At 32.5% G+C, this 127,152-nt stretch overlaps 2 protein-coding genes across 2 annotated transcripts; one reads left to right on the forward strand and one right to left on the reverse strand.

Moving 5' to 3' along the window:
- Positions 1–1,466: 1,466 nt before the first annotated feature.
- LOC129231526 (poly [ADP-ribose] polymerase 2-like) lies at positions 1,467–80,516 on the reverse strand. The gene is made up of 11 exons (XM_054865865.1): positions 80,403–80,516; positions 68,949–69,332; positions 65,593–65,695; positions 59,230–59,283; positions 54,597–54,681; positions 43,837–43,975; positions 39,585–39,648; positions 35,127–35,261; positions 21,717–22,037; positions 10,222–10,349; positions 1,467–2,602 (listed from the first exon to the last, which is right to left on the reverse strand). The coding sequence occupies exons 2-11, from the start codon at positions 69,284–69,286 to the stop codon at positions 2,458–2,460; spliced, it is 1,512 nt and encodes a 503-aa protein (XP_054721840.1). The 5' UTR covers positions 69,287–69,332; positions 80,403–80,516; the 3' UTR covers positions 1,467–2,457.
- A 277-nt stretch (positions 80,517–80,793) lies between these two features.
- Positions 80,794–96,084, forward strand: LOC129231649 (uncharacterized). Its single transcript, XM_054866013.1, has 2 exons — positions 80,794–80,955; positions 95,325–96,084. The coding sequence occupies exons 1-2, from the start codon at positions 80,949–80,951 to the stop codon at positions 95,852–95,854; spliced, it is 537 nt and encodes a 178-aa protein (XP_054721988.1). The 5' UTR covers positions 80,794–80,948; the 3' UTR covers positions 95,855–96,084.
- Positions 96,085–127,152: the final 31,068 nt, after the last annotated feature.

Genomic DNA, 127,152 nt, shown 5'->3' on the forward strand with positions numbered 1-127,152 from the left:
TTCCCAAGAAAATCAAAATTTACTTCTTGTTTAAAAGTATGCTGAATTTGTTTCAAATTAACATGGTTTCAAAGTTGAATTACGTTGCTACCCGCTCCATTTTAGTTTAGTCATTCTTTACTAATGTTCTTGTTGAAAGCTGTAAATTATCTTCACATTATCCCTCATTTCTCAATTACAATTTACCCACATACAGGCCCGTCATTTAACAATCAAGAGGAGGGGAGCAATTGACCATCCGGATTTTCAAAACATAACTTATGCATTTTTGCTTTTACTTTGATGCTTTTTTCTTTAAAATGCATTGAATTTATACCCTTTGTGCCTCCCCCCCCCCCAGAAAAATTTCGAAAATACGGACCTGCCACAGTTTGTCCACAACAAAAGTACCTTTTTTATGAAAAATTTTGTTTTAGATGTGCCAATGATTGTCAATCTTTTAAGGGCTTTTCAAATAGATTTTTACTTGCTTTGTTTTGAAATGAAATTGTTTCCAAAACTACAATTTTCTTTTATGTTCCGCATGATAAAGCTTCGTTTTAGTGAACATTATTATCAAATGTCAATCATATTGATCATTAGTTCACTCTTCATCGATCATGAATTCTATCAACTCTTTTATTCAGTCTTTATCTTAGCATATTGAGTTAATACAGAAACTTTTTTGCGCCAGGGGGAGGGAGGAGGGGAGAATCCAAGTTCTCATGTTTCCAAATTTTCTTTCCAAAAAAAAAAACCGGTTTAACTTGAGTCTCTACCATTCTTTAATTTTTATTTTTGCAGTATACTGTACCACTTTTGTAAGTGATGTAGAAGAGAAATAATAAAAAATGTATTGCATGTGATGCATATGTAATCTGGTTGCAGTTTGAAAAATAATATAAACATAGATGTTGCAAAGACATCACAAATGCAGAATTCTTTCGAAAAATTGGAGTCAAATTCTGTAAGTACAATGCTGTGCTGTAAGTATCGCATTAAGTTTATTCACGCATACCCCATAAGAGTGATGAAAATGAAATAGCCGACTACTGGGTCCATACATGGTCGAGCACTGGATTTCAGTGGCCGAAAACTGGAGCATTTTCTTGTATCAACAATAGCTTAATTTTTAATATAAATAGGTTTTTATTTCTGAAACAAATTAGTGAATCACTATCAGAAAAGTATAACCTAAAGTTTTGCAGTGGTTTTTGTTGTTGAATTGATTACTGAAATTTCTATTTCAACAAAGATCATCGAACAAGCTCTCAAATGGCTGACTACTGGAGCTTTTACCCTATGCATAGAAAGTTTAGTTACTTAATTGCTACTTTAATTTTTATGCTTGTGCTTTTACTTCTGTATCTCTACGTGTGTTTTTGGGCATTAAATAATGAAATCCTATTAAATAAAGTAATTCGTACTTTTTGAATATAAGTTCTTCCAAAGAATGTTTTAAAAAGGGCACAAATTGCACTGCAGTTTTTATTGTTTTTAAAAAACATTTACAAGTGGAAGAGTAATCCAAGTAATAGTTACAAGTTGAAACAAATGCTTCATATAAAAGTAAGAAAATATTTTAAGATATTGGTTAGAGTAAAAAACTTCAGTAAAATCATCTTAAAATTTGATGTACATTTTTACACCTGATAGTACACTAAGTTAGAAACAAAACAAATACTTCGAGTGTTGTAACAAATGAGATGATTGAAGGGGTGAGAGTTGCATTTACTGCAAAATAAAATGAGAAATATTATTTTTAGCTTGCCCAGTAGATGCAGCAGATTTGCTCTTGCTTAATTCTAATCTGCTACATGTACTGGACAAGCATGGAAGTTGGTTTCACATTCTATTTGACACAAATGCAGCTGTCCCATTTCTCCAAACTCTCCACAATTTGTTGATGTGAAAATATCAAAAGCATAAATTTAAAAATGGCAGTTATAACTTTTCTGAGGATGATTTATGCAAAATTGAAAACAACACACTTTTGCTTATAGATTACTCACTGTTCAGTTTATAAGTACTGACAAGTAAAACTTTCAATACATATGATTTCAAAAGAATTTTTAAAAACTTTGTAAAAAGTACTTATCTTTATTACTGTATAAAAATATGCATTAGTAAATGTTTTCTTTTTGACCCCCCCCCCCCCCTTTTACTTTTGAAAGCAAAGAAAAGGCACACAAGTGACATATCACAAAATCTATGAAGGTTGTTGATGTTAGCTCTATTCTCAAAATAACTTCTCAGTAATCTTTTTAAACATTTTCACACTTTAGAATAACCGGTTTAAACAAGAGCAACTTAAATGTGAAAGGAAAAGGTAACAGTAAAATATAAGGATTTTCAAAATAAATTTTCATTTGCGCTGACTCAATATTTTTAAAGGTTCAACAGTTTCTCTGAAACATTTTTTCATTGATAAAACTATCAATTTAGCTGTCATTAGCAAATGAAAACTTTATGTTTGCTTCACAGTTCTTCAGGAGTAACTCTGAGAAGATATTTCAGTTTTACTTGACGTTCATCATAGACAACATATTCATTATAATTCAATTCACAATTGCTTGCACTTTCACTTTCAACAAGAGGACCAAAAACAGCTTCGGCTTCTGATCTGTTTGAAAAATTGAAAATTTCAAAATAAGTAAATAGGATAGAAATGGATATTTAAAAAAAAACACTAAAATTATTCATTTTCTGATTGTATTTAAACATGAATGAATCATTCCAATGAAGGAAAACCAAATCAAAGCATGCATTCCAAAATTTTAAAAAGAAACCATAAAGCATGTAAAATATTTTTTTTTAATGTTAACATTCATTTCCTTGTTTATTGTGACCAATTTAACCCCTTGTTGTGTCATCCAAATCCAGTTAGGGCAACAACTGCAGTTTTTGTGATGTTCGAATCAACTTCAGGCAAGAGGTAAATAAACATTTATTTTTTGTGAAGTCCAAGCTGAATTTAAATGCTTAATAAAGCTCTACATAAGCAGTCGCCAGTCGCCAGCTGGTGACCATTTCATTGAAAATGGTTACCAAAAAACAGAGTCCCAGTCGCCAAAGGTGGTAACCATGTTTTTGTTAACTTGTAAAAAACAATATCATGCTACTAAAATAAGCTTCTGATTCCATCTTTGCAATTTATTAAGGCGACTCTATTTTAAATCAAAATCCTCTGCGGTAGGAAAAGTTGTGTCTTGGCATCAAATAAGGGTGTTAAATCTTTTTTTTGGAAACTGAAATAAATTTATTTCTCCTGCCAGGCCCTTAAAATTCCCCCAAATATATGAAAATTGCATTTTATTTTTTTTTCTTTATATTTTCTTATGTATAACTTTTTGTATCGCTTGTGGTGGAGAGAAGTTGTGTATAAAAATCAAATATCAGTTTAATTTTTTTTTTTTTTTTGCAATTAACATACAGTAAAACCCGTCGAATGCGAATACTAACGGGACAATCTTTTTTGTCCATAGGACAGGGGTTTAATAATGTTATTTGCCTTGGAATCAGGGAATTAAAAATTGTCCGTATACGAGAGGTGTTAGCATTTGAAGGGTGTCCGTTAGGAGGGGTTTTACTGTATATTTATACACCCTGCTAGGCCTCTGAAGTTTTGCCAAATATGTAAAAATTGACATTATTAAAACCCCTTTTTTTTCATTTCTTTCTTTGCATTATTTTTTTAATCTCCTGTAGTGTAAATACAGTCGAACTCTCTTATAAATGAGCCCTGTTTTAACCAGAACTCAGATTTGACAAGGAAATCAAAGAAATTTGGTTAATACAGTCGGCCCTGCTTTAACGAATATCAACGTTTACGACCTGATCTGGTTCAATTAAGCGGTGTATTTGATTATACAGCGAATACAAGAAATAAATTTTAAAATATTTTACTGGTATTAAATCATAAATGATTCTTGGTTACTAAAATATAGAAATGAATTTCATCAAAATTAAGATATTTAACGTTTTTATGTAAAAGATTTTAAAAAATATGTGTACTAACATATGTGAATACAAAAATAATTTACATTTACATGCTTTATTTTTTCTTAAAGAACTCTTCTTCAGTTTTATCAGCATTCTGGTTTCTTCTTGAATCCAGAGTTTAGAAATCCCAAATTCTGCCGCAGTTATCTGTCTGTGTTTTTTCTTATGTTTAAATGCTTCTAAAACTCCGAACTTATAAGCTTACGTCCAGGGTTGGGTTTTGGATTGCCCAAAACTGGTTTAGGACAGGACAGGTGGTTTTTACCATCCAAAACTGTCTAAAACTGTCCAAAAGTGTCCGAAACTGTCTTAAACTGTCCAAAACTACGCTAAAGCTAAAGGGGTGTAATTGAATCAATTCCTATTTACTGCAATGTTCATGATGCTTAAATACAGATATTAATGAGGTTTAATTAATTAGTATTAGATAATATTTTTCTACAAAATGTTCATTTAAAAATATCTTTTAAAAAATAATTCTATAACATGAAAACTTGCTTACGTAACAGTTGGTAGAGTTATGAAAGGAAATTCACAACACTATCATGACAACTCATTCCAGTTCCATTTATAACTCAAAGGAATGTTATCAAATGTGCAATGTTTAGGTGCAAAAAAAAAAAAAAAAAAAAAAAAAAAACCTTAATTTTTTTTTTTAATGATTTGTCCAAATAAGTTTTATGTGATGTTTTAACGAAAATTATTTTTTAAATCATAGAGTAAAGAACAGGAAATTGATGATTAAACACTTATATTTTTTAAAACTTATATTTTATTCTTTTTTAGTTCATATATTTGATATAATACATTCTGTAACTACAAAAAATTGTCATTTATTGCATTTAAGTCAATTATTGCACTATATTTTGAACATTTTCTTTTTCACACATGCATAAATGTTGAAACATTTGGTTTATGGTAAAAAAAAAACTCATGGGTACAATTTGAAATTTTTATTGAAGAATTAAAATTTCTACGAAACTATATTAAAATCAGCTATATATTTACACTTGAATGTTCACATTGAATATATATATATATATATATATATATAATAATTTTGACATATTTTGTTCTGTTTTTGATATTTTCTCACAAAATATCGTTTCTCAAATAATAGTTTTGGACACTTTCAGACAGTTTCCAACAGAAAGGTTTTGAACAAGAGGGCAAAAACCTTACCAACCCTGCTCTCATTTGCACACATGCATAAACATAGGGAAATTTGGTTACCATTATCAAAAAGAAAATTAATAAAATTGAACTCATGCATACAAATTGAAATTCTAATCAAGAACTCAACTTCTATGAAACTAGATTAAAATAAGCTGCATAATTAAGTTGAATGTTTACATTAAATGAATGTTCAATATAAAACATTACTTTGATACATTTTATTCTGTTTTTGATGTTTTCTCACAAAATATCTCAAAAAATATAGTTTTGGACACTTTCGGACAGTTTTGGACACAAGGGTTTTGGACAGGACGGTAAAAACCAGGGTTTTTACCGTAGTGTCCAAAACCTTGCCAACCCTGCTTACGTCATTCCTTTTTGTGTTCATTTTACCTCACAATCAGCTCGAAGCAGAGCTGAAAATAAACAATCAACCAATTTTGGAAAAAGTCTTTCCGTATACTCCAGCTACAGAACCTCGTCACACTACAAACCAAGACTAATAATGTCATTGACAAATGTCTCTTCCAAGAACAAGAACTAAATAGCCATGGGAACCATTTTCCACACAGGAAGGAGGCGAGTTCCTAGAAGCATTTAGACTGCACAGGACTTAACCACAGCCAATCAAAGAAACATTTTAAAGCCCTACTCACTGCAGGCGGTCCAATTCTTCCAACACTCCTACCAAACCCGATGCATTTCACAACCTTAGATAAGATTACAGCTAGAAGCCAACTAATAAGATTACCCTCTTTTGTGCTTTGTTAAAAGAAACCTTTTGCAAGAAAGAGATGTAAATTTCGACTTGAAACAAATAGTTTCACTCAAAAATTTTTGAATATGTATGCGATTAAGTGGGGTATGGATGAAAAAACCATTTCTTAAAGTGGGGAAATTTAACATTAGTGCTATGGGATCTTTTTTTTCCACAGAGTTATATTTTGTTTATCCATTACCGATTAAGTGGGGACGACTGTACAATGTTTGGCTTTGGGAACATAACTTGATTTTGATGAGCAAACCCTGCTTAAAGCGAACAATATTTTTGTAATTCATAAAATTTCTGTTGATTTTCTCCACAGAAAAGATTTTTGGAAAAATTCCATTAACATTTTGAATTCAACTGATAGTTAAGAAATGAGACATAAATCCGAAGAACAAGTGATGACACAGCTGCTTTTGTTCTTGAAATTTGTTGTGTAGAGAAGCATTTAAAAATTATATATTTATTGAAGCGAATGTTATCATTTCCGAGATAGCCTTCTGGAGGATACAGTAGCTCAAAGCCAAATTTGTTGAAAAAGTTATGACATTCCGGCAAGTAAACACCTTTAAAAATTATATGATTGCTGTTTCATAGCAGTGGTTCCCATAGTGGGCACTGCGGCACCCTGATGTGTCAGAAGGAGAAACGAGGGGTGCTGTGACATATTCATGGTACTAATATATATCTATCGCATATAATAGTGATAGACCACTATGGTTCAGCGTGAAAATCCTAATTTTTCAAAGGGCAAAGTAGAAATGTCTAGAAACCTATGTTCTAAAGTAATTAATCAAAATAAACCAATAATTACACTATGCAACAAAAAATAACTTTTTGTCTGTATCCTGGTTTAAAGTAGTCAGTTTCTACTAATTTTGGGCTGAGAAAAACTAATATGGCAGTGGATTTCTTTAATTAGCTCTTGTTTTCAAGATACACAAAAGTCCATTGAAGAAAGATGCACAACAATCACACATTGATTTGAAGGAAAAGTTAAAAAGAAAAAAATCCTGTATATTATACAAATTCTGTATGAGATAGGTCTTGTTTCATTAGACAATGTTTATTTTTCCGAAAGCAGTGGTTGCTTTTGGCCTATTGCTGTGAACCCTTCATTTTCGATTGTTTATTGTAAATCAAAGAAGGACCATCTCTTGTAATAGTTCAGCAGCATCTGATGATCATTAACTGTGCCCCTGATATGTGTGTTCCATTGTAAAGATATCTTAGTAAAACCGTTGTTAATGCTCATCGCTCATATCTTTAGCTTTTAAGCAAAATATCCTGGAGGAAGGCAAGAAAAAAGTGTTTCAGAGACATATATTGCATTAATAATCATAGAATTTCTGTAGCAGTTATTTGACCAACTGTTTTTAGTTCTTGTTTTCTCTACTGCTTAGAAATACAGTCCCGCTGCTTATTAAAATCACATTCGTTTTGAGGACATTTGATTTTACAAAGAGGCTGATTTTATAAACCGGCATACCTACACTCACTTTAAAAAAAAAAAGTTTTGAAGTTTGAATACTTTGCAGACGAAATGAATTACTTAATTTACTTTTGAGTGTTTCAAAATACAGTCGACATTTTTCACAGGTTCTTTTTTATAACACCAAGAGTCTTAATCAAACAACAATACATCAATATTTCAACAGAACCTGAGAGTAAGTATTCAACAGAATTGAAAGTTTACAAAATGTTTTCTAACTTTCAGCATAATATTTTCCTATTTGCTCTAAAGTGCATAAAATAACATCAAGCACTTTCCCGACATCTATTAAAAAGGGCAAATTTCGCAAAGATTTCTTCCTCGTCTGAAACCTATTCCTTCAGTTCTTGGTGCTTATCTAACAACTTTTCGCATATGATGTGCAAAAGGTTGATTTTATAAAACGATGATATTGATTTTATTAAAGGATGATTTTAACATGTTTTCATATTGCAATGATTCTGTTCTTCCAGATTTGATTTTTAAAAGCAGCTGATTTTATAATCCAGTTATTTTATTAGTGGCGGGTACTGTACTTGTAACACACCCTTAAAAGCTTCCTAGTTTTTTTCTTCTGTTTAAAATTGTTTTTCAACAACAGTGATTTTTGATACATACGCATATTTGAAGGGCCGCTTAAAATTCTCATTAACCTTAGCTTCACTATATTTTAGAAATTTCCCGCTAAGGTATGGGAAAACCATCTTCCTTCACAGCTTTCAGGAAGTTCTTTATAATTCCCAGCAGAATGAGCATGGGTGGATCTGATAGAGGCTTATTTTGAGCATTGCTCTTCTCAAAATTTAAATTTCTTGAAGTCCATTTCGGTTTTATGTAGACATTTTCTATTCGAACTAGCGGGTTGAAGTTTAGAAGGCAGTCAGTCCTATGGAGGGTGTTTCTACCTCCTAGGAAAAAATTGCATTATTAAGATTTCACTACCCTAGTTGGCTCTGTATCTTGAAAACTAGAGCTAATCTTAACATTTTATGGCGATTTTTGTGTTTAGTGAGGCGAAATACTTTGGAATTAGTATTTTTGAGTCAGATACATTTTTTGTGATGGGTAGTGTTATCTCAGCACCAATTCTGAGCATGTTCTCGTCTATTCTAACAAGTTTCAAAATTGAAGGGCAAAGTAGATATACTGCAAGCAAAGAAAAATCAGTTAGGAATTAAGTTTTAATTTAAACATTTTGCTTTGTTTTGAATATTTGTAAGTTATGCATAATGCAGGGCTAAGAGTTGTCATGGAATTCCTGAAATTCTTGATTTCTTTTTTTTTTTCATGTCCTGGAATGTCATTGAATTTTACAAAATGTCCTAGAATTAATGAAATTTCAAGCCTATTATTAATTTTTTAAAAAATAAAAAGCAAATTTTCTATTCAAAAAACAGCGTGAAATCGGCAAATTGAATTTTCTCATTGCCGCACTGTAATTCATTTGCAAAGCTGTGGTTAACCAGTCGCCTCCGCTGAGCATGGGAGCCATCGAGATTCAGTGCATAGATATGTAGCATACACGCTGCGACAGCATTCTTCCTTGCGCAACAATGGCACACTTATTAGTGATTGGAGAGTTCACCCCATCGCTGCTGACATTGTAGAAAAACTGGAGCCTGTTTCTCACAATCTCGATCGATAGATGTGGTTTGTTGCTCCTGACATCATCTGTCGATGTTTTGGTCTACTTATCGATCAAAAGTTTTTCTGGCACTGTTTGAGTGATGTAAACCACCATCGAAAGTTGCATTCGTTGTTCAGGTGGTCCAGTGGTGCCGATTACAGAGTGATTGATCAAAATCAATGGTGACCGGCGTATTTATCTGACATATGTGAAGGTTTTATGAGAAGAATTCAATCTATCTATTTAGTTAGATATTGGAAGAAATATTAGAAATCACATTGGCAGTGATTAATTAATCTGTTAAATTCTAGTTGCCCATAAAAATTAATAAGTTTTCCAAAAATGAAAAAAAAAATTAATTAATTAATTAAAAATGAAAATAAAGTTTTCTCTTCCAAAAAAATTAAGTTTAATTGAAATAATTGGGATCAGTAATTTTAATTTCTATGAATTATATTTAACATTTATAGTCATACATATAAAAACAGATAGAACTTTAATTTTATTTTGAATTTTGCATACATTATTTTTGTGCTATTTATAAATAATATAGTGTGGGATAACATTTTTGTTCCTTAATCCCCACTAGCAAATAATTTAAAAAATAAATAAATTTCTATTAAACGTTTACAGGAAATTTTATTTGTAACAAATGTTTTGAGTTAAACGTTTGTGCATGAAAAAAGTGGGTGTTCAAAGGAGAGGTGTGGGGGAGGGGGATAGGTTTGTGGCACCACTAAAGATAACTTTTCTTTGAAAAATTGCACAATTGGGTTTTAGCGTCATTATTAATCAAAGAACTTTCTCTAAAACATTCAGGGCACAATCTCAAAAATCCTACATAAGTCCCACAGTAAAACTCCTTCCGTCCCCCCCCCCCCCCAATTCAAAACTCCATTTTTATTTTTATAAAATAATAATATGAAAAAATATAAAATACTATTATTAAGTCAACTATTTGTTCTTTAAACATTTGTTTTGATGGTTATATATTGTAGGTCCCACATGTGCTTCGAAAGCAGTCTATAAAGATACGAATAATGTCCTGGTATTTTATTAAAATTAGGTCCTGGAACTTTTAAATTTGAACTCTGACCCCTGATAAAGCATACTGAGTAAAACATGGATCAATGTTATAACTTAAATAAGCATAGAAGGTTCAGAAGAAAATAAACTTACGACAAGATGGTCTTTTCAAGAACACTTGGCTGATATTTTCCGACTCCTTGGACACTGTTATAACTTCTTGGTAATTCTTTTGGCATTTCTTGACTACGCATTAGCTGCAGTGATCTGCCCACTGACACCTAAAGGAAACAAAAGCATTCATCAAAGTTAAATATGCAAATACAATAATGATAAAATATAATCATAGCAAATTTACAGCAGATGTTAACATTCAAAATGTAAATCAAGAATGATTGTAAGTTTGAAAGAAAACCTTTCTTTTCAAAAAGGCCCCCAATGCCAATATAAGAGGTTTATTTTAAGTATTTTGATAAACATATCAGATGCAATTTTTCAGTCAAATTATGTAGATATATTAAATTTTCACAGAAAGTCGTGGAAATAAAACAATTGAGGGATGTGGTAGAATGCCATAAAATCAGAAATAATAGATCATGCAACATCATGATATTTGCATTAAAGTATGATATTTTGCGAAATTGCCAGAAAATAGTTCCTATTGGATATAGATAAATTATTCCTAAGCAGAAAAACAAAAAGGTGAATTCTGAAGGTTTAACACACAATTAGTAGCCCAAGACTAGACTTAAGTGAAAAATTATGAACAAAATTTTACTCCTGTGATGAATTGTAAAACAATTCTTTTGTTCTTTTCAGTGCTAGTTGTTTGTGAAAATTGGATTAACATAGTGTGATGAAAAATACATAGATTTGTATACATCCAAAAACGAAAACATATTTTGCAGGTAAAACATTTTTGGAAAATAGTCAAACTCATTAGAATGTTTTTTTTTTTTTTTAGGTAAAGCTTTTCTTGAAATTTTTTAAAGGAAACTGGAAGTAGTAGTATAATTTTGAGGTAAGGATTAGATTTTTTTTAAAAAATAAGTTTGCTAGTCCAGTTAAACAGGCTGTACCTCTACTAATTTAAAAGTTACTTACGGTTTTTTTTTTTTTAATGTTTCAGATTAACCTGACATCAGAGAAGCAAATTGATGGAAATATGCCAATGTTTAAATATATATGGACAGGGAAATTTTTCGGATTATGCTTGTACTTTTATTACATGATAAAAGGACGAAGAATTATGTAGTACCAAGAATCATGAGCTGTGAAATGAATGTTAAAGTAGGTAATACAGTCCTCCATGTATCAAAGTGACAACTTGCGAAGGAAAATTTGGATGTATAGAAATTTTGATACATAAAAAACAAATTTAATTTTACAGTAATTACAGTAAAACCTGCCTACAACGATACTGTTGGGCCCTAAAAATATACTGTTATAGACAGTTTGATTATTTATGCTGACATTTTGCAGGGCCCAAGGGAAATATCGTTATAGACAAGTTTTCTGTAGACAGTATTGCTATACACGGGTTTTACTATACTACTTAAACAGAAAAAAGGAATAGCTAAAAATTGGTTTTACAGGACAAGTCTCAAAAAAAATCCAAAACGACTTTGCTGTTTTATTCTAAAATTGATAAGTTTCTCCTATTGTTTGCCCACCTATTAATCCCAACTGACTGACTTATGGAGTTTGTGGTGGCAACCAAATGAGCTTTCTTCTTCTCCCGAGTTTAATTTTAGTGAAGCAAATGGTCTAAAGACAAATAAAATGTTCCATTCTGCTCAAAAATAATTTTCGTACATGGAAACAGTTTTTGGATGTAATGAACATGGAGATTTACTAAAAGTTTGACATGTGGAAGTTCGATTTAAATGCCTTTTTTCATGGTTGTAAATTAATAAGCCTTTTTTTCTATTACTTTAGTTAAATAATAAGAAAAATTTCCTTGTCCTGACTTGAGTTTATCCAAAAAGTTATCCAAATACTTAAAATTTCTTAAATAAACAAATATTTAGACCATTTTGACTTATTACTGAGTATTTAAGATACTTTAATCACAATTTGCTAGATTATTTATTTTTAGCAAAGAAATAAAAGTAACTTTTAAATTGTTTTTGTTGACATGAAGAAGAAAAACGCAAAAAGGAATGAAAATTACTAATTGAAGCACAGCACACATTGACAACCCTGGCTGTGAAATGCCTTTTTAACAGACTTCAAAAAAGGAGGTTATGATTTCGTATTGCGGCTTTTTATGTATGTTTTTGTATTATTCCAAGATTACTAGAACGATTTGAAAAATTCTTTTTGTGTTTGAAAGGGTATACTTCCAAGATGGTCCCATGGTAATTTGGTCTGGATCTGATAAAGGGGCCAGGAGAAATCCAAAAAACTTTGAATTTCACACATTGTGGATACGTAATCCAGCTTACGTCACATGTCACGTGGTGTTTCCGTGATCGGTGTATTTTCACAGCAAAGGTTTTACCTTCGTCTTGAAAAAGTTTTCTCGCGTCATATGGATGATTAATTTTTGCTGACTGTTAAATTTTACTTATAGGTGTTACTAATGTTTTACTACCTAGCAGAACAGTAAATTAAATATATTTTGCTACTTTAATAGCTGAATCAACTATCTTAATGTAATTTTAAAATAAAATAACTTTATTCAGTCACTACAATGTTTTTTTTTTCTATTTCAGTTTTTAAACATATTTAGTGTTCAATCCAATAGTCCAGTCATTTGGTAGGAAAAAAGGGGGTTACCTGGAAAGTTTTCCGGGAGCTTTGAAAATTGGATATTTTATAGATTTTGATGTGCTCTTTTCGAATTTCCATTTTGCCACCTCGTATCTTTGCCGCTTGTGCGACCATATTGAACATATAAAAGCGGTATTTTGAAGATATCTCCTTTCTGACTTATTTTGCGATAAAAAAAATCATATGCAACATTAATTTATGCATTATATATATTGATTCACATACAAAATTAAACAAAACATTTCCTACAATTTATAACATAACATTTTTTTTCTTTTTGCAAAATAAATAATTTAGGCGTACGAGCGCCGAAAAGTTATTTAACAGCATTTTCGCATAGATGTTTTTGATGGACCAGAAGTTACACCGGTTCATCGTCTTCAGTATCGATTGAGACGCAGTGGCGGATACAAGGGGGGGGGGGGGTCATGGGATCCCGTACCCGTGCAACAGTTTGAATGTTTGCTCGAAAAAATTAAAATTTTGATCGAAACCGTAAAAAGTGCATACAAGGACGGGGGATCATGGGGGGGGGGGGTCATGACCCCCCATTAAAATCTGCGACAATACTTTGCAATCTGTTTTGAGGTTCATTGCATTTAAGTAGTGAACATGACTGCTTAAAAAAAAGAAAAGTCGAACCGAAACCGTATAATAGGAAACAGTAAATAGTTTTAGATTTCTTTTTTTTGGGAGGGGGGGGGGGGGGGGGTATTAACTGTCATTTATAATATATGTACTTAAAATATGTAGGCAGTAAAATAGCTTTTCTTGAGACAGTTAGTTTGCGGCGCTGTGTTCAGGAGCCAGTATAATGAAAAGCAATAAAATAGTGTCCGACGCCCGATCGATTTTTTTTTGCAACAAATTTAATCAACGATAGTTGATTAAATTTGTTGTATGGTTAAAACTGTATCCAAAGCTGCAGGCATAGCTTCAATTGATAAAACCTTTGAGCGTGTAAATGTTTTATTTTATGTAAAGTCTCTGTAGATTATAATTTCTTTCTGTTGTAATTTTTAGATAGTTTCGTTTTTAGTCGTGCTGAGTTTATTTTTAAATGTGCTCTAAATAGTTAATTAGTGTAAATCAGTGTTTTGGATTTAGTATCATGCAGGAAATGTAAAATTTGAGTGTCGTGTTAGCGCAAAACCTCATTATACCAAGGGTCTCGTAAACTACTGTGTGATACGTATTGTTGTGAAATATAATTTACAATTTACAATATTACAATTTTAAAACTTACATTTTACAATTTTAAACTTAAAGTGATTTCTGTTGGTTTTTTTTTAGTGACTCGTTCATTTGCTTTCAGAAAGCAAACTTTGATTAAGTCCAACTAATGATGAAGATTAAAAAAATTGTACATAGTTGCGCATTTGAAAAAGACTTTTTTCGCAATTGTCGGAAGTTTCCAAGACGCTATGGTCTATTTCTTTCTCTATCATGCTCATCTTAGTTGTTTTCAGACTCATGTGCTTGACGCTTGCTTACTCCAGATGCACGTAAGAAAGGACTCAACGTCATGTACCACATACTGTATCCTACGAACCTATTTTATATTTACACCACTAAAAAGCAAAAAAATAATTACTCTTAAATTAAAAAAAAATATATCTTCAAAAAACACCTCGGAACTAAAAAGCAAAAAATAACCGATTACACTTACATATTATTTCCTACCCAAACCTAGAACTGAAATTTATTTTATAATTCCAGTACAAAAATCAACTAAACTACTTAAACATCCAATTATAAAATAAACACTTATTTTAATTATTATATGATGAATTATTTTAAATACCTAACTAATTATATACGATCTCTTAATTTTGAATAACCTTTTGAAGTCGGGGCCTCCTATAAACTTCTACCTAACGTAACTGAGTAGATTTAGTTTTAAAGACTAATTTCGTAATTTCGTGTTTAGATAAATTGGTGTTTAATTCAGGTTTAATTTTTTAAATTTATTTAAAGGTAATTTATTTCTTCATTTTTTCCCCTTTTCATTTTTTTTTTCCTGATGTCATAAAAACTCTTGAACCTGTGAAGTATTATGGTGCAAACTGCAAATTCATACGACAATTTGTTGGTTTTCTATGAATTTTTTAAATGTGTCAATGACTTTAAGGACACCCTGTATGACTGTCGTGCTAGGCACAAAAGGGGAACCTACAGTTGAGCTCAAATTGAGATATTGCATTTTAAAGTTTGGCTCATCCATATATTTGTTTCAGAATAGTTCCCGATCAAATGACCCTAAAACATTTTATTTGTTAATTAAAATAGGAAACAGAGAACAACTTGGTTACAATAACTCATTTTTGCTCAAAAGTTGCAGGTATGACTACTTTTACTACTGTGTTTAGTACGGCCATACAGTTAACTGAAATTCCAGTTTACATTTTGATTCAGCTTTAAAAACCATTACGCAGATTTGGTTTTGGTTTTCTGTTAAAGAGGTAAAGAAAAACCAATTTAGTTTTCATTTGAACTTAGACTAGATTGGAAAAAAATTACACTCAATAGCTTTCATTTTCAAACAGTAAAGTTACATTGCAAGGAAGAGAAAAAAGACTTTTTTTTTTCAAAAAATATCCATCATGTTTGAAAGTCAATAATTACTATTATTATTTCAAGTTAAATGGCAATCTAAAGTAGAAAAAGTAATTGTTATGATTAGACATACCTCACCACATATTATTGGTTGAACGACGATTTGACTTATTTCTGGTATTTGACCAAAAAAGTTCTGAGCTTTAAAGCAAAAAGACTATTTTTTTTCCAATTAAACTTACCTGTATGTGTATTTCTGTCAAGCAGAAAAAGATGTGTGGATTGCATATATTTTTTAATGAGTATCCCTTTATATATTCCAAGAAAAACAATACCCTCTATTAGGAAACATTTATTTATATGTATATATATATATAATAAAAGTGAAAAATATTGAAAAGACCACACCAAAAGCCCATAGATGCGCAGCGCAGCAAAACTAAAAAGCAAAGTAAATAAAAAATTAAGCAAACAGAATTTCAAATGTTAAATAATTTATAAATAATAAATGATGATAAAAAGGAAAATTGCAAACCGCTATTAAGTAGGAAAAGATAAAGTATGAATCCAGAGCTCATCAGCTGTGGAGGATTCATTAATTATGGTCAAAAGACCAAAATTTTAACTATGAACTAAAAGAGAATGTTTAAGCTCCAGTACATGCAATATAGAGTAACAATGGGCAAAAGCACCACTTGCTAAACTAAAAACAATAAACTAGAGCTCAAACCTATAACTAAAAGCAGGGGGTTTCACCTCGACTAATTAGGAAAACAAGTTCCGATAATTAGCCATCCACAGGACAGTACCTGCCTACAACAAAATTGTCTTACCTTGAAATCCATGTAAACAAAGCCAATTCCATTGTTCAACCTGATAAAAATCCATTCCAGTTGTCAACGTAACAATAAAATAAAGATAAAAACATATACAGAAGATCAATCCATAGACATACCGAGTCGCCTGTTTCCCACGTGTAAAAATTCATCCACCCCGGTGATTCATAAAAAATGGTTTGTCACGGTTGTATCATACATTTACACAGTTAAACAGTTTCTAAAGAAGAGCGAAATGCTCATCGAAGGCTATACTTAAGCAAATAATTTCAACTAGATTTTTAGGGAAGTTATTATTAAAAAGTAAGTTTTTAAGTACTGAAATATCTTGCTTAAATGCAGAAATGGTATTGCAAATTCTTTTTATTCTGATAGCTTGCGAAACAATGATGCCAATAAAAACCTTTTTAATTAAGCAGGAGGAAAAATCTTGTAATAATAACTTCCCTAAAAATCTAGTTGAAAACATTTGCTTAAGTATAGCCTTCGATGAGCATTTCGCTCTTCTTTAGAAACTGTTGAACTGTGTAAATGTATGATACAACCGTGACAAACCATTTTTTATGAATCACCGGGGTGGATGAATTTTTACACGTGGGAAACAGGCGACTCAGTATGTCTATGGATTGATCTTCTGGATATGTTTTTATCTTTATTTTATTGTTACGTTGACAACTGGAATGGATTTTTATCAGGTTGAACAATGGAATTGGCTTTGTTTACATGGATTTCAAGGTAAGACAATTTTGTTATAGGCAGGTACTGTCCCGTGGATGGCTAATTATCGGAACTTGTTTTCCTAATTAGTCGAGGCGAAACCCCCTGCTTTTAGTTTTAGGTTTGAGCTCTAGTTTATTGTTTTTAGTTTAGCTAGTGGTGCTTTTGCCCATTGTTACTCTATATTGCATGTACTGGAGCTTAAACATTCTCTTTTAGTTCATAGTTAAAATTTTGGTCTTTTGACCATAATTAATGAATCCTCCACGGCTGATGAGCTCTGGATTCATACTTTATCTTTTCCTACTTAATAGCTGTTTGCAATTTTCCTTTTTATCATCATTTATTATTTATAATTTGTTTAATATTTGAAATTCTGTTTGCTTAATTTTATATATATATATATATATATATATATATATATATATATATATATATATATATAAATTTTTCCATTTTTCCAAATTTTTCCAGCAAAAACTGGAAAAGAAAAACGGTTTTTCTCCACTACTTCAAAATTTCCGGAAATTTTACATCTCTAGTGGTTTGTAAATACTTTTGGGACTTTGATCAAAATCAAGATTATGAATTTCTTAATGAATAATAGCTGGTTAACTAGTTCGCAGTATGGCGTCAGGAAAGGAAAAATCGTGTGTTACTAATTTATGTTATTTAACAAGGTTACAAGCAAGACAGCACTCCAACACTTTCTGTAGTACAAAAGAATGGCTTGTGTCTCAAAATATCAGTGTAATGAACTGGCTAGCACTCAGCCAGTATCTCAATTCAATAGAAAAGATCTCGAGAAGTTTCTAAAGTAACCTATACCAGAATGGGATGCAGCATTGCTATGTACAAGAGCTCAAATCATCAATCAAGGGAGCCTGGTACAGACTCTTAGGTCTTGACCGCTGCATTGGCGGCAATGGTTTAAAAATTTTCCATTGCCATTGGTTGAGGCCTAACAGACTCACTCCCAAAACCTTTCATAATCTCGTACTATCAATAGAAAATCACGTATTCGAGCTCATCAGATGCGACACTAACCCCATAGACTACTAAAAGACTTTTATGCTTTCCTAAATGTAAATATTTCATTTTTGTGCCTAAACTTTTGTGACAGCAAAACTGTTAATCATTTCTTTTTATGAAATCTCATTTTAATTTCTATGAAATTAAATGATGTTTTTCTTTCAAAACATGAATTTGTTTAAATAAAGTAAACATTTTAAAGCTATTTGGTGTATGCTTTTCTTCTTATCAAAAGATTTTGGTTGGGCTTAAAATTTCCGCCACACTATATATACATTAGGGTAGATTGATTTTATTTATTTATTTTTTTTTTTTATTTCAAATTTTACCTATGTGGAAAAGGTGTTCTGCAATATACAGATTCAGAAAAAAATAAAACTGAGAATTAAATTTTAAGTTAAGCACAAGAGAGATGAATTTGAGTTTTTTTTTTTTTTTGGCAATAAAAAAATTTTGAAAAAAAATTAGAACCGACTTCAAAATTGCTCTAAAAAGTGAAAAATAATTTTATTCTTTAAACATCATCGATAATGCTTTTAAACATAATTTTTGAAGTTGGCGCAAAAACGATAGATAAAATCATTCACAGACATAACTCAACTACAAATATAAATTTAACCAGGCCCAGTTTCTTCACAATCACATACATTATGCATTGCTGACAACATATTTGAATAACAATATAAATGCTTCGTTCGTAACTTTGGATGCTTTTCTGAAAAAAATTATGAATGAAACATGGTTACACTGGATTTTACGTTTTGTTTTTGCGCCAACTTCAAAAATTATGTTTAAAAGCATTATCGATGATGTTTAAAGAATAAAATTATTTTTCCCTTTTTAGAGCAATTTTGAAGTCGGTTCTAATTTTTTTTCAAATTTTTTTATTTCATTCTTTTTAGTGTAAATGTAGGTATTTCAGAAATAGTAAGAAGAGACCATCACGAAACTTCACCTTATTTTTTTAATAAAAATGCACCATACTAAAAAAAAAGCCCTATGAACAAGCGTTATACTTTAAGCGATTGGCACTAAAAACGTATCTTTGTTCCTCTCTGGAATTCATGTGTAGTTAATTTAATTATAACTATTTAAGTATTACGTTTTTCCTAACTAATTTTCATTTCACAGCATCTAAGTTGCTTATTATGCAATCCTATATCTTCTTACTTAGCTCCGATCATCTGTTATTGGCATAGACGATAACGATAAAAATGCTACTATCAGCAGGGTTACCAAAATAAAATTATTTACGCCAAAAATGAGACGACAGCGCCAGATTCCCGATTATCGGAATACCCCCCTGAAGAAACTTGATGCTTGCTTCAGAGAAGCCTTCATTCAAAATTATCATTACAATTACTATTAATGTTACTGTCGTATGGCACCAAACTTTCATAACAATGGGTTTTAAATTTAATCATTTAATAGGGAAATTGCATGAAATTTATGGTTTTTGGCCCATAACTTTTTTTCTAAAGAACAAATATGGTCAAACAAAGTAATGGGACCTAAGTTGAGCCATCCCCTATCCATTAAAAAAATAATCATCAAAATCAGGTGACTAGGTGAGATGCTGTGAGTGGACAAACAAAAAAAAAAAAAAACATACATATGGTAAGAACTGTTAACTGCCTCCTTTTTGAAGTCTGTTAAAAAGTTGAAGTCAATCAATTTTCATTTTTTTTTTTTAGAATTTTAAATTCTATCTATGCAGATAAGGTGTTCCATACCATGCAAATAAATTAAATACTGAAATAAAAAGTTAAATTTTAAGTTTCAAACTTTTGCAATGGCGTCAAATTATAGAAAGCTGAGGTATTTTTTGGTAAAAATTCAAAGTCAATCTTTTTTTTTTAAATATAATTTCAGAATGTACCTTTACAAAAATATGCTATAAGAAACATAGATGAAGGAGGATGGATTTAGAAAGTAAAAATTAGGGTAGCCACATTGGCGCAAGGGGTGTTAGATTTAGTTAATTGAACATTTTTATGGCAAAGTTCAGTGCTTTCTGCCAAAGTAAAATAAGCATTTTAAATCTTTTGAATGCTTATTACAATGAATTAAAATGTACTAAATGATGACAAGATAAAATCTACATGTACATTTAATACTTTCTAAACTTAAAATATCATTGGAATTACAAGAGATAGTAATCACTCTTCATGTTGAAAACTGGCATGAGGCTTCACGATTTCAGGCAATTTTGTACAAACCTGTCATTTCTACAGGGTCCATAGACAGCAGCAGATGCTTCTGTGACTATTTTTATTATTCTTTCTGTAGCTTTAGCGTGGCAGGGAAAATTTTGGATAACTGGTGCAATTATTGCTGTAATGGTTCCTGGGTTCACCATTGCTTCTAAAAGCAAAAGAACACTTAAGTGTTCAGTGAGAAGAGGTTCTGTCACATTTTCCCACATTGACATTATCTGTCCCGCAAAAGTCAAAATCTGGCAAATTGCAAACGCTGATGTTAACATCCATGTAGTGTTTGGGTTACAAGCATGCGTGCTTTCAGAAATAATCTAAGTGCCAATTGCTTTATGTGATACCTGTCACTAGCTAAAATTGATATCAGGACATTTTCTGAATGACCAAAAAACCTGTTTATTTTAACATCGGGGGGGGGGGGTCAATGACTTCCTTCAAATCATTTGACAAATAGCGTGAAAGAATGATTGTTTGATGCAAAAGCTGTGCACCATAGATTACAAAAGTTTTCGTTATGATCCTGAACCACATAGGCGCATATACTTACAATGAACGCAATTAATGTCACTAAAGTCTCAAATATATTATCATGAGCTATATAGATTCTGAGAATTCTGTTCACAGTTGTAAGTAAGGTTGAGTAGCAACATTTCCAGGGTTCTTTTGGGCAGACTTTCGCTGCAATGCAGAGTGGCATCAAAAATTCTCATTAGGTACCATTGATCAGTGCTTAGATCTGTTTTGTTAGTCACTTCCCATAACGTGCATTCTATCGACATGAAAGTAACAGGTAGTTTCTGGCTCCAGCCAACAACTTTCCTATTTCGACAGTGAAGCTTCTGGGCCTGGACATAATTCCATCCATACGAGTGAATAGATGAGGAAATGAAAGGTCATTCACATGTAAATGGCAAACAATTCATTGTAGCGGGTGCTTCAGGATCAGTTCTATGTTTCGAATAACATTTCCTTTGACTCCTGCGCTGACATCGGTTCCATTGCAACCAATTTCAGTAAACCTTGCTACATCTATCTCATTATCAACGAATGAATGAAATTTACGATGCGTTTTCCAATTATTTGGGCTTTTCTGAGATTTGCAAACACGTGGAGACATACTCAGAGCTAGAAATGAAGTATTCAGGAGATGAAATATTGCAAAATATTTAACACTACTCAATACTCAGTAACGAATAATCATTACTTTTGAGCATTTTAACTAGGAAAATAATTGTTTTGGATCAAAAATATTTAACTGAAATTATGCAATTTTTAATATGTTTTCCGAAATTCAACCCCTATGTGGCAGTATAAATTTTGCAATAATTTTTTTAAATTTATGTTTCTTAATCTCCATATCATAGAACATCTTCCCTTTATAGGTGGATTTGTTTTGACGAAATCTGTTTTTTTTTCACCATATAAGAGCGATCTACCCTAATATACATATGGTTCCCAATAGAATGCAAATTACCCATACAGACAAAAGTTTACAGCATTAATAATTATGACTTACCTCAGAGAGAAGTAAAAGTCCTTCATCCTTTTTTTTACTGAAAAAGCAGTAGTTAGCACTTTTTGTGCAGACATCAGCAAAGTAAATACCTTTACCAAACATATATCCTGTAACAGGAGCTTCAGGTGGTGCTATAAGTAATCCCTTTTTCAATATACCTAACCAGTTGGAAAGTCTGGATCCATGCCATAAGAGCATCGTATTCCCAAAATCTTTAAAATTCCTGTGTTCACTTTCCTTGTAACATTTAAAAGCATCTAGTAGTTTCAGCTTATAACCATGAGTTGGTCCATGGGTACATTCCAAAATATTTTCCAGAACCTATTTACAAAAGAATGCAAGCAGTGAAGAATTAAAACATCTCTTAAAACTTTAGAAGTTATAAGAAAATAATTGATTCAAGGAATTAGAAATGACAAAAAGGTTTCTTTATGCAAACAAATTAAGGAACTGATATGCACTGAAACATGGTTTTAAAAACATATATATTGTTAGAAAAAAAATTATACAAAAAAATGAAATTCTTAAATGTAATGCAATGCTGTTTAAGGTGTCTAATATTGAAATAGCTTGTAATGAATTCTGGAAACATATCGCAATCCAGAATTAATTCGGACATTTAAAAAAAACCTTTATGTTCTAATACCATACCTGCCTACCTCCAAGAAAAAAACTCCAGAAGATTTTTTTTTTTTTATGCAGAAGATTTTAACACAAAATAAAATCAAACAGGACACCTACCCACTTTACATTTAACAGTATGAAATTAGTTATGAATTTCAAATCAATTGAACTTACTTTTGTTTAGTAAAAATTACTTGCATTGCTTTCTTTACAAGTTTGGAAATAATGTTAGTCTTGAAAAAGAAAAAAAGAACGAAGAGAAAACAGCAAGAAATGAGCAAACGAGAAGATGATAATTTCATATTGTTTGAGAATACTGCTTGTTTCATATTTACGTGCAATATGGGGTTCTACAACACATGAGGAATTAAAACATAAAATGAAAAGGAAACAACTAGACATCTATTTTGTTGCCATTGGGTAGAATGAAATCCCCCGCCAAAGCATTTACAACTGTACTCATGTCCAAAATTAAGGTCACAAACATGTTTTTCAAAGTAATTCTAAATGGCTACCAATAAAATTTAAACAAATTGTATTTTATATATAGTAAATGGCAGGTAACACGATTTTAACCTTTGTTTCAGAAAAAAAAGTTTAGTATAATTTTTTGACGAACTACTGAATTTAGAACGTTTAGGCATCTGGGAGTTTTGCCTGAAATGTTGTGAATATTGCATTAAAACAAAAATTTAACCTGTTTCCGGTTGGAATGAGTTTCTTTAATCATTTAGACTATTCCTGGATATGGAGAGCTGTTGGCAGGCTTGAAGCGGATCAGTTTCAAGCGGAGGTGGCTCGATGATTACAAGTGACACAGAAAGTGGTATTCAGGTTGTCAAATCAATTCCAAACAAGTTGTACTGTAACCAGGAAGGCCTGTCAAGGGCATTACAGAGCAACGACGGCTGCACAGAATCACACTTTGGCATTAAGCACACATCAGCATAAGCTAACAACGGCTTTTCAACTTCTCGTGACCTTGCTCCCGCCCCTGGAGTAAGAATTTCCACACGGTATACACACGTCTAGCAGAGAGGGTCCTTTATACCCAGTCACCAGTTCAGTATGTTCCTTTATCTGCCTCCAACAGAAGAGAAAAGTTGCTGTAGAGACGAATACATAAGTCTTGGGAACAGCGAGAATGGGCGTGTTCTTTTCAGTTATGAGTCAATATTTACTACACAGAGTAACAATTGTCAATTCTTCATCTGGAGAGAGTGAGGAGCTCGCTATCATCCCTCCTACATAAAAGAAATCGACAGATTTGGAGGTAGAGAAATCCTTGTCAGGAGTGGCATAATGTTAGGCAGTCGTACACCACTGCACCTCTTTGATTTGGGTACTGCCAATGGACATCGCTATGGGAATGAGATCTTTGAAACCTATGTCATGTTGTTCCGGGATGCTTTTGGCCTAGATTTCCTGTTTATGGACAATAACTTAGGTCCACACAGCCCAAATCATTGATGAGTTTCTTAAGAAAGAGAATATTCGATGTATGTACTGGCCCCTGAAATCTCCGGATCTCAATCCTATTAAACATGTTTGAGATGGTCTAGGAAGAGCCATTGCACAGCGTAACATACCTCTTAATACCCTCCAAGAGTTAAAAGCCGCCTTTTTGTAAGAATGGGCTTTTTTGCCCCACACATTTATTGACATTCTAATAAACAGTATTAAAGCTTGTTGTGGAGCTCGTATAGCAGTGCACAGTTGTCACATTTCATATTAGACACACTTTTCCCGAGATAAATGCTTTATCTCTGATTCAACACTTTCTGATATACCCTGTTCCTTAATTCTCAATTAAAATCTTTTCCATGTTGTTATATCTTCATATTCTTTCGCCTACTGTAATACTCTGCCGAATTTTGTGACAACACAGAGAATAGTTTTTCAGTTTTTTTCAGATTTTGTTTGTGACTTTAGTTTAAGACGTTAAGTGAACAACTGCAACTGCACATGTGTTACAAATAGGTTGTTGATTGGTAGATCACTATGTTACACACACTTCAAATAAAATTTAAATTTTTGTACAAGAATATTAGGAATTATGTTGCTTAGAATTTCTTGGCTACCAATCATAGTTAAGGTGCATTTAATGGGCCAAGTAGAAGCATTAAGCATTTAACTTTAACTTTAAAAAAAAGTACTTTTGTATCATTCTACTAAAAGGGGTCTTATTTTTAGAACTGTTCACATACAACAATCTTGATGATATATTTTTTCCCTGGAGCTAACATAAGACGTCTAAGTAATAAGTATTTTTGCTGAAATGTTATTTTGCACAAAAATTTGCATAATCTAACAAAAAACATTATTTAAGTGTTTAAAACATGTAATTCATATCAGACATGACAGTGCTTGTTTGGAAAGAAAAAACCTCTGAAGTAAATTGAAACCTATCAGAAAAGAAGAATGTTGAGGATGATATTAAATGTATTAAAAACCACTGAACATTTTACATCAAAATAAATAAATAACATATATTAAAAGTTACCAATAATTTGCTAATGACTAAAATCAAGAGGAAAAAATGAATAAATCATCAAAATAAAAATTAAATAAGAAGATTTAAGGTAGTACAGTGTAAAACTCTGATACAATACTACTATTGAATTCTACTCTTTTGTAGAGTTGTATCGAGTTTGGCAGTACATTGAATAATAAAGTATACAATTACAAACACGTGAAGAATAGAAATGGTAAGACATAGATCAAATTGAGGCATATGCTAACCTTTATAATTTCAAAATGTATTGCAGTTACAGACATTTATAATTTAAAATGAAATAAGAGTTTAGAGTTTCAACATCATTTGTTTCATCTGAACTATTTGTGTTAAATTAGATAGTAATATTTAAGACATTAATTTGACTTTCTTCTTACTTGCTTTTTACTTCCTTTTACCAAAAAGGAAGTATTGTATTCGTGAAAAACATTTCACTCAAAACTCGGGCTTAATTTCTAATTTGCTCACCCCCGAATGAATATTGAGTTTTTTTTCAACTCGACCACACGTGGATATATGCCTAAGAACGTATAGACACTGGAAACCCCCATTTTGACAAAACCCGAGTTAATTACTACGAGTTTTCTCATGACGTCTGTATGTACGTATGCATGTGCGTATGTATCTCGCATAACTCAAGAGAGGTATGTCCTAGAAAGTTGAAATTAGGTACGTAGACTCCTAGTGGGGTCTAGTTGTGCATCTCCTCTTTTGTATGCATTCGGATGCTCCAAAGGGGGGCTTTTACACCTTTTTGGGGGGAAATTATTGTTAATTTCAATGCAAACTCAAGTCGTGTTATAATTTTGCAAACACTTGGCAATATATTACCAAGCTTTTGGTCGCCAAGTTTTGTCTCCAATTTGGCAACAAATTTGGTGGTTTATTTATTTTTTTTAATATGGTTTCAATTTTAGCATATTTAGAGAATTAACCATTGAATCACATTATAACTGCCAATATTAGGGAAATTTATCTGTATAAAACGTTTTCTTTGCTTCAGTTCGCAACTAACTTGGAGTAAAAAGTGTTTCTTTGCTTACTCTGATGCATTATTATCATTAAATTGGAGTAAAAGGAAGTTATGTGATGCACACACATCAGCTTGTTTTTTTCCTTTTATTCATACTTTAGCTCAACGCATTTTTGATCCATTTTCATTCATCACACATTTATTTTTAAAAATAATTGCTCTTTTGTTTCCTTGAGTAAATCATTCATATAAAACTTAAAAAATTACTGTATTCATGATCCATTTATAGAGAATGTGTAGTCGGTATAAAATTCTACCTAAAGAGATAAGTTTCTTAACACTTATTGCCTCTAATATTTTTGATACAGATTATTTTTCCCTTTCTTCAACAAATTTGGCTTTTTTTTTACATCTGGTTTCAATTTGGCCACTATTGGCGATATTTAGAGAGTTAACCATTGAATCAAATTAAAATGCCAATATTGGGAAAATGAATCTGTTTAAACCTTTTTTTTTTTTTCCTTCGGTTCGCAACAAACTTAGGGTGGAAATATTTGAAGTGTTTTTTGCTTTCTCCAAGTCCAAGGCATTCTTATCATTAAATTGGCATAAAAGTCATGTGATGCACACTTCAACTCATTTTTTTTTTTTTTTTTGATGGCGAGTGTTGTTCGCATGGGTGCCACTCTAAAAATTGGCCAGGACTGAAAAGCGCGTGGCTCTATTTCGCGACACCAAAATGTTAGCGCTTAGTTTGTTTGATGTTTTAGACATATGTAATGCTAATTTTTGATGCTGTAACTATATAGTAAAACCAAATTGTAAGATTAAGTAAAAATTAAAACCTAAATAAAAAAAAATAACGTATCATTGTCCAAGATTTTTAGGAGGTAAAAAAAAGTAAAAAAAGAACCTAATAATAAAATACAATTAAAAAAACTTACTATTTGCGACTGCAGAAAAAAAAGCTGCAGATTGTATAGTTCAGGTTACATAAATAGTTCATATTTCATACAAAAAATAGTAATTAAAAAAATATTCAGGTATGAGATTCTTGGCTATAAGATGCATTGTGATAAAAACTTTAACAAAACTTTCCAGAATTAGATAAGAATGGTTGAAATCAACAGATTGAGTAACTTATTTAGTAATTTAAAAACAGCTTATATTTTTAAACTTTAGCAGATGGGCCAGTTTTTTGTCCTCAGAAGAATAAGACCTTTTTTGAGAGTGAGAGATTCAAAAGTAAAAATTTGTTTCATCTATAAAAATCATTTTGAACATGAAAAAAAAATCCGATGGCCGAAACTTTTGAAAAGACGGAATTCCGTCCCTTGAACGGAAGTGTGGCAGCCATGGTTGTTCGAATCTAATTCGCTGCACTATAAAAATTTTTTAAAAAAACACTACCTTGTTTACTTGAATATTTCTAGGAAACAGTTTCAATAAAGGTTTCTACTAATGATGCATTGAAAAGTAAGTGAAATATGCAATCTCACTTTAACAAAGGAATAGCACCTACTTCAAATGTTAAATGGCTGATTGAGTTTTCTCTGGTAGACCAATTGTTTGTTGCTAACAAACTCTATACAGGATAAATATTGCTGTAAGATTCAGGGCTGTTGTGCCATGGTTTGAGTGCTGCTGCCCCAAAAGTTTCGACCACATTTGCAGCGGTCATCTTCAGTGTTAATGTGGTCCAAGTTTCCAGGGAAGCGACTTCCTAGCAACTGGTGTTACTAGGAAGTTCCTAGCAACTGGTGTTGTTAGGAAGTTACTTCTCTGGAAGCTTAGACCACATTAACACTGAAGATAACTTTTGAAAAAAAGGAAAAAAAAAATGGTCAAATTTCAAATATTTTTATAAAAATTCAAACGTTCAAAATTTTTGTTCTAATCTCGTTTAAGCACTTCCTTTTAATAGTCATTTAATATATCTTTGAAAATATTTAATTCCTTTCCAGTTTCTAGTTTCTGCATAAGCTGCAAAATTATGCCAAATCAACCAAAAATCGACGTTTTTAGCTAATTTTTTATATTGTAGTATTTCTTCTTTTAGATCCCAGTTATGCATTTTTTTACAGTAAATGTGCACTATACAACTCTTTGCTGGGACTGCAATTATATTGTGTTGCATTAACAACCCAGAACCCACCCCAAGTAGGTGGTTCCACTTTGTGTTCCACTCTGCAATTCCCAAGAAGACTGGACTTATTGAGAAGACTTATACATTTGTAAAGTAACTTTCATAATAACTATATGGTTTTAAACAAGTTTTTACATTTCAATCAAGGTGTGAAGTTGGACTTACAACTAAGTTTTGAAGCTAATGTTTGAAAAATATAAAAATTTTCATATCTCTTCCGTCTAATACCTCAAATGAATTTCTGCAGTTCATTGAACAGTTCCACAATCCATTCCACTCACTGCCCGTGCATGATATGGGAATTTTAAGAATACATACTTAAGAATACATGTATAATTTCTAGAAAGAATAAAATATCCTTGTTTTTCACATCATCACTGAAGCAGAGGAAGTAGGGGAGAGCGGGGCTAAAAGTTCCGCGGGTAAGATGTTCCCTTTGAAATAGCTCAATGAAGAAAAGAGATAAATGTATTTTGTAAATAACTGGTAAAATGGAATGTTTCAACACACCGATGGCAGCCATTAGCCATGCCAGTGGCCTCTGGTATATTAAAAGCTGAGCATGTGCATCACTGATCTACTTTTATAAATATTTTTGTTTTTTAACTTTTTGGTCTTATTCACGAACTTTAAATGATAATGTTTAGTTCTTTGGTGTTTTTATGCAAATATTAATTTTGCATCCTAAAATACTACGCTGAAACGATATCGTTTTGTTATCTTACCTATAACTTAATTTTTCAAGGATATGTGCTTGTGGGGCTAGTTGTTCCTTCTTTGTGGGGCAAGTTGTTCCAAAGAAACACTAGCCCCAAGGAACTCCTTGCCCCTATTTATCTACATTTGCAGTGCAGTAAACAAAAACACATAAATATCATCTGCATATGTTTGTAACCATAAAATATAGAAATTGGAGAATTGACTCTCACCTATGATTGGAATGTCTAAAAATAGATCTTGCACTTGTTAAGTTAAAATGAATATTTTCTATATTCAACAGTTTATAAACAGAATAATAAATAAATAAATAAGCAATAAATAAACAAATCCGTAATAACAATATCTGCCTGCCGGTAATCAGGAGTTCATTGCAATCATTTGCTGTAACCTCTTTTATGGATCGTCTGCGAAGTATTAGATCATTTATAGTCATAGATATTTTTATATTATGATTGCAGACTGAACGAGCTATCATAGCTTATTAGCTACAGAAGCTGTAGCATATTTTATTTAATTTTAGTATATTATTCTATTTCTACTATATTTTACTATGTTTATATTATAATGTTACTATACTTATTAACTGTGCTTTAATATAAGTGTTTGTACTTAAAGGGTAATAATTGAAACTTCAATACAAATTATCAATGCTAAACTGTTTAAAAAAATTAAGATTGTTTGTGAACTAAAAACTGTAAAGGAATGTAAATATTTTCAAAGATATATTAAAAGACAATCAAAAGGAAGCATTAAAACGGGATTAGAACAAAAATTTTGAACATTTGGATTTAAAAACAAATATTTGAAAATTGACCATTTTTTACCTCTTTTTCAAATTTTGCTGCCAATGCGCGATCTTAAGACACAAATATTATTTTTTTAAATTATTTTGCCCATGTTTAGGATGACAATACACAACTTTTTTTTTTTTTTTTTTGCTATTAGAAGTTGCTTATCAAAAATTTTCTTTTTTCGGCCCACCCTAATGGGCGTTGCTGTGCAAGTACTGCTAGTCTATAAATATAGAAATAAATCTATTACTTTTGTGCGTCCTATATTCCTTAAAAATTTACTTTAAAGTGATCACCTTTTGAATTAGTTTATGATGTTCAGCTCAAAATAAATTTTTCTGGTGGTGGATATTTTAAGAGGTCTTAATAAACCACACGCTCGTGACACATAAAGGTGCTCAATAAATGATCAATTATTATTACTTTTTTCTGCAGCTTTGTTTTCAATAAACAACGGCAAACCACATTTCACTCTATTCCCTTCTGAACCGGTTCTATTGCAACCCAGAGACTGAATCTTGACATAAATGCACACTCCTTCTCTTTTTGTTTCTTTATTTCATTTTAAGCTACCGTAAAATGGTACAACTTTATGCCAAGGGTGTCATGGTGATGATTCTGCTCTCTAGTGGTCCCTTTTTTTGAACTTACAAGCTCCAAAAAAATTCACCAGCTAGTGTAAACATTTAGGTAGCTAAAGACGCAAGATCAGAGATTGCCATTGTTGCTGCATACCTTAAATAAATTAGTCGTTCTTAATGCCTGATTCGACTCAATCGTGGAAAAGCCAAAAGTCTCCTTTGGGCAGACCACTTATACAGTTTTCCAAGACCTGGTAAGTTCAGATATGCTTTATTACATTGTCAGTTATGAATTCAGCCACTTGTTGACTTAAAATGTATCATAGTTTTCACAAGATCTCAATATTTATCGGAAATGGTAATGTTGAAGTACAACGATGGGCCAACTTTTCTTCGTGGTTTTTAGTGGCTTGGAGCTTCATTTCATTCTCTGTTAAGATGCTTTAGTAATTTTGTGTTATTTATTGTAAATAATGTCTAGAAAAGACAAAAGAAAGCATGGGGGTCTCCATATCACCCGTATTCACAAGAGTTCTTGCAGAAAGTGCTGACTGAAATCTGAACCAAATATAAACTGAGAAAAAATTTTTAAAATATTTATTTTGATTAGATTTGGAATGTGAAACGTGATTTCACATTCCAGTTTTCTTTCTTTTTTTTTTTTGATCTCGTTTCAAATATGTCAGATTTACGTATTTTCTGAGACCTATGTATTGGTACCTAGCCATTAATTTGTGAAATTTTTCTTGTTTTCAAATGCTTCTATGTCTAAACCTAGACAGATAATAAAGAACGTTACCAACATTTATCATGCTGAACTTTATTAATCACTTAAGATAACAATTTATGATTAAACTTTAAAAAATTGAAAAAGGAAAAAAAAGGTAAATGATGAACTACAAAAATTCTTGATACATTTTTAAGCGGAGGACAAATTGTAGCCTCCGACAACAGTAGGCCAGATCAAGTTTTCAATGTGTTTTCTAGGTTAAAATGAGGTTGCCCATAGTTACACCCCCAACAGGGAAAAAATTCCCCGCCCTCTCATTTCATTTGAAAGACGGGATGAATAGCTACCATTGCTAAAGTCCTCAAATTTCTAAATCAAAGATGTATATGGAATTTTTATTGAAAACATCAACAAATTGCCCATAGTTGGACCATTTTAAGGTAATTTAAAGTTTGAAAAATCCAGGTCGGTTTTTTAAATAGGGTCGAGTTTTGGGAGTTTTAAGTAGTAGAATATTCAAATTAATTTACGTTCCGCAATTACCTGACCCAAGCATGTTCCTCATTAGTGCTTTAATTCTCATTGTACTTAAAACTTATTCTGAAACGTAAATATACAGATATAGTCTAAATATCAGTTTCAAAATTTGTGAAATTATCTACATAACGACAAAACCTATATAATGCAAAAGCTCTAGTTCAGAGATGTGCATTTTTTAGTCTTCTAATATATTAAGAATTGCAGACCATTTTAGTGTTTTGCTTAAAATTTTGAGGCCATACTTCTCACAGATGATAATTTGATTCAAAAAAGATTTTATATCTAATGTCTATGGTAATTGGCCACTTTTGGCAGGAATGACATTTTGCTCCAAAAAACAAAAGTGCAAAACGAGGCACACTGGTGGGCACTAAATTGGGGTTTGACTGTATTTGTTAAACCAACTTTTAACTTTCTCTACGTAAAATGCCTTTGGGTCTCTAGGTGGCATGGGACAACAACTTTCAACTTTTGAAATTCATGAAACATTCACAGGTTGCAACAGGATTGAAATTTCAAACCCAACATGCAATTTTTTATCATGCATCTACTTCATATTGGCATGTTAACAGAAAAAACTTGCTTTTTACTCATATGTGTTGGAAATTATGAAAAAAACTGTACTGCAAATCTTAAAAAGGTCATGGAAATTATTCCTTTCTTAAAACTAAGTTATCCAAGAAATAGTAAGAATTGATTGCCAATGCATTAGTATTTCATTCCAGTATTTATTTTGTTACTAGATGATTAAAAATGTATTAAGGGGGGAGGGGATCAAAAAGCATGAAGTATTAAGTCCTTCAACCAACTGATTTGCATCCAATTTAAAGTAAAGAGCAAAGAAGAATCTCAAGAGACAAATTTTTATTGATGCAGATCAGGGTTTGCCGATATATATCATGATATGTATCACGATATATATCTGATATTTATTTTGAAAATATCATGATATTTTGGATATTTTTTTTTTCAATTACGGTATTTTCAATAGAAAAAATATGTTAATCATAGTAATTTCGTTTATTCATTATTAAAAATAACCAAAAAAGTTATTTACTATATTTTATAATGTATAATACATCATTAATATAAAAAAAGTAATATAATATTCCTTTTTTACTTGTGTTTCATATTAATAAAATTATTAATAATGTAACAATTTTAATTCATATTAAAAGTGCCTAATTAAATTTTAAACATTGCTCAAAAAAAAGAAAATGTTTTATGACTGTGCACCGACTAAAGCATATTACTTATTTTCAGGGTTGGCAAGGTTTTGGACACTACGGTAAAAACCCTGGTTTTTACCGTCCTGTCCAAAACCCTTGTGTCCAAAACTGTCCGAAAGTGTCCAAAACTATATTTTTAGAAAAATTGTATTTTTGAGAAAACATCAAAAACAGAATTAAAATGTATCAAAGTAATGTTTTATACTGAACATTTTTTCAATGAGAACATTCAACTTATTTATGCAGCTGATTTTCATCTAGTTACATAGAAGTTGAATTATTGATTTAATTTTCAATTTGTATGCATGAGTATATTTGGTTCTTTTCTTTTGAGTTCTTTTTTTTTCTATTAGTAACCAAATTTCTCTATGTTTATGCATGTGTGCAAATGAAAAGCAGAGTTGACAAAGTTTTTACCATCTTATTCAACACCCTTGTGTCCAAAAGTGTCCAAAACAACTTTTTGTGAAACTATATTTTGTGAGAAAATACCAAAAACAGAACAAAGTGTGACAAAAAATTTTTTTGACTATTTAATATATTTATTCAATGTGAACATTCAAGGATAATTATATATGTAACTTATTTATACAGTTGATTTTAATCTAGTTACATAGAAATTAAATTTTTCACTAAAAATTTCAATTTGTATGCAGGAGATGTTTTTTTTCCATAAACAAAATTTTTCGACATTAATGCATGTGTGCAAAAGAAAATGTTTAAAACATAGTGCAATAATTGACATAAATGCAATAAATTACAATTTTTTTTAGTTACAGAAAGTATTATATTAAAAATATGAACTAAATAAAGAAAAGCACAAGTTTTATAACATAAGTGTTTAATAATCAATTTCTTGTTCTTTAATCTATGATTTAAAAAATAATTTTTGTTAAAACATCATATAAAACTTATTTCAAAAACCATTAAAAAAATTAAGCTTTTTTTTTTTTTTTTGCACCTAAATATGGCACATTTTATAACATTTCTTTGAGTTATAAATGGAACTGAAATTAGTTGTCTTGGTAGTGTTGTGAATTTCCTTTCATAACTCCACCAACTGTTACATGAGGAAGTTTTTAAGTAAATATTTTTAAATGAACATTTTGGAGAAAAATATCATCAAATACTCATTAATTAAACTTATTAATATTTATGCCCTACGAATATATCAGTAAATCTGAATTGATTATATTACAACGCTTTAGCGTTAGCAGAGTTTTGGACAGTTTAAGACAGTTTCAGACACTTTTGGACAGTTTTAGGCAGTTTTGGACGGTAAAAACCACCTGTCCTGTCCTAAACCAGTTTTGGACAGTCCAAAACCCAACCCTGCTTATTTTTGAATCATATAAAGGTAAAAGTACCTAACAGAAGAAATATGAGTAAACAAAGAATGCTAATTTAACTCCATTAAAATTGATAGAAATGCGAAGTGAAATATTAGATATAAATAATGAAAGAAACATTCATTTTAAGTCTATATGTTGTCATTATAATATAAGAAATCAAAGAGTGATTTGATGATGCATTTACTATTTTGAAGACTTTAGTTTGTGCAAATTGAAAATATCAGATATATATCAAAATATCGGACATTTTTGATATTTTAGAAACTATCATATTTTCGAACCAGAAGGGGAAGCATAATGCGACTCAAATGACAAACATTCTACGAAAAGCAATGACAGTAAAATATTAACATCACTGTAAGCCACAATATGGAGGGAAAACCGTCAGAATCTAAAAAATGGAAGTGCCCCCCTTCTCTATCCATATTTTCAGTCATAATTTCTTAATGGATTAAGAATTAATCTTAAAAAGGCAGTAAGCTATTAAAAAGGACAGATTACTGTGACAATGTGGAACACTTTCCTGTCTGTGACGTTTTAAATATTTAGAACTTAAAACAAAACTGACCTTGCATCCAAAAAATAGATAGAGGACTGAAGCCATTGCAACTTCATACTGTACAAAATTACAGGCATCATTAACACTTGGATAAAAAAAAAATAGCAAGAACAATTCTTATCTTTGTAGCAATGAAAAAACTTTATAAAGAGTTGGATGGAATTTCAGCAAATTATTCAAATTTTTACAACTTAAATTACTTCTGAAATCAATTTTGAAACTCCTGTTTTTTTCCAAACATTTAGGACCTGCAGAACTCAGGTCATAAAAGTCATATAATGCCCGATATTTTAGAACTCAGTTTAAAGAAAATAAAAGTTAAATTTTCAGTTTAAATATTTTTACCTTAAAAAATATGTGATAAAAGGGAAATTTTCTTCAAGAAAGAAACAATTCGATCAAAACTAAACACAAGAAGTTATAGGGAAAATGCCCAACTGAAGGTTTTGGGCAACAGTGATTTAGGGAAAAAAATATTCATTATTTACGAAATTCTAATCAACCCACAGTTAAAACTTTTGACTTCATTTAAAAATTCAAGAAATTTTCTATGAAAAATTTTTAGGTAAAAGACAGAACAGCTACATAATACCTTCTATCTGAAAATGAAATTAAAAGTTATATTTTACAATGTTTTTAAAAAAAATTACTTTGAATTCATCATCAGAATGACCTATGACATCCAAGGTACAATGTAGAGATTTGTAGTATTTATCAAGAGGGTTCATGGGCTCCACAATTTTCTCATCCATCAACTCCAAAGCAACTCTAATGCTTTCCAGAGCCTGAAACAGTTAACATGCTATAGAGTAGGGGTCTCCAAACTATGACCTGCAGACCAAAAGGGGCCCATGAGAGTCTAAAATCTATCCCCCGCCATAGGCTAGATCTTTATGCATAGATCAACCAAAGCATAACTGCTAGGTTGCTTAAGGGGGGAAAACCAGTTTAGACCAGTCAAAAAATCCACTTTTTTTAATGTCATAAAATGTTAGTAAAACTATTCAAGAATATGTTGTCAAAATTTCGGTGAAAAATTCTGGTTAGTTCCAATGCTAAGAGCACTCAAAGTGACTGTGGAGATTCACAGCCATTTTTTTTTTTTTTTCAAATGTGCTTTTCTCGAACCAATTTTTTTTCCCAACTGGTGTGCATTCGCGCTCAAAGAGTTTTTGACCAAATGTTCTGAAAATTTGTTTGAATGTTTTTATTCAATTATACTCTTTATGAACCTAACTATTTGATGATATTATTAATAAAAATATTTTTTTAATGCAAGAAGTGTGAAAAAAAGGGTACAAGAAGTGAGAGAAAAAACATAACATTGAAATCAAACTCCTCAAAAATGTGTAATTTTCAACCTTTTTTTTTTATCACAATTAGGTTCATAATCTAGGGAAATATGTTGTTTAGGAGAAAGAAAAATTGTACTGATTACAGGCAAAAATTGTGGCTTTGATAATGCACACCAGCAACAAGCTCTGAAGGCAGCTTGGACAGCAGCTTCTAATTCCACTAATTCTGGAAGAAATTACTTCAAAAAATTTCAAGGTGTACTTCAAAAGATGAATGAAATATCCTCCAAGTTTAATAAAGAAATTCTGATTATTTCTTTTCTGTAAAAAAAAAAAAAAAAAAATCATGAAATCCACTAAAGTTTTGGCCTACTAAACTGGTTTTCCCCCTTAATTTCACCGTAAGTTTTTTTTATGAATTTACCATAAAATTTACTATGTACTGTAACTTTGTTTAGTTTCTAATTTTATATACTTGAATAAATGCAATAACGGTATATTTTTGATCAAAAATATAAGTTTATAAAAGGGTGAATGAATAAATGAAAAGATAATGAAACAATAAACTAATTAACTAATTAGTTAATATAGGAGGAAAAATAAATGAGTGAATAAAATAGGCAATGAAAAAAATAAGTGAATGAATGAATAAGAGAATTATTAAATGAAGGAATGAAAATAAATGAATTGAAAAATTAATATGTATTTAATTTAGTAAATGATTGTATGGGTAAGCAACATGAATTATTTCACTTTGCTCCGCATGCACTTGGCTAATTGTACAGAATATTAAAACACGAGGTAATTGCAGTAAACGCTTCATTTTTTATTGCTTCTTGTACTTCAAAGAAGGATCATCCCTTGTTAATTGTTCAGCAGCATTTGGCGAGCATTAACTCAGTCCAATGACCCTGATATCTGCATTCCACTGTAAAGACATCTTGGTGAAATGTTTCCTCATGCTCATTCCTCCACATTTTTTTAAGCAAAATATACTAGAGGAAATGATAAAAATAGTTTCAGGGACATATATTTCATCAATTGTCACAGAACTTCTATAGTGACCTTTTGACCAACTGTTTTGAGTTTTTGTCTTTTCCGATACTTAGAAATACTTGTAACACACCCTTTTAAAGGCTTCCTAGGTGTTTTTCTCTATCCTTTCAAAATGTTTATCAAAAACAGTGATCTTCATAATTGCAGGTATTTGAAGTTATTTAAATATTTTCTCCTTAACCTTAGCTTCAATATATCTTAAAAAGTTTCCTCTAAGATACTGGAAAACCATCCTTGTTCACAGCTTTTTGCGAAGTTATTCCTTATTTCTAACAGAATGAGCATTGATGGAAGCAGAAATGGGTGGATATACTAAAGACTCCTTTTGGGCATTTCTCTCCAGGAATTCAAATTTCTTGAAATCCGTTTGGGTTTTTTGTAGTAAGATTTTCTATCCCAACCAGTGGTTGAAGTTAAGAAGGTACAGTTCTATGGAGGATGCTTCTATCTGCTAAGAAAAAATGGCATTATTGAAATTTCACTACCCTAGTTGACTCTGTATCTTGAAAATTAGAGCTAATCTCAACCTTTTATGGTGATTTTTCTGTTTTGCAAGGAAAAATACTTCGCAAATAGCTATTTTTGAGCCAGATCTGCCAGGGATCGCGCTAAGGATTTCGAAATGTTCGCCAGTAAATTAGCCAAATTTTTAAAGTGTTAGTCTTAGTCAAAGATTAACTTTTACTCATTTTAATGTATTTTTGTGTGCAGAAATATTTAATCAGAGAGTGAAGTATAACTTAATTTTTGACAATTTTTTGAGGATAAGGACAGGGGTATATCCAGGAATTTTTGTCCATTTTTAAGAATTCTTGTGAGAAAAAAAATGCAAATTAAGTACAGTTTTTCCACAAATCATATGTAATTTTTCAAAGGAAAAATGGCTAAAAACAATTTAAAGTGATATTTATCATTCTTAAAAATATTTTAGTGCATAAATAAAAGCTTTTAATAAAGTAAAGACTGCATTCCAAACAAACTCCGATGTTTCCAACATCGAACATTATGAAACAAACGCACCATTCAACAAGGCATCCACCAACAATTTCTAATCCGGTAGCCACGCTGCGTACTCGATATCCAATCAGCGAGAGGCGCAAGTACAGTGGCGAGAGACAAACGTCATCCTTCCACCGATCCGATGGACGGTAACCCTCCGATCAAATGCTAACGCGCGTGCGCGAATCATTCTGCTCAGAGAGGTCTGAGGATAAAACAACTTTCAGTGATTGCTAGTCTGGGAGTTTTGTGAAAGGTTTGTTTTTAGGGGTCGGAATTTTGCAAAGAGTCCGCTTTTAGGGGTCCGAATTTTGTGAACGGACCTAATTTTTATCTAGATTGACATCTGAAAGGAGATATTTTTTCTTCAGTGTATATTTCGGAGAATTTTCTGTTCGCCAATAAATTCGCCAAATTCGAAATTTTTTTCGCCAAATTTACGATTTTATCGCATTTGGCGCATTGGCAAATGCTTAGCGCAGACCCTGTCTGCTTTTGGTGCTGAGTGTATTGCATATATACCACTCCAGAAGTCGAAGAACAATCCTTGGTATAAATGAATTTTGCTAATACATGCCTAACAGGAAAGAGTTAGATTCACTGCATTGTGGCTAACAATGCAATGTCATGCAAGACAAGTTTTCTCTCCTCCAAATCCGAGTTTAGTATTTCCACAACACCCACTGTCAAAAAAATAACAGCAGCAAAGAATATTCCTCTATTTAACATACAGAGAAAATATACCTTCATATTCTTAGTAAATGTCTTTAGATGAACAACAAATATGGTAAGAAAATTAAAAATATATTTTTCATATCAAAATCTTATCCATTTAATAAGTCACAACCGATAATACCAGGGGACTGACACAGGGAAGACATTCATAAGCAATATGATGTTTAAGTAATCTACAGAGTTGTCAAATCACTAGCTGCGAAACATGGTAAGCGGCACATCTTCATCAATCAACATTTGATTATTCAATAGGAATAAGATATAGAGAATAAAGAAAAGTCTAAACATTACAAAAATATGACCAATAGCACTGAATGTTTCAGATTAGATAGAATACTGTTTAAAAAGACATAGTTACAGTTGAAACTTATCAATTTAAACACACTTATAACAAATTGCTGAAAAAACGAATAACATTTGCAGTTCCCATCCTACACCCTTACACATAATGCTAGCTATTGTTTTTCGGAAAAAGACGAACTACCATTAAGACGAATTAGGTTTAAAGATACCTTTGACTTTGTTTCGAAGAGGGTCGACTATATGTATCCAGGGAACTTCTCTACTTTATTTCTTAGCAGTTTTTTGAGGTAACAGTGAAATGAGAGCTATGGTTAAAGAGAGTCTCTATTAATACCATGTCGTCTGGCGACAAATTGTAGCTGTCCTACAAAAGCTATCAGACAAATGCTGGTCACAAGAGATTATTGCAGTGCTTCCCAAAGTGGGTTTGGCGGAGAACTCTAAGGTTCTGCCAAAAGAAGTTAGGGGTTCCATCACTATATTGGTTTTTTCATTCAGAGAAAACTAATTTGAAAGTTACCAATTCCTTACATAACAGCATTAAGGTCTACAAGGCATGCATTTAACAGATGAAATTGTATGAGTTAAGACTTAAAATACTTATGTTTTGCAAATCTTTTCAGATTGCACAGCTCCTTATTTCACTTTTGAAGAGGATAACTGAGCAGATGTATAAAAGAAGAAAAAATACAAAATTTAAAAAGAATTATAAAAAATTACCTCCAACATTTGTATTTTCTCAGTAACATCCTCCATTTTTAGCAAAAGAGGTGGAGTTCTCATACTAGAATATAAATTTACACATTTATCTTATTAGCCAAATAAATTCAATAATTAAATGAGAACCAATAAAATATGCTTTCTAACAATAACAGTGTTCAAAACCAATTATATACAAAATCAAACTCAAATCTTATGCTTTTAGCCAATCATTCTCTCCACTTCCTTAACTTGATTATACAGTTGAGCACATATTTTATGCGAATTAGCGACAAAAATGCACTGAGTAAGAAAGGTAAAGTTGAGGTAAATACAGTGCAAGAATACTATTTAAAACATTGACACTTTACCAATGAACTTCTGTAAAAATATGAACTTGTTTTTAGATACAATTTCAATTATTTTATGTTTTAAACTAACAATTTTTTGAATATTTGCTTTTTGGTTTTCATTTGCAAATTAAAATTGTTTAAGAGTTTTTATGCTTTCAGTTACTTGATTTGCCAATCGGTACAGCCTCCATTATTTTTCCTGCCTCTTCCTTACTTCATCAGTATTGCTAGTAGCAGGCATTAAATCAGCTATCAATGAAATTTGGAAAGTGATGAGCTGTGAGTGGTAGTCCATATAAGCATCAACTAAGAAAGATCTCACCCTTCACTCATGCAATATTATTTTTCTTGTTTCTTTGAGATCTGAAGATGAAGAGCCAATTTCATTGTCAGATTCCAAAAGTCTGCTCTATTAAACACAGTAGAATCACATTTTTTGTCAACACTGCCCCACACTGCAGAAATTAAATTCAAAGCTTTCAGAACATTAATCTTTGCTATCTTGTAGATCCCCAGAACAAAGAAAAATATGTTTTTCAACCAATTGTTTTCTCTAATAAATTTGAATGACTTGATCATTCTCACATTCATAGTTTAAAGTTTGCTGGTGCAGTTCATTACAAAAAGTTCCAACTTACCCATTTTTCAATTTAAGATCTAAATAAGAGGTGCACTGATCAATGTACAGCATGATTTTTCACTTTTGTAGTATAGGGTCACACTTTTCTTTTTCATCCAGTTTTCAAATAAAATCTTTAAACAACAATTGAGTCACCCATTTCTTTTTATTCAAAAAGTAATCCTCAAGCAAAATTTTCATTTTTACACACTGCAGTGATCACAAGAAGCCTTCTCACCTCTATTTGTATTTGCACATAAAAGAAACCCCACTCAAGATTTAAAAAAAAATTAATTTTTTTTAAATTTTAATGCATAGCTGCATGAGTTTCTATCACATTGTACACCTTTGCAAGAAGCATAACATGTACATTAGGCTGGTTCACAATCCAATGAGCTTCTTTTTTTTTTCTCTAGAAATCAGGATACTTCCTATATTTTTTATTGGTTGGTTGGTTTATTTGATTTTTATGGTGCAAGAGCCTACATTTTTTTTATATTTACCCATCCTAATGCAATGCTAAAACTTAAAGCTCCTCCTCACATTAAAAGATGATGCTCATTGCTGAAATACTAGTGCTAAAATTTGAATGTTTTTATCTAATTGCGCTAGGTTTTGCTAGAAAATATTAAAATAAAACAAAATTATTTAAACACATTAAATTTGTTACTTATTTACAATAATTGGAAAATTAATTTACATGTAAAGCTTCTTTGAATTTTTAGTTTGAGACTTTTAACAACAGATTGTTTCCTTGTCTGGGTAGGTACAGACTTTCGATTTGCTTCAACTTGCAAAAGAAACTGTTTATTGTCCTCATCATTTGTTAAAATTTTGTTGAACTCCAAAATCAGCTGAACACCTCTTACCATTTACCACTCCTATTTCTTTCACTTGTTTTCTACCCAATCTGTAGTTGGTATAATCATTCCACTTGTCAGGGGGGGGGTGTTAAAAAAGAATTGTTAATATTCATAGGAGAAAAAAGCTCAACTGTTCTTTCTGCTGCAAAATCACCCAGACTAGCATAGTGTTTTACTATTTCCAATTGCTCTGGTCCTCTTACATTTTGCAAAGCTTTGGTTTTCTTATTCTTCTCAATAATTTTGGTTCTTTTTCAGCTAGAACTCTGTCTGAAAACAAAGCCAAACCAAATAATTCATCTGAAAGAAACCCCAGGTGATTTTCCAAATTGCTACTTCAACTTTCAAGTCAACTATTTCATATTCTTTAAGGTTTTTAAACAAATTTAGGTCATTCCCAGGAGCTTCAGCAGCATATGCAGCTTCTATCCAGATCTTGTTGAACAAAAGAGCACTAAACTGAACAAATCATAGTAGCTACGTGTGTTCTCTCGTCATTAAAAAAAACCTCTTGTTGATCTCGAAATAAAAATATTATGAAGGAATACAAAAGTTGAGTCATCCATCAAGCATTATGAATAACACCTGAAGCTCTCCAGCATTTTTTTTTTTTTTTTTCGGGTGGGCTCTACCAACTTCTATATAATAAGCTTTGATAATTAGAGATCAATCTGGGAAACATGGTGGACCAAAGCACAAAGTAAAAAACACCTTTGCCAAGATAAATCCCATGGCATGGTGGCGGCAGGCTAGCCACAATAGTTCTTGTCCAATAAGTCGTTCACCCACTTAAGTAAGTAGCGTAACCCTTAAGTAAGTTCCCACTGTATGCAGGCCCCTTGAACAAAACCTGTGTTCACACTCGTTGGCCCTGTGGAACAAAACTTAAGGCCTGAGGTTTTGTTTCTACATTCCACTATTTTAAAAGCATGAAAACAGAGTTTGCTATACCCCCCTTTGAGTGGTCTCCCCGCCCCCCCAGAACTCAGCCTTGGAGAACACCTTAACTGGTCTTATTTCTCTTAGATGATAAAATTGCTAGAAAACTTGTACTGTTCTTGCTGTACTGTTGGTAACTCTTTTAGGAGACTTCTTTAAAGAGTTTAAACTCGTGGGTGGAATAATCAAACATGTTGCTGAAGCCATTTCAGTAACATGAAGAGTGAAGATTTTTGTATTGTCCTTTTGTTTTTTAAGTAACATGTAACATAAATCAATCTGCTATTTTAAATTTACTATTTAATTAACACAAAATAAAGTAAGCAGAACATTATTTAATATTATAAAATGTTAAAGAAATAGCTTTAGAAATAAAACAAAATAAATGAATCCTACATTGCAAAGAGAAAAATTTCTGCTATTAAAATGTTAAGTTTCAAAAATTGGGAGCAAAGGCAAAAATGATTTATGAGTAATCTTTTATCAAATAATATGCTAAAAAAAAACACACACACATACACACGAGCACCCGGTGCTTTAACGTGCATTATCTACCCAAAACTACAAAATAGCGCTGTATATTGAAGGTGCTGTTAGATAGAGCACGTAACAATTTCCAAATCATTTTATCCAGCATGTTGAAAAAGTATAAAAAAGTCCAGCGTTGAAAAACCATAATTACTAAGAATAATCCTTTTCAAGGGAGAAGTGTTCTCCTCAACCTATGACTTGAAAATAATGTGAAATTACAAAAAAAAGAGCAAACATGAAATGTCAATGAGCACTATCTTTTAGTGCGAGTAGAAAGCTGAAATTGTAGGGGGAAAATGCCATGTATAGATGTAAAGAAGTAGGAGTTTTTTTGGTCTTCATTTTTTTTTTCTGAACCACCCTATCCAATAGATAAAAAAACCAGTTTCAAACTAATATTTACACATTGAAAAATCAGAATAACTGGAAAAAAAATCCATTTTACACACACGGGACTGTTTTTTTCAGTCTAAAACTCGAAAATTGTAAGAGGTCCCAAAAAGACGGGAAAAATGAAGGGTGTTTGAAGAACTATCTACCATTAAGAGTAGAATGCTGAAATTTTAGAGTGATCTTATGCATAAATGCAAAACCTAAATAAATAAATAAATAAAATAGGGGGTGTCTTGGTCTGAAGCAAGAAAAAAAAATTTTTTTGAACAACCATAATGTACATGAATACAACATTGGTTTTGATCAAACTAGTATAATCAACTAAATAACAAAGAATAATTTGAGTCATTTTTGGTCTTCAAGAAAGAAGATTATAACACTATTATTGTTACAACTCTAAAATGTTAGAAATAAATGATTTAAAAAATGTAGGGCAGTAGAACAATTTAACACTAAAGATACATTTTAGAGTAGATAAGTCTCATTCAATGTTTACTTATTCCTTGTTTATCTTTACTATCTCACAAATTTTCGGGTTTATTATGAAAGTACAAATTTTTAAGAGAGATTCTTACCCAAAGTTATGTGGAATTTTAGTATAAAAGTTGTTGCATGCATTCACAAGATCACTTCCTTTTTTTTTCGACTGAATTGCGTCAGCAACATTACGAAGCGCAGCATAGCCATCGTGGATCTGCTGAATTGTAAGTTTTCCTACAATAAAATATTATAGAGTACAAACATGAAAATGGATATTTGAACACTTAACTAGAATGGCAACATAACTATAACATGCATGTAAATCAAGAAAAAGACACTGCATTTCAAAATGTTAAGACCAGTTTCATTTTTCAAATTTGTATTTTTGATTCAGAATAATAACTCTAGTTTGGCAAGAACAATTCTGTGCCAGAGCCAGACTGATATAATACCAAGAATTGAGATTTTTAGTTTATTAGAGCATTGTAATTCTTTTCTGTATCGAGCCATGTGAATGAAATTCTAAAAAAATAATCCTTTGTAATTATTTACCAGCAGTAAGTGAGCATGCATCCCATCTTTTGCATAAATCAAACAACCTTTTTTCTTCAATCCTGAAAAGTCACAAGTATGTGAGTTACGCACTGGTCGGAAAAACTAAAAAATTTTTGTAGCAAACTACAACTACTTTGCTACAAATGTAGTTAACTACAACTACTTTGTTTAAAATGTAGTTAACTACAACTACTTTTTGTAATGTAACATTTACAAACCACTTTTGAAATGTAGTCACTACTTTGCTACTTTTCCAAAACTAAGAAAATAAACAGCAGACACACTAGGGTGTCCCACAAAAAATGAAAGTAGATTTTTCAAGTCGCATACCCTCTTATATTTTTCCTTTTATGCTAATGTGAAAACAGTTGTGAAACAAGTTTCATATAATTTGAACAATGGCAACCCATGACGACTTGCGTCTGAAAGTGGTAAAATAGCTCATTAAGCAAAATCGAATTTTTTTTTTTTTAAATTTTTCCTGATAATATGTTGCCTTAGATAACAAAAAATGTGTGGATGTTGTTTATATTGATTTTCAAAAAGCTTTTGACAAGGTACCGCATGTTGCTCTTCTCAGCAAGTTAGCTGACATTGGAATAGGAGGAAAAACTTTACTTTGGGTTAGAAATTGGCTTACTGGTAGGAAGCAAAGAGTAGTTGTGAGAGGAAATCATTCTAATTGGAGTGATGTTTTAAGTGGGGTTCCTCAGGGATCAGTTTTAGGGCCTCTTTTGTTTATTATATTTATGAATGACATCAATGAAAATATTTCTGGAAGCATGAATTGTTTTGCTGACGATGTAAAAGTTATGGGGATTGTCGAAAATGAAGAACAAGTAAAACAGCTGCAAAAGGATTTAGACCATATTACTAAGTGGCCAGATAAATGGGGTATGGCAGTTAATGTAGGAAAATGTCAAGTGCTACACTTAGGTCATGGAAATAAGCGTATGAGATATCGTTTACAGGGTTCAGTCATAAATCAGGCAGAAAATGTTATGGATCTGGGTGTCTTTATAAATCAGGACTTCAAGTTTAGTCAACAGTGCAGTATTGCTAGTAACAAAGCCAACAAAATGCTTGGGTTCATCAATAGATCTATTTCAAAAAAATCTAAGAAAGTTCTTCTGCCTTTATATAGGAGTTTAGTAAGACCTCATTTGGAGTATGCTGTTCAGTTTTGGTCGCCTTATCTGAAGAAAGATATTTTTGTATTGGAAAGGGTTCAAAGAAGGGTAACTAAATTAGTAAGGGGACTCTCAGATTTAGATTATGATACCAGACTTAATAGGCTTAACATGTATAGCCTGGAGCAAAGGAGAGTCAGAGGGGACATGATTCAGTTATTTAAATTTATCAAAATGAAAGATGTAAATGGATTAAATTTTTGCGGGGAAAGCAGGACAAGGGGTCATTGTTTTAAGCTATTTAAATCTCAGGCTAACTTGGAAATCAGGAAAAACTACTACTTTAGCAGGGTCGTGGGCACTTGGAATAGCTTACCGGAAGAGGCGGTAATGAGCAAGGGAGTGGATAGCTTTAAGAGGGCCATTGATCTTCATTGGGGACTAATTAATTGACTAGGACCAGCCTAGCTGGGCCCAGTGCCTGTTGCTGGTCGTCACATTTGTATTTGTATTTGTATTTGCACCACACAAACATTTATTCAAATTAAATTACATTTAGACATCCTACACTTGGTCTAAAATTTATAATGTTCTTTAAAAAATGTATTTTTCTATTTATCTTTTTAAAAAAATACATACAAATTTAAATAAAATATCAAGTTTAAAAATTATTAAGGAACACATTTTTAGATCAACATTTGCAAATGAATAATTTGAAAATAATTTTTAAAAAAATTTACTTACCCTTTAAAAAAATCCATATCTTTGAGTGCTATGTGCAAGAATTGAATATTGCAGGTGAGTAAAAAATTTTATTTAACGCTAATTACTTACTTTACTGTTTGAATTTTTCAGCTTGATAATTTTGTAAAATTTATCTTACATTTTTAAAAATTTATGTACTGAAGAAAAAAAAAATTTTTGAAGAAAATTATAAATTTTAGGCCAACTGTGTGATACCTAAATGTTTTGTAATTTGAATAAATGTACATGGGGAATAGGGGCAATGTGTTTGTGTTTCATCAACAGAAATTTTGAGTTTCTAAACAAAATTTTTTTTTCTTTTTTGGCCTAGCGCTACAAGTGATGGTTCACACTTTCAAACGGAAGTCTGCACAGGTTGTAGTTGTTCAAATTATATGTAACTTTTTTAAAAAATTGTTTTGGCTTAAAAGGAAAAATATAAGAGGGTGTGCAACTTGAAAAACACTTTCAATTTTTTTGGGGGGGGGGGGAGGGACACTAATATACACACACACAGCATAAGAGGATTGAACGAAAAAAAAGTTTAGATTTATAAATTAGCTCATCTGAACAAGGAATATTACTAAGAATTATATGTTATCTCTTTTTTCCCCAAAAATATCCGTTATCACTCTTTATAACACTGTAATGCTAGTATTGATTGTAAGCCGGCCAAGGCAATTCAATATCATCCTCTTCTATAACATTTAAAGTAGCTTCTTTATTTGGTGAATATTGTAAAAGCACTTATTTTTGTGAGGCTCTAATTTTCACGATTTTCGCGTGCCCGTTGCAATCACAAAAATTTAAGCCTCATGAAACATTTTTATTTTTAACTTTCAGTCTGTTCACATAAAATTCATGAAATTTTCAACTCGTGAAATCACCGATATCTTCAATTTCGCTAAATTAAGTGCTTTTATAGTATATGAACAATAATCTCTTTGAAATCTAAAGCATTCATCCACGGGACATTCTCGGCAACCAGAAAAAAACAAAGGAGTCGTCAAATTTGGTGGTTATCGGTAGTTCACATACTTTTCTGGTAAATCTCTATTCAATACAAATATTGGCGAAATATGAAAATTATATGATGGCAAATGAACTAATGGCATCAAAATGATATGCCTGAGGTAAGTTCGTATCTTTATAAGTCTTACGTCCTATTACATTATTTAAAAGTAGTTTCCTGAAATCGCTACAAGCAACTCTTTTGTATTGAACTACTCACAACACTACTTTTTTTAAAAATTAGTGCACTACATAAGAAACTATTGAAAATTTAGCTACTAAAATTTAGCTATTTGATGAGCAATAAGGGCAAAAAACTACGTTTAGGGAACATTTATAGGCCACCCAACTTAAGTCAGGGTCAAGATGAACAGATGTTTAGTATTATTAGTGACATTTCAAGCAAGGGGTCAGTCATCATAATGGGAGATTTTAATTTTCCAGGAATTGATTGGAATAATTTTTACCATAGTAACAGCAGAGAAGAGGAATTTTTGAAAGTAATTGGTGACTGTTTCTTAGATCAAATTGTAACTCAGGGTACTCGACAGGACGTGATTTTGGATCTAGTTTTCTGCGACAGGGAAGGTTATGTTCAGGGGTTGTGTGTAGGGGAACACATTGGAGATAGTGACCAAAACAGTATTAGGTTTGGGATTAAATTTGATATGCACAAAATAGAGAATTTTAGGTTTGTGCCCAATTTCAGAAATACTGACTTTGTGGCAATTAGGCAGAGTTTAAAAGCAGTTTTTTCCTCTGGATTGGACAATAGCGATGTGAATCTTCAGTAGACAGAGTTTAAGGAAAATCTAGTGAAAACGGTTGGGGATTATGTTTTCTTTAGGAGAAAGGGTGTCAACACTAATATTTGACCAATGTGGTTCTCCAGGGAAACTAAAGACGCTCTAAATTACAAGTAAGTCACTTTTCATAGGTTTAGAGAAATTGGTCACAGTGCAGATAGGCTCCAATATTGTAAGGCAAGGCGTTAATTTAAGTATTTGGTACCGATTCAGAAAAGAGAGTTGGAACAAAGACTGGCAGATAACAAAAAGAGGAATCCCAAGAGGTTTTTCGCATACGCTAGTTCGGGGAAAGTTTGAAATAGTCATATTGGGCCACTGGTTGATGAGCACGGAATTTTAATTCAGGACGATAGTGATATTGTTAATGTTCTTAATAACTTTTTTCGAGTGTTTTTAACGAAAACTGTATCTTAACAGTTGACACCAACAAGACACAAGCTATAGTACAGCTTGAGGATTTTGTATTTTCCAGGAATGACGTTTTACTTCATTCGGAAAAAATTGAAAAGAGACTAAGGCTCCGGGACCCGATAATACTTATCCAAAAATTTTAGTTGAATGTGCGGAGGAATTAGCAGATGCAATCGTAAATATTTTCAATGCTACTTATAACTTGGGGACAGTGCCAGAGGACTGGAAGCTGGCTAACATTACACCGCTCTTCAAGAAAAGGTCTAAAAGGAGTGCGGGAAATTGTAGACCTGTGAGTCTAACTTCAGTGGTTTGCAAAATTTTTGAAACATTGATGAAAATTAAGATAGTAAATTTTCTAGAGATTAATAATCTATTGACTAGTTTTCAGTACGGTTTCAGAAAAGGTAAATCTTGCGCAACTAATTTATTACATTTCTATGACAAAGTTACCATGGCTTTGGACAATAAGAAGCCTGTAGATGTTGTTTACATTGATTTTCAAAAAGCTTTCAATAAGGTACCGCATGTTGCTCTACTTCCTAAATTAGCTGATATAGGAATAGGAGGGAAAACTTTCATTTGGGTAAAAAAACTGGCTGACCGGAAGGAAACAAAGGATAGTTGTAAAGGGAAATTATTCTAATTGAAGTGAGGTCTTAAGCGGGGTTCCTCAAGGATCAGTGTTACGGCCTGTTTTGTTCATTGTCTTTATGAACGATATTCACAAAAATATTTCTGGAAACATGAATTGTTTTGCTGATGATGTCAAAGTTATGGGGACTGTAGAAAATGAAGAACAAGCAAATCAGCTACAAGAGGATCTAGATCATATTACGGAGTGGGCTGATAAATGGGGTATGGCTGTTAATGTTGGGAAATGTCAAGTGCTACATTTAGGGCATGGACATAAGTGTACAAGTTATTATTTGCAAGGTTCAGTCATTAGTCAGGCAGACAAAGTTACTGATCTGGGGGTCTTAATAAGTCAGGATTTAAAGTTTAGCCAACAGTGCAGCATTGCTAGTAACAAAGGAAATAAGATGCTTGGGTTTATCAATAGATCTATTTCAAACAAATCTAAAGAAGTTCTTCTGCCCTTATATAGAAGTTTGGTAAGACCCAATTTGGAGTATGATCTTCAGTTTTGATCTCCTTATCTTAAGAAAGATATTAGTGTATTGGAAAGGGTTCAAAGGCGGGCTACAAGGCTAATAAATGGACTTTCCCACTTAGATTATGATTCCAGGCTTAGAAGGCTAAAAATGTACAGTCTTGAGCAAAGAAGAGACCGAGGGGACATGATTCAGTTGTTTAAATTTATTAAAATGAAAGATGTTATGGGGCTGAAGTTTAGCACTGAAAACAGGACAAGGGGTCATTGTTTTAAGCTATTTAAATGTCAGGCTAACATGGATATTAGGAAAAATTATTATTTTAGCAGGGTAGTGGAACCTTGGAACAGCTTACCGGAAGAGGTAATGAGCAAGGGAGTGGATAGTTTTAAGAGGGCCATTGATCTTCAATGGGGATTGTAAATTGACTAGGACCAGTCTAGCTGAGCCCAGAGCCTGTTGCTGGTCGTCATTTTTGTATTTGTATTTGTATTTACAGTAGCGTTGCTACTTGTAGCGCACTATTTCTAACCACTGGACTTATGGTGTTCTGCCTCTGAGGTACAGAATTTATGTTCCCTTTTTATATTATTCAAAAAGTAAGAGTTGGAAATAAAATAACTAATTTTTACTTTACATAAATTTTCATTTGGGGAGTTTCAAAAAAGAGCATCCACTATTAGAAACCTTTGCACCAATTGGCTTGATTGCACTACATTTGCATAAACATCACTGTTTAGTCTGACTAATGGGATCACAGTGGCTGCTTTTATATCTCTTAAATGAACTTCATCACAAAGTTTTTAAAAAATGAGTCATTGGTTCGGTTTTCAATGGTTAAACAAGATTTTTTTTTTTTTGTACTTCAGGAGTGTTGAGAGTATTTTTGTCAGGGCTGCAAGGTTGTAACAGGATAATTTGTGCACCATTTTCAAAACATCATGCAAAAATAGATTATTTTGCAGGTAAACAGACAAGATATTCAGCTGGAAACAGTGTCAAAAATAAGAAGTTAAAGATCAGTATCACAATGATGCAGTGTACTCTCTAAGCCTCAAAAAAAAAAAAAATATATATATATATATATATATATATATATGTGCTTATTTTTTTTCGATAAACTAAATATGTATGAAAATATAAGGAAAAAAATCCCATTAGAGACAAACAATAGACATGCAAAAGATATGCATTCTTTAACTGCCAAAATGAAAGTAAAAAAGTTTTTTTTTTATCCTGTACGTATTAATCCTAGGTTTTAACTGTGATCAATAGAGCAAGAACAAGTTAGCAAAAATCCGAAATTTTAGGCGTAAAATTGGCACCAAGATTTGGAAAATTAAAAATTCAAATTGAGCCAATTGGTCAAAATATGCCTAATGACCAATTATTTTAAACATTTGGAACATATAAATGATGAGTCCTCAACACAAAGTGTAGAAGAAAGAAATTACTTTAGTAGCTATTAATAATTAAAATATCTATCAATCATTTTGTAAATTATGCCGGTAAAACTAAAAAATCTGTTCACTTGAATGAGTTTTTATTGGAAAAAAACTTTTTTTCACAGACGTGCGTTGAAGTAAAGTCTGACAAGAAAAAGTGAAACTAGTGACCAGTAAAAAGTTGCAAGTCACAGCCTTCAAGTCAGGGCTAAGGGAGAATTACATGCATACACCCACAGCCTGGTTACGACATACGGAGAGTTTTATGTTTGCTTTGGATTCATTGATCTGGAATAATCAATAACCAAGCTGAGGGCATATGTCATCTCATTGAAACTGACATTATCTTCAAACATATAGTTAAAATTAATTTAGCATAAAAGCAAGAGTCCACAAGCAATGCTATGGCTTAGTCTGTAAAATGAAGACAAAAGCTTTAGGTACAAAGCTGGAAGTTACCACACTTAAGCCAGGGCTAAGATAGAACAAAATGCATATACTGCTTTCTCCTTCATTTTTACAAGTTGATCCATGCCATTGCTTTTGAACTCTTGCTGGTGAGCTAAATTAATTTTAGCTACCAGTTTGCAGGTACTCTGAACTTTAATCAGAGAATATCTGCTACCAGCTTAGTTATCTACTGTTCCAGACGGACGAGTCCAAAACAAGAACGAAATTGCAGTCTTTGGATGCCTTAACCGGGCTGTTGATACATGCAACTAGTGACTGGTGTCAAATAGGATGAAAAATCAACCTAATGCAGAAAAAAGAGCCCCACGCACCCGTAGCCTTTTCAGATTATGCAGAAATATGAATTGCTGCATCTGACACATAAGAAATGATATTGGACAAAATTATAAGGAGAATTTATTCTATATTAGAGTTTAAAGCAGGGGCCGGAGTAGTGATTTCAAAAATTTTCGGAGATAATTTCGATGAAATTTTAGGACAAGAAATATCAAGTTTTGAGAACTTAAGTGTAATTTATAAGCTTGATTTTGGTAATGGATGATCTAACATTTTAAATTCAATCTTGAAAACTACAATAGAATGTACTCAATCTTTTATTCTTTAACACAGTGACACATTATGAAGTAGAAATATTTTATCTTATGATTTGATTCTGGGTTAATCTAAATGGACAATATAAGCCCTGATTTTACGTTGTCTGTTTCGTACATTATCCCGCTTCCAATGTCATTTTCTGCTGGTCTCTGAAAAAGGCTATACTGATAATGTTAAAATATTCTGGATTGTACGTTACCCTTTGTCATAAAAAGTCTGCTTCATACACTTTTCTACAAACAAATCAAAATTAATTTCCATCTACAAAACTAAGACTTTTTTAGATTTCTTTTTTTTTTCTTTTTTGTTGATAAATTTCTTATATAGCTGTTAGATGCCGCTCTGAAAATGTTTTTGTTCTGTCTTATTGCCCTCTGTCTGTAAGAGTTGTTTCCTCAGATTGTCCAGTCTACCATCACAAAAATTGAGGACTAGACCTCATTGAAAGATAATGTACAAATGAAACGAAATGGCACCATGTACGTATCTTGCCTCCATTTCTGTCTGTGTTTTCCTACTACAAGGAAGAGAATTTCGTTTTCCATGGCATTTTTATAAAACAAATTACTATTTACATTATCAAAGCAAAAGTTATTGACTAAATTTCAAAATTATATGTGCAAGAAACAATCAATTTCACTGCACAGAAACACAAAGCAAACTGAGACTCTTCAGACTGGAAGAACAAGCTAATGACCAGACAACAACACAAGATAAGTACTATAAAAATTAATATTACTTCTCATCTGGCGACAGCCCATTTAAATTTTGGTTTTGAACCAAGTGCTTATTTTTGGGTTTCAACTAAACATATTTCATTCATTTTACAGCATAACTTCGCTTTAATGATTTTCTCAATTTAATGATGCATTTCACTAATCCAGATTTGACTGCATTGAATGTCTATGCTCCTTGATTTAATGATATCCTTGATCTTAAGATTAATTTTTTCAGTCCCTTGAGAATCGTTAAATCGGGGTTACACTGTATTTCGATAAACAATGACACTTTTCAACCCCCCTCCCCCACACTACCACAGAACTGCAATTTGAGATAACGAGGGAATATCCCCCCCCCCCCTTCATGGTTTACATATATTTCATTTCTTTTCAAGGGGGAAAAGTCAAAAATGTCAGATCCTATTAACCTCCCCTAATTCTTCTTCTGCACCACAGCTGTTTGTTTCATTTATTATTTTATTTTTATATCTTTAATGCAGAAGAGTTAGGGGTTGAATTTTCTTTTTCTCTGCATGTATAGAACAAAATAATGAAAATGTTAGGAATTTTAAGATAACTCCTACCCCTCGTTTAAAGCACCAAACCAACAAAACTGGAAATTTTAAAATGCTTCTGCTCTTTATACACTCTACAATAAACAAATCGTCGCAAGAAGCAATCATCTGATTGCTTTGAAATTTCGTACGCATGAGTGTTTTGACCAGATACCCAAATGATTAAAATTTGGTGTCCAATGAATGAATTGTTTGCTCTCCAGCGCATCGGAAACACGCCTCCAGCAGATGTATATAAGGAGTAGTTCTTCAACGGTTGTTAAAACTTTCGGTTTCATTGCGATTCAGATTACCTTTCAACAACTTAAAAATGTCTCGCCACAGGGTTCGTACTTTTCACTTCGTAACTGTCAGAGTTTCACAGAGGTCGTGTCATTGGATTGAAAGAGGCTGGTTGGACAAATCGGAGAATCGCTCGTCATTTGAGTCAAAGCGATGTGGCGATTTGAAGATGCTGGCAAAGGATGGGAGGAAAATGGCAGAGTTCAGCGTCGTAGCTGTCGACCTAGGGCCACAACAGATCGTGCGGACAGAGTGATTATTCGATCAGCTGTCACAGCGCCTTCTTCATCTCTATCAACCATCAGATATTCAACCCAAACACCAGTGTCCCATCATGACAATTTACAGACGGTTGAGACAGCAAAATCTACACTCGGGCCGATATTTACTATTGGCTGGTTTTTCAGCAGGATAATGCCAGACCACATGCGGCACATGTTGCTATGAACTGTCTGCAAGCTTGCCAAACACTTCTTTGGCCTGCCAAATCATCAGATCTCACTCCCATTGAGCATGTCTGCGATATGATGGGAAGGCGATTGCATCTGGCACAGAATGTTGATGACTTCGTTCGACAATTAGTGCCAGGAAATACCACAGGACACAATCTGGGAGCTTTATCGCTCTAGGCCACACCGTGCTTTAGCTTGTATCCAGGCTAGAGGCGAGTCAACCCCTTATTGAACTTTTTACTGTAACTCTGACATAAATTATTCAATTGTTCTGAGATTTTAATCATTTACTATTCTGTACATTATCTTCCTATCCACCAATTTTCGTCTCAATTGGACAACTCCTTCTTGCTGCATCGATTTTTTCGTTATAGTGTATATATATAGTAACACTTTTGGAAAGGATGTAGCGTCACCTAGTTTGAGACCTCTTTTGAGGAATTTTCAGACTTGTGTATAAAATTTCATTCCTTTAATAAATCATGAGAATTGCAGCTACAATAAAGTGAATAGATTATTCTAATTAAAAATAAGAAACATACCTAAAGGAGTTTTCTTGGAGTCATATGACATTTCTAGCATAATATTTTCCATAACTTTCCTGTTACATATTAGCTCGAGAAGAGCCTGTTCAAAATATAATAATGATAAATAAAATCTAACAGGCATAAAAATTATATGCCTAACATAAGCAATAACCATATCTATATGAACTAGTTTCACTTATTACAGACATAACGTTGTATATATAGAAACTATGCTAAACTAAAAAATAAATTTGATTTACTCACATTAAGAATTTAAATTAACCAACTATGAGAAAGAAGAGGGAGGTATTTGACACTTAACATCACCAGACTATTGAATATTCTTTCACACAAGTCTACATAAGTTGATAACTGGAGATTTTATGCAATCAATCAACTACTTCATTCAAAAAAAAAAAAAGAAATCAATTCTGAGAAATGCACTACACAGCTAAAAAATACTTAATACATCAAAATGTTAGTGGTTACTGTCCCGACTGTACCTTGTTGAAGAAATACAACAAATAAGGTAGATTAAGAATTATCTAAGATTATTACCACTGAAACAAAATTGCCATTAGCTAGGCACTTGTTGTAACAGGACTATTTTCTACATGTTGAGAATTTATCTCTGTTAACTAACTTTAAAGGTTTAATTCACTACTTGCGTTATTTTAGACTGTGATTTGTTTGTTTTAAGGCCCAGACGCATTTGGCAAGAGATTCTGAGTTAGATCACCATGTTTTTCCTATTTCTCCTAGGAGAATTACAGAATGCAATATATGATGCAATAGAAGGAAATTACTGAAGCAATGTATAAATATTACTACAGCACAATTATGGTGCAACAGAGTCACTGCACTGCACTTTTTCTCATGATCAACTTATTCAAAAGTTATTTTTGATAATTATGGATTACTTAACTAGAACATTCAATTCCATTCATATTGTCAAAGTGTTTTGCTTCAATTATGACTGATGATTCAGCTGTGCATGCTGTAGTTCCTGTGAAAATGCCTTACCTTTATGCCAGCAGACTCTGGCCTGAGGTTTTTAATGGTGGAATTAATAGTTTGAACAGACTATTTAAAAAGTGATTACTGACACCAAAACAAATATAATAGGAAGTTGCAACCTAATAAATGTTCATATTTTGGCTATTGGATATTGTTAATTGACCCTCAAAACTAAAAAATTCACCATTGCCGAATTTTAAAACACCGTGGTTGATTTTTAATGAATTTTTAAAAATCCATGCGCAAAAGTGCGCGCTTCTGAAACATCACGAGCCTACGTCACAGGGCGCGAATGGGCAGCCTTCCACCGAAGATCCTTTGTTTTCGCTAGGAACATTTTGAGCGCGCTGATATTTTTATTTTTTAGAAATTCAATAATCCTTTTTGAACACACTATGGAGGCCGGATTCATTAAAGCACAATCTAAATAATCTTCCTCAAGTAACACCAATGAGATATTCGAATATTTTTGAGAGGATGAGAGGTTTAATGTTAAAGAAACGCGAGGAGTTAAATGCGAGGAGAAACGCTTTTACGTTTTGTCATCGAAGTCGAATGCGTGACCTTCGCTTCTCTCCTATCGGAAGAGGGGATGACATCACTTCCTACGCCATTTGACGTCACAAGAGCTTGAAATTTAAAAATTAATTTAAAAAAAACTACTTATCGTATCGCAAAAATTTTTTCACCTATGATGTTCATACATGTCACTCTATCATATAAAAATAAAATTGAAAAATTGAAAACTTCCCTATTATTGTGTTCCAAATTTGCCTCGATATTGAGATAGCTGTAGGGGATGTAATAATTTCTCTCTATAAAAAGGATCCATTTAAGCGCCTAAAGAACAAAGTCATCGCTTGCTGTGGCAAAACTAAAACTCAAACATTTAGAGATTGCTAACTGGCAAAAGTCTGGCTGACCAGAAACCCAGTAAATTACTTCATGTGATGCAGCAACATACAGAAAGTCACAATATTGACGATCCTCTGTTATTTGAACTGTTTAATCAAGAGATGCCCATTCCTGTGCAGACCATCCTAGCATTACTGTGGCCAATCACTTCTATTACAGTTTTTTCATTAAAAAAATGAAATTTAAATTTAAAATTTTAATTTCTCAGAAAACATTTTTTTTTTTTTTTTTTTTTTTAATTCTCAAAAATTTATGCGAATTTAATCTTTGTTTGTGCAAAATTTCAAGTTGGAATCTCAATTGGATCATATTTTTTTGAATTTCTGAATAAAATTTACCTAAGAAAAAATATTTTTCAGATTCTATTTAGTTAAATATGGGGTTCTCTTACTAGTGATGGTCTAGTAAGGAGGAATTAATCATGACTATGCTTGAAATAAGCTGACATCAATTTCTAGATTGGTACCCCCCCCCCTTTCCCGCCACAACACCACACCTTCTATTTTATTCTTTTTTACAAAAACTGTATTCAAAATTTTAAAGAATAAATAAATAAAACATAACAAAATGAATAGTAAACTTATCAATAGTTGGTAAATATTCTTCTTTGAAGCAAGAGAAAGTACATCATCCACCCCCCTCTCACCCACCCAAAGATACAATAAATACTATACTAGTTACACGCCTCACTTGGAGATTGAATTGAGGATTATTTTTACCCCATATATATATATATATATATATATATATATATATATATATATATATATATATATATATATATATATATATATATATATGACCATTGATTGATGAAATGGTAATAGCAGTAAATAATACCATAGTTTCAACTGGTGATAACAGTTTGATAACAATTTAAAATCATTTAAAACGAAAAAATAAAATTGAAGTTAATATATCGCACATGCATTAAAAAAAAAAAAAAACTCAAAAAACATATTTTGCGGTTTATTTAAAATTATATAACAGTTTGAGATGTTGCTTACAACAGGAATAACATCATAATGGTCCCTATGGCTTGCAAAATGATTTACTAATGCTCTAAAAGCAAACTTTTTTCTCGTTTTGCACTGTACTATAAGGTTTTTTTTTTTTTTTTGGTGTCTCTTCTGTAAAATTTTATGCCTTTAGGTAGTGTCACCTTTCTTGCGTGTGAACTGATATTTTTGTCATTATTAATAAAAATTTGAAACATAGTTGCAGTTTTAAAAAGTGGTTATTAACTTTAAAAAGTGGCCACTTGTAAAACTGATTCTACCGGCCACTGGCTACTAACCAAATTTCCCAGTTTTCAGCTTAATCCAAAAAAGTCCACACTTTTTTATTGTTTTATTCTTCTTTTTTTTTTCAGGTTTTTAATAAATATTCTATTTTAATTCAGAAGTAATTGGGAAATGTTTATCCCTTTCAAATTCGATACTTCCCTGAAATTAAGTTCACAAAAGCAAAAAAAAAAAAAAATTAAATAAAACTAAATTTGCACATTAAAAAAGGCTATTCTGCATATGATAACTTCTAAACTTATAGATAGCTATCACCTTATCTTAGAATTAGGGGCTTAGAGACTATCTCTCCCTCCCCTCCCCCCTCACACAATAGCTCTTTCAAAACACAGCGCATAGGGATGTGGTTTGCTGCATTACCACTCTCCATTGACAAAGCTCCTTTCTTTTCAATCATTTTTCTGATCATTACAAGCGATCTGATTGGTCAAGCTGCATACCTTTGCTAAACAAACTTCCACAAACTGAAATTGTTTTAACAGGCATCAAAAACAAGATTTTCATAGCATTCACGGACAAAAAAAAAAGAGAGACTTGAGAGACTTACACATGGAAATAGATATTTTAAAGACACTAAAAAAAAAGACAAATAGCGAGAAAAAAGACTAGCTTTGAGGCCTGGAAGAACTATGTGACATGAACATTTTCATAATTTGTATAGATTTGAAAGCTTAGATGTCTGTATTGCAAGCTTTCAGTGTTTCTAAGAATCACCTGTTTCTGAAATTGCTACCTATATATTAATAATTTCAGCATTTCAGAATCAAAATCAAGTAAAATTTCTAATCACTTGCAATATTTATCAGGACTTTTTTGTTTAGCTTCATTTGATAATTGTCAGCATATCAACCAAAAGACTGATTGTATTGGTGAAAATCCTGCTATAAAAAGTAGAAATTACCCTAAGAAAATCAGTTGAATAGAATTAAAAAGGAAATTTTAGAAGATTTTGTTATAGATGAGTCAATGACATTATGTCAATTGTTAGAATTTGTAGTTGATTGTAATCTTGACTTAACAGAGTAATTAGGGTGGCTTTAAACAGATAAAGGATATAACTGAAGTCCTACAAGTAGTAAATGATCAAGAAAGGTCAAAGTACCCTGCTAGCAGAGACGAAAGTCTTGCAATGATGTAACCTTAATCTCAAAAGTGAAAATCAATATGTACTATTATTAAAACTTTGCAATTAGAGCAATAATTTTAAACACTTTTAAGTTAAAACAAATTGTAATTTTCTCTATATTTTTAAACTTCGAGGCTGTTGAGCTACCTCTAAATATTCTAGTACATTGTTCTTTTTTTCTTTTCAGACACCATTTTTATAGTAATGATGAAGTTCTGAAAAAAGCTCTACTTTTACTGCAAATTTTTTTTTAATTAAAAGGTAACATAATATTAAAATCACATACTTGTACTTTTTCGTTTAACTTGGAGTCAACTGGTTTAAATGTTATTTCTTCCTCCTGTAAAAAAATATTTATATATCAGAGAAATGAATCTAAAAAAAAGCAAAAAAGTAATAGAACTGTTTAGTAAACTATCAAACAAGATTAATATGAAAGAAGATAATTAAATCGTGACATCAGTTTAAATTTAACTTTTAAGCAGTAATTCGGGAGACAGAAGAAAATAGCAATATATTTGAATGAGTGATGTAACGAGGCACGATATAACGAGGGGCTACTGTAACATACATCAATTTAATAAACTAGTCAACCCGTGCGGGGAACTCGGCACTGTGCTTCGCTTCGTTTCATAAGGCATTTTGCTCTTTAAAAATTTCAAAGAAAGAACATTATGAAGAAGAACCGAAAAAAGTAAGCACACAAGAGAAGGCATGTAATTTGAAGACATCAGTAACAAAACCTCGTTAAATATAACGTTGTGAAAATTTGATCATCGCTCACCTTTTGGTTGTATGTATTTTCAATGCAAACATAAATGTCATTAAAAATGTGGCTGAGTGACTCGTGAAAAAGCAGTAATTTTTCATGTGAAAACAAAGGTTGTGGCAAATACAGTCCTGCCCATGTGAGCATCTGACGGAAAAAAAAAGAAACATTAAAAAGATATTTATTGGCACGGATTCGAACTGGCGCCATTCTGATTAACAGCACGACACTACAACAAACCTAGCAATTGCGCCATCCTTTTCGAATGCTATTCATTGAAGGAATGCGTAATAAAAAACAGCAAAAAAGCTTTTTGCCGGGGGGGGGGGGGAGATCATGTGACTATGTTTTGTCATTGTCAGCATGATACGATTTAAAGTTATTCGTAAAACATGGAATTTGATTAAAGAATGAGGAAGATCTCACGTAGCAATTGAAACAAACATGCTAGAGAAGTAATAAATTCGATTGAAAATAAGTATTTTTATTTTTGAATATTGAAAAATTTCCCATAGCAGGCTGCTTTAACAGTTACGGCTTAGATGCCAGCACATGTTTTACTTTTAATCAAACACTTAAAATTCAAAACCAAAACCAGTTGAACTAATTTCCGTTTTTTAGATGTAATTTTTGGAACGTAGACAAAATGTATTTTTTTTCAGCCGAAAGCAGAGGAGTAGAAAATGATTTCTTACTAAGGAAGTTGATAATAATTTTAATGTTTTATATCGTATTCGAATAAATAATTAAAGGTTTACTGGGTGAAACTCTTAGTTTCAATTTGGCGTAGTATTTTTTCATTTGTACAAAAGGTCGAACACTGCTATTAAAAAAAAAATCTACATTTCAACATACAATGAAAATGTTTTTTCTGCACAAAAAGGATTCCCTTGAGGTAAGTCTAGTACTTTTTTTATGTTTACATTATGCTTAGTGGTTTGGAAGGAATCAAAGCTTTAAAAAAAAGGAAGAACACCCTTCGATTAACAATCAACTTATCTGAATGATAACTGTAGCCTGCATAAAGGAGTCGAAACACCAAGTAGCATTCCCACTGAATTCCATAAAAATTTTTTTTTTTTTTTTCTCTTGCCGAAAGTGGCACAAAAAAACTGGAAAATTGTATCTGAACTTTACTTTTAAAAAAAAAAATTGCATAAGAACTACAGTTTACATCAAGGTTTTGCAACAGCAAGGGCGCTTCCGAAAACTTGATTTTTAAACCGTAAGTCTATTTTCCGCCATTAGCCAGCCTGATAAGTTTTAAAATGAGGGGGGAATTTCTTCAAGAGATAAAAAAGATCTTGCATACTGACAGAAAAATAATCCACAGAAATAATGTATAAGATAAGATATTGAAGAGATGTGTTTTTATTTTTGAAAATTTTTACAATTTGTTATCGCTTGCTGCTTGAACCGTTATGGCTTAGATGGCAGCACGTGTTCATCATTTAACAGCATGGTTAAAATACAAAATAATTTGGAACTTAGTTCTTTTTTAAGCGTAGCTTTTCAAATGTAGTAAAAATGTGATTTTTTTTTTTTTTTTTGCAAAAAGAAAAAATATATATTTTACCCTTCAAATTGAGGTAGTAATTTTTTTATTTGTACAAAGAGTCAAAAACTCTAATTTTCTTACCGGAGCCGAAGTTTTAAAAAAAAATCCTTACAATTAAGAATCAATTTAGCTCTATGTTGCATCAAGTTTTCATAACAGCAAGGAGCGTTTCCATCTCATCTATTCTATTCCATCATATTTGATATTCATTGTTATTAAGTGTTCATGTAATGTGCGATATTTCTCTAAATTTTTGATGCAGATTGTCCGGACACGGGCCCGAACACTCATTCTCCTGGTTACCAGTCGAATGCTCTGTCGATCAAGCTATTCAGCTCTGTGGATCACAGTGCAAGTTAAAGATATAAATTTAACCAAAACCTCATTCTGGTTCTTTAAAACAGGTTTTTTGACAGAAAAAACAATTTTCAGACCGTGGGCAGGGTTGGCAAGATTTTGTACAATACGGTAAAAACCACGGTAAAAACCGGTTTTTACCATCCTGTCCAAAACTATGTTTTTAGAAAAATTGTATTTTGTGAAAAAACATTAAAAACAGAATAAAATATATTAAAGTAATGCTTTAGATAAAGCATTTATTCAATAAGAACATTCAACTTATTTGTGCAGCTGATTTTAATCTAGTTAAATAGAAGTTGAATTCTTGATTACAATTTAAATTTGTATGTATGAGTCTATTTTATTTTTTATTTATTTGATAATAGTAACCAAATTTCCCTATGTTTATGCATGTGTACAAATGAAAGCAAGATTGGCAAGGTTTTTACCATCCTGTTCAGAACCCTTGTGTCCGAAAGTTTTTTGAGAAACTATATTTTGTGAGAAAATATCAAAAACAGAACAAAATGTGTCAAAACTGTTTTTGGACTGTTTAATACATTTATTCAATGTGGATATTCAAGTATAAATAAATAAATAAATATATATATATATATATATATATATAGTATATAACTTACTTATGCAGCTGATTTTAATCTAGTTACGTAGAAATTAAATTCTTCATTAAACATTTCAATTTGTATGCAGGATCTTTTTTTTCATTAACCGAATTTTTCGACATTTATGCATGTGTGCAAATGAAAGTGTTCAAAATATAATTCTATAATTGACTTAAATGAAATAAATTACAAATTTTTGTAGTTACAGAATGTATTATATTAAAAATACGAACTAAAAAAAAGAATAGCACAAGAGTTTTATAATTAAGTGTTTAATCATAAATTTCTTGTTCTTTAATCTGTGATTAAAAAAGTAATTTTCATTAAGACATTATGTAAAAATTATTTGCAAAAACCATTAAAAAATTAAGCTTTTTTTTCACCTCAATATTTATTGTACATTTAATAACATTCCTTTGAGTTATAAATGGAACTGAAATTAGTTGTCTTGGTAGTGTTGTGTATTTCTTTTCATAACTCGATCAACTGTTACGTAAGGAAGTTTTTCTGTACTAGTTACTGGCATTTTTTGAAGTAAAATATTTTTTAAATGAATATTTGGAGAACAATATTATCAAATACTCATCAATTGAACCTCATTAATATCTATATTTATGTATTACGAATATTGCATTAAAGCAAATTGATTAAATTACACCCCTTTAGCATAGTTTTGGACAGTTTAAGACAGTTTCGGACACTTTTGGACGGTAAAAACCACCTGTCCTGTCCTAAACCAGTTTTGGAGAGTCCAAAACCCAACCCTAACCGTGGGTCTATTTTTCGTCAGTAGCCTGCACAATAAGCTTTAAAATAACATGTAAATCAAAGAAATTGATCACGAATTGAGGAAGATCTCGCGTACAAAAACAGGCTACAGAAATAATATATAAGGATAAGTTTATACAAAACTGTATCAACTCGATGGTTCCTAACCTGGGGACAATTTGGCTCCTCAAAGGGGTGATAAATTCTTGAGGGTTGATGAGTATTTGAGAAATAAAATAACATTAAAAAGTCAAAGATTATCAAAATTGAAAACGTACACAAAACAAATTGCTCAGAGTTCAAAAGAGGAATCCCAAGTTTAAAAAGAAACAAATTAAAGATCATAGCTTCTTCCTCAGACCTCAGTTGAACCATGAGGAAACATTTTATCATTCATTCATTTCAAAAAATCGGGTTATTTAAAAAGTCTCCGCCAGAACGCTAAGCTTTAGCACAGGAATTTTGTAACTTCTTAACACAAATTTCTGCATAAAATTTCAAGCCTGTGAGTTAACTGTTTCTGTTCTGGCAAGAGGCCTGAATTTTAAGAATTTTATTTTAAAAATCTGGAAATACAAGTCAAATCTTACTAAGTTACTACATACCTAATACCCTGCAATACTTCAAATTTTTAATCACCTCAACGACAAAATAAGACCACTTTGTGAACCAGGCCTGCCTTTTGGGGGGGGAGAGGGTCACTGACCCCTACTGTGAAAAAAGTAATGTTTTTACACAAAAGCAGGCGTAATTTCATGGTTTTCCGATAAAATTCATTAAGTTTATTACACCCCCCCCCCCCATCTCTGGAAAAATTTGAAAGAAAGGTCCTGTCTTGAACTGAAGTAGGCTCTACTTTGTTGTTTATACAGGGAAAATAATAAGGTAGTCATGTGGTTGACTTTTCTGTCTTATGCATATTTCAAAATATTTTCAATTCACCAGTTTAAAAGTTGAAATCATTTGATTTTTAGAGAAAAATTTTTGCTAACCCTTCCAATGAGCTATTTGCATTTTTAATTTTAACGAACTTCCTGTATAGTATCTCTTCCAGTTTGTTGGTAGTACAACATCAGGCCCTAAATCTATCTCCGGAAAAGTTTTTAAAAGCCTGCAGCGATTCTGAAAAGCATCAGTTCCCCACAGTTAACTTCTCCAGATGATATTGAGTAAAGACTGAAAATATTTATTAAATATGATATTTAATATTATGCCATAAAATAAAGCCCATGTTCTCCTTATCTTGCTAACTGCGAACTGGGTGCGATAAATGTGTCTCGCTGGCTGAAAACAACTAATAGAATGTTGGGATTGTACACTTTAACTATAAAACCACCAACTGAGTTGCAAATCTTGGTCAAGTTTATTTTTGAAGGCATATATTCCATCCTGGTTTAGAATAAAAATCAACCATTCTATAAGAGACAGAGCAAAGCATGCATAAGAATACATTCATGCATCAAGATAGTTGCCAAAAATATATCAATGTAATCGATACCGCCAATTGCTTGGAATGGTATACTTTGTAGTTTTAATAATGCATAGGTAACAAGCCTTGCAAGTCATTCTCTAATTTTTCCTCAATGAAAAACATCAATATCTTAAGTGCAGTTCTCATTTTTTGTATATTTCCTAGAGAGATTTTATAGTCATAGAAATACTTTGATTTTTAATCACACTTCATTTTACATGCAGTTAGATTATAATTAAAGATCTGGAAAATATTGAATCTCCACCCACATCAGTCATACAGTTTTTAAAAAAAATGTTTCTTTCCATTGAAATGGAGGCTTCTTGCCAGAGCAGAGGGTATTTACCACTGACTCAGAGACAATAAATTTTACGTAATAATTTGTGTTAGGAGTTTACAAAACATAAGACTGGCCCGCTATTTTGAACTTTCCCAGAGGGGGGTGGTGGACAAAGGGTGTGAACTCAATGAAATTTTATTAGAAAACCACAAAACTATGTCCATTTACATTTAAAAACTTTAGTTTTTCAAACATGGGGTGCCATTGACACCCTTTCTTCTAACCCCTCTAAATGACAAGCCTGGTTCAAGTACTTTTTTTTTTATAAAATTCTCAAATTCAGACCTTTTGCCAGAGTAGAAGTAATTAACTTAAAAGCTTGAAATTTTTTGCAGCAGTTTGTGTTAGGAAGTTGCAAAATTCCTACATTAAAGCTGGAAGCTTGCAACTGTCATATTCGCAATGTGTGTAATACTGTGGAATCATCCTCTTACTTAGGGCTGGATTTGGAAATATGGAGACCCCGAGGCAACGAAGGAGTGAAGACCCCTAATCAAGGTTCGAAAAGATCATCATATTTTCGAAAATATCCGATACTTTGATATATATCTGAATATTTTGATATATATGTATATATCAGATATTTTGGACCCATGAAAGTTAGGATATTTTGTAAAAATTTTATTGTGGGGGCCCCTTTATTGTGGAGGCCGCGGGGCAGTAGCCCTGCCTGCCCTCCACTAAATCCAGCCTTGCTCTTACTAAAAAAACATGCCTTGTACAACACCAAATTTAGCAATAAGAAACAAAACTTTTAATTTTAAAATTCCAACACATTTACCTGTGGATTTAAATCCATTCGAAGAAAATCATATTTTCCATTTACTTTTGCAAAACCTCCATCAATAATGTCCATCCATTCATTTTTAGTTTTGTCAAAAAATCTAAAAAAAAAATATTGGTTGTAAAATCAGCTGAACATCTACTTTGATTTATAATAACTTGCCTGAAATACATCTTGCCACTTCACTACAAAAATACTTATGTTTTCTTACTTTTTCCACATAACCAAAAAAAAAAAAGAGATTAAAAAAAATGCAGAGAATATTAATGTATTAATATACAGCTATTTTCAAATTTGGTATATATCAATTATTCAGCAACATTTTAATAATTGAAAAGCAATGACTAGAGCCCAGGTAGTATGCATATTTTTGCGTCTTTTGATGTTGATGCATACACCTGCATAAAAACAGCAAATTTTCAAAATAACTACATATTGCAGCATTTTTCATTCTCTTTCAGATTTTTTTTTTCATAAAAGAAAAAACACCAAAAAAAAAATTTTTTTGCTCTTCTTAAAGAACAATTCAGGCTACCTATGGGTTTCTCCCGGGTCATCTAATTTATTATGCATACTATTCTTTGTGCATATTATCGTCAAAAGCCCCAAAGCAGAATAATTGACGATGTTCTGCAATGTAAAATCATTTGACCAAAATTGTTTTGCAAGTACTTCAAGCATTGTATACACAAGCAACCAACGCGACCTTTTCCACAAATCGAGAGCCCTAACTCAAAATCTTTTCATACAGGTTTTTTTTTTTAAATTTATTTCCAGTTCTTAAAACTTCACTGTTGCAATGCATTTCTGTGGAACCTAAACCGATTTAAGATTTTCCAAAAATATTTTACATGCTTTCTAAAATGCCTAGAAAGAACAAAGATATAAAAGTTAATAAAAATCTGAACCTAGGTGTCAGGGCCGTAAGCAGAAAATAATTTCAGGGAGGGTTTAAAAACTTTTATGCGGAGCTTTGCTATTAGTACTAATGTTCAAGTCGTCGGGTTATCCATTATGAAAGCATTTTATGCAATTAATATACATATGAAAGACATTTGAGTTTTGGAAAAATATTTTTTGGAAATTTTCAAACATAAACAAACATTTAAATGTCAAACCGAACTTTGGGGGGGGGTGAACCTTAAGAAGCCCCCTCCCTTGTATACGGCCCTGCTAGGTGTCAAACCACGTTTCTTTTAGTAATTTTACATGGCATGAAGAAGAAATTAAAATGATGTTAATAAATAAATTTCTACGAGGGTTGATCCAAAAGTAAGGTTTCCATAAATTTTACAAATATACAGCAGTCTATTCTCACTGAAATTTACATCGTTGGAAAGAAAAAACGTTTCTCTATTTTTATACATAATCGCCCTCTTTTTCTGTGCATTACTGTCAAGGGTACCCTAACTTCTGTACCAAGTGTCACAGAATTCCACCGCTAACCTGTTGAGGTTGCGTTTCACCCCTCTTTTGACTTTGTTGTTGTTCGGGAAATGTTGGCTATCAAAGTATACCTTAAACTTAGGAACCAAGTGGCAATCATCAGACTCAAGCTCCTAACTGCAATCAAGAACGGAGTGATTTGTTGAATGTAATGTCCCACTCTGGCGATAGAATTCTGTGGCACTCGATACAGAAGTTAAGGCACAGTCGACACTAATGCACAGAAAAAGGCGACGACTATGTATAAAAATAGAAAAACAATTTTTCTTTCTAATGATAAAACTTCGATGAGAATAGACTGCTGTATACTTGTAAAATGGATTTGAACCTTACTTTTGGATCGAAATAAATAAAATGAGTGGAGTTAGGGTAGCAAATAACAAAACACTTCAAAACTTTCTAAATATTTGAAATATTTTCAGGATGCAAAAGTATTGAATTTTCAAACAAGACACGCAATTTTCGGCGATAGACGTGTTTCAATGTTGACATGTTTCCAAAACATACGTTTATGAAGGAAATTGCAGTGGATGAAGGTCTATTGGTAAAAATAAGGAAAGGGAGAGCCAAAAATGCTAGAAAAATTAGAATCTTAGAATATGAAATTTCTGCAGTAAATCTGCTGGTTTTCTTCAAATATCCTATAACTCAAAATAGAACTTTGCACAAATTCTGCAGATTTCTTTAAGTTCAAAGTAAATCTTTTATAGAATTCAACATTTTTTTGCGAGCTTTTCGCCGAATTATCGTGATTACCGAGAATTTTAGACTTTCTTCTAATTTAAAGAAATCTGCAGAATTTGTGCAAAATTTTAATTTGAGTCGGAAGAAATTTGCAGAAAATCTGCATTTTCTACAGAAGTATCATCTGTAGAATTCCTGCAGAAAATTTGTCTTAAATTTTCCTCTCACATTTGAACAGAATTGTTCTGCAGCTTAGGCATCTGTTCTGCAGCGTATGTAGCAAATTTAGTAGTATTTTGCTTTGTAAAAGTATTAAAAATGTAAGAATAGAAAGGCCACTCTTGCATTCATCAAATGTGAAAAATTTTATTTGCCTGAATAGAAAACTTTTAGCGCATACTGTCTGTATTAAAACCCGAGAGTAGATATATCTATGTATGTATGCCACTTTAACTTTTTACAAATGTCAAATGGTGATCAAATCACATATCAAAAGATTTGAAATTTTTTGATGATGTTTAAGCAATTTTTGTTTTCCTATGACTTTAACTATCGAAGATATTAATTAAAATGGCAATTCTCAGAGAGATTTCTACCATCGGTTATTGGCAGTGTATCTGTTTTCTCTACTTAGATCTTCCCTCTTTCAGAAAGTCAACTATCAACTCTGCAAAATTATGGCCTCTTTTTTTTCTGTGGCTTAATATTTCACTTTCTTTTTCTGCTTAAAGCAGAAGTGGTTCAATCTTTGAATGGTTTGAGTAAATGATAAAGAGGCGAGCAGCCAACGGGTAATGGAATGGTTCTAGAAGATAATATATTCCATGGACAGAAAGGTTACAATCCAAAAAAATAAAAAATAGAGAATTCTACATATTTTAGAAATTTAGACACAACATGCAGATTAAATGCTTAAAGCTGAAAAGGAATATGATGGAAAGAAACTTCTTTGTCCACGCCATTAAAAAGAAAGCAATAAAGTCTTCAGCTGGAATAATTTTAAAATGCAATGTCAAAAAATTATACTCCTTCGCACTAATTTACATCAGAATGCATTCTAAGACTGAAATATTTTTCATTATCAAAATGTTTATGCGAAGTATTTTTTAAATCTTTTCTGTGAAATAAAATTTTAATAAGGATTCCAAACACAATGCTGTCAAAGTACTTCAAACTTTTACAAAACTCAAAAAATATATAAAAGTTTGGTTCATGAAGCTTACTTGTTTTCAAATATAACTTTTGCTTCCTCTAAATTATTTCCGGGTTTTGTAACCAAGTTATTTTGTCCTTTAGCTCCAACACGACCCCATCTGAAGTAAACTGCAAACGACTTCTTTGTATTATGCTGCAAAAGTTGTATGATAAAAAACTTGTTGTTGTTGTTTTGTAAGTTTGTTTGATTTAAGGTGGCATGATATACAATGTCCTTTTCAATGTATACATGGTAGCTGTCTCTTCCTGGACATTCTGGATCCACAGGCACCTTGCATGTCTTTTTTGGAGCAGAAGATGGCTGATTTTCAGCTTTGTTATTTCTCTTTCTTTTTAATGCTTGCATTTTGAGGTGACGAGACTGTGGAAGCTCAAAATATACTACATCAGCACTACAAAAAATGATATTATTCAGCAAGTATGTAATAAACAAATACATATTTGGCAACATGACACACCAAAATGATAAGAGAATGATTTAAAATATAAATATTGCTACCTCTGAGTTATAGTAGAATATCTTACTGTTGCTCTAAGGGGGAGATATATATTTTATATACAAATACAAATGTGACGACCAGCAACAGGCTCTGGACCCAGCTAGGCTGGTCCTAGTCAATTAATTAGTCCCCAATGAAGATCAATGGCCCTCTTAAAGCTATCCACTCCCTTGCTCATTACCGCCTCTTCCGGTAAGCTATTCCAAGTGCCCACGACCCGGCTAAAGTAATAGTTTTTCCTGATTTCCAAGTTAGCCTGAGATTTAAATAGCTTAAAACAATGACCCCTTGTCCTGCTTTCCCCGCAAAAATTTAATCCATTTACATCTTTCATTTTGATAAATTTAAATAACTGAATCATGTCCCCTCTGACTCTCCTTTGCTCCAGGCTATACATGTTAAGCCTATTAAGTCTGGTATCATAATCTAAATCTGAGAGTCCCTTTACTAATTTAGTTACCCTTCTTTGAACCCTTTCCAATACAAAAATATCTTTCTTCAGATAAGGCGACCAAAACTGAACAGCATACTCCAAATTAGGTCTTACTAAACTCCTACATAAAGGCGGAAGAACTTTCTTAGATTTGTTTGAAATAGATCTATTGATGAACCCAAGCATTTTGTTGGCTTTGTTACTAGCAATACTGCACTGTTGACTAAACTTGAAGTCCTGATTTATAAAGACACCCAGATCCATAACATTTTCTGCCTGATTTATGACTGAAGCCTGTAAACGATATCTCATACGCTTATTTCCATGACCTAAGTGTAGCACTTGACATTTCCCTACATTAACTGCCATACCCCATTTATCTGCCCACTTAGTAATGTGATCTAAATCCTCTTGCAGCTGTTTTACTTGTTCTTCATTTTCGACAATCCCCATAACTTTTACATCATCAGCAAAACAATTCATGCTTCCAGAAATATTTTCGTTGATGTCATTCATAAATATAATAAACAAAAGAGGCCCTAAAACTGATCCCTGAGGAACCCCACTTAAAACATCACTCCAATTCGAATGATTTCCTCTCACAACTACTCTTTGCTTCCTACCAGTAAGCCAATTTCTAACCCAAAGTAAAGTTTTTCCTCCTATTCCAATGTCAGCTAACTTGCTGAGAAGAGCAACATGCGGTACCTTGTCAAAAGCTTTTTGAAAATCAATATAAACAACATCCACACATTTTTTGTTATCTAAAGCTGAGGTAACCTTGTCGTAGAAATGCAATAAATTAGTAGTACAGGATTTACCTTTCCTGAAACCATACTGCAAACTAGTCAACAGACTATTAGTCTCTAAGAACATCATGATCTTAATTTTGATCAGAGTTTCGAAAATCTTACAAATCACCGAAGTCAAACTTACAGGTCTATAATTCCCAGCAATACCTTTAGACCCCTTCTTGAAGAGTGGCGTTATGTTAGCCAGCTTCCAGTCGAATATATTTACTAGCTGCATCCCTGAGCTTTGCGCGGTCTACCTCGAAAATAAAAGTTAGGTCAAGTGATGCATGTTCAATAATTAGGCTTAAATAATGGCAAAAGTAAAATACTATAAACTTTCCAGTCAAAAATAATGACCACAGTCCCTAAAAATCCCAATTAAAATTCGGAAATCAGTTCATAAAAATCCCCGACAGAATAAGGGTTATAGTTTTCAAATAACGTCAACTTTAAAAATAACTATCTGGATAGATAAAATAGCTCGAAACATCCTTTTCAGAATGAGAAAAAAAATTCAAAATCAACCTTTTTTTAAACCTCATCAGATTTAGAAGAATAGCATTAAAAAAGTACCTGCTGAAAAAAGTCCCTTTCCTAAAAGTTCTCGCTAGAATAACATTGCCAGTTCTTTAAAATCAACATTAGCAACAGCCATTCTTAAATAATGTTAATGGCAAATCTAAAAGTCCTGATTAAATTAATCGCAGTCCTCCATTAATACAACTAAAATCCTTGATTACCTTCTGCTGGCAGTACAAAAAAAAAGGGTAACTATTCAAAAGGGGAAATTTTAAAATTCCTCCATTACAGGAAAAGCCTCAAAGCAAAAGCAAGAATTTTATTTGTACTCACTCGATAAAAAAAATGGCACCAGATATTTCTTCTCTATGACATTATTCATGCTAATTAAAACCGAGCTCGTGCCAGACGATAAATTTCAATTTAAAATTTATTTTCTCTTACCTGAAAATGCTTATAACTTTTTTGCTGGTGATTTTAGGGACTTGGATCATTTCAAATCCAAGAGACAAAAATCTTCTAAAGATGTATTTTTTGTAGGCTTTAGAATGGGGCTAAAATTGAACCAATTGGATAATTATTTCGGGTGGAAAGAGCCATTTAATGCCATTTTCTGATCCTAAAATTAAAACCTTAAATGGTTCAGTTACCTCCCTCCCAAATTAGATCGAGATCTGATGTAAACTGGATTTGTATATAGAACTTACATACCATACACGATATATATTCTCTGTTTTATTTATATAGATGTACAGCGATGAGCTCTAGTGAATGATAACCAAATAAAATCATACTCTATACATATATCGCAATCAAAAACAAAAATCAATTGATGCAGTAGCACTTTTTTTTTTTTTATAAAGGACTAATGTGGTTTGAACAGAAAGACTTCCATTCACCAGAGCTCATGCTGTAGAACAACTTAAGAACAAAGTAAAAAAGTGATTGACATTGGATATACAACAAATCTAACTTCTATAATGCAAGGTCCACTATTTAAATTGTCTTATTAAATTTACATTGTGTTTTCTGATTTTTGTGTGATCTATTCAACTAATTTATTTACAATTAAAGTTAATGTTACTAAAAACATCACCTCCCATTTACTAATTATTTGTACACGCTAAAAACCTGAATAAAAGTTTTTGTAGTCTTCAGACACTAAATTTTAAGTGCTCGTTTTTATTTAGAATTTTTGATTTACCAAAAAGGAGGTTTGGTATTGACACTTTGATTATTTGATATTCTTATCTTTTTTTTAGGCAGGGCCATTCATGAAATGTTTAGTGTCAAGAAATCAATAATCATTGCAAGTGCAAGAATTATTTAGATTAAAAATAATTTAGATTGACCTGGTTTTGAAGCAAATTGGCCTTATTTTATTCCCATTTTTTAATTTTCCAAATACAATTAAATTCATGCAGATTCTCACTTTTATGACTTACTAAAATCAGAAATTAGTTTTGGAGACAGTTGAATAAACATTTTTTGGATTAAGTACTAACAATAAGAAAATTGTAAAATTAAACGGGTTTTTTTCAGCAGAAACCAAATAAACAAGCTTGTACAACAAAACACACAATAGATAACAAAAATACAAAAAAAAAGAGAAAATTTTGCAGTTACTGCTTTTACCTGCTACGGCACTATAATAATGCTGTTGATATTATCCCTACATTTTTATCGTGGAGATACAGTAAAAGCAAAAATTGAGGTGGTTTTGAAGTAACATAGGGTTTTGACATGATTGAGATGGATACATTCCAAATCGCTTAGGAATATGATGGTATAGAAAAAGTGTAAATTATGGAGGAAAATAATAAACAAGAGGTATTACACTCACCTCGCTTTAAAAACAGAAGAAACCTTTCTTAGCTGAACGTTACATTCGTTTAAAAATACATCACATGATACAGCTCTACGGAGAGAATCAAACATTTCGACTCTCCTTACTTTTCGTAAATAGCCAGAATTCATATTATTCTGCATCATTTCCTGCAGATTCACTTCATAGTCATCATGACTGTAAAATTTTATTATTTCTTGTCCTAATCTATAGCCCATTTCGAGCCTCAAAACAAGGCCTGGCGTATAACAGGTGAATAAATTGTCATCATCATTCCAAAGCCAGGTAAAGCAATCACATCCATAAGCTACACCACAAATTAGATCCTGGACGGAATCATCGACATCTCTTTTTAGAGTCATATCTTTAAAATTTAAACACATCCGACGGTTCGGAATATGTTTATGTAAAATAACAGTTTTTTGCCCATTATTAAAAGCTTGATTTATTATGTTCATCTCAGCTACGGTGAACTCTATCCACTTTTCGCTATAACAATAAGCCCAAACAAAGTTGTAATGCCCAACATCTGTAATAATTTCAGAGATGATTAAAATATGATTGTTTTTAAAACAAATCAAAAACAACAAAGGTTTCTTTAAATAATGAAAAAAGCATTTGAAGCTTTGGCACTTGCAATATACATAGAAATGATTTTTTGCAATGAAACAATTTAATATTAGATAATGACAGAAAATTTTCAGCATCATTTAAAATAAATAGCCTATGATGAAAATTACAATTATTGAATGAACTACACTTATGAGTCTTTAAAACCGAGTAGAAGAAACATTAAAAAGCAAGACATGAAATGTGTTTTTTCTTTCTTTCCACAAATATAGAAATAGTGATTTTTGCCTAAAAAAATTCATCAGCGTGTAGTGTGAGTAAAGAAACTGGTTAAATGGGTATGATTTCAAGTTTACCGGTGAACTTCATTGCCAATATTGGACTATGGTAACTTCGTGAAGCACATAAAAACACTGATGTCTGCAATTTTTGGTTTGCTAGCCTAAATTTCCTATAATTGAACATGGTTTTTAGTTCTTAAATGAATGAACTAAATGTAATTCATTTTCAATTTTTTCTTAAGTTAAATATTGAAAAAAGTAAAACATGTTGACAAATGATGTTGATAAAGAAAATCAATGATAATGAATGAAGACAGAGAATGAAATGACATGTTAGTTGAGTGGTTAGTGAGTTATGATCGTAACTGCAAAAGCCTGAAAAAGGGACTAAAATCGCAAATTGTAAAAAAAAAAAAAACAATGCAATAGGATAGCAAAAATGATAAAATATGTTTGTTAAAAAAGGAGATGCAAAAAATAGAAAGTAAGGCAAGTTCTGAATTTATTGACAGAGTAGAACCCCTAACTATTTGAACATTGACATTCCAAATTGCTTTTAGAATTTGAGATGAAAACAATTAAGAAAGAAAAGTAATGGGATTCGCAAAATAATGATTTTGTTTACACCCTTTTTGTACTTCCCTCCACAAAGCTAAGGTGGGCACAAAGCAAACATTATTAGGATGCTGAGTCACTGTGTCATAGAGCAGTTGTCCTATCATTGGCTTCTAAAATGCAGCACTTGAAAGCACATTGAAAATGTAAAAGTGCAGCCCGTTATTTAAATAATTAAAAGCTATTTTTTCCTCTTGTTTTCAAAATACTTTACGCAATTAAATAAAATATACCCTTTTTAAGAAAACATTGAATTATCCGAATTTTTGACTATCCAAAAGGGGTCCGATTCAAATTAATTTGGATAATTTGAGCTCTACTGAACTTATTTTTTTCTTTTTCCAGTGAATTCATAGGCTAAGGAATGCAATCTTATGTGACTTTTTATGCCTATATTTTATACCACTTTGTAAAACATACACTGTCACATACAAAATACATAGTATTGCACTAAATACACTTTTGCAATTTTTGCACTTCTGTGTACGGATTGGCCAACTGGTTCAGAAAACGGACATGTTTCATTTTGCTTCGTTTGTGCAAGCTATATAATTCTTACAATTACATACCATTTAATGAAGATTTTTTCAGAAGATTTTGAAAACATTTTGCAATTCTTTCAATAAGTCCTGAATGAACTACTGTCTATAAATAGATTTTCCAGTATTAGTATACATAGAGTATTTACAGTTTTACATAAAATCTGGGCATTGATTGTCAGCAAGGTCGAAAATATTACATAAAGCCTGTGCAGATTTTGTGTCAAAGCAAAAAGATATAGCTATTTCATGAACTTGGCTTCAATGGCAGTATATTCTAGAAAAGTGATGGTCTTCAGTAATTTGACCACAAGCTATGCAGTTGAAGTCCTTTTGTAGACTACATTTTTCTTTCACACATTTTTTTTTTAATTGATATAGTTTCATTTATTTCTTGCACTGTCTTATTCCATTCTCTTTTTGGAATCTACCTATGTTTTGGATGTTGTGGTTAACACTGAGTTTAGTATGTAGTGCTGGCAATGTTTCGACAATCGTATCCTTTGTTTCTATTTGAGCAACATTCAAAACTCCTTACACACTGTAGCTTTATACTTTCCAACTTGGAATGTCATTGCTGATTTCTTCTGTAAAATTTCCTTTCTTGAAACATTACTTTTTTCTTTTTGTTGAATAAATTATCGCCATTTTTGAGATGAGGACCAGGGATTGTCAGAGTAGTCTTAGTAATCTTCACATTCAACTCCTCGGAATAAAAACACTTTCTTCATCTTCTAAATAATTTATAGAAAGACAATTGTTTAAAATATTTCAAAACTTCCTGGTGCAGTTGTTTTTAGGAATTCGAGGGTGAGAAAAAGTACATTTACTTTCAACTACATGCATGTTTATCACCATTTGTGCATTAATATGTCTTACCAGTCAAATTGACCCACACTGCAGTTCTAGGTATAAGTGCTAATAATCAGAAAATTGTTTAAATCTGGCAAAATATTAATCACCTTCAATTATTAAAAGTCATAAAAGGAATATTTTCTTCAATCTCTAGTTTCCGCATTTTAAATTTAATATTCTTTTCGGTTAAATTGACCTGCTATGAGGTTCTAGTGTTAAACACCATATCAGAACTCGAAAAATTTTAGTCATTTGCAAGCCCAAAAAATTCGGCCAAGCTCGTGGCCAGGATTTTTTTTTACGGGGGGGGGGGGGGGGGGGGGGGGGGCGAGAAGGGGTCATAATGAAGAAATTTTATCGGCCAAAAGTCACAATAAAACCACCTGTTGCTATGATTTTAAAAGCATGTTGCGCATGGTAGACATATGGCTATGCATGGAGGGGGGAGGGGGGAGGAGAGAGAGAGCAGAAAAACGAAAAATGTTTAGGAAGAAACAAGGGGATGGGCAGACGGTATTATTAGTTGTTTTTTTTTTTAATCTATAAAGCTTAGTTTGTTACTTTGCATCAATTAGATTTTACTCTTTGCAATAATGTGCAAAATTTATGAAAGCATTTGGGGGGGGGGACGATAAAGTTTTTCAAAAAAAAAAAAAAAAACTTTTGAAAAAAAAAAACACTTTTTTTTTTGAAAAACCTTTGAAAAAACATTTGGTGTTAACCGTGGTTTAAATCATACAACTCTGCCCCATACCTTGTCCACACTAGCCCATGACATTGGGCAAGTATGTACAAAAACTAAAAAACAAACTTTTTTGAAAAAATTTTTATTATTAAACTATTCTGCCAAATGTTTAATGACAGGGTTGGGTTTAGGACAGGGCAGGTGATAAATACCGTCCAAAATTCTAAAACTGTCCAAAAGTATGCTAAAGGGGTGTAGTCTAATCAATTTGTATTTAATGCAATATACTGGTAATGCATAATACAATATATTAATGAGGTTTAATTAATGAGTATTTGATAATATTTTTCTAAAAAATGATCATTTAAAAAATATCTTTTAAAAAATTGAAAGTAAGTATTACATAAAAAGTTTCTTTATGTAAGTGTTGGTAGAGCTATGAAAGGAAATTTACAACACGACCAAGAGAACTAATTTCAGTCCCATTTATAACTCAATGTTATGAAATGTGTGATGTTTATCTTGGAGCCAAAAAAAAGTTTTTTTTTTTTTAAGGATTTTGAATGCAAGCTTTACATGACGTTTTAACAAAATTTCTTTTTTAAATCATAGATTAAAAATTAAATTACTGATTAAATATATGCACTTATGTTTCAAAACTAGTGAAATTTCTTTTTTTAATATAATACATTCTGTAACTACAAAAAGAATTGTAATTTACTGCATTTAAGTCAATTATTACACTATATTTTGAACACTTTCTTTTGCACACATGATTAAATGTTGAAAAATGTGGTTACTAATTTATGAAAAAAAAATCATGCATACAAACTGAAATTTTAATTAAAAATTAAACTTCTACATCACTAGATTAGAATCAGGTGCATAAATAAGTACATATCTATTTAATGTTGGGGAATATTCGATAAAGGTGCTTTTTCAATTGTCGCCAAATTTTGGTGATAAATCTCTCTCATGGCAACCAAGCGCCAATGTCCCAATACTACGGCAACCCTACTATTTTCCCTTCCCTGGCGATAAACTGCTCTCATAGCAAACCGGCGCCACTACAGGGATATTACGGCAACCCTTTCATTTCTCTGACCCTACTACCCACTCTACGGAGCACCCCCTGCCTTTTCCCCCCATCTCCGTTTTTCGCATGGGAGTGCAGTGGTAAATTTGCCTCGTTGCCAAATTTTTTTTAATTAATTTAAATTGTTGTTTTTTTTTCAAAAAACTAAGAAGATCTTATTGAAAACCCTGAAAGCAGTGGGTACAACTTTTTATTTTTTTTTATTTAAATTTGTAATAGTTTTTATAAAACAGCATGGGATGCAGTGATTTCATTGTTACATAACCACCCCTCTTTTGTAGTGCTTAATTTTACAAAAATAATTAATTTCTTGGCGTCTAATCTGTATTTTAATCCTAAATTTATCCTTTCCAATTGTTTTTATATTTTTTTCAGTTCAAATGTATTTAGATTTTGATCTAATCAGGTTAAACCTATTTGCAACCATGCCGTTTTATTTTTGTGATTTTATGTGTTTTCCTTCAACTGTTGCTAAATTTTTTGGCCCCCATTTCCAGACGCTATTTTTTTCGCTCTGCAAATGAAAAAGAAAGGGCGAAAATATTTTTTTTTCTATCCTACTTCTGTAGAAAATGAATGAATTTCTCGTGTTTTGTAGAATTTATTTTTTAATTGAATTTTTAAGGGTTTCTTTATTTAGATTAGTTAAATAATAATGTTTTTGAGGATATTTCCCAAACTAATTTTTGATTTGATGTGTTTGTTTTAATGTTTTTATAACCGTTTTATTAAAATTGATTTATCTGGTTATAGTAGTATTTTACTGTACTTTTTGGGGTTTACTTATTTTGATTACTTTATAGTTTTTGAGGAGTAAATCATTCAAATTAATTTCTGTTTTGCTGTGTTAAGTTTGTTTTAATGCTCTTTTACAGTTTTACTAAAAATATATCTATCTAGTTTTCATAGCCTTTTATTGTATTGTTTAGGGTTTATTTATTGAGATTAGTTTATAATTAGTGTTTTTGTACATTAAATTATTCAAATTAATTTCTTTTTTGATGGGTTAATTATTTGTTTTAATGCTTTTACCGTTTTTTTTTTTTTAAGAATTTTTTTGCCTAGTTTTCATTGCATTTCAATGTAATTTTGAGAGTTTATTTGCTTAGATTAGTTCATATTTAGTGTTTTTGAGCAGCTGAGTTTTTTAGTATTTATTTCCCCGAGATTTAGTTGTTTTTAAACCTTTTGTTTACATTTTGATTTTCCAATTTCTTGTATTTCTGATAAAAATAATCTCCATTTGATTCATTTTCCAGTAGGTTAGTTAAAAAAACACCCATTTCTCCCCCTTTTTTTTCATTGGCAGAGCGGGAAAAATAGCACCTAGACTTAGGGGCCAAAAAATTTGGCGAACTTTGAAAAAGTCCCCAAAACGCACCTTTATCGAAAACTTCCCTTAATGTTCACCATTGAATAAATATTAATATAAAACATAACTTCAATTCATTTTACTCTGTTTTTGATATTATTTCATAAAATATAATTTCTCTAAAAATGTAGTTTTGGACACTTTCGGACACAAGGGTAATGGGCAGGACAGTAAAAACAATGTATGTACTGTGGTTTTGTATTTAGCATGGTTTTTACTGTAGTGTTCAAAGTCTTGCCAACCTTGTGAACATCCTTCGACTTTCTCAAACATGTTTCCACAACAATGAAAACAGAACGATTAATAATTTAGACATTTTGGGTCATTCTCAGAAAAAGCAGGAATTTTGCTAATGATTTTTTAAAAAATAAAATTTCTCCTAATATGTTAAATGCTTTAAATTAAATTAGATCTACCCTAAAGTAAAAATGCTATTTTTGTGCTTCAGATCAAACGAGCAAATATTTTAATTTTCTAAAATTACATCCCATGGACAAACTGTGTCCACAGAAGTGACATCCACGGATGTTATAAAAATAACCATTTTCTAAATTTAAGAACATTGTGCTTTTGAAGTTTTGACTTGAAAGTTGAAAAACAAATATTTTACATTTAATATTATCAGTTTCAATTCAATGAATTATTGTATTATCTAGTTATTTTAAATCTGTATGAGCCACAGATGTGATGAGTTGATCTTTACTTTTTTATAAATCAAGGACAAAAACTTTAAATAAAGTCAAAGAAATCTCAAAGCAAGCTTCTGTTTCTGTCTCACTAAACAAAATGTCTCATTGAGAGTTGATCCTTCAGCCAATACAGTTTGGTGCTGCAACCTGGAAGAATTTACTGGCACTTTCTTTTCTGTCCACAGATGTGACTATTTCTCTGGTTACAAGCATTACACTTGCAATTAAATATGAAAATTAAGTTTAACTATAAATTTTTCAGAAGTGTGTACTAAATATGTACTTGATCGAAAATATAGCTTAAATAGCTAATTTCTTATTTGGTGCATGAAATATAAAATGTGAGAACAAAAAATGATAAGTGGTTACAGCCCACGGATGTGATAAATCACATTCTGTGGCCAAAATTTAAACAATAAATAAAATATTTTTTTCTCTTTTAGCCACTTCAATATATCAGTAGTGTTAAAGTGTTTTATTCACTTGAATTATTTCCTAAACTTTTATTTTTTATAGTAAAAACCAGAGACACAAATTCCTGCTTTTTCTGATCCTATTAATGACCAATTAGATCGCACCGATATCTACGTATCTGAACAGGATTTTTTAGTCATTTTTTAAATCATGAAAATCATAAACATGCACCAAAAAAAAGAAAAAGGTCATACTTTGGATATCCATTTTCTTCTCAAGCACAAACAAAATTAACTAAAAGTTTGCCAGTAACTTCATTTATAAAAATTTCGTTTTCAAGACATGCAAGCGCAATGCACAAATCCCGCTGTAAAAAATTAATAGATTGATCGCCTGGGGAATGTAATGAATATTGGCTTTGGCTGTTATGAGTCAAATGCGACAGAAATGATCTATGTCCTTTGTACATTCGTCTTTAAAAAGCTTTTTTTAACAATAACTATTTCTTTTTTAAAGTAAAACATTATAACTATTGTATTTAATACAAGCAATTATGAGCCCTTCACTGCAGTTAATACGCATGATTTCGAAACCGTAAGGTAAGCTGATTGGTACAAAACAACTCATCTCAATATTTTCCGGGCTATGATGGATTTAAATTTAGTATTTTTGCTGTTTAACAGAATGACGTTATGCTGCTAGGTATTGATGGGCTATATTAGTGCGTAGAAAGTTCTTCTGCTAAGATTTTCATCAATATTTGGACAAGAATTATATAAACTAACCATAAAGGTTTCATCATGTCTGGTATGATGTCTTTTTCAACTTTTCGTGCATTTTTTCCTAAATTTCTAGATTACTTAACTTGCGCGTATTGTGTTATTGGCAAAAGTGAAAGAAATATGAGCATGTGGAACTTAGTAATACTTTTCTGAATTAAGGTCCTTAAAATATAAGTTTTAAGAATGTTAAAGTTGTGCACAACATCAGATGACACTTTAAATGCTGTAGAACTGCTCTTTGTAGTAATTGCGTAGTTGCGCATTTAGAGATCTTCCATTCATCAGGTTAGTTATTTTCTAGGGATATTTATTTTTCTTGAAATTTTGTGTTAATACTCACTTTTATTCGCAACGTTTATGCAAAAAATAATTAGATTTTTAATTATTTTCCGGATGGATTAGAAACAGGTTTCAGAAAAAAAAAGGATATGCTTAGTTACCGCAAGGCATGTAAACAGTTAGCAAATTTTTGACTGTCGGTTGTTTTATCTGATTTTAACCACGTTTATGCCATCCTGTCAAAAGGGTTTTTTGACATGGTAAACTCTTTTTGACATAATTGTCAAAAACCGAAATTTTTAAACAAAACAATGTCTAAAATTTATATTGACGAAAAAATTACCGTAGCTAGTGATCTCTTAGTTTTATGAATTGATTGATATTTTGATGCGGTTAAGAAACTTTTTAACTATTTTAGATTTTTAAAATATAGTGTTAATTTTTAAAATAGGGTGGGCCGAAATTTTTTTTTTTGCGAAATCCATTTTTGGATAGCTCGCAACAGTTGCATAGTGAGCTAGTTAGCACTCACAAAAAATTTCTTGGAAATTGAAAAAATTTCCATATATCTACACTGAAAAACCGAAGAAAAAAAGAGAAAAATGAATTTTGCTCAAATTTTTTTCAAAAATAAATTTTAAATATTTTGCTTTAAAGCAATGAAAATGTTATATAATGAGCCAGTTCAAGCCCATAAAATGTTTTATTAATTTTACTGAATATTTACCCGCACCTTTCTGACATCAAAAATTGGGAAAAAAATGAAAAAAATACTGGATTTTTTCAATATGAAAATTATTTTTCAAAACTCATTCATAGACTGATTAATTAAATAGCAATATTAATCATACCAATTATTATCACCCAATAGTATCATAACATTTTCAATCTACAAATTTGATTTACAACACCTCACGCATAATGAATATTATCTTTTGGAATAATATTGTCTGGAAACTACCTTGCAAGAGAAATCATTTTCCAAAAATGTTTGGCAAAATACTGGCAGAGTGGTTTCATTTTTGTTTCAAACCACATTAAAGCATAAACGAGAGTTACATACTTTACAAGCAGTGTCTTGATGGACTTGGAGTGCGTTCAAAAAGACAAGCGTAACAAACGGTTTGCAGTTGTCAGCCATCGTGCATGACTGAGTTTCCCTGGGCTTCTGTCAGCCACGTTAGAAGGGCAACTACCATCCTTTACGGCAAGACAGATTCGATAAAAACACTAAGTACTTACTTAAATTTTGTTTTCTTTCATATCCAAAGCCAGAAGATTACAGTCAATTGTATCAAATTTGACCTTTGGAGTTTTTTTTCACAATCTTTGAGGAGCTGTCTGATAACTCCAGAATATGAATATGGCCCTTTATAGAACTGTCCATTTCCAAAATAAGATGCCTTTTTCGAGCCCATAAAATGTTTTATTAATTTTACTGAATATTTACCCGCACCTTTCTGACATCAAAAATTGGGAAAAAAATGAAAAAATACTGGATTTTTTCAATATGAAAATTATTTTTCAAAATTTATTCATAGACTGATTAATTAAATAGCACTATTAATCATAGCAATTATTATCACGCAATAGTATCATAACATTTTCAATCTACAAATTTGATTTACAACACCTCACGCATAATGAATATTATCTTTTCGAATAATATTGTCCCTTGCTATCAAAGGATAGAAGTTCTTTCCTAGCTTGAAGTTTGGCATGAATCTATCCATCTCGTGCAGTTTCACCTCACTCTTATTGCAGCTTCGGTTATTAGTTTCACACAACGTTCCACAGCCTGTGTGTGACAGCGAAATTTCTCAAAAGTTAACTCTGTTAGTTATTCTTTGCACATTTCTTTCAAGTCTTGGTCTATTAGATGCATTGTAAGAGGCGTCTCTCTTACAACACAGTTTGCCCAATCAACTAAATCAACGGCTTCAAAATTGAGTTTAGGAAGCTTAAAAAATAGTTGTTTTCTAGAGTCAAACAACATTGTTAACAGTAATGGTACGGGATGAGCGAAATATGCATTATTTGAGAAAACTTTGAAAATTATCTGCTTAACTTTGTCTGGAAACTACCTTGCAAGAGAAATCATTTTCCAAAAATGTTTGGCAAAATACTGGCAGAGCGGTTTCATTTTTGTTTCAAACCACATTAAAGCATAAACGAGAGTTACATACTTTACAAGCAGTGTCTGATGGACTTGGAGTGCGTTCAAAAATACAAGCGTAACAAACGGTTTGCAGTTGTCGGCCATCGTGCACGACTGGGTTTGCCTGGGCTTCTGTCAGCCACGTTAGAAGGGCAACTACCATCCTTTACGGCAAGACAGATTCGATAAAAACACTAAGTACTTACTTAAATTTTCTTTTCTTCCATATCCAAAGCCGGAAGATTACAGTCAATTGTATCAAATTTGACCTTTGGAGTTTTTTTTCACAATCTTTGAGGAGCTGTCTGATAACTCCAGAATATGACTATGGCCCTTTATAGAACCGTCCATTTCCAAAATAAGATGCCTCAGTGGCAACTCATAAGTATGCAGCAGACATATGTTCCACTGTAAAAGTCTTTTGACATTTGTCTCAAGTAAACAAAGTAATTTACCTTTCCATCCTTATTTACAGTTGTTCTGTCGCATCCAATAACCGATAAGTTGAGCAAGCTCACACTTTTTCGCAAAGCCTATAATACCTTGCGAAATTTCTTTTGCACTTTCACCAGTTGTTGGCGATATATGTCTAAACTAGTAATAAAAATAATCTTGGGAATAATAAAAGCAGTGGAATCGCAGATTAGAAAATTAGCATCTTGTATAACTACTTTTATTTGAGTGTGTGCATTTTTTTAAATTGAGGAACAAATGTCGCATAAAATTGATTACGTTTTCAATGTATAGTCTAAGTAACGCAACATTTACGTAACATTTCATTACTAGTACTTATTTCGAAACTACTTTTTAAACTATTCTTAATTTTTTTTATTTTTTTTTCATTTTCTCCATGTTTCTGTTTTAAAGGGGCGCAGCTAAGTATTTTACAAAATGTATAAGCATCTTTGAGTGTTACAACTGATTCACTGACTGATACTTCTACTGTTGCTGGAACTAGTTTCAAATTGGTACAGATGTGATATTCCCCCATTTGGCGACATCCGATTTTTTTGGACAAAATTGAAATATTTTTCTCGCCAATGAGGCAATAACTTTTTAAGCATGGTATCCCTGGCTAAACTAACCTGTGTTTAGCAACCTGAAGCAATCTTAGATCTGTTCAAACTTGTTTACGGTCTATGTTGGATAGATCTTTGTTTTTTCGTGCAATATGCCTTATAGGAAAGCTTATTTTGTGTTGGTTTAGATTCAGTAGTTGTGTTTTTATGAATAAATATTAGAAAATGCCAGTTTCTTTAAACTTGATCGTTAATTAAGACTAAAACCCAACTTTGAGTGTGTCTCGGTAAGGCGTATTGTTTCATATGTTGTGTTTCAGACTGAGTGTGAGGATTTATACAATAAAAACGTAAGTTTTTATTTTAGAATTTAAAAAACAAACTCTCACTTCAGAAATTCTTTGTTTTTACAAAATCATTTCTTGTAGTTTTTAACTTTATATTTACTGCATGTAAATTTATTTTACAAAAAAAATAGTTATTTTATTCTATAAGTTAATTCTTATTGATGCCAAGAATTATTCAAGTATATTCTCTAAACGTGCCTCCTTTAGGTACCAAATTTCTGAAAATAAGTTTACTCTACGATTTTATAAAAATATGAAGATGTTATTTTATGTAAAATATAGTAGATATTTTTAGTAGGTATTTTGAAAGCATTTTTGAATAGCAAATAAATGTATGGTATTTTTGTATTGTTTATGTTTGGGATGTTCTGTTGAGACGTTTTTACTTTTCATTAGAGATGAAAATAGTCGGGAAAAAAACGTTTTTTTCCCCCGAAGGTGTTTATTTCCACAGCGGAAAAAATGAATTTTTTCAACTTACCAGGAAGTTTTAATTGAAATTTTCAGCAAAAAATGATTAGAAATTTCTCACACTTAAATTCTGATGCCATCCCCCCCCCCCCCTGTATATTAAAATACTGTAGCTTTAATGCAAGTTATTGTACGATAATATAATTTGCATATGGATCAAAAAAATTTGATAATACTTTTTGCAAAAAAGTTTAAACCAATATACTTAGTGAAGAATTTATTTTCCTTCTTCATAAAACAAACATGCATAACTTTAATCACAAAACTATGTTTCTGCTGACTGTGTGAGCCATATGTACAAGGTGCGACAGAAAAAAAACCCGGGCAAGCAATCTTCCATGAAACTTTATTAAAAATTAATAAATTAACAAAACAAAAAATATATATTAATAATATGAGAAGACCTTTAGCAATCAATAAATTTAACTGTTTTCAAACTGGCAGTCTTTTGCAGTAATACAGAGATAAAACTGCTGATTAAAATTCTCATTCAAGGGCCGCAAGTCCTTTAATCAATCCTATTCCCTATAAAGCAATTGGTTTAGGGAGTTCAAACTCATGTGTAGTTTAGGGTAGACCTTTGACTCTAAAATAGGCCATACAGTGCAATAAATGGGATTGAAGTCTAGCAAGTGGAGCGTCCACTCAAAAGATGATACCATGTCAAAAACAATGCGCCTTACACCACTCTTGTCTCTTTGGCCATATGAATCGGTATGGAGTATAAGGAAAATGTCCAGTCTACATTGCTGAGGTGCTCTTAGGCCCACAGAAGTACAATAACTTCTAAAATGTCATTCTTGTTCACTTTTTGAGTTATTTTACGGCCCTCATCCACAAAAACTTAGAGATTTTTTGTCGCTTGTGCTGATTCCATCAGACCAGGCCTAACTACGTATTTTGGCGATATTTAACATTTTCTAAGGTACTCAGCGTGTCTACAGACCAAATCTTATAGTTCTGGAGGATATGAGTTGGATGGACGGATTGACGGTAAATCAGTGAAAGGTATCTCTTTCAGCGTGAACTTGAAGCCCGTCACAAACGTTTCTGGCATCTTTGGAGTCATACTAATGCCTGAACTTTTTTCACTTAGTCGCTCTTATCGGGCACAAATTCCCATCTTACGAACAACTTCTCTCGTGGAAACCCTAGGACTTTTCATTGAACTCACCTTTGGATAACCTGACTATTAACTGAAATGTTCACTGTTCATTTTTGTACACTTTCCGGTCATAGACTATCATTTCCAAGCCACTTGAAATGGCATACCGTTTCAATTATTGTTTGCCGAGGCACAACAAGCAAACGAACTGTTGTTCTACTTGGTTAAACAACTTCAAATAGCAGTTATTTTGCTTAAAATTGTAAGAAAACCGAAAAACAATACATAAACTAGGAAATATATTGTAAATTATTTTCTAATAAAGTGGAAGACAAAAATAAATAAGGCACTCTTTAAAATGAAATTACCTTTCTTCCTTTCAGTGATACAATTTTTGTCCGACTTTTTTTTGCCGCATCCTGCATATTGTTTTAAGCAAAAAAAAGTGGAATCTGCAGTAGGGCTCAAGCTGAGATTCTGTGTTTTGAAGTTTGACTCTTCCATATATTTGATTCAGATGTCCTTTTTAGAATTTTTCAAAAAAAAAATAGTTCTTGATCAAATGACCCTAAAACATTTTATTTTTCAAGTAAAATACAAAACAGAACAACTTGGTTATAATAACTCAGTTTCGTTCAAAAGTGCTGGTATGACTACTTTTACTACTGTGCTTAGCAGGGCCATATGAATAAACTGAAACTCCAGTTTAAGTTTTGGTTCAGCTTAAGAAAAACAAATTTAGTTTTGATTTGAACTTAGGCTTAGAAAAAATCAAAACTCAATAGCTTTCATTTTCAGACAGTAAAGTTACACTGTATTATTTTTCTTTCAAAAAAAATATCAATCATGTTTGAAGGTCGAAAATTTCAATTCAATATTTCAAGTTTCAAAAGTAGTCTAAAATAGAAAATATAATTGTTATGATTAGACACACATTACCCAATATTATTAGTTGAATGAACGACTTGACTTATTTCTGGTGTTTGACCATGAAAGCTCTCAGTTATAAAACAAAAGGGTTTCTTTTTCTAATTAATCTTATTTTTATGTGTATTTCTGTCACAGAAAAATAAGATGTGTGGATAGCATATGTTTTTCAATGGTTAACCCTTTATATGTTCCAAGAAACACAGAGCTATTAAGAAACCCAAATTTTATTCATAAAAAAATCAAATTTTCCAATTTTTCCCGAAAAAAAACGTTTCCATCACTTCAAAATTTCTGGAAATTTTACATCTCTACATTTCATACATAAAAATATTAATAACTAAGAGTTTTTTTGGCTGAAATGTAGTTATATTTTGGGGATGTTTTCTGCTTTAAACATCGCATATTGAATCGCTTTGCTCTTTTTTAGTACACTATGAGATTTGTTTTTGTTCGAGGAAATGCATGTTGGAAGCTTTTATTTCTCTTGGTACATATTTCTTTGGTGAGCTGTGATAATAATTTGTTAATTTCAGCATTTTAAATACCTACTAGTAATTTTTCTTTGTGTGCAAAAACTTTCTAGTTTCTGGTATTTTTGAAGCAAATATTCGAGATGTTTTTTGCTGTGGTTTTATGTTGTTTTTATATTTATTGCCTTCTGAAGTGATTTAATCATGTTTTTTTTATCTGAATTTTTCCTGTTGGCGCTAAAAAAGCATCGCTAAGAACGATGTATGACATACGTCGTCATACATTGTTTTCTTGGCGCCAACAGGAAAAAGTCGTCAAGGGTGGGGTTTATGACATTAGTTCCTTCAAATTAATTTTTTTTTAAGAACTCCCTGTTTTTGAGAAAAAATACGTATTTGCACTTTTTTTCAAGGCCAAATAGGGCTGGCTAAATATTAAGCAAATTTAGCGAAATTTTTTGAGGCGGGTCTACAGACCCATATAGCAACTTTTGGACACTATCCAAAAACAGATTTCCAAAAAAAGTTTTTTCGGCCCATCCTAGTGTACAATAGACAATCTGAAACATAATTTTGATTCAACAAGCTACTTGTTTGTGGAATGAAAGAAATAAATAGAATTACTGTTATTATGGAATAAAAATATCTTAAATAGCAGCATATTTAAAAAAAATAGTGACTGTTTAACAGTGGCATACATAGCATGGGTGACAGCCAGGGCAGCAATTTGTGGTGTACATCCCCCCCAAACAAAAATAAAATATTTTAAAATTCTATGAAATTCACGGGCGATTCCACGGTTAACTGACTGACATTCACAGAGCAAAACAATAAGTATTTTGAAACTTAAACCACAAAATATTAACTTTTGAAAAAATATTTTCTCCTCTCTTATTGTACTTTTTAAGCTGAATTTTATGGTATAATTGAATTTCCAAAATACATATTGGGTGATTTTTGAAAAATTCTTAAAAGCTTGGACTGACATGAATGTAACCTGTGTGAAAAGTAATACTGATTCAATAAGAGATTTTTCTGAAAGTAAAAGGAATTTTTATTTAATTCAAATCAGGATCAAAGAATAATGAATAAACTTTCAGCCTATTGTTTTGAGTTGGAAAATATTGCTACAATAAAGAATTACTCTAATTAGAACTGCTTGGTAACTAACTGACATATCTGAAATTTTCTAAATATATTAATGCAAATGTTTAAAATTAAGTAGCAAAACAAATAAATAAGATTACATAAAAGGCAAACAATGAAAATACATTTGTTAGATTTGATACAGTGAACTCAAGTGATTGAATCATTGAGGAAATGAATCAACCGCTTTAATGAATCAAATGGCCAAAAAACAGAACAAAATCCAGCTTTATTGAACTAGCCGCTTTATAGAATCAAAACTGTTTAGAACAAATGGGATTCATATACTCAGCGACCAGTGTATTGCTAAAATAAAGATTTGCAGTATTTATGACAAGTTGGTAATTCACTGACAGATTGGCAACTGACTAATATTACAAACATGCAACAAAAATATCTATTTAAAAATATAAAAAATTCTCCTAGTTTGATTTCTTCAAGCTAAATTTAATGGTAAAATTAAATTTTTAAAATGCATTTTAGATGATTAAAATAAATTTAAAAGCATGGTTACTGACTGACATGAATGCAACCTGCTGGAAAAGCAATATAAATTCAATACAATATTCTCCTCTGAAAACAAGAGATTATTCATAAATTTCAGTTGGGATCAAAGAAAAATGAATAACCTTCTGGCATATGGCATTTGATTTCAAAAATATTACTAAAATAACAACATTAGAGTAATTAGAATAGCTTTGTGAGCTGACAGACATTTGAGAATTTCCTACGTATCCTAACATAAAAAGTTAAGAATTGTGCAGTAAAACATACAAATAAGTGTACACAGAAGCAGAGCATTCTTTGCCTTTAGGGCTTGACCAGGGGACCCTTAGCCTATGAGGACCCCCAAAATAATAAACCCATAGAAAATTACTACAAAATATAGTTTTAATATGCTAATTATGACGCAAGGGCAATACAAAACGTATCGATTGATTTTTAACATCAAAATAACAATTTTGTGCCACCTAGTCTTTTGTTAAAGTAGTTTACGGAGCCCAGTGTACCCTAGTTTGTAGTATATGAAATGAAAAAAACTGTAGGTGATTGCAACTCTGCAGCACTTCCTTTGATAGTTTTTTTTTTTTTTTTTTTTGTAGGCATCTATAAATGTGTTTGACCGAATGTCTAACAGCCTTAAAATTTGTAAATAAAACTCTATGCAATAAAAAAGCAATTAAAATAAGATTTTATTTTTTCTATCAATAACCTCTTTTCCCCTCATATTTTTTTTAATTGCTAAAGAATTTAAAAATCTTTTCTTTTTCTTCAATATTTAAAAATAAATCACATCCTTGTAAAATTATTGAGCTATAAAAAGTAAACTATTTCTATTTCCTCTACATCATCTTAGCCACTTATATGATTCAACAAGCCTTTTTATCAAAATTCAATATTTTTCACCATCCATAGCCTTTCCCAGTGGCGTACCCACGGAGGGGCTTAAGCCCTTCCCAGAGATCAGATGAAATTCAGAAATGGCCATAACCTCCTTGACCAGACCAAAGAGAATGGCTAAAATTGTGTCTTTTGGCCTATAATTTTGGAGATTTTACAAAATATTTGAAAATTATGCCTCTTAAAATACGGCTGCTGTAAAACTCTTTGCCTAACAATAGACTTCTCTCCACAGAAAATTCAGCCTCTTTCTTTAAAAAGAAATTTAATTTGAGCATAATTATTATGTTGGTGTGTGTCTTTTATAATTTGCAAATTTAAACTGATTTTGTAGAAGTGGTTCGATAAATAGAGAGAACACACTGAGAACAGGAGAGCGCAATTTATTCTTCCCTGAAATTTTATAAAGTTGCTATACAAATAAAATAAAAACTGAGTAATAAAACATTACTGGTACGAAATTTCTAAAACAAATCTACATAAATCTGGGACAGGTAGAAAAAACACTAATTTTACCTCTTTACTCACGTATCAGAGTTCCTTAAAAAAATCTAGCCCCTCCCAGGAAAAAACCTGAGTGCGCCACTGGCCTTTCCCCTATTACCATCTATCACTCTTGCTACAAAATATTGTAGATCACAAGAAACTTCATAGAAATGTTCTTTACTAGCAGTCACTTCCCACATTTCTGAATTGTATTCTTCCCTGTGAAAGTTGTGATATTGTAAATTTGTCATTTGGCTGCACTGACTAAAATGCTTTCCTCTTGTTTTGAATTGATGTATTTTTCTAACCTTAGACAATTATTTTTGAAATACAGGCTCAAGCATTACTAAATTATGTGAGAATGAATAAAATCAATAAAATATGTTAGCATTCTTAAATTAAGATAGTTGAGTTGTTTGATATCACTTAAAGAGCTAAAAAAAATAATTATGTTTTCAGGAGTATTAAATTAAATACATTGTAGCCATTTTAAAGTTAAACAGAATGTCAGTCAGTTACCAAGAAGTTTTCGGTGCTCCAGATGTAAACTTCCAATTCTGCTTATATTCAGCATTTAAATGCTTCTGATGTTGGCAGAGAATATGAATTTTGGAAAATTTCCACCAATAATATTCATGCTGAGGGGGAAAAAGTTTATTTTTTATGGTAACTGACTGACATTTTTATAAACTGATTTTTAAGATCGTTTCTGAACGAAACACTATAAAGATATTTATTGATATAAGCTTCCAGTATAATTCTGTATTGTGAGTACAACAAAATACACTAACCTTCTTTCCTTTTAGTAAAATTTGATTACTACTTGTCAAATTTTCCCCAAAAGATCCGGAAAAGCTATATATAGACATATGTTGTGGCTTATTTTCAATACGAAAAATTATAAATTAAATTTTAGTTTGGTGCACTTTAAAAGCATATATTTCAAGCTTTTAAATGATATACAATACTCATAGTTATTAAGTTTTGTTAATATTGAAATTTTGATGCTCAGGTTGACAATTTCGTAGAATTGCCCTCATACAGTTTTCAAAAACAATTACATTTGTGTTATAACGAAATTTCAAACAGGCTAACATACGTAAGACAAATAAAGGCTATGAACCTTTTTACTTGCCCTAAATGCAAACTTGCAGGCTATCGAAAGGTCAAAAAAGTATGCAAAAGTGTCCCCAGGTGCCCACTTTCCCCTAGTATTAAAATACTGGCAGTTTATCAAACAGCAGTGGCATCACTAGAGGAGCGTTCCGCCCCGGGTTTCCAGGGAAAATTTTTGTAGTCTTAAAAATGCGTTTTAGCTTCATATTTTCAAAAACTTGCAATTCAACTTTGGGTGTCACCCTCATACAAGGACACCCGGTGCGGTTCCCCCCCCCCCCCCCCATAGTGACGCCACTGCTGTTTGATAAACTGTCAGTATTTTAATACCAGGGGACAGTGGGGCACCTCGGGACACTTTTTGATAATGATTTTTTATAATTTTCAACAAGGTAGCTAAACATGTAACTTCAATTTTGCTTGAATTACATTTTCATTATAAAAATTACTCATTACAACATCCCAACCTGCCCTACTATGTGGAGTAGGGGAGACTGGGGATACTTGAACCCTGGGGATACATCCCACAGCCAAAAATGTATTAAAATCATTAAGTAGAGATATGAAATCTGACAATTATGTTAAAGTTATACTTGTACATAAAAAATGGCAACACTTTTTTTTCCAGCTATTTTGTGTTAACTCAAGAAGTGATTATCTGAATGGGTCAAGGGAAACTTTTTTTTTAGGAAAGTACAGTAGAAGACCGTTATAACGCACACCTTGGGACCAGAGCTTTCGCGTTATACAGGTTTTTGCGTTATGTAGATCATTTCACAAATTTTGAAACTAATATTCATAATAAATTTATTTATTAGCACTTCAGAATGAGTTTTATCTGCAATGAGTATTAAAGCACCAATATTACCAATACCAATTAAAAGAAAGTGCATTATCCTGCACTTCTGCTAGCTTCATGGTTTGCATAACAGCTGCATTTTCAAGAGCCATCTGGTATTTTCTATTTACTGTAAGTACCAATTTACTCTTTAAAGCTTTGAATTAAGATGGAAAGATGAAAAACTTTCAAAATTTAATTTGCCTAACAATTTTTATGTTTGCAAAGCAAAACAGAGGGATTTTTTAAACTTCAAAACCTATTGTTTACTTCTGAAAAGTAGTGCGGTTTATAGAGAATTGTGTTATACAGGTCGACGTTATAATGGTCTTCTACTGTATTTAAGTGCATTTTATGAGTTTACAGAACCATTGCCCACAGTTCTGTCACTTGGTCGTGAAAAGACATACACTCTAGTTTGAAATGTAAGCATCTAGTTATATTTTGACCCTCAGTGCACTGAGATACAAGCCTCTAAAAAGTACACTTTTTGTCATATTTTGATGACAAAACTGCTATTTTTTCGCAGCAGTGAGCGTTTAATGAGCCTATTTAATAATTTATATATGGTATTACACAAATTGCTCACAAAAACTGGTTGAACCTCATTGCATGGAACCAGGAGGCCTCAAACATGACACATTTTCACTTTCTTCGGCAAAGTTTAGCCATCTTTGTCAGGGTCCACTGAAGATCAGCCATAATAAAATTATCGATATATTTCATTTGAGGCGCTAAATATGTTGCAGTCACAAAGATGACTTATGCTCAATGCGCAGAGACAATTGAATATTAAAAAATGTCGATTTGAGAAAAACCCTAAGTCGGGACCATCTTTCGAAATTTTTGTGGGTCACAAAAAATTTTTTTGGAAGAAAAAGAAAATGTGTTTGCTAAAATCATTCAAAGAAACCACTTTAAAATTTTTAGCGAAATCAAAAATTCAAAAATGGCATGCATCTGACCTGCCTGTCTCTTATAAAAACTGGCTCTTAAACATTACTGTGACCACTTAATGTTAGCAACAAATATTCTCAGCCTTATACACTCCTGTTTGTGAAAATTGCAACACCACGAAGGACTTACTCGAGTGAGCTGAAAATTGCAGGAAATTTAAAGTAGGGCATGATATGCAAATGATTAGAATTGCAGACTGGTAGCGCATGCGTATGCTGAGCAGCGCCCTCTGAACGGCGAATCGAACCGAATATAAATAGACGGCTGTAGCAAGGCTTGTATGATTATCGGTGGTTATATGCTAGAGTAAACAGCTGAATTTTTCCTATGCCTCTTCGACGAAAGAAAGCGAAATTTGTGCAAATTTTGGAATTAGAACATTGCAGAATCGTCGTCCTTCGTGAAGATGGATTGTCTTATCGTGCAGTAGCCGCTTGTGTGCAGCGTAACAGCAGCACAATCATGCGTGTTTGGAAGCAGTGTACGGACGAGGATCGGACAGCTCGGAAATCCGGGAGTGGACCCCGAACTGGGACATCAGCTCGCAATGACAGACACCTGTTGCTTATGGCACTGACAGACCGCACAACTTCTTCTAGACAATTGGCAGCACAGTGGTCAACAGCTACAGGTGTTTCATTGTGTGCTTCATCAATTCGGAGACTGCTGCAGCGTGGACTGTGAGCAAGGATTCCTTTATACAAGATTCCTCTCACGCAAAACCATCGCCTGTTGCGGCTACAATTGGTCAATGAATATAGGAGCTGGCATGCTGATTGGCAGTAGGTCATCTTTTCTGACAAATCCCGCTTCAATTTGTGGCTCCGTGATTACCGAATTTGTGTCGGGCGCTATGCCGGTGAACGTCACATTCCGGAGTGCATTATCGAACGCCATAGTAGACGAACACCCGGAGTTATGGTCTGGGGTGCCATAGCATATGGACAATTACAATTGCTACGAATTGTAGGCAATTTGAACAGTACCCGATACATAAACGAAGTTTTACAGCCCCAAACTATTCCTTTCCTGCAAGGATTGCCAGTGGCTGCATTCCAGCAGGATAATGCCCAACTAACATGTCGCCAGGACTGTCAAATCCTACCTTGATTTGCAGCAGGTACAGCTTCTTCCTTGGCCTGCATATTCCCCGGATATGTCACCGATTGAACTTGCGTGGGATTTCGTTGGGCCGCGTCTCGCTCGTGATGCTTGTCCAGTTGCTTCGACAGACGAACTTTGGTTGCGCATACAAGCAATATGGAATACTCTTCTGCAGGCAGATATTCAAACTTTGTTTCACTCCATGCCGAGTCGTGTAGCAACTCTTATTCCGGCGCGTGGTGGCCACACAAAATACTAATTTCTATCCCTTTTTATTATTTGTTTGGTTTGAAAATGTAATGATTTATTTGTACCATTACCACTCAACTGTGTATTAAATTTCATTCAACTATGATGCTTCCTTCATGGTGTTGCAATTTTCACAAACAGGAGTGTAAATCAGTATTGTCACGTTGATTGAATTCCTTTTCCATTTTCATAACATTAGTCAAAGAATTTAGTGTAATTATGATGAGCTCAGGGCTTTTTAGTTGTGCCCCCCCCCCTCCCTTATTTTTCTTTCATCTCCTGAAAGTACATTTTTTCATGCTTTGATTTTCATTGCAGGTGTTGAATTATGCGATTTCTTTTGGCAACACGAGCACAACAAGAAATGGATATCATATTCAGATGAAGAACTCAGCGTGTTGAATAAAGCTGTTAAAAGAGGCCAAAAGACTGTGTCATTACCTAGCAATACTGCCAAGAAACAGATAGTTGTGAACTTTGAAAAAATGTATCAAAAAAATACGGTTTCACTTTATGAGCAAAGAGTGCGTTGTGCTGTGTATACTGATGACTTTCATGCTTGGATGTGGAAGGATGATGATGGTCAATTCAGTAGCTACACTCCCCGACTTGTTTTGTTTTTGGAAAAGGCTTACTTGACAAAACAGAAGAAAGTAAAGTTTTACTTTAGAGGAGATTATGAACTTAACCTTGAGACACTATCGCAAGTAAATCTGGAGACAAATTATAGTCGCCCTGCGATTCGAGAAAAAGTTGAAGTTTCTGATCCTAAATCTGAGATTATAATTTCCATTACTTCTAACTCGAAAGATCACATGGATAAATTGTGTTCTCGAGATGAAAGTTAACTTATCTGATTTGTTCTTTTGAAGGGATACATCGTCATTTGCTTTTAATGAACTTAATTTTTTCCTGTTTTATATATTTATTGCTGATTCATTTTGAATTATGTTTAAAAGTATTTATTATGTTGAATGTTTATGTAAATTTATTATTTTTACATCAAAGTTTTATATGAAAAGTTTTTCTGTTTAAGTTATTGAACTTATTGTTCTCATATTACTGTTTAATAAAGAGCTTTTTGTTAAACATTTGGTTGTTTTTTATGAATTGTAAAGTTAATTCCATTTACCTTTGATCAATTGGAGATTAAAGAGATGATTATAAGTTGAGTGGTAGATATTTGGGTATGGTTTCTAATATTAGCGTTTGTGCAGATAAAAATAGCAAGCTCTCGGGGGGTTCCTGGAAGAGGCCAAAAGTACTTCTGACTTGAAATTGTAGTAATTGTGCAATAACAGGTTGAAATAAAGTAACTCGAAACAAATGTGTAGAAATAATGTTCAACTAATTAAGCTACGTAACTATTCATATTTCCAAGTTGTGAAAACTTTTTTACACAGCTCGAGTTCTCTCAATTCAATATTTGAATAATGATCACTTTGTTTCCAAGTATTTTAACCCTTTTTAATTGTTTTTTGTTTTGGCCAATGTTACCCTTGCGTTTGGGCTGCTTTGGCCCAAAGTTCTTTTTCCTATTTAAAATCATTGTAGGACCAATTAGAGCCAAAGAAAGATGTGTATTCACTGGAGAAACTATTTATTTGAAAGAAAATTGCATTTTATAAAGAAGTTTGAGATTCACATATTTGTTTTATGGAAAATTAAAATTTCTTAAAGTGTGTAAAAGTTGTCTCTGAAATTACAGACGGAGAAAAGTCATATTTTCATTAGTTTTGGAGGTTGAATAATTTTATTAACGGTACACCATTCGTAAAACAAAGGATCCTAAATTGTCTGCCACTTCTAAAACATGCTGGTGCTCTCCATGCTCTCAACGTTAGCTTCTTCTAGCTCACATCAACAGCTTTCCCTGGAAACCTGAGCTCATTCCGTAAACTTTCCAACCAATTTAACAAAATCTATACGAAATAGACGCAACTCAGTTAATTTTTTTCTAAACCTCCTATACATTTTTTTCTTCATCTTCCATAATAAAAGCTCAGTAACTGAGCCCTGATAATTTGAGTCTATAATCGCTGTCTATCGGGCGCTGAGAATTCCAATGGTTTTTTCTTGTGTTTCTTGTTCATTCATTGAGTTCAGCAGTCATTTTTCCTCCGATTCTCAACCCTGAATGTTGATCCGTATAGCCTTACGTTTGATCAACAGTCGGATATTCGAATAATAAAACTGATCCTATTTCAACAGTTAGGAGATTTCCAAAAATTTTAGATTGGGAAAATTTTTATCGGAAAATTTAAACGACCTACTTTTTTTCTGATGAAATGTAACTCGGCAAATTTTCATCGGAAAATTTAATCGTTACGATCTCTTTTTCCGATGAAATTTTGACCGTCAAATTCTAATCGGAAAATTTGATCATTACGATTTCGTTTTTCGATGAAAAACAACTCATCGAAAACCGGTTCTCGGATTCTGATCGCAACGATATCAACGTGCGTTACGTGATGAGTTTAGGAGGAGTCGATCATCGACAAGCAAAATCCTATGAGTTGATGCTACTTGGGAAGGGATTGCCCCCGGCCGCAGCACATTATCCAAGTATCGTTGAGCCGTAAGAATGCCCTGAATACAAACTAGAGGTGAAATGGTATTGTACGCAATTGCGCCCCAACCCATTATGCCACGTTGTCGTGCGGTGGGACGTTCCACAGTTAAGGCCGATTCACATGGCGACCGATCCGTCCGCCCGTTCCGATTTATCGGACGTGACGGACGGGTGTGAAAATATTGCAACATTCATACTAGCTCCGTCCGATAGCCACGTGAAGGTGTTCACCCGCTAGGGGTGAAGAGCGTGGATCTAATGCCGTTCTTTTGTCGCTCTCCTAATCAAAATAAAATTAACAAGAAGTTATAAGCGATGTTGCTGTGATTGCAATAAGCCTTTTAAAAATGCATTATTGTTTGTCACGAACGTCAAGCAAGCGGTTAGTAGGATCACTCTGAACGTTTAAAAGAATTTGGGGCAGTAGAAATTAAAATGGCCGAATGATAAGGGTAAGCAAGTAGTGTAACAGAAAATTTATCAAATTTCTGTCTACAACATCTCTGTCAAAAACGTGTTCACACACCTCCCCCACCCTCTTATATTTAATAGAATTTAAGAGAGAAATATTATTATTATTATTATACTTTTTTTTTCTGAAAAACTTGTTGATTGAAGTTTTAGCAAAAAAGTAAAAATTGAATGAGAATTGTACATAAAAAAAGCATCTGTACTACATTCCACTCCCCCCCCCCCCCTTGATCTTCAATAGAATATATGAGAGAAAGATTAAATGTTCAAATATTTTGAAAAAACTTGCTGGTTGAAGTTTTCGCAAAAAAGTAAAAATTTAATGACAACTATACATAAAAAAATCTATTTAGTTTGAAATTAATCTAGGCATGCAACAGATGAAACTTCGATTCGATGCTACTACAATAGGTGTTGATATTTCATATAAGATCAAGCTAGAGCTCTCTTCGTCTCTTAAAACATTTAAAAAAATTTTTGGTCTAATATTTCAATCGTTTAGTAATAACTGAGCGTTATATGATTAGGTGCCGGACTTTGATGGCCTAAAAAATCTATAAAAATGCTCTTAAGAACTGAAAAAATGTTGTTAAAAATAGCAAAAAAACCCCCTTAAATATATAAACATTGTTCTTTAAATAAAGGAGTTTTCTCTATATTTTAACATGGATTTTCACTTGAATTACTATTTATTTCTTAAATTTACAAACAGTGTTCTTAAAATATTTATATTGAGATAAATTTGGGAACAAATTTCCTCCTTTTACGATTCAGGATGATCGATAAAAAACTTTGACTTCAATTTGTTGTTGGATTCTTAAATATGTTGCGTAACTAAATTTTTACTGGGAAGTGAGCTAAAGCATACTCTTAAAATGACAAAAGCTACAAAAGAATTCGATTATTATATTTATCCAGAAATCCAAAAAAGTGACAATTTTTGAAAATGTCAGGATATTTCTGACAAAATAGCACATATTATATTCATGAATAAGTTCGTGGCAAAGCCTATTTATTCAAAAGTTTGAAAAGTCCAGCAAATGTTTAAGACAGTTTAATATCATTAGGATCTGACGACATTTTAACGCGTAACCATAAAAGATTTAACTTGTATGATTTTTTTTTCTTGGTTAAAATATGATTTGCTTCATCACATTTCGAAACAATGACTATTCAAACAAAGATTCAAAAACTTCTACTGACTAATTAAATAATAATAATAATAATAATGGGTTTCGTTAATGGTCCCACTGCCAATGTTTAGCGTTAGAAGCTGGTTTTGCAAGTTACATTGAGCTGTGGAATCATTTTTTAACGAAAAAACAAATTGCAAAACTAAATTTTCACGTAATTATATCTAATTAAGCATTCCACGCAAAATAAAGATAATTGAGTAATAACCCTCATATAACTTCTAAGGCATTCTCATTTTGAAAAACATCAACTGTCTTTTGAAAAATAACCACAAATTTTGTACGAAACTAGCAGTAAACAAAACGAGAAATATTCCCGCAAAAGTAAAAACGGCGTCTCTCCTTTGATTGGCTATCACATTCGCTCCCCGAATCAGACGGCCGTCAAAATCCAGCATCGCCAGAACGTAACGGGAGCCCAGAAATTCGGCGTGCTGTCATGGCAACGGATTCCGAAAACCAGTTTGGCAGCAAAAATTCGGAACGGACGGACGGTTCGGTCGCCATGTGAATTGGCCTTTACTGCCGGAACAAGCGGGATTCATCTGAGAACACGACATTTCGCCATTCTGTCATCCACTAGGACTCGACCGATGCATCGGCGGCCGATGCTAACTTGGAATAAACATCGGCCCATCGGCCTTAAAAAACATCGAAAAGCCGATGGAATTGGCCGATGTTTTCGAAAAAAAATAACTTTTGCTGTTTTACTTTTTAATACAAAGTAAAGAGAATTATTGTTTTCATACAAATTTTTTTACTTGAATTTAATTATGAATTTCTATTTTAGTCACCTCTGAAAGAATTTTTAACACTGCATTCAGGTACAAGCAAGTTAATTATTGCGTTATTTTTTGCAGCTGGATGCACGTATGTATCTCTCATAAGTCGTAACTCAAATATAGTAAGCTGTAGAAGGTTAAAATTTCGTATGTGGGGTCTGAGTACGTTCCAGTTGTGCACTTCCCTTTTTGTTTTCAATCGGGTGTTCTAAAAGGCCTATTTACTCATTTTTTGTGGCTATCAATTACTTATTTCAATGAAAAACTAATATAGCGTCTTAGACTGATCATTTGGTGATATATTGCCGAATTGAAGATCAACTTGGAAACAAATAGGAGAGGGTGGCCCAAAGCGGGTAGGTTTTCGAAGAACGCTCGAAAGTTGTAGTTTTTGGATTTTTATTGCAACAAATTCGGTTTTATTTCCTAGCAGGGTTCTTGAACTTCAAAATAAAAAGTGATTTTTGTATTATTTCAAACCTAATATTTTATTTTATTATCAATTTTTCCAAACATTGGAAAACCCGCTTTGCCCTACCAGGGAGCTCAAAGGCGGGTAAGCTACTTTTAAACGTTGTTTCATTTTTATTCAATTTACCTGCACAGAGCTATCGCTTTTCAAGCTTAACTAATTGTGGTTTGGCACATTTGCCAATCAAATATGAAGTTACTAGCAAAATACCCGGCGTTGCCTGGGTCAGTAATAATTGTGAGAAACAATCGCTACTTTCTCCCCGGTTCTGTTTTAACTGAAAGAACTAAAAACACACCGCTTTGACGTGATTGAAAATTGAGCTTCTTCCTTACCCATAAAAGTAAAATAGCAATAAGTATAAAGTACGAAATAGTACTCAGAAACGAAAGCACGACATTTAAGCATATAAAAATTTGAAGAATTTCCAAAATATGAACTAACAAAAACAAAGATCACTAAAAAACCGTTCGCTTTATTTATTAAAAAAAATAGTACACACAAACACACACACACAAAAAAAATGAAGAAACAACTCTCTACTATGTTTTCCTAAGTGTTGAAAAAGTAGAGTTTCTGAACATTTAAATGACTTGAAATTCATGTTTGCTCCTGAGAAGCCTTGATTCAAAATTTTCATTACGATTACTATTAATATTGCTGTTGTAAGGCAACGAATTTTTGTAACAATGGGTTTTATATTTAATCATTTAATGGAGAAATTACATGAAATTTACTGTTTTCCATCATAACCTTTTTAAACTAAGTTTTTTAGAAACAAATTACAGCCTATGTTGCTCCCTGGTAATGTAGCTATCTACGGTGAAAAAGTTGTTAAAATCGGTCCAGTAGTTTTGCAGATTACCCCGGACATACATACATACAAACATTGCATTTGAGGTAATGGGGGGGGGAGGGATACTTGACTCAGTTTCAGAAATAAAATGAAGGAGTTTTGGAAGAGTTTTGAAGTAGTAAAATGAGATTTTGAAGGGGCACTAATGGGCTGTCATTAAATGATGTCGCACTTTTTTTCAACATATTTGACCCCCTTCCCCTTTATTGCAAAGTGTCACAATTTACGTAACTCCTCCTCTTGTCACATGTCAAATTTTTTATAAACATATTGTTACAATAACTGTGTGATGTCATTTTTTGCCACCCTCTCTCTTCCCCTTGTCACACTTTCATGAACCCGTCTCCTCCACAAGGCATGGCATCACTTGTGGATGACCCTTTTTATTATATCATAACTGCGATTTACTAAACAAGTGTTTTTTCAGCACAATCACTTAATGTAGTACATTTCCTTATATAGTTTTAAATATTTAAATAATAATTAGACAACCTGACTTTTGCTGCTGAGAGTGTGGTAGAGGAAAAACAATAATCATAAAACTTGAAAAAATAGCCAAGCACCATTTAAGCATGTTTTACATCACTTATCAAATGTTTTAGTCTTCTAATAAAATTTTCACCTTCAACTTTTATGATTTAACAACGATCAATTTGTAAATCACATCTTTATGAGAAAAATAAATGCACGAAATTACTACATTAAAATCACCCTTGTGACAAAGTTAGTTGTCGATCAAAATATTATAAGTTACTGTCATAGAGGAAGATTAAGTAATCTTGAACTAAAAAAGAAGGAGTTGAAACCAAAATGAAGGAGTTTAAAGGGCCCTACAAAAAAAAAAAAAAAAATCTAAATTAAGGAAAATTGGAGGAGTTTTGAAGAAGCGTGCGAACCCTGCCTGAGACCCGTGGCGTAGCTAAGGTGGGGCGGAGGGGGTGGTTCGCCCGGGCGGCACTTTTTTTAGTGGCGTCAAATTTACCCTCAATATTTTGGAAAAACAAGCGTATTTTCCCAAAAAGGATAGTATATTTTTAATCTATATTTGCAAGCAAAAAGAAAATCTCTAAGAAATGTAAGTCTTTCGTATCACTACCAGAATGAAATTACTTAGACACCAAACAAGAGAGTTTTTCTTGATAGCATATCAGTACAATTCCTTGTTTTTCTGTCAGGGGATGGCAGAGGAAATTCATGGATTTTTTTTTTCTACTATAGAGGTTAACTCGAGGAGGAAGAAAACAATGAAGTTTTCCTAAATTTCGTTTTTAGAAAAAGTTAACACTTGATTATAAGAGAGTTTCTTGAGAACCTCCTAATAAAACAAAAACTTCCCTTTTTTAACATCAGGAAAATGATGGCAAGAGTGAGAAAGAAAGGGGGAAGGATTCTTCAAATCCCTGACAATCTTGGCAATTTTTTTCCGTTTGATTTTTTCTTTTTTGCCATCGGCCTTCGGCATCGGCCATCGGCCATCGGCCATCGGCAATCGGCCATTTGGGAAAAACAATCGGCCATCGGCCATCTTTGAACAATCGGCCAACAATCGGCATCGGCCCATCGGCCAAAAAATGCCATCGGTCGAGCCCTATCATCCACGTCACTCTAGTCCGGCACCATACTAAACGTTGCTGTCTATGTTGTGGGGCCAATGGCAGTCTTCTTAGCGGACGCTATGATTGCAGACCACGTGCGACCAAACGACGGGAAATGGTTCTGGTTGACATGGGAACATTCAGGGTATCTTGCACCTGCTGCAGAATCGAGGAAGAAGTGACTTGTGGGTCTGCTACAGCTTGTCGGTGGATGCGTCGATCCACGCGTTCTGACGTCACTCTGGCTGTCCCTGCACCCCTCAATCTTGCCACATTTCGTTGTTCCAACCATCTTCGGCACAGCCGATGCACCGTGCCATGACCGTCGCTAGGCCACATCTCGAAAGCCACGACCGTGCTCGCATCCATGTGGGTATCAGCTGCGATTTGACGTACGAACCAACCTCCCCTTCTCAGTCCGATCACCATACCCCTCGTAAAATCGTCTATCTGCTGGAAAATGCCTTCGTTGACGCCGGCCTGGCATTATCTCGTGTTACATAGGGGTGCCCATCTCCCCCAAGTTCAATGGGCAAATCCCCCCCCTCCCAAATTATCGCTTTCGAATTGGGTTAAAACATAAGTTTTTAGAGTGTTTAATTTCCAGTCAAATTCGGGGGGGGGGGGAGGCTGAGGGTAGCCCTAACAAATACCATTTGAACTGAAATGTTGTTGGATTGTTGACCCGCCTTGCCTTCCCTAATTTTAAAACGTGAACCTTGAGTAAACATGTTTTGGGTACCCCTGAATTTTGCTACACCTTACTTTATTTATTTATTTATATTTGAAATTGATACTTCAAAAACGCAATTCTAGGCTTGTCTTTCAGCGTGTTAAGGAAAGAGGGGGGAATCAGGGGCTCTCTCCTATAAATTTTTCAAAATTGCATTACTAGAAACGCAGTTTTAGATGACTCTTGATGATAAAGAGGGTGTCATTCTGGCGTTCAGTGGGGGCGCTCTCCTGGAAGTTTTCCAAAATTGAAGTCGCAAAGCCAAAAAAGATGGATCACACACACCATGACAGATATTTTTCGGAAATCCTCAAAAATGGATTCAGCTTTTTTGCACACATCGAAAATCAGATTTCGAGAATTTCAACGAATCAAATATCCTTCTATACATATCAGATATGGAAGAAAGTAAATATGATTTACGAAAAATAATTTAAACACCTTAAGAACAGACTGTTCTACTTCCATCAGCGAAAACCAACATCACTTAAAGTTTTAATAAAAATCATCTAATGATAAATTGAAACAATCAGTATAAAAATGGTAGAGAAGATGGGAGTAAAGTGAAATGAAAAATTCTTCATAAACTTAAGCTAGTTAATGAAGAAAATATATTAATTGTCGATTGGAGGGACTTCAAAACTAGTTCTTAACGATTGTCAATGCAAATGAATCAATGCAAGGCTAGAGCATACTGGTCAGAATTTTTACAAACAATAAAACATTTTTGACCTCCCTCCCTCTCATCACTGTCACACGTATTTATCATGCAGAATTGTGCTACTTCCAGAAAATTTGTAAGATAATGAAAAGAAATCAAATCGTCTGATACAGCTTTGAAACGGACACATACTCCATGCCGTCTGTGATGCTCCTTTCATTGAAAAAGAGACACGGTCATTAAATTTTGGAAAAAGTACCAGGGCCGTCGCTATTTCAAAAAACTGGGGGGGGGGGATTCGCTTTTGGCGCCCCCTTAATCTTTTCAAATGCATGTTCGAATATGCAGAGAGAGAGAAGATTTGGCTTCTGGTTTAGCAGGGATAGTCATATTACTAGACCTTAGTACTATAGCAATATAAATAATCGTAAGGATAATATTCAGTCAGAATTAGGGGATGTCGGAGGGCTAACTTCTTGCATTATTTCGCAATTTGAAGACATAAAAACGCAGTTTTAACTATATTTTAAGTTTGGGAGGAAGGGGAGAGGAGTTCCAGGATAGTCTCACCCGATAATTTTTCCAAATTTAAGTTCCCAACACAATCGTACGTTATATTTAATTATGTACAGAAGAGGGGGCCCGGCTGCTCTCCCTCATGAATTTTCAAGATTGTTATTTGAAAAACACAGTTTTAGACGATCTATGGTGATGTTAAGGGAGAAAGAGACTTGGGGTCATCGTCCTGTAATTTTTCTAAATGCAAATTTCAAGCACGCATTCCCAATTGTGAATTATTTATGATTGTAACACGTAAAGGGGGGTCCGGGGGTTCTCCCCCGTGAAAAATTTGAAAATTGTAGTTCGAAAAATGCAGTTTTAGACGATCTATGGTGATATTAAGGGAAAGAGAAATGCTCCCCCCCCCCGAATTTTTTTGAAATTTTGAAGTCTTAAAAACGTGATTATAGACTTTTTTTTGTTAAAATTTAGTGCACTACCAGTTTCTTGAAATCAAAGCTCCAAAAACGTAATTTAAGCCAACCTTCAATGAAAGGGGGAGGGGGGAGTTTTGAAGGGGCTCACGACCAGAAATGTTTCGTAATTGAAGCACTAAAAGCAAAATTTAAGACATTTTTCGATGATGTTGGCGAGAGAGAGAGAGAGAAAGAGAGGCATTCTCTAGAAAAAAATTTCGATCCGTAGAAACCGCAGTTTTAGAAGATTTTTGTTAATGTTAATGGGTGATGGAGAGATTTGGAGTCCTCCTCTGGCAAATTTTCAAAATTGAAATTCAATTAAAGCAATCGTAGATGATTTATTAATACTGTTAGAGGGGTTTTGGAGATCGCTTCCCCGAAAGTTTTCTAAATTGAAGCCTTAACAATGAAATTTTTGAGGATCTTCGGTAATATTTGGAGGACGACAGTTTCGGGACAACTTAGGGAGTTTTTTTTTATTTAATTCAAGTCCAAAAGACGAAATTTATTCGACCTTGAATGAGGATGAATGATTAATTGAGAGGGCGTTTCTCGGAGGTTACGTTGTGAGCACTCTCATGGTTTTCAAAATTGCAGTCCAAAATACTCAGGTGTAGGCCATCTTAATGATGTTAGGCTAAAAGATGGGGTTTGAGAACATTTTTCCGGGATTTTTTCAAAATCTAAATTTTAAAAATTCACTTCCAGGCCAGCTTTGGGGATAAAAGAGAAGGATTTGGAGTTCCCCACTCTTCCTTTTAGTTTGGCTACGTCCCTCCTATCTTCATTGTCAATTTTAATAACTGATAAATATATTGTGGTAATATTTTCTTCCAATTTTCCTTCGCCAAACACGATTATTTGCTTAGATTTTCCATAGTAAAACTTTCAATTTCCCCCCTAATATTTTTGCTTTCTTGCAATACAAGCGTTTGCGGCCTTGGAAAAAGGACTTTTAACATTTTGAACAGATGTGGTAATTTTCTGCGATACCTTAGGTCTCTATTCCACTTCATTTTATTTTAAATATGCCACCTGCATCTCTTGATCAAGCTGTGATTTACTTACGATTTTTACATTCAAAAATTTAGAACTTTTGGTGTGAGTATTCATTACAAAACTTTGATTTTCTCTTTGCATTTAACTGTTATTAATTTATTATTATTTTTCTCTATTTTAAATTTATTTCTGTGACCCATACATTTTTCTCCACTAGCAATGATTTTCAGGACACTATTTTTCATTAAAAAAAAAAAAAAATACATATGGGGATGTTTCGGCGAACCCTATCCTATACGCTGTTCTAATGAAGCTGTCCTATTTATTTATTTATTTATTTATTTTTATTTATTTATTTATTTATTTTAACTGAAGAACCATGAAGCATAGTTTTGTGTAATCAGGGCCGCCGAGAGACAAGACGTGTGCCATGTTAGTTTTGTCGCCTTTCCTCCCTCCCATTATGCTAATTTTACTCTTTGCACAATACTTTAATTTGAGCCGTGCCCATAGTTTCCGACTAGGCAGGCATACCCACTCTGCGGCCTAGTGAAGCGGAAACCTTTGAAAACTGAAAATGTTGAAACTGGCTTTCGGGACAGCAAATTCGTACGTGGTTGAGGACATTGTCGTGCACATCGCGTCACCTCTGTAGCAGAGAAAGAGCTTTATTTCTTCCGCTCGTCTTAGCTACGTTGTGCTATTCGACACCCTGGTAGTCAATTTTTCTTTGAAACAGCGCACCTAATGATTGCAATCCCGGTATACCGAATACCGGTATTTCGACCAATTTTGCGGTTTCGTAATACCGGTATTTGTTGAGGTAAAATACCGATATTTTCGGTATTACCAGAAAATAAGGAAGATTTTTAATTGGAGAATTTTCATTCAAATATCATCTTTCTTTTAAATGTATAAGGTTCATTCAAATGAAACCAGGTCAGTGCATCTAACTTCACATTAGACGTTAGACGATGCCACGTAACTGCATGTATGGAGACACCCATATATTGGTAGAGAGACTGACGCATGTGCAACGTTTCATGTTTCACACTGACAGTGAGGTTTAACGCCGAAGAGAAGGTGGTCACACAAGTTATAGTCCACTACGATAGAAAAAGTGATAGAGTTGGGGGGGGGGGGGGGAGGGGGACTTCCAAAGCATTGTAGGCCTTGGGCCTCACTTTTAGTTAGTCAGATCTTGCAGTCACTGGCACTGGTCTAGTTTGTAAAATTCTGAGTGGTATCTATAAATAAAGAAATAAATCTTTCATTTTTGTTTTCTTTATGAATTTTAAAATTTTACTTTAAAGTGATTTTATTTTGAATTAGTTAATGATGTACAGCTCAAAATGAATTTTTCTTGTGTCGGGTTTTTAAAGGGGGGGGGGAGTGTCTCAATAAACCCTACGCCCATGAGATATACAGTACTGGCCAGAACGGATGACTCACTTGTTTTCTCCCATTCATACTAACGTATTGGCGCCAGATGTTTGTTTTGGCCGATTGTGAAAGTGATGGTGTTCTTGCTTGGCATTTGGTTAGTTTATTAGTTGTGTTCGCCGTGTATTGACGCATAAATTTTTGCAGAAGGGTAAAATAATATCAAAATGCCCATTAAAAGAATTTTACGTGAAATGCATGAACAAGTAAAGATTCTAAGCGAAGAAGATAATAGTGCTCGAGAAAGTGCTGCCCGATTACAATTGACACAAAAGACAGTTTCCAAGTCTATAAGTAATTTCAAAACGGAAATTATGGATATTCAAAACCAAAAGGCCGTCACAAGAGCACAAGCAAGCGCGTGGATGATTCCATAATTTTGGCCCCGAAAAAGTCACCCGGAAAATCAACGAAAGCAATCCAATGTGGTTTACCAAAAGATAATAATGTCCCTATAGCCAATGGACAATCTGCAAGAGGCTATTCAATGCCAATTTAAAGTCCTACAATCCTACTAAGAAGCTTAAATTGTCTCTCAAAAACATAGCTGACCGACTGAAATTTTGTAAAAATTATCAGGGGTGAACTGCGGAGCAATGGAAACATGCGATGTTTTCTGACGAGACTCAAGTATCGCAGTTTTATACATTTTGTAGAAACATACGACGACCTCCCAATAAAAGAGACTGTCAACTCTACAGTATTCCCACCGTTATCTCCCAGATCTAAACCCAATCGAGAACTGTTGGGTAATTTTAAAGCACAAAGTTGCTGAGTGTAACCCTACCTCACTTTTGGATTTAAGAGAAACTATAAAACAAAAACGGATTACAGAAATTACACCAGACTATTGCGAAAAATTACGTATTTTCATGCATGATCGTATCCAAGCTGTATTGGAAAAAATAAAGGTTTCCACACCAAATATTGAACTCTTTCTCAATTATTTATGTATACTGTGCTTATATAACTAAAATTAATCATGCCCATAAAATAAACCTTTAGTAAAATGCTATTATTCTTGTGCATTAATAAACATCGCAGTTTTTTGTGGTGAGACATCCATTCTGGCTTTGTATTTATTGTGTAAACAATTGTACTTTGAAGTAATTTACTTGTGAATGAAATATTGATGTCCAGTTCAAAGTTAATTTTCTTGCTGTCGGAATTTCGGGGATTGAGAGTGGGTGATTCAGCGAGGATGTACACCTCTTCCTCTTCTGAAGATCAAAATCAGAGCACCTTTCGTTTACAATAAACAACGGCAAACCACGCTGCACTCCTATCCCCTTCGCTTAGACTCCTTCGGAACCGGTATAGTCCACGCCTTATTTGAAAAATCAGACATTTCGAAAAACTAAAATTAAAAGTTTTGAAAATAAAAGATTTTCCTGGCTCCAGATTTTCATTCTATACGCTTCAGTGACTAAAAGTAGTACTTTTGACTGATGGAAACAACCCCATTAGGAAAATAAAAGCGCGTAATTATGACGAACAAAGGTAGAAAACGGTAAAGTTGATATCTGCTTAATGTTTTAAAGTATTAAATTAAGAAGGTTTATTCCCTCATATTCCATGCGGGGAGAGGTATCTTCCTAACTTTGGCACTAGCAATTTCTTTGATAGCTTCTTAATTTATTTTTTGAGCGTCATTATTTTTCATGGCTAAAATGGAAAGTAGTCTTCATTTGCTCTGCCTTACTAATGAACACAAATACTGTTTTATGAATGTCAGCATCTTTTGCAAGCTGTGACAGTCACTCAGGCCTGATTAAGGCACAGGCCTACTAGGCCAGAGCCTGGGGTCCATCTTTCTAAGGGCCCCCGAATTTTTAAAAAACCTATGCACAGCATTAAACAATCGTGTATTTTTGTGAAAATGAAAAAAAAATCATGTTTTAAGTAAATGTTAAACATTATTTTGCGTTGACTTAAAGTGATAGAATAGGGGGGGGGGGACTTCCAAGGCATTGTAGGCCTTGGGCCTCACTTTATTTAGTCAGACCCTGCAGTCACTGGCACTAGTCTAGTTTGTAAAATTCTGAGTGGTATCTATAAATATAGAAATAAATCTTTCATTTTTGTTTTATTTATGAATTTTAAAATTTTACTTTAAAGTGACTTTATTTTGAATTAGTTAATGATGTACAGCTAAAAATGAATTTTTCTTGTGTCGGGTTTTCAAGGGGGGGGGGGGTCGTCTCAATAAACCCTACGCCCATGAATATAGAGGTGTCAATAAATGCTTTGTATTTAATTTATTGTGTAAACAATTGTACTTTGAAGTAATTTACTTGTGAATAAAATATTGATGTCCAATTCAAAGTCAATTTTCTTGTTGTCGGAATTTCGGGGGTTGAGGGTGGGTAATTCAGCTAGGATAGACACCTCTTTCTCTTCTGAAGATCAAAATAAGAGCACCTTTCGTTTACAATAAACCAGGGAGGTAGAAGGCAAATAAACAACGTGCAATTAACAACGGCAAACCACGCTGCACTCCTATCCCCTTCGCTTCGACTCCTTCGGAACCGGTCCTATTGTAACCCGGAGACTGAATCTTGACGTTGAGCATGATCCTCCTCTTTTTGTGTCACGTGAGCTTAGTTCCGTTTTTAGCTAGTTTTAAGCTGTAATTTTGAAGAATATAGGTCAGTTTTTTAAAAACTGAGTTGATTTTTGGGAGTTTTAAGTAGAAGACTATTCAAATCAAAGAGTTCTATAATAGGGTAGAGACTGAATCTGGCAACAGTTCCATGTTCCAGTAAGGGGAAAAATTAGAGTGGCAGAATACAAAACATTGTATTGAATCCGATGCGACTAAAAGATTTTAATTCTGCTTTTCGCCTTTGTTTATGTTTTTAAAATGGTGAAATCTTGTTCATCATATGGTTGCACAAACAGAGCAACCGCACTTAATCAAAGTTTAAAAATTTTTAGATGAGTAATTTAAAAAAAACTTTATTCATGCTTGTGTTAGTTCTTACAAAAATGAATAATTTTGCATTTGATAAAAATATATTTCAAACTATTATCGAACTCTATGATAACAGATGGCTTGTGAAATATGTGCAATTAACTTTTTATTTTTGATGTGATTTAGTAAATCCGTCTGAAGTTTACTCAAAGGCAACACAGTATTCTTAAGTAGAAGACTATTCAAATCAATCAACGTTCCGTAATTGCCCAACCCATGCAGGTTCCTCATTGCTGTGGGCTTTTGCATTTACTCCGTACAAAATGAATAACAATTCGCTGCTTATAATCTGTGGACGTCTGAAGAACAACCGCCATCGTTATAATGACTGATTGCAGCTCCGCTCTTTCGAGCAAAAACCAAATACGGCTGGTATGGTTCAAGGAACTGTCACTGTTGCGAATGTATATGCTTGCTTTGCAGGGGCGGACTGGCCACGTGTGAGATGTGGAAAATTTCACATGGGCCGTCCTTAACTCGGGCCGTTTTCTGTGCATTCAATGTGTACGTGCCGTTTTCCTCAATTTTATTTTAAAAAAAAGTTTTTAGCTAGGCCGGCCGTTCTTATGTCGAGGGCTGCAGCCAGAACTGCTCTTTTTTGGGTGGGGGGGGGGGGTGAAGGGAGAGGAGAACTGCCGCTCCTTTTCCAACGGTCACTCTCAGGACGTTACTCTGTTCTTGCCTAACTATTACCGTATCTTGTTACGTAGGGAAAACGAAACAATGTCTTTGTTGGGTGGTCTTCGTCCGAAGCGAAGCCTTCAGGGTCCATGGGTGTCTCTCGTATCTGTTCGGGATTGATGTTTCCTGGAATTCTGGTAAGGAGTTTTATTGGGGGTGGGGATCTTTTTTTGTGGCCATCTGAGATGATTTGAGACTGTCTGGGAAAAGATTACAGTGAACCTTTTTCAAATGAAATAAGAGAAAGGCGCCATCCTAAGAATAGAATGAATAGGAGCAAAACGTCTGCTAAAAAGCTTTTTTTTTTCCTTTTCATCCTTCGTTTTTTTTTTTTTTCCTTCTGTTTCCCAGCACTTTGCAATAGATAGATCCACGACTTTCTCAACCAATTAGATAATTTTGAGAACTCCACAATTTTGTCCCCGAGGAAAAAAACTAGTCATTTGTTATACACCGTGTTGACTGCTCAATGGGATTGCATGTGTTTTAAATTCAAGGGTGACAAGAATTTTTTTTAGGTAAGTTAAATATTTTTAATCATCATGTGTTTTTTATTTATTTTTTTGTCATCAGCACTTTAAATAATAAGAACTTGAACTGTCAGTTATAATTATAATAAATTGACGGTGTTACACAAAAATGGGTCAACCCACCAAGCAGTACTTTTGAGTAAATTGAGTTCTAAACTGAACTTCATAGATGGCATATTAATAGAAATCGTCTTTGTATCCCCGTAGTGTATCAGTTTTTCTGCCAACCTATGTGAATAACTCATTATTTTTTTGAAAAATTTTGTTGGATAACTCATTTTTTTATAACACCGTCCAATTCATCTATTTTCGTTTAGCAAAGATAAAATTTATAAAAGTACAAACAGTATAAATATTTAAAACAGTGATTTCCAACATTTTTTTATCCGTCGCCCCCTTACCTTTTTCCTTGAAAAAAGCAAATTTTAAAGGAACGTAAAATCGATATTAGGTATTTTTTGCATACAGTGAAACCTGTGTAAGTTGACCACTCGCGGTGCAGTACTTTGGTAGTCAACTTATAAAGGGCAGTAATGATTTTTTGAAATATTTTTTGTCATTTCTCGCACTGTGTATTCATTTTTCGAGGAATTCACCCTTATTACTCTTTCTGTTCAACTAACTTTCATTGTTTAACATCATTGAAAGTGAAACCATAATTAAAAATACTATTCAAATAGTTTTATTATTTTTTCCTTGGTTTAAACTATATTAGACGCCGTATTTTTAGAAATTCCATATGTGCCAGCTAATTTTCTCTGGCTTTCTCCTTTTTGAATTCATTTTAATATTTCATACTTTTTATTAATTTCAAGTTCAAAACTTTCTTTTTGAAGCCTTTTTATGTAACACTTACAGCCCAAAGAGCAACAAGCTCGACTCTCTCAGTTCATAAAGGGAAAATTAAAATGTCCTATATCTTAATCCCTTACATTCGAAATAAGTCAGAAGGGCTCTTTAGCAAGCCCATATCTGCGTACCCGCAGTGCGGGGGGGGGGGGGGGGGGCTCACTTTTTCAAAGGGGCTGACGGCCCTAGAAATTGAAGGAAGAAAAAACTAGCATTGAGATTTGTTAACTTTACAAATAGACACTGGGCCACTAGGGAGATGCCCAACCCATTTTGTTGCAGAGGGCCCAAAATGTACAGATCCGGGCCTTAGCGCAATTCCAGAATTGCCACAACCTGAATCAGAATTGCAACTGAAAGAAAACACTTTGTACTTTTCTACTGACACCTATTTTTATTGAACAAAGTACAAAAAACTATCTCAAATAGAACAACAAATGAAAAACAAGTTTGGAGAATAAAGAGCAGCATAAGCTTTATGCTGCTGTTTAGTTAGTAAATTGCTAGTCCGTCATCAAAGCATTAAAAACATTCTTAGAAAGTTATCAAATAATAATACAATAATAATAAATTAATAAATAATAAAATAAAATAATTTACTGAAGAAAGTTTAAAAAAAACCAAGTGATAAACTTACAAAGGTTTTTTTTACAATGCTCCAAACCAAATTTGGCGTACAATAGTGGTCAAGATAGACAGGTGGTCAAGTTACAGAAGTTTTCCTTCATTATATAAGATAGAACTAATTCCGTTCCTGACAAAAGAGGTCAACATAGACAGGTGGTCAACTTACAAGGGTGGTCAACTCTACAGGTTTTACTGTACTTAATTTTAATTTAAAGCCTAAATACTGTACCAATTTTATCCAATTATTGTTACACACATTTTTTATGTTTTTTTTTCAAGAGTAATTAATTTTTGAAGCGAGATAATAAACTAAGCTTATTAATGTACTTCTCAAAGACAGCAGAACATCTTTCTCTCCCCCCCCCTTTTTTGTATGAAATTTAGGATTTGGAAGAATTAAAAACTTGTGCAGTTTAAACTTGAAGAAAAAAAAAAAAAAAAAAAAGAAGAGAGAGAAGGGTTTGTTCCGGTATCCAGAACCTGCTCTGAGTACAATTCGTATGCTTGTCCAAGATATGAGGATGTGCATGGCCCTCTTGAACTTAATTCATTTCTTTTTTATCTTCACTCATGATTTTTTGTCTAACTCTTTCTCAAGAAAATTTAGAAGCTCTCATGTTGATGTCTGTAGAGAAGGACATTTTAAATCAAATAGATTCAGAGGGTATTGCTGATTGATGCTGTTGCTCAACAAAGTAGACTTTTTTTGTAAGAAAGATTAATGTTGTAGAAATGTGTTTTTTTCTCCCGATTTCTTTTATTTTTATCTTTAGTACCAAGTAGTCTTTAACGGATATTCATAATCTATTACTTTTAAGGAAAAGAATATAAGTTACATGCTTTGAAAGAAATGTTTTGATAAAATTAAAAAGGAATGTTGAAAAATTTAAGTAATTATTATGTTTTAAATACTGTAAAATTTTGTTTCCCTTTCTTTTAAAGGGATACACTAAGTTATAGAAGAAAAAAAAAATTAGGTTCTTTAACCATATTTTAAGTATTTAATATTTCATCAAATAATCTTTATTTTTGAATTTTTTTTTCCTGTGAACTGATTTGTAATGCTTGTTTGTAGATTTTTCTTTCTTAGCTAGATTGATAAGTGTGATTGCTTTAAGTGTTTTTGCCCATTTTAATCATAAATAATGTATCTATTTTTACTTATATTTTTAATGTTACAATCTTAAAAGCAAATCTAAAATTTCCGAATCTGAAATGCAGTGTTCCCAGAAACTATTAGTTTTTAATTTATTAGTAGCACTACCATACTGCAACTAGTACGAAAAGTACATTTTTAAAAATCTTATCATCATATACTTTTCAATTTTAATGTTATTATTCAGTGTCAAATTGATAAATGCAATGTTTAAATTCGTTAAATAGCATACTTTCAAATTTCGGATAAAAAATTTCCGGATAAAATGATAAGATTTAGCACTAATTTGAAATTTACTAAGTTATTATTAGATTTTTCAGTTTGACGAAATTAGGGCCTTGTATGAAAACATTTTCACTGATTCTTAAAGAGTATTATTTATTTTCTCATTTTTAGTTTATTACTCTTGAGTAACTTTTTTCAAATATTATTTCGTTTTCATTAATTTCGTTTAATTTATGTCATTAAAAAGGTTTAAGTCGGACCATTTCTGTGTTGTGCTTTCTTTCGTTACTCGATTATTATTTATTTTCAGCAAGCGTGTAAACTCGTACAATAGAAGTATAAATAGTTATATTTTTGGTTTAGGCGGTTGAGTTTCATTTTGTTGAACATCTTCGTAGGTTAAACTCTAGTTGAACATATTTACTTACGAAAAAGAATACGCACATCTTATTGCTTTTCCCAATACATTTCTTCGTTTTCACTTTAAATCTTGGAAGCTGATAAATAAATTGTTCTTACTTGAAAACGTTGTGTCAGTGGAATATTATTATTAAAGGCAAGTTAATATGTAGCATAGGCCACACATATACCATAAAGCACAAGCGCTGCCAGAACTTGCTTTCTGTGGAGAGGGGAGGGGAGTTTGGTCATAACCATCTTTACATGCATATAAATTACCGTATTAAAATTATTGGCAATATAAATCTACGTTAAAACCAAGGGCCTTGGGAGGAGACTGCAATCCCCCCACCCCAAGTGTATATCCCATGATTTTCACTTTAGTTCTTAGAACCTGACAAATAAATTTCACTCACTAGATAACATTTTGAGAGATACCTTTGAAAATCAGTTTTCTCACTGAGACAAATGGCGAGTTTTTCGGACGAAATTCTTTTTTTTTTTTTTTTTGTAGATTAATTCGGGCTTATCCGATATTTCCGATCAGTTCTCACTGTCTCATGATCTGTGATGTATTCATTCTGAACGGATATATTACGTTTGGTTTACATGAAAATTTTCATTAGTTTGAATACGTACAATACAATTTTAAGAAAAGACTTAAAAAAAAAAAAAGAGTTTTTTCTGAAGGGTAAATAGTACCGCTCATGGCCATATGAGGTAGTGAGAAGCAAGGGATGCAAGAGAAAAATTTGAAAATTTGGAGATAACCAGTACAAATGGTAGGTGGACCCCTCCTCTGTCTTGGGGCAAGAGATAGTACCAGCAGCCCTGGTAGGTGCCGCTGTACAGCATGATTTAGAAAAAAATTCAATGAAAGCCTGCCTAGGATGTAATCTTTATACGAATTTTACTCAAAACTTGAAAATGTCTGCTTACACCCCTTTGCTTCTCACTGCCTCAAATGTATAACGTTTTGTTTTAAATAAGATTTTTATTCACTTTTACATAAACGAAATACTCTTAAATGCGGATTTTCAAAGAAGCCACACAGTTTTCACAGTGGTTTTTTTATTGCGTAGAGCAATTTAAGCTTGCAAATATTTTTGAGAAAGTTAGATCCTTGAAATATCATCTGTATATTATGGGTGTTTGCCGTATGCTTAGTTTAAATCAATCTGCCCACTAGTTTGCTTGAAATGAAATGTTAAATAAGGATTTCTGAAAAAAAAAAAATCTAGGTATTTCAGCGGGAGGAGAGAGGTGAGGGCTGCTGGGAGGAACCTTTTTTTTTTTTTTTTTTTTTTGAAAAAACACACTAGAAACTTTTTAGGTTTGGAAAAACTACAGCCAAACGTTTTTGGATGGGGCCGGCATGAATTTTTTTTTTCCACATTAAAAGTTTAAGGCCAGTCCGCCCCTGTTGCTTTGTATTCACAGCCGTATTTTGGCTAAAAAAAATCGGTCTAGGAAGATTGTGCGCCGCATATTGGTCGCCGGGAACATTGGGCGTCGAGCATATTGGGTGCCTGGAACTTGGGGTACCCAAAGTTCCCGGCACCCAAATAAGTTCCCGCCGCCCAAAGTGCTCGGTGCCCAATGTTCCCGGCGCCCAAAGTGCTCGGCGTCCACAGTGCTCGGCACCCAATGTTCCCGGCGCCCAATTGACGGCACCCAATCAACGGCGCCAATCGACGGCGCCCAATCTGCAGCGCTTAGAGTCCCTATATGAAAACGTAGTTTTCAGAGTTGCGACAACAGCTACGCTCGGAAAACGCAACCGGTTACAGGGGGGAAGATAGGGTTGCCGCCGAGCTGCAAGATTGGCTCCTTGTTCGCTTTCGAGTTTCGTTACAAAAAATAGTCACAAGCGGGAGCGGGTTCTGAAGGATGTAAAAGCACGCGGATTCGAAAATGCATGCAGTCAATAAATGAAACGCTCGATTTTGATTCAAACATTAAAAAAAGACAAAATGGCCCTATGTTAGCAAAATTAAGAGCAGATTTTTTTTCTTAAACCTTATTCTCTTAATACGATCAATTTTAAATTAATCAAAAGATTCCGAGACAACGAAAATTATATTATAATTTTAATTGATTCTAAATGAATGAAAGAATAAACACTGATTAAGAAAATTAAAATAAATAAATAAGCAACAAATAATGAACATAAAAAATTGCTTGTTTTTGCTACATTAAATTAAGCTTTATAAAGATTTTTGAACATAGAAATATTTCTTGTATTGATATCAAAAGCATTACTTATTTTTTTTTCTATAAAAGAAATCATTAGCTTAAAAATTCCGAAAGGAAATATATGCCTAGGATGCCCACCTACGGGGGGGGGGGGGGCGGTGGGTGCTGTTAGGGGTGTGGCACCCATGTATATGCAAGGGAAAGTTTGAAAGAGTAATAAAAGAAATATGTAGAAGCTTAAAACAAGGTATCCTACCCAGGCCAGGATCTATACATTTTAGGCCTTCCTGCAACAAAATCTGTATAGCCCCTCCCCAGAGGCCATCAGTGTATATTTGTAACGTTAAATAAGTCTTAGTGCTAGGTTTTTTCAATTTTTTTCTTTAATTTCAGAGGCCGTTGGACCCCTTAAGACGTGGGGCACCCCACACTGCGGGGATCCTATCTCGCCCCAACCCACTCCAAAAAAAAAAAAAAAAAAAGAGATTAAGAACCTCTGAATATTTTAATGGTTTAGTGGGCACACCTAGTTAATAGATTATTTTGTATAAAGTTGAAAACTGAAATTATATTAATCAGTGGTCATTTTTATTTGAAACCAGATGCAGATAGAAATATTCAGAAATAAATTGGGAAGTTAAGGAGGGGGGGGGGGGGTGTATTTTGACATATTTTTTTCAACATTCTTATATGCATAAGAAACAGATGTCTCCATTATTTTATATTTATTTCTTGAAAGTACACTATCTATTATTTAAAATTTTCAACAATATTTTTATACCAAAACAATACTAGAATGAAAGGTAGTTAGATAGTAGACATTTTTTTAATGAAACAAAATTAAAACAATTCAGAGCACCAAAAAAGGACTTGTACTTATTTTGAATTTTATGACAAAGCAAAAACTAAAAATTGAAAACAATTTAGCATGAGGAAAACTCATTTATTTCATGCAAGTTTTCAGATCAATAGCATGATCTTATTGTTGTAATCTTGTTGTTGTTGTAAACAACATAGATCTCTGTTGTTCAATTTACTTTTTGGTGTTATTGTATCTATAAACTTTATTTAACACAAAATTTTCAGCATTTTCATTCGAAAAAGAAAACATTAGTTGAATTAAAAACTTCAGTCACTAATGGGCTAATCTTCAAAAAGCGCAACTTTGCTGTCACATGCCTTTTACAGTTAAAACAAAGGAATAATTTATTATTTTTTAATTTCAGCAAAAATATATCCATTTAAATCTGCCGACAGTTTTTTTTTTTTTTGTAATAATTTTTATTTCTTTTTTTTTTTGGTTCGCAGCACGTCAATTCTCACCTCCATGTGTTAGAATTTAATTGATTCAAAATAAATAGATAAAAAAAGGTAAGAAAATGAAAATAAATAAATGAACGACAGATAATGCACATTAGAAATTGCTTGTTTTTGTTTCGGAAAGGCAAACGTTGTAAAGAGTTTTAAATCTAAAAATATTTCCTGTAACCATCTAAAATGCAATATCACTAATTAAAATGGTTTGCTATTAAAAAAAATGCTAATTAAAATTGCATGTTTAAGTTTACGCTGTACAATTTTCTGATTTAAATGTGATTAAGTTAAACATTAAATTAAAAATTTGAAAGAAAAATATGCAAAGGAAAATTTGAAAGTTCAATACTAGAAATAGGTAGATGGTCAAAACGAGGTAACAGCTCCCCCTCCCCCCCCAAAAAAAGAAAGAAAGAATACCAAGAACCTCTAAATATTTTAGTGGTTCAGTAGGCACTCTTGGTTAAAATATTAATTTGAATAAAGTTGAAAATTATTACTTTAATTTGATGTAGATAGAAATATTCAGAAATATATTGAGGAGTTGAGGGGGTGTAATTTGAAACATGACTTATTTTCTACTCATATGAATAAGAAACAAATGTATCTATTGTTATTTATTTATTTCTCTGCATCACATCATGCATCTATTACTTACATTTTGAACAATATTTTCAAATCAAAACAATATTATAAAGAAAAGAAAGTAGACAGTTTCTTAATGAAACAAAGAAAAAAATCATTCCCAGCACCAGTAGAGGACTTGTACTTATTTTCAATGTTTGTGAAAAAGCAATGTTGACATTTAATTTTGACAGAGATTTTAAATACAACTTAGCATGAAGAAAACTCATTCATTCCATACTAACAGTTCAGGTCATTACCACATAAAGATTAACACAAAAGTCTCTAATGTTCAATTTATTTTTTGATGTGGTTACATCTGTAAACTTTATTACAAACATAGAATTTCTAACATTTTTACACACACACACACACACAAAAAGAGAAAACAGAGACATTTTTCTCAATGAAGCAATTAAAATCAAATTCAGGGTACCAAAACAGAATTTGTAGTTTTTATAGATTTTGGGGCAAACTATTATTGTCAATAACTGCTTAAGTAACAAAATAAGCAAAGATTAATCTTTGTGTTTTCTGAAATGCAACGTAACTTTAAAATATTCACATGTACAAAATGTGGTTATTATTATCAAATTTTTAAAAATTCTTTACTCCAAAGTATCATTTCCTAAAACTAATAACTATGGACAAAACACAAGTTTAATCAAAAATTTCAGTCGTTTATAAGCATAGAAAAATAAAGAAAAGAAATTTTGTTATAGGTTTTACTCCCATCTACTCAATTAGGGAGTTTCGATTAGACAGGGCAAAATATACTGATGCTTGTAATTTATTTTCTTTTATACTATTTGTGAAGTGAATGTTTGTGAAAAAAAAAAAAAAAAACCTTGATTGAAATAAATTGAATTTTTGTTCAGATTTTTTCACATAGATTGCAATTCCATTCATTACCCTGTATCATGGATGGATGAATATGACCTATATTCCAACATGCTGAAAAATGCTTCCAGAATTTAGTCAGAAACAGAGAAGGTGCATTGACAGTCGGAAGTGGACTAAGATAACAGTTGCTACCTATCCTTTCCAAAATAGGAGTTATTTGCAGTTATTCAAATCCTGTCCTGTAGTTTAAGTGGGGAGAAAAATCTCTTCCTGAGAGGGGGGATTTCTGGATAACTACACAAAGAGAATAAGCATCAATGAACTGTTCATTTAATGCTGAAATAAACAAACCTAAATATATCTTTCATAATTTTATGTATACCTGAATTTTTTAGCCTTGCATTGAATACCGAAAAATTTATTAAAAATCTAAATTGAAAACAATATTTTTACATGACAAACAAGCATAAACCTTAACGCATTTGTTTTACAAAACAAATTCAAAACTCTAAATTTAGAGACTCAAAACAGAATTCCAGCTATTTCTCAATTTCTGTTGCAAAATTATTGTTTGTTTTACCTCTTTACATTTCAATATTATTATACAAATGAATGATAATAAATATGATAATAAGCGTGACAAATCAGAAATACAGCACTGTTTGTATGAAGAAGATCAAAATTTCATTTAATTACACTATTCAGCATTTAAACACAGAATTTTTGTTGGTTTGCATGTCATTGCTGAAAGTCCAAAGACCATTTTAGCAACAAATTTCCTGAAGTCATCAGCATAATAAGAAGCATAACAAACATGAATGGCATATTATGTATGGAAGTTCATTATTTTTTTTAAACAACTTCATTAGTTTTGATAAAGCTGTCATGCAAAGAAAACTTGGAAAATGATTTCTGGACATCCTTGTAAACTAAATATTGGAGATCATTCTATTATACAATTCTTTAAGCGAACAGTACAATACTATCATGAGTTTTCTAGAACATCTGCATCAGGGCTATAGTTCAGCTAGTAGTTGAGCTTTCTTCAAGTTGCAGAATATCTGGAAGAAACTTAAAAAACATTAAGGGCAAATTAATTTAAAAGCAGGAGTAAAACTCTTCAAATGTGCTAAATCATCAATACGGCTGAACACAAATTGGCAGGAATGTTTTTTTAAACTAGTTCATAAAATTATAACTGTAAAATAAATAAACACACTTTAATTGAAATAGAGCTGTATTTCAACTACTTTGCATTAAGTGTGTTGTAAAATTTAATTTCAAACAATGTTCTGTGTTTTAAAAACACTTGAAAAAGTAAAACACATATTACAGGGACATATTTTACATAATTCATCAGTCTCTTTTGACTAGCATAGATTGTTTTTCATTTAATTATGTATATAAAATTATGTACATATTTGTTACTGTGCATCATCTTTGCCTTTAAGAAGAGAAATCAGTTTATGATGACTAAAATAAGTAATGAACGTTCGTGATTCTTAATTTTTTAGGAACCGTGATAAAACTTGCTTGTTTTTTCTGCACCTCACTTAGGAATATTCACAACAAAATTGTAGAGGGAGGTGGGGCACGTTGGACAAAGGGACATGTTGTACGGGTTCCAATTATTTGAATAATATTAATATTTTTATTTTATTTTTTGATCAACAAATAGCTCCTATGGTCCTACAAATCCTATAATGAAATCACATAGTACAGTTATATTGAACAAATTTTATTCCAGAAAGTGTTATTTTAGCAGTCCTGAGTACTTTTCAGAAAACTATGAATTAATTTTTTTAATGGTTTTAGTCAAGATTGCGGGGGAAAAAAATTGAACTCCTGTCTTAAACTTTTACGTGAATGCTACTACCTCATCAAAGCGCTTACTTGTGATTGTGATTGAAAAAATGTGAGTGCATACTAAAGAAATTAATTATAAACTGTTTTTGTTTGTTTTTAATATATAAATTTAAGTGAAGTAAAAATATAGAGAATGCAATATACTGATGCTTGAATTTAAATTCTTTAAAATAAAGCCACATTTTTTAGTAAATTCATTTATCTATACCTGATATTTCAGCTGGCCACATGAATCAGTTTTAAAAGCCACCACTGTTTTAGAGCATTTGAATTCCCCTTTATTTCAATGTTCTATTTCCTCTGACAAAAGTATTGATTTTCTAAAGACTTCAACAAATTAAGATAAGCTCTGATAAATTGAATATTTATTTATTTATATATTTATTTTTATGAATGGTTGAAATGAACTCGGATGCAATTGAATTACTTTTTGAGTGGGTGAGGCAAAATAATGAACATGTAATAAATGAATATAAATAATGAAAGAAAAATTACTTTTAAAGTTGATGCATTATAATAATAATATAAGAAAATAAATAACTCTGATTTAAGGAAGCAGTTACTAAACACTTTACTTTGCATTGGTTGAAAACATATCAGATGAATATCAAAATATCCAATATACAGTCGACTCCCGCTACAAAGCGATCCGACTTACGCAAAATGGCTATAACGCGATTTTTTCAACAGTAAAGAATTTTTGAGCTAGCGTGAATCCTTCGCCCGCAACATGAAAATTTTTGGAAAGGAACCGCGGTGAGTAAGTTCTTTTCGTGAACGGACCTTCATCCCTTTAGAATCACTGAGAGCAGAAGTACCCACACTGTACTAGTCTTTTATTGCTTATATAAATAACTACTTCTCATTTTCCATTTTTTTTTTTCATTCTAAATGCGAAATTTAACGAAATATAACGACACCTAGGAGCGCTGCTTTATCTAAAGTTGGTGAAAATAGAAAGAAAAGAGAACGTTTCTGACAATTAAAGAAAAGGTAAAGCTTCTTGAAAAGCTGAAGCTGAACCAAAAAATGCTTCGAAGGGTAGCACAACAATTAGGTATGACGGTATGAGCGAATCTTCCATACGTACAATTAAAGGTCAAGAAAAGGAAATCCATAAAAGTTCACCGAGTAATAGTATCCAAGCAAAATGCAAAAATTATGAAACTGGAAGCTGTTTTTTATTGTAAATTAAAGAAACCAGGAAGAGGGGTAATGCCATAGATGGAAACTTTATAAAAGAACCAATGAAGCAACTGTATTTAAAAATATATTCGAAAAATTGCAGCATAAATCATCATTTTCACTTTTTTAAGTTACAAATATCATTACTGAATGAACTGTACGGTACAACTATAGGGCATTTGTTCTCCTTACTACATGCCATATATACAGTACTGGTTTATTTTATGTCTTTCTTTCCCATTGATCATTGTTTTTGTGCATCATAGCAGTATTTCATGTTGAATAAAACGGCTTTTTTTTAAATACAAATAAAAATTAAGTTCTTTATGTAAGAAACAGTAAGGTATGGTTAAGAAAAGGTTTTTAACTGTTTAAGGTTGTGTTTACACGTGTCTAAAATGATTGGTTTTGTTTATAAAAGTTTTTACACATACCTTTTTCCACAACGCGAAATTTCGACTTACGCGAGGTGTCTTGGAACGCATCCCTCGCGTAAGTCGGGACTCGACTGTATATCAAAATATCGGATATTTTCGAGCCCTGATCTTTACAGATAATCTCAAAACCCCCCGATGAGCCTTTATTTTAAAATGCAATTATACACTAATTAAAATTTAACTCCACATTAATCGAGATAGGATTATTTAAAAATCATTTTTCCACCAAATATCGAAATTTTTACGAAATTGATGTGGGGTGAGAGCTTCATGTACTTTATTTTTCTGCTGATCTAGAAGAGTAGAATTCTTCTAAAGTTTGATTCCAAGAAACGGGTTGTGTCATAATGACACACGATAGACGCGAAACATGTTAATTGTTCATCAAACACTTTTGAATAGATTGTATTTCTTATTCATTTTCTTACATAAAATTACATACATGTGTCCACTTATAATGATCATCTTCTTCCTTCTTAAGAAGAGAAATGATCTGTTTACGATAACTAAAGTAAGTAATTACAAATGTACATATTGATCTCTGCGCTGCCTAAACGTAGTACATGCAACCATACAAAATGAGAAAGAAAGCGAGAAGAGCGGAAGGTCTCACTTTCCTCCAATATCTGAAGGCATTCAAGCCACTATTTTCCTTCTAACCGACATTGCTTATCCCCACCACTTTTCATCACACAAAACGGTTGGATATAACTTCAAAGCCCTTGCATAAAAAGTTTCACTTAAAAAATCTTTGATTCAGCATTTTATTATAAAAGTATTGATATTTCAACTCGCAAAACTTTAAATGTACCTAATTTCTGACAAACAAGAGCTTTGTGGCTGGGAGGACTTTTACAATCTCAAAAACCCATGATAACAGTCCTTACCTCAAAGGTAATTCAAAACTTGTTAAAACTTAACTATGTATCAATCATGGCATAATTATTTAAAAATCATTTTCTCAATAAAAATAGAAATTTTTACGAACCTGAAGTGGGGTGATAGCATGCACTTGATTCTTCAGGTGATAAAGAAATAGCAGGTAAAGGAAATAACAAGGCAACCTAAAAATTAGTAAACCCTAATTAAAGCATAATAAAACGTACCAACACACTACTTGAACCGAACTTAGAACACCTCAGTTTTCTGTTTATGATGGAACACACAGCGACTGGCATGCTTGTTGAATAAAAAAGAGTAAAATACCAAAGTAACCAAAACTACCTACAATTCATTAAATTTTTAATTAAAATAATACATTTTAAATTGGCTCGCTCAACCTAAAAAATAGATAAAAACTGTACTGTGTGTCAAGCAAGTGTTGCACTTCATATCCACCTCAAACGCTTTGGCAAATTCATGTGGTCACATTAATTTCATAATCGAACTGACATTTTTTTTTAACAAATATTAACTAATAAACATTTAGCAGAATATCATAACAAAACGTTTCCATAAATCAAAATGTTATTAAAAGATACTGCCAGCAAGCACTGAAAGTCCTATAATTTATAAGCATTTTATTTCCTCTGTATCTCCTTTCAAAAAACAAAAATTTGACACTGTAAATACTTACGTTGCATAAAGAGAAGATTTAACTTGGAGTTTTATAGCTTGAAGGAACATTAAAAAACGATACATTAGTCAATTTTTGTCTAAGAAATGATCAGGAAAAATAAAAACCTTAACATTAAAACATAAGTTAAAGCGGGTTTTAATATCAAGTCACATTCATTTAAAATAAAAATTTCCGCAGCATAAGGCATTTATAATACAAATCACAAGTTAAGATCTCTTCACATCACAAGTGTATGTTTTGTTTACTTCCACTCGTCGCCAAGCACGAAATTGATCGCGCCAAACCGAATACAGAGATGTATCGTTAAAAAAAAATTTAATTTACACAATTTAAACATTTGCCTTGTCTTAAAGTGTTGTTTTTCAATAACGTTGTGATTGGAATCATCGATTTAACAGAAAAAATAACTATAAAAGACCCAAATAAAGTGTCATTATGGAATTTTAGCACACCGGAACACATGTTCTTGATATAATTACGCGATAGTTAAAGAAATAGGAATGGACTCACTCAAGTAAAGCTACACACGTATAATTTGAACATTGTAGAACAGTAATATGAGCATTAAAATCCTGGACTCACCTTTAATTTTTCAGATTCTGGGTTTTTCCACAACACTGTCATACGCTCCATGTTAATCCTACGGGAGAAGAAGAAACCTTGCCTCAGGCGGTCTTCGACCAATAGGAAAATGATACCGCGTTGTCGCAACTCTGAAAACTACGTTTTCATATAGGGACTCTAGCAGCGCTCAATCTTCCCATTTCGAAAAAAATAGGCGCAAAGAGTTTTTGATTTGCCCTCGCAAAATAAATAAATAAAAACGTAGTTTTAGACTATCATTGGTGATTTGTAATGTTAAGGAAATGAAGGTTCAGGTGCTCTCTTTGGAAACTTTTTGGGAATTCCTATAAATACATTTCAGAATATCTTTGATAATATTAGAATAATGGTCAGAATTCAGGAGCTCTTCCAGAAATTTTTTGGTATTGAAGTTTCAAAAGTGCAATTTTAAGCTATATATGTTGAGACGTTCCGGAAGGGGAAGATAGATCACACCCCGGAAATCATTTGAAATTAAAGTCCTAAATATCGCTTAAGACTATTTGTCTAATGAAAGGGGAAAGGGTAGGCAAGCGACTCTCCTAAAGAAAATGTTTGAAATTGAAATCCCAAAAGTACGACTTTAGACTACCTATGGTGCGAAGAAAAGTGACGGTCAGGGGCTCTCCATTTCTCCGGGGCACTCTGATTACACCTACGTTCAAAAATGGTTTTGAGATTTTCTAGGCTTAGTTTTCTTTTAAAATGCCCAAAAAGAAATATACTATCACATTTTTTTTTTTCCGTTTGAAAGCTTCTCGCGGGCCATGAAAAATCTACTCGGGGGCCGGTTACAGACGTCTGACCTACTATAAAATTTAATAAGTCTCCACGACGCTCGAGTAAATCCACATTTAGCATCATATGCTCCCCTACTATTTGCCGTATTACTCAAAAAAGGGCTACCTACTGGTTATAATTACTTCAAACAATAGTTTTACTATTATTTTTTATCTCTAAAAATTAAAACATTGAAAATAACTAAACGCATCAGGTGAAAAAAAGATATATTCAGTGTTTTCGCTCTCCTGAAAATTGCTAACTTTTACATTCATTAATTTAACATGATGCTGGCGATATTTCCGAGTGATAGCAGGTTAAAAACTGTTGTGTTTGCTTCAGTTTGGTTTTCATTTGATTGAGCGTTCTTTTTTCTTCTTTACGCAGTCTAGAGTCCCTATATGAAAATGTAGTTTTAGGAGAAGATAAAGATGTTTTAGTATTTTTCACTCCGAGTATTTTATGCTCTTATAGTTTATGAACAATTATTCATTTTCGATTTGGCATCATAATTTAAGTTC

This window comes from Uloborus diversus, chromosome 10 (genome assembly GCF_026930045.1).
Source record: "Uloborus diversus isolate 005 chromosome 10, Udiv.v.3.1, whole genome shotgun sequence".
Classification (NCBI taxonomy): Eukaryota; Metazoa; Arthropoda; class Arachnida; order Araneae; family Uloboridae; genus Uloborus; species Uloborus diversus.

Coding starts and splice junctions, on each gene's coding strand:
- LOC129231526 (XM_054865865.1), bottom strand. CDS start 69,286: ATGCAAGCATTAAAAAGAAAGAGAAATAACAAAGCTGAAAATCAGCCA. Junction 22,038..35,126: donor ATTCTGATGATGAATTCAAA/GTAATTTTTTTT, acceptor TTTTGTAAATAG/GTTCTGGAAAATATTTTGGA. Junction 10,350..21,716: donor GACTTTTACTTCTCTCTGAG/GTAAGTCATAAT, acceptor TGTTTCCTTTAG/GTGTCAGTGGGCAGATCACT.